The sequence below is a fragment of the Vombatus ursinus genome, unplaced genomic scaffold (genome assembly GCF_900497805.2).
Source record: "Vombatus ursinus unplaced genomic scaffold, bare-nosed wombat genome assembly UNPS02009132.1, whole genome shotgun sequence".
Classification (NCBI taxonomy): domain Eukaryota; kingdom Metazoa; phylum Chordata; class Mammalia; order Diprotodontia; family Vombatidae; genus Vombatus; species Vombatus ursinus.
In genome coordinates this window covers 3,770,558-3,914,736 of record NW_020948910.1, presented here as the reverse complement: position 1 = coordinate 3,914,736, position 144,179 = coordinate 3,770,558, and the positions used below count along the sequence as shown (strand labels likewise).

General features: G+C 37.7%; 2 protein-coding genes and 1 long non-coding RNA gene across 6 annotated transcripts in view; 1 reads left to right on the top strand and 2 right to left on the bottom strand.

Moving 5' to 3' along the window:
* Positions 1–19,086, bottom strand: part of LOC114034914 (splicing factor 3B subunit 5) — a 25,539-nt gene extending 6,453 nt beyond the window's left edge. Inside the window, exon 1 of the mRNA XM_027850739.1 lies at positions 18,735–19,086. Coding sequence (XP_027706540.1) covers positions 18,744–19,004 — 261 coding nt within the window. The 5' untranslated portion in view covers positions 19,005–19,086 and the 3' untranslated portion in view covers positions 18,735–18,743. The remainder of the gene's footprint in view (positions 1–18,734) is intronic.
* Positions 19,087–24,425: 5,339 nt separating this feature from the next.
* Positions 24,426–86,669, bottom strand: LOC114034907. Of its 3 annotated transcripts, XR_003568154.1 has the most exons (6): positions 86,579–86,669; positions 86,272–86,468; positions 42,887–43,097; positions 35,020–35,178; positions 33,981–34,248; positions 24,429–24,465 (listed from the first exon to the last, which is right to left on the bottom strand). It is a non-coding gene; the product is annotated as an uncharacterized LOC114034907 (long non-coding RNA). The 3 variants fall into 3 exon arrangements; XR_003568155.1 differs by lacking the exon at positions 33,981–34,248 and having other exon boundaries at positions 24,426–24,465; XR_003568156.1 differs by lacking the exons at positions 24,429–24,465; positions 33,981–34,248 and adding an exon at positions 26,346–26,492.
* STX11 (syntaxin 11) lies at positions 75,538–131,583 on the top strand. Of its 2 annotated transcripts, XM_027850733.1 has the most exons (3): positions 75,538–75,602; positions 75,688–75,875; positions 129,835–131,583. In XM_027850733.1, the coding sequence occupies exons 2-3, from the start codon at positions 75,821–75,823 to the stop codon at positions 130,701–130,703; spliced, it is 924 nt and encodes a 307-aa protein (XP_027706534.1). In that variant the 5' UTR covers positions 75,538–75,602; positions 75,688–75,820; the 3' UTR covers positions 130,704–131,583. The 2 variants fall into 2 exon arrangements, with proteins under 2 accessions (XP_027706534.1, XP_027706535.1); XM_027850734.1 differs by lacking the exons at positions 75,538–75,602; positions 75,688–75,875 and adding an exon at positions 86,967–87,049.
* The last annotated feature ends 12,596 nt before the right edge of the window (positions 131,584–144,179 follow it).

Here is a 144,179-nt window from a genome sequence, read left to right as displayed (position 1 = left end):
ATTATTTTATAGAACTAGAAAAAATAATAAAATTCATCTTGAAAAACAAAAGGTCAAGAATATCAAGGAAATTAATGAAAAAAATGCAAAGGAAGGTGGCCTAGCCATACCACATCTAAAACTATATTAGAAAGTGGCAGTCATAAAAACTATTTGGTACTGGCTAAGAAATAGAGTGGTGGATCAGTAAAATAGATTACGTATATAAGACACAGTAGTACATTACTATAGAAATTTGCTGTTTGATAAGCCCAAAAACTCCAGCTTCTGGGATAAGAACTCACTATTTGACAAAAACTGCTGGGAAAACTGGAAAATAGTATGGCAGAAACTTGGCATAGACCTACATCTTGTGAGATACCATATACCAAGATAAGGTCAAAATGGGTACATGATTTAGACATAAAGGGTGATACAATAAGCAAATTAGGAGAGCACGGAATAGTTTACCTGTCAGATCTACAGAGAAGGGAAGAAGTTAGACCAAACAAGAGATAGAGAACACTATGAAATGCAGAATGGATAATTTTGATTACATTAAATTAAAAAGGTTTTGCACAAACAAAACCAATGCAACCAAGATTAGAAGGAAAGCAGAAAGCTGGGAAACAATCTTTACAGCAAGTATCTCTGATAAAAGCTTCATTTCTCAAATATATAGAGAACTGAGTCAAACTTACAAGAATACAAATCATTCCCCAATTGATAAATGATCAAAAGATGTGAACAGTCACTTTTCAGATGAAAAAATTAAAGTATCCATAGTCATATGAAAAAATGTTCTAAATCACTATTGACTGGAAAAATGCAAATTAAAACAACTCTGAGGTACCACATAATACCTATCAGATTGGCTCATATGACAGAAAAGGAAAATGGTAAATGTTGGAGATGTGGGAAAATTGGGACACTAATGCATCGTTGGTGGAATTGTGAACTGATCCAACCATTCTGAAGAGCAATTTGGAACTATTCCCAAAGGGCAATCAAACTGTGTATGACCTTTGATCTAGTAACACCACGACTAGGTCTGTATCCCAAAGAGATCATAAAAAAGGGAAAAGGCCCTCCATGTACAAAAATATTTACAGCAGCTCTTTTTGTGGTGGCAAAGAGTTGGAAATTGAGGGAATGCCTATCAGTTGGGAAATGGCTGAAGAAACTATGGTATTTGAATGTAATAGAATATTATTATGCTATAAGAAATGATGAGCAGGAAGATTTCAGAAAAACCTGGAAAGACTTACATGAAGTGATACTGAAGCAAGTGAGCAGAACCAGGATAACATTGTACACAGTAACAGAATGTTGTACGATGATCGACTATAATTGACTTAGCTCTTTTCAGCAAAACAGTGATCCAAGACAATTCAAAATGACTCGTGAAGGAAAATGCTATCCACATCCAGAGAATGTGAAGTCTGAATGCAGATTGAAACATTATTTTCACTTTTTTTGGTGACTTTTCCCTTTTGTTCTGTTTCTTCTTTCACAACATGACTAATGTGGAAATATGTTTACATGATTGCACATGTATAATCTATATCAGATTGCTTGCTGTTTTGGGGAGGGGGAATGGAAAGGAGGGATTGAGAAAAAATCTGGAACTCAAAATCTTACAAAAAATGATTGTTAAAAACTATCTTTACATGTAATTGGAAAAAATAAAATACTATTTACAAAAAGAAAAAAAGACTGCACTAAGACTTTGGGGAGACTATATACACACATGCATTTATGCATAGTATACATATATACATGGTATACATATATGCATATATAAATACATGAATGTGTGTGTACACATATTTTACATATATGCCAATGTTATGTGTATATAGAGCAATTGGTTTTCTAACCCTTTCTGAGAATAATAGTAATTTTGATTTAATTGCTGTTCCCTGAGCAAGAGGTGAGAAGTGATTGAGAGAGGGGCAGTGTAGAGTATGACAACAGGATATATAGCAACATGCCTGGGAAGAGTGGTTGTAAGCATGTTCTGATGCTACTAAGCTTCTCAGTATCATTCAGTGAGAAGGTGAAAAATCTACCTGTGTCATAGGTGGTGAGTCTATTAAAGAAAGTGATAGTAAAAGTAGCAATAAAATCCAAGGAAGCAGACAAGGTTAGACTGGAACAAATAATGAGAGGTATCATATGCCAAAAGCATCTATAGATGCACTGGATTAGTCTTGCAGAAGATAGATTATTTCTTAGAAATTGCTAGACAGAGAAAGAAAGGAAGCCCAATTGCTATAGAGGGGGATGAATATTCAGATTCCAGAGGCATAAGGATTTTCTCCTTTGCCAAAATCCTGCTGGAGGTCAAGAATCTAGGAGGTGATTCTCCATTTCCTTTCTTCTTCCTCACTTCTGAGAAGGCATATACTTGATTTGGGAGAAAAAAAGGGGCAACATATATTGTTTTCTTAAATTTGTTTACCTTTTTGTTTACTTTGTCTCTTAATTTGGTAATTATGATAAACACTGATAAGCACATAATGTCAAGTAGAGATACTAACAATGAACTCTACTTTAGGCAATAACATAGTGACAGTAATATTACAGAGTGAATTTGGAATTCCATGGGACTTTCAGGTTTGGTCAAAAGAGAAAATCCCAAAAGGGGAAAAAATACTAGACTAAAAATAAAAGAATTTCAAAGAAGAAAAGGTAAAACAATTTTAAAAGTTCAAAATGAAAATTTAAAAATAATTTTAATAAAATAAGAAGGATGAGAATTCTAGAGGGAAAACACATTAAATATTAAACTTTTAAGAGGATAATTCCAGTAAAGGCAGAAAAAATGTTAATCAAAATTCATAAATTTAAACTTAAAAAGTATTATTAGGTGAAATGAAGAAAGAATGTGAAGGGAAATATCCTTGAAACTCACAGAACTTAAAAAAAATTCCCATGAATGAGCCTCCATATGTTTGATAGAGGACCTCTTCACTCCAAAGAAACAGTTTCCTTATACGAGTTTTAAGGGTAAAAGTAGATAGGTGGTCAGGAAGCTAATCAGAAGGTAATCTCTGGATAAACCATTAGGTGATCTGAGGTTGAGTTACCAGTCCCAGGGCCTCTTCAGTCAGACTCTTACATTCAAAAATTAAACAAGATGGCAGTTCTCCATGGATCCCAACAGCAAACATCCTTCTGATGCCTTGTCTCAGGTTCTATCTTGCCTTACTTAATTTAGGGTGTAAAAGGATGAAGGTTATTGAAAAATACCTTAAAACTTCTAAAAATGGCTCATGCCTCCACCCCCATTAAGATCTTACTTCTTTACTAACTTTACACGAAGCCCCCAAAATGAGTATATACCCATATTATGAATTAGAGTATATTTACTGAATGAAAAGAAATAGAAGCTACAACATTAAAACTCCTGAGTGGTTGAAAGCTACTCCCATGAAGGAGAGAAAATTCAACTTCTTCACAACCTAGTCTTTAGCTGGATATTCTCAAGTGCTCTCAAATGATTTTCTGAGGAAACATTTTCAAGAATTTCATCTCCAAAGTCTGTCAGGAAAAGGAAATTAATTGTTTTATCAGCATCTATTTCTGCTCCCAATACTAAAGTCATGTTACCAGAGGATGCAAACTCTGAACCTGTCTTGGTTTTCATCCATGGGGCTGGCACCATTCATTGTCCCACTTCAGTCTCTAATCAACACACAATCATGCAGTTCCTCGTGCTGGGCTATGGCTGGTCTTTGGTGTACCCAATATACAGGGAGCTGTGGCCTCACTAACAGCTCTGATGCTTCTGGCCCTGACATCTGGATGTCCAGGAGTCCCAGAAAGAAGAAAGAAATACAAAGCACTGTTACCTCTTTGTAAATTTCCAACTAGAGTTTCATGACTGGCAAAGCAGCTCTATCACTTAGCTATGTGACTTTGGGTAAGTCACCTACCATTTGCCTCAGTTTCCTTATCTGTAAAAACAATGGGGTTGGACTAGATGGGCTCTAAGGTCCCTTCTAGTTCCAAATCTATGATTTGGTCCTTTATGACATCCAAGTTATTCCATCCCCACCCCTTATACACACAGACACATACACAGACACAGACATACACACACACACACACACACACACACACACACACACGCTGTCCTTTAATGAAAATGAAGAAAAACATGGATAGACTTGCTAGAAATAATGAAGAGCAAAATGAACAGAACCAAGAACAGTAATAGCAATAGTGTTTTAAGAACAGCTTTGAGCAATTAATTCATTGTGACTATTATAAATACCTGAATTGACTACAAAGGACATATGAAGGAAGATGCATCTGCATCCAGAGAAAGAACTGATAAATAGAAGTGTATATAGAATGATTTTACACACACATACACACACATATGCATGTGTGTGTGTGTGTGTGTGTGTGTGTGTGTGTGTATTTGTGTCTCATGGTAGCCATCTCTAGGGCATGGGGAGGAGGGAAGGAAAAAAGGGAAAAAAAGAAATATACATGATAACTTTATTACATATTTAAAAGGAATAGCAAACTGTACATAATAGATGTGCAGTTTCATGTGCAATCTTTTTATTCTACTGTTATGGAAATGATTGTTTTATTTCATAAATTAAAAATAAAATGAATAAACATTTTTAAAAGATAAGAAAGAGAAGGAGGAAGTACTGTTTTGCCACAACCAGGTGTTACATCTGAGCACCATACCAGTCTGATTTCCTTCTCTGTCTTGACAGTTGTGGGAATAATATTTCTATTTTTAGATATAATAATACTTCCTGGTATTCTCTGTTCTTTCCTGAGTTGAGGAGAGTGCTTCATAGTTCCAGAAGACTTCTCAAAAATTTGGCCTTAGTACCTTAGTCAAAGACCCTTCATTGACATGTATTCTCCAAAGGGAGAATTGTGGGATCAAATAATAAGACAGAGGAGGTTGCTGATTTTGAATATATAGAAAAGTGTAATGGTATACCTCCATTCTCTACCCTTTCTCTCCTCTTCTCCTTTGACCCCCCTCATCATCCCCACCATCTTTTCATGAATCAGGCATTTGGGATTTTCTTGGGAGTATATGACTCTTTGCTTCCCACCTTCAGGTTGCTTAGGGATATAAATGGGTATAAGTTATTTGTTATATAATCACAAGTGATATTATACACTTGTCGCTATCTTTTAAGGAATGCTGAGAAAGAAACCACACAGATTTTTTGAAAATATATTGTTCACAAAAAATTGGAAATAGAGTAGATGTCCATTGATTGAAGGATGACTAAACAAATTGTGGTGAATTAATGTAATGGAATATTAGTAGGCCATAAGAAACAATGAATATGAATTCTTCAGAGAGCTCTGGGAAGACACACAAACTGATGTAGAGTAAAGGGGAAGCAGGAAAAGAATCTATACAATAACTACAAAAATGGAAATAGAAATACTGTGACAACAAAACTAAAACTGAACATTGTGTAATTTTAGAAAATCAAGCTTCATTTTGCATGAGTTGAGAAATGCATCTTTAATCTTTCTTTGTGAAGGTGGAAGACTATGGATATAGACACTGTATATTTGTGTATGCTATTCAGTTGATGTATTGAATAGTTTTGTTAAATTGCTTTTTTCTTTCTTTTTTCAATTCTTTGTCACAAAAGATTACTTTATAGATAGGAGATGAGGGAGGGGCATTTTCAGAAATGAAAATTATTTAAAAAAACCAGGAGATGGTAATTATTTTTTTTAAAGGGAAATGTATCTTACATTAAGTTGAGTAGTATTACAGAATGCCTTAAGTGAATATGGAAATTAGAGTAAGGTGAAAGTGACCACAAGGATTTTGAGAATAGTGGGCAGCTAGGTAACATAAACGAATGGAACTTTGGACTTAGAGTCAGGAAGATGAGTTCAAAGCCTGCCTTAGATAACTACTGGCTATGTAGCCATGGGGAAGTTACAAACTCTCAGTCTGTTTCCTCATCTGTAAAATGAGGGTAATTATGACACCTACCTTACAGGGTTGTTGTGAGAATCAAATAAGAAATATTTATAAAGCATTTTAAAAACCATAAATACTAGCTGCTATTACTGCAAAAATATAATTAGTTGGGTTTTTTTTTCCCATTGGGGTAGCATTTCAAATTCTCACTTGGATCTAATATGCAGGTTTGAAATTCAGTTTGTAAATCTTTAAGGAAAGACCACTCACAAACGCCAAGATATCCAATGGCATATTTTGATTGGCAATTTGGCTTCAACTAAGGCACCACCTCAAAACACTGGGGACGAAATGTCCAATAAGCTTATAATGAACCCAGAAATAAGAGGTGCTCTGGGACCATATATACTTTCTATGCTCCCAGCAAGTCTTTCATAGTGAAGGCCCATTCCATTTTCTCTAAAGAATTCAACTTCATAGTAACAGACTTTGTAATGAGAGTTTGCATTACAAACATGTTTGGAAGTTTTAATTGGATTAGCATAGCTTCTGTGAGTTATTAACCAAAAAGAACCCATGGGAAATAACTAGGACAATCTTTTATTGCTGAGCTAAAGCTCGGCTAAGCTCCCAGAACAGCCATAATTTTTAATATGGGCAGAGACTCCAAGGGGAAAAGAAAGGATAGAACTGATCTTTTTCCCCCCACTAACTGGTATTTAATTAAATAGGTTGTTCCATTCAAAGTCTACTTGGAATAAAGCTTGACATTTACAGCTGATTTCACGAGAAAGGAGCAACTGCTTCACAGCTGGGTTCTACTTTTTAATTGGATTCTAGTAGATTCAAAATTTCTCTAGCTCCTATAGAAACTTAATCTATTATATCATTTTTATACAACATAAGCCATTAGCAAGGAATCTATTTTTTATTTATATTTTTCATTTTAACATTGACTTCATTTCTAAGTATATTCCCTTTCCCTTCACTACCCAGGAAGTCATCCCTTGTAACAGAGAGCTAGCTACCCAGCAAAACTAACCAACACATGAACTGAGTCTCATAGTATATTCAACATTTCACACCCATAGTTCCCCACCTCTATAGGGAAAGAAGAGAGGTTTCTTTTCTCATTTCTTCTCCAAAACTAAGCTTGGTCCTTGTAATTCCACAATGTTCAGTTTCAGTTTTTGTTGTTATTTCCATTTCCATTGTTGTGGTTACTGTGTATAGTTTTCCTGCCTTTGCTTACTTCTTTCTGCGCCAGTTCATATGTCTTCCTATACCTCTCTGAATTTTCATGTTCATTGTTTCTTATGGTCCAGTAATATTCTATTACATTCATTACTACAATTTGTTTGACCATCCCCCAATGGATGGACACTGCTTTATTTCTGGTTCTTTGCTACCACAAAAAAATGCTGCTATTATTATTTTGGTCCATATGAGACCTTTCTGTCTTCACTTTCTTTGGGGTGTATGTTCAGTGGTTTGATCTCTCAGTCACAGGTATAGGGATTTTAGTCATGGTTCATTGAGGGATATAGCACAACTAACTAAATCCTGGAAAGACAGTGACTACAAGGAACATGGTTGCTGAAGGGCCTCCTCAAAAATTTCTAAATAAATAGCATATTTGAATCTGGACCTGTACAGTCCTTAGTCACTTTGTAAATGCCAGCATGTTGTCAATGCTTCTTCATTCCATGTAATAATTAATATTTGTATGAAGTTTTGCAATAAAGCAGCAATACAACCTGGGTCACCTCAAATCTACTTTTATACAGAAAATGCTTTGCCTCTAATGTATCTCTTGATATGATGCCCTACTTTTACATCTATACTTTGAACAATGATTTGCAGTCAGACATACTTGGCTTTCTAATAGTATCTGGCTTTTTTATGGGGACTCTTTATCTAGTCTACATACCCATAGCTAAAAGGAACCTCTCTCCTGCAGATGCCATTGCCCATGTGTTTATGACGTCTCCTCAATTACAAGCTACAAATCTGTCTATACATTCACCATGAGATGAATTAAAGCAGTCATAAAATTGCTGACCACAGTGGCAGTCCCTTTTGACAGAGGTGATTTCACTGACCATCCCGTTCTGAACATTTTCTTTTTGCTTAGCTTCTGAAACAATACACTATTCTGGTACTTCTACCTTTCTAACAGCTCCTTCAGTTTCCTTTGCTGGTTCTTCATTAAGAGGAATGGATCAGCTAGGTGGCACAGTGAATAGAGCACTGGCCCTGGAGTCAGGAGGATGTAAGTTCAAATCAGGCCTCAGACACTTGATACTTACTAGCAGTGTAGCCCTGGGCAAGTCACTTAACCCCAATTGCCTAGCCAAGAAGAAGAAGAAGAAGAAGAATGGGTCATCCACCTGACCCACTAAGGTGGATGTTACCCAAAGTTCTGTCCTAAACTCTGTCTTGATGGTCCTTCCCTTGGCTCTCTTATTCACTACCATGACTTCAGCTATCTCTTGTGAGAAGATAACTTTCAGCTCTATAGACATATCCCTAATTTTTCTGTTGAGCTCTATACTCACATCTCCAATAGCCCATATAACTTATCTATCTCAATACCACCAGAATTTCAACCTTGATATATCCGAAGATGAATTTATCTTTTCCTCAAAACCTGCTCCTTCTTCTGACTTTACTATTACAGGATCATATATCAGAATATTGAGGGACTTCATAGGCCATTTAATCCAATGACCTCATTTTATAGATAAGGGAACTAAGGTCCATGGAGATTAAGGTTCTCACCCAAGGTCACATAATTAGTAAATATGACAGGTAGAATTTGAACCTAGGTCCTCTGACTCCAGAACCAGTGCTCTGTCCTGTTTCTTTCAGTGTTCTCACCATTTACCAGGGAACCCATCTTTGAAATCTTGTTATTACCTTTGACTTTCAAATCCAGTCAGTTACCAAGTGGTGTGGATTCTATCTCCATAACATTTCTCACATCTGTCTCTTCTCTGTTCTAACTGCCATCACCTCTAGTATAAGAACCTCATTAGCATCCACCTGGACTACTCAATAGCCCCCTTATACCTTTTCTTTCTCTACTTCCTCCAATACATTCTTTATGCCACTATCAGACTTATCTTCCCTATGCACAGATCTAATAATGTCACATCTCTGATTAGAATCCATCAGTGGTTTCTAATTACTTAATAAGTAAATTTCAATCATTTGCTTGACATTCAGGGCCCTCCACAATCTGGCACCATCTTATCTTTCCTGTCTTATCTCATGCTACTCTTTCCATATATTTTATGCTTTAGGCATTGGCATGAAAAGTACTTAATAGAATGGTGTTTCTTTTGTCCTTCCCACAATTGACTACTCAGGCTAGAGAAAGGTTTCAATTCAAATAAATTAGTTAATATGCACTGGATGGTGACTTTTTTGGTGATGTGATCTATTGAAATGTATTACTTTTAAACTCAAATTTAGGTTAAATCAAAGGTTAAGTAAATTGGAAGATTTAGGCAGTGTGGGCAGGCAATCTGAATAGTTCAGCCTAACTTCTAGTCAGATTAGTTAGGCAACTCAGAAATAATTTAATCCTCTTAATTATCTGCCACAAATTAGTTGTATTGGACACCTAAAGTCACCAAATAATATCTTAATGATTAGAAGCAAAATAAGGTAAAAATAATATTATAAATCAATATTCAAAAAATATTGGTCAGATAACTTTGAATACTATTGGAAATGAGGAAGGAAACTATAAAACTAATAGTAAATTATTTATTATTGAGATTATTTAAATTTTTTAAGCAGCATTTCAGTGCAATAGGCAGGATTAATAGCATTGTTCACATGTGATCCAGAAAAACAACACAAATATTTGCTATATTTGGATGTCGCTTAACCTTGGGTCAGTGCCACAGTTACATTTCCCAGTCATATAATTTTCAAGAGTTAAGGTAAATATCAACTTTCCTCTATGGACAGCACTATTAATACAATCTGCATTCACTAAAAGAGACTAAAATAGACACAATGGTAATTTATCTATAACCTGGTTTACATCTTCCATTGAAAGTGATTCTTTCTCATGTTATTGAAACTTATTTTACATATATCCCTTTGATGTGTACTGTTAATTTTTATTTTTCTATAAATAGAAAATTGCCCTCTAAATTATCTGCACAGATAAATGGGACTTTATTTTTGTTGAAAGTGACATATAAATATTTGTCACATTTCATTATGTTCTTCATAAATAATCTGTATGTATATAACTTCATTTTTTAAGCACTGAGCCATAATCATGAACAAGAAGTGAAATGCAATTCAAGCATATTCTGAAGTGAGGGCTCTAAAAGTGGGATCAATGGAATCCTAAGAGGTCTATGGATAGATTTCAGCTGGTCAACAAAGTGGTGGGGGGAGAGAATTACATCTTTTTTTTAAAAAATATAATTGGTTTCCTTTGTCATTGATTTTATGCATTTAAAAACTTTATTCTGGGAAGGGGTCCCTTGGCTTCACCAGACTGTGTAGGGTCCATGACTCAAAAAAAGATTAAGAACGCTGTTCTGAAGGTAAAAGAGTATATGGAGATGCATGTATCATTCAGAAAGGCCACATGGTATGGTGGCTAGAAAGCAGGCCTCAGAGTCAGAAAGACCTGGTTCAAGTCCTACTTCTGATATACATTGTCTGTGTGACCTTGGGCAAATCACTTAACCTTTCATGCCCAAAGTAACACTCTTAAGACTTTTAGTCTCAAAGCAGAGCAAGTATCAGTCTGGATTAGTAGAGGGACCTTCCGTACTAGGTATATGGACTCTCTTCCCCCTTATTTCTTTCTAAAATATTAAGATATGTCAGTGTCCTGGACTGAAATATTTTTGTGACATCATTATCAAAGGTCTAACAAGTTTCTAAAAGGAAATTAAGGGAAAGTTCAAGGCATTCTGATCTCTGGAAGATAAATTGGTGTGGTGACTGGAAAAAGGCAGGAGGCTCTTTTGTGTTAATCTTTGAGCAGACTGAATGGGTTTCTCCTGGCTAGATCAAAATTAAGTTACTATTATTCTGTTTAAGTTACTCAAAATTTCTTTTTTTTTTTTTCTTCTAGGGAATAGGGTGACTTGCCCAGGGTCACACAGCTAGTAAGGGTCTGAGATCACATTTGAACTCAGGTCTTCCTGATCCAGAGCTGGTGCTCTAGTCACTAGGCCACCTAGCTACTTCAAGAAATTTTCAAAGGTATGGGGAGACTCTTTTCTTTTGGGATTCCTCTATACAAGTTACCATACTTAGAATTTAATTTAAAATTTTGTTTCTAACAGTCATGCCAAGTGAGCAGAGGACTTGAGTTTTTCTTCCACAGCTCATTCAGTAAAACCAGGATAAAAATGAGTTGGAAAAATCCATTATTCTTTGGTACTTCAGCAGACCCATGAACTCATTGATGTGGGTACTCTTTCCAGTGAGACAGATCCTTGTCCATTCATACCCTCTCATCTGGGGTCAGTGAGCCAGTGAGCCTGACTTCAATTCCTGGGAAAATCCTAGAATGGATCATAAGGAGATGGTTGGAAAACAGAAAAGGAAAAGTTGATGACCAAGAGCCACCATAGCTTTATCAAGAACAGGTCATGCTGTACTAACCTCATTTTCTTTTTTTGACAGGATTACTAAACTAGTAGATAAGGGGAATACTGTGGATATAGTTTACATGATTTTAGCAAAGCTTTTGATAAAGTTTTCACACTATTCTTCTGGAGAAGACTGTGGATTAAACAATAACACAATCAAATGAATGAAGACATGAAAATAATTGAAGAGCTAACTATGGGCCAAGTACTGTGCTCAGCACTACAGAAACAAATAGAAAAGCAAGATAGTCCCTGCTTTAAGGAATTCACACTGTAATGGGTAAAGATACACATAAAAAAATATTTAGCTGCAGGGCAAATGGAAAGCCCTAGAAGTTCTAATGATACAGAGTCAGAGTTGTTAACAGACTTCTAGATATAGTCCAGACAGGACCAGTCTCTAATCTGTGAATACCCAGAGCTGCACAAAGCAGGCCAGAGATTGGAGTACCAGAAAACAAGTAGTGGTTTAATTAATTACTTTCAGAGTGAGGAATGTTCTCTATGCTGGAGCAAAGGCATAGTTTATATACATAGATCACAAGTGGGAAAAGGGGAGGGAGGTAGATTACAAGCATCTTCAGGGCATCGAGTGGTTTCCCATGACAAGCCCACAAGTGCAGGACAATACAAGTGTTCTGGAATCCTGTGGGAACTGTATTGTTTCAAGTCTTTGGGGTTCGTTACTTGGTGGGGGGCAGGACCTGAGTTCTGTGATAGGAACAGGTTCTATGATCTTTGATTTGCTTTGCTTAACCTACATGGGCACAGGAATATAGTAATTGTGAGAGTGTGATCATTTCAAGCTACATCATTAGCTTCTGATTCCCAAGCCAGAAGAGGCAGCTCTGATAAATCTAAATGATTAGTATATTCATTATACATATCATATCAATCAATATGAAAATCATAATTCCCTTCACAGGGTGAATGGCAATACCCAGGAGTCCTTAGGTTACATATGTCAGATAACAGAGCCAGATGTCTACACTGTGAAAAAACACAGTAGATGGTAAAGCCAGTAGTCTTACCTATCTCACCAGGAGGAATAGAGTTGGTGAGTCCCATCTTATTCAAGCAGTGTGAGCAGTTGAGCAGCCTGGATTAGTTCTGGGTGGCCTGGGCCAGTGGAGGGGATGAATGAGGAAAGCAAAGAGGGAGTATATCCTTGATGATGGTGGGTTTTCCTGACATCTGGTTTTCCAGGATGGTTTCTGGGACTGCCCAGGCTTAGGGGAAAAGGTAAGACAAAGTAGGGAGCCCAAAGAGTTAATGGTTCAATGTAAATACATTTAGATCATATAAATACATGAGACCTCCAGTAGAGTCCAGGGATCTGTGCTTCTTGTGCTGATTAATATTTTTATCTGACTTGTATAAAGACATGAATAGTATACTCATCAAGTTTGCAGATGACACAAAACTGGGGGGTATGAACACAGTGAAAGAAAAGACAGGCTAGAGCATCGGGCTGAATCTAATAAGACAAAATTAATCAGTGATAAATGTAAAGTCTTGCACTTAGGTACAAAAAATCAACTTCACAAACATAAGATGGGTTAGGCATGGATAGACAACAGTTGTTCTGAAACAGATCTCGGAGTTTTAGTGTATTGCAAGCTTAATGTGACTCAGTAGTTTGATGAGACAGCCAAGAAAAGCTTATGCAATCTTAAAATGATTTAAGAGGGACCTAGCTTCCAGGAATAGGAAGGCAAAGGTCTCACTATCCTCTGCCCTCATCAGACCTCATCTGGAATATTGTGTTCAGCTCTGGATACCATGGTTTAAAGACACTAATAAGCTGGAGAATGTCCATAGGAGGACAATCAGGATGGTGAAGGGCCTTGAGTTTATGACAAATGAGGATTGACTGAAGGAACTGAATGATACTTGGAGAAAAGGACACGCAGGGAACACTAATGATAGCATTAAAAGGCTGTCATGGAACAGGGATTAGACTTGTTTTTTGTTGCTATGTTCCCAGAGGATAAAATCAAAAGAAACGGGTAGAAGTTGAAAAGAAACAAAACTAGGCTTAATGTCAGTATCTCCTAGCCATTGTTGTTATTGTTCAATTGTTTTCAGTCATTCCAATTCTTTGTGACCACATTTGGGTTTTTCTTGGCAGAGATGCTGGAATGGTTTGCCATTTCATTTGCCAGCCCATTTTACAGATGAAGAAACTGAAGCAAACAGGGTTAAGTGACTTGCCCAGGGTCACATAGCTAGTAATTGCCTAGTTCAGAGGTCAGATTAGAGCTAACAGTGTTCTCCAAAGGGGGTATTGGTTGCTTCAAGAGATAGTGGATTCTCCCTTCTTCAGGGATTCTCCCTTAGGTTGAGGTTGGATGACCACTTGTCAGCTGTTATTGTGGGGATTCCTTTGGTATACCAGTTGAACTAGATATCTGCTGAAGTCCCAACTCTCAAATTATGTAATTCTGTGACTTGAAAGTGAATGGAAAAGTTCTAGCCATTTTCATTCAATTCAACAAACATTTTTCAACACCTACCATGTGATGGATAAAGTACCAGTTACTCAGGATACAAAGGTGACACAATCCCTCCTTCTCAAGGATTTTGTAATTTACTAAATACAACTTAAGATGTGGTACATGCATAGGAAGAATACAAAAGAGAGATGGGAGATTTGGGGACGGAGATTATGTTAGTGTGAGAGCAACAGAAAAGTTTAATAGAGAGGCAGCTAGGTAGCAGAGTGTATAGAGCTCTGGCCTTGGAGTCAGGACGACCTGAGTTCAAACTCAGGTCTCAGACACTTGACACTTACTAGCTGTGTGACCCTGGGCAAGTCACTTAACCCCGATTGTCTCACAAAGAAAAAAAAGAAAAGTTTCATAGAGGAACAGTACCTGGGTTAAGGCTTGAAAGAAAAAAATTTCAACAGAGATGTGGAGAGAGTTCATTTCAGGTATGGAGGTCACAGCAACATGTGTTTAAGCATACCCAGAGCACAAAGGTAGAAGTCAAGGCATGACTGGGCAATAGCTATGGGGTGTTTGGTTAATACAGACCTTACATGAAGTGAAGTAGAGGCAAGGTAGAAAATATAGGTAGGAAACAGATCGTGCAGGTCCTTAAATGTCAAATTTTGTATTTTACCATATTGACAAAAGGTAGTTGTTGATACTCTGACAAGGTGGAATGTTCAGAACTGCACATTAGGAAGATGGTTTCATGTGAAGGTAGTACTGCTCAGGGGAGAGACTAGGGGACAAACCAATTAGGAGGCTATTATAAAAGTCTAGGTAAGAAATAATAAGGGCTTGAACCAAAGTGGTAGCAGTGGGAAAGGTAGGGATTGGGGGGAGAAATTGAGAAAGTTACAATTCATAAGACTTGGCTGTCAGATATAAAAGTTGAGGAGAGGGAAGAACAAAATACGTCTTTAAATTATTGAGCTTGAGAAGCTACAAAGATGGAAATGGTGTGGTACAGTGGAGTGTAGTGACTGGGAGTCAGAAAACACTTGGGACCCAATCCTCCCTGACACTTCTCTGTGTGACTTTGGGCAGTAACATGAACATTAATAGAGCCTTTTGAAAATGCTATATGCCTTTTACAGATCCCATTGGAACTCTTCCCCATTACCATATGTAAGTGCTTGCATGTGGTCCCCATAATTAGAGTCTTTAGTGGGATTTGAACACAGATCTTTCTGACTCCCAGTCTAACACTATCCATCAGAACACACTGACTTTCTTAGTCACTTCACCTTTCTCTTTCCTCACCTGTAGAAAGGACAGAATACCTGTAATATTTGCCTCAGAGGAGGCAGCATGGCATAGCAGAGACTAGTTTAAAGTCGGAAAGACCTGAGTTCAAGTCCAATCTCTGTAACATTGGCAGTGTAACTTTGGGCAAGTACCTCTCAGTGATCCAGACAACTCTCTAACACTACAAACTGTCAGACATGTTTTCTGTGGGAATGATTGAGAGTAAAACTCTCCTTAAGTCAAGATGGGAAGCGGGGAGAAAATGGGCCCCATTATTGCACTACTATCCAAATATTATATATGTACATATGTGCATGTGTACATATATACACATTTGTCAGGACCTGTGAATTCATTTGTACAGAAAATTCCCAATGAATAAACTTTCTCTAACAATGTAGATCAGCAATGGTTCTCCAACTTGGAGTCTTACAGAGTGGTACTCCAACTACTTTGGTAGAACTGTTACTCACATTGATAAAAATCACAGCCCCCATTTAATTTGTTTCACAGGGTTGTTGTGAGGCTCAAGAGCACTTTGTAAACCTTTAAGCACTATATAAATTTCAGCTGGTATTATTAGGGAAGTTAGGAAGGGCAAATTTTAAAGGAGCATATTTTTAACTAGTTCTGCTCAACACAAGGAGCTTCCTTTCCTTTTGTTGCCATCTGAGAATGATGATCGAGGTTAGGAACAGAGAGGACAAAAAGTTTCCCTTAGATATGTCTGGCTGAAGTAATTGTGACAGAAATGATGGGCCAGTTATATAGCCAGAGTAAGGATTAACAGTTGGAGAGCCTACATGCTGCATTGGAAGACACAAGACTCTGAGGAAGTCACCCAGCATTTTGGGTGGATCTCCTTTTGAGGATTTATAGGACCTGAACAAGACTTAGCTAGTTTTTAATCTGAACTGTTGGAGGGAACACTCACTTCAGTGGGATCACTCATCCAATGAAATACTGAAATAAAAATTTCAACATGAATAGGAATGAAACAATTACTTGGCCACGAGTTGCTAGGTCTACCACTATGTGGTAGTCTTAGGGAGACAGACAACAAAGGTAATATATTGCTGTTGCTTCAGTTGTGTCTGACTCGCCATCACCCCAATTTGTGGTTTTCTTGGCAAAGATACAGTGTTTTGCCATTTTCTTCTCGAGTTCATTTTACAAATGAGGAACTGAGGCAAACAGGATTAAGTAACTTGCTCAGGGTCACACAACTTTTAAGTTTATGAGACCCAGTTTGAATTCAAATCCTCCTGACTCCAAGGCCAGAGCTCTATCCACTGTACCACCTAGCAGTCAAAGGTCGCATATATACATAATTTTTAATCTTGTGGCAATCCAATTTCCGTGATGTCATGGATGAATTTTTAGAATACATCCCAACAGAGTATTACTATTGGAAGATCATATTTCTTTCAGGTATTTGAGAGAATAAAGGATGTGTATGAACTTCTACTTATGCAAATTAGCAACTCCTTTATGATTCACCAATTTAAAGAAAAGTCCAAGGCACTAAGAGATTATATAACTTGCTCTTGATCACATAGTCAGTATGTCAGGGGCAGAACTTAAATCCAAGTAGTCCCCACTCCAAGGAGTTCCCTCTATCTTCCATGACTAGAAGCCTCTCAAAGCTATCTTATACTAACCTAAAAACACATTCATCCAACTGAGTAATTTATATTTCAATTTCTATTCACTATTCACTTTTCCAAGCTTCAATAAGATTCAGTTGTAAACATTTTTTTGTTTTAATCCAATATATTTTAAGAATTTTCTCCTGTAAAAGCAAAGCTATAACTGAATCCACTTAAAAGATATGCTCATTCTCATTCCTCCTTAGTTTCTTGTACAAAAAACCTTATTTGAGTGCTGATTATGTGAGAAGTTGGTTTCTAATTTACGTGTATTCTGAAAATTCCACAATTGTCTTCCAATTTTTACGACCACCCCATCCCCTTCTCCTTCTTGGGGCTTAAAACTGCTAAACACAGGCTGTGAATCTGCCAGGGTCCAGCCCAAAACTCACTCCCCATGACTTGATCACTTTCTCCCGAGTTCCAACAAAGTCACTGTCACCCATTTTTAACTTGGAATTTTAAAAAATTTATCTTTGCCTAACATATAGGGCAACTAGATTTTAATCCCCTTTAGGTCAGGGCCCAAGAGCTTTGATCTACAAAGTACAGGTATTCAATGCTTGCTGTGATGATTTATAGCCAAACTCCTCCAGTGGGTCTTCTGCTATTGCACTGCTACACATACTCATTTCTGTAGGTTACACCCAATAAAGAATCTTCTACTAATACAGATCATCAAGAGTCTTATGAGAGTAGCTTAAGCCACTAAGAGTGGCCGTAACATATTAAATGACATTACTTGGGTTGCATCCTGTCTCAGCTCATAATGGCTTTTCTGACAGCCACCATGAGCTGAGGCTGGATTCAAACTCTGGTTTTTCTTACCGAGGCTGGTTATCTATTTACTATTCCATTTGCCTCCATTATCATCATCTAATATGTGCTAAGTTACATGCCAATTATCCTGAAACACTAAGACAGAAAGCCAGCACCCCAAGGAGAGCAGCAAGTAAGATTCAGAGTAGGTTAAGTAACAAGTAGCAGGAAGACCTAAGGGTAATGAGATACAATTATGAATTTAAAACTGCTGTTTGAAAGCGGCATAGTAGAGTAAAAAAAGCACCGAACTGGAGTAAGATCTTGGTTCAAATGGTGGTTCTACCTTGGGCATGTGCCTTCCTTTCTAAGCCTCAGTTTCCCAAACTAAAATGAATCTGTTGGATTAATGAGTTCTTGACCGTTTCTGAGACAGGGACCACTTTGGCAGCCCAGGTGAAGTTTATGGACCCATTCTCAATGTTTTCAAATGCACAAAACACATTAAGATTACAAAGGAAACCAATTATGTTGAAATACAGATATTAAAGTTAAACACAAGTTCACAGACCCCAGGTTAAACAAGACCCGACAACCTGGATTATATGTGATCTAAAGTCTCTTCAGGCTCTAAGTCCTTAGTTTCCTGGGGGCTTTTTGGTCTTTAAAGGTCTCCTCCCCGCTTTTATCCATTACAGCTGGTCTGCCAAGGCACTGTACGATGGGTTAAACTTCAGTATGGGGCTGGTGGGGAAGGCGGACGACACAAAAATCTTGTGCGTCTTCTCAGTTCCTCCTTCCCCGCTCCAGAGCCGTGGCATAGGCACAGTCCCAGACCCCCGGCACAGCGTATGAGACTTCGGATCCAACGCCAGGCTGAGGCGCGGGGACCACGAGGCTCCTCCCCTCGCGGGACAAAAACGGGCTCGAGTCGGGTGGGGCTCAGTGCTCGCGGTGCCCCAAGTTACTAAAGAGACCAGAGAGCCATTCATTCTCAGGAGGGAGGGCGGTGACTGGCGGAGGGGGTCGGAAAGACCCCGGGGGCTCAGTTCTCCTCAGGCTTGTCGGCCGGGGGCCCGCAGGGCTGCAGCATCTTCTCCATCAGGTTGAAGCGCACGCGCGCCTTGCTCTCGTTCTCGGCGATGGCGAAGTAGTTGAGGAGGTCGAAGTGGCCCATGTAGGAGCAGTACGAGTCGCGGTGCTGGTTCACCAGCCATTCCCACTTGGTGGTGTCGGCGTGGCCCGTGCCGATGTATTTGGACTGCAGATGCTCCAGCTGGCTGTGGATGGTGTAGCGGTCCGTCATGGTGCCGGCCGTCACACCTGTGGCGTTTCCCGGGTAGAGCTTGGTCCCAAACACCAAAGAGAGCGTACCGAGATGCACGACGGGACTTCGGGAGTCGCAGACATTAGACGTCACAGGTAGGCAGCCTCCGCTTTTCCTTCCGGAAACCGGAAGCAGAAGAGTCTTCAAAGACTACAGATCCCACCGTACTTAGTGGGAGATGAGAAGCTGGGGAGGGAGGCGCATTGCATTCTGGGTTCCTTACGGCATCTGGGCGGAAGAGCTGCATGCTGGGACTTGTAGTCGACGTAAGATCCGGGTTTAAGGAAGGTCGCGTCTATGATGTCAGTTGCGAGATTTCTTTCTTAAGCCAGGATTGTAAAGTGCGTTTGTTGTTGTTGTTGTTTTTTAATGTGGGCTTCTGCAGCGTTCGGTTAAAGTAAAAATTAGGGAATAGGAAACTTAAGACTAACCTGGGCTGTTGTTTAGTGACATTTATGAGGTAGAGAAAGGAAAGAAAGGAAAAAGAAATATTTGGAACCAGAAGTGCAGAATTGAAGGGACCTTGGAGGCTATTGGGACATTTATTAAACACCTACTGTGTGCCAAGCACAGTATTAAGGGCTGAATCGCCACTGTAGGGTACCCTGCTCTGTAACAGTCCCCACAAATGGTCATAACTAATGTGCTTCAATATCTCCAGTGAGGAAGAACCCCCGGCCTGAGGAGGCTGTCCATTCATTCCACTCTTGGATAATTCTAATTTTAAGTCCCCTTCTCTTCACCTTACCCTCCTGGCTTCTGAGAGTAAACTCAACATACACGGCAGCTCTTCCAGCACTCTCCAGTTGAAATGTTCACAGTTCTTCAACTGATCCTTATGTATACAGGGCATGAATTCAAGGCCATTCACCACCTGGGTCACCCACCTCATCTCTCCGGCTTCTCAGTGAGCTTTCTAAAATGTGCTGGGAACTGAGTTAGAACCCTTGTATTCTGATAGGGCAGAGGACAGTCCATCTTAAGTATCATCTAGCTCACATCTTTTGCACAAGACTAGCATGAGACATGTAGACAAATGCCTTGCTAAAATCCAGATAAATTGTATCTGAGAATTTCCTAGGTCTGTGAGTTTATTAATCCTGTAAAAACATACCATGTAAGAGCTAGAAGGAATCTAAGAGATCTAGAACAGGGGTGGGGAACCTGTGGCCTGGAGGCCACATGTGGTGCTCTAGTTTCCCAAGTGTGGCCCTTTGACTGAATCCAGACTTCACAGAACAAATCCCCTTCATGAAAAGGTTTGTTCTGTAAAACTTGGACTCAGTCGAAAGGCTGCATCCAAGGACCTAGAAGGCCACATATGACCTTGAGGCTGCAGGTTCCCTATCCCTGATCTAAAATAACTCCCTCAGAGGTGTGGAAACAGGAGCCCAAAGATGTAAAGTAACCTATCTAGGGTTGTATAGCTTACTAGTAGCAATGACAGAAATAGAAAATAGATATGATATCCAGTGCAATTTTCATAGGACATGATAGAACTGGAAGAAAACTTATTGATTATCTGGTCATAGGATCATAGATTTTGAGTGAAGGGCGCATAGAAAGGTCTTCCTCTCGTTTTACAGAGAAGGAAAATGAGTCCCAGAGAGTTTAAACAATTTGATTTAGGTCACACACTTAGTAAGTAATAGAACATAGATCTGAACCCAGGTCCTTTGAGTACAAATCCAGCACTCTTTCCACTATGCCACACTGCTACCCAACTCATTTGTTTTACAGAGGAAACAGGCTCAAAGCTGTAAGTGTCATTGGCTGAGCCCATTTTGGGACCCAAACAAATTTGAAAAAAAAAATTGTGTATATAATAATCAGTTGTGTCTGACTTTTCATGAACTCATTTGGGGTTTTCTTGACAAAGATATTGGAATGGTTTGCCATTTCCTTCTCTAGTTCATTTTATAGATGAGGAAACTGAGGCAGACAGGGGGGTTAAGTGATTTGCCCAGGGACACACAACTACTAAGTGTCTGAGGCCAGATTTGAACTCAAGTCTTCCTGATTCCAGGCCCAGTGCTCTATCCACTGTGTCACCTAGCTGCCCCATAATAATAGTTCACATTTATATAGCATTTTAAAGTTTATAAATTAAGTCCTTTACTCACCCAAAAAAACCAACCTTGAGAAGTAATATTTTTCTCCATATTGCAGTTGAGGAAATTTGCCCAAAGTCATACAACTAGTGTCAAAGTATTCTATAAACAAGGGCTATTACCGTTACTATTAGCTAATCCAATCCATACCTGAAGCACAAATCCCCAAAACATTGCTTACAAGTGACTATCCTGCTGGGAACCCACTGCCTATTAAGTTAGCCCATTATACTTTCCTACAGTTCTAATTCTTAGGAACTTTTCCATTTTATTGAACTGAAATCTGCCTCTCACTAATTTCACCCAAATGGTCTTGGGAATGTGTTCTGAGGCCAAGCAGCACAAATCTACTTGTTATTACACAACAACCCTTCTGATATTGGAGGACAGTTATCTTGTACCTCCTAAGTCTTTTCCAGGCTAAAAATTCCCAGTTCTTTCAATTGATTCTAATATGGTATGGTTTCTGACCACCCTACTCAGGATATGCTACAGCTTGTCAATGTGCTTCTAAAAATGTCTTTACTAGAATGGAACATAATACTTTAAATGTGGTTTGACCAGAGCAAGATCCAGTGAGACTATCATCCTTTTCATTCTGGAAACTATGTATTTATTCTATTTATTAATTTATTATTTTTTGATTTATTATAATTTATGTAAAATAAATATATTTATTATAATTTATTATATTTATTAATATAGGCTAAGATGACATTATCCCCTTTGACTGCCATATAATACTATTGTTTCATTTTGACCTTGAAGGTCATTAAAATTTCAAGATCTTTTTCAATGAAATGTTGTCTAGTCACATTTCCCCTATTCTACACTTGTGCAATTGCCTCCAATATAGATTTTCTTTGTCTGGTTCAACCAGTCTTTTGAGAAGGGTAGGATCCAAATGAGGTGGTTTCATTGTCATTAATAATGAAACAAGACCATCATAAAATTGCTGACACATCTGCTCCATTTTAGATCTACTTCTTGTCCTCCTGTCAGTTTCCTCTATAAATATACTTAGGAATATGTGACTTAGTTGTATCATACATCAGTCTTTTACAAACTTGACCTCTGTTGCTTTTTATTATTTTATAAGAATGTTAGCCACCATGATGGAGAAGACCTAACACAAATTTCAAGTTGAAAAAAGATTCTCTGTTGATAGTAAGGTCCTTCAGATGCTCCTATTTATAGATGATATCTTTCTGGTTGTATTATACACATATTTACATATATGTATATAAATACATTGTATTGTTATGTTATATTATGTGTGTGTATCCTAAATTTCTCCCAGAACAAAGATCCATCTTTTTACTACCAATATCCTTTCTTTGAACTTTTAAAATAAAGTTCATAGAACTGAATTCATGGCTCTCCCCATCTTGCTTAGTTATTTACCCCGTTGACCATCACAAACTCCAAAATGGTTATGTCCCTGTAACTTCCACTTCACCCACCAGTTCCTTTTTTTTTTTCAGAGTTGGGTCCAAAAAATAATCTCACTTATCATCTCCTCTAAATTTCTGATAGATTAAATTATAATAAGGACAAATCAAGAATTTATCAGATGCTCTATTATTAACAGAGATATGTCTCTAGTAGATAGATCTCTAGAGAGTTTAAATTTCCCATGCAATTCTATTCCACTTCTGTGAAGCTTTGTCATCTGCATTCAGGAAATCATCATCTATTTCTTCCTTCTGGTCAGGTAGTCTGTAGCGTACTGACACTACATTATTACTTTAGTTTCTCCAACCTTCAATCCTTAACCAAAGACTTTTCGTCATATTTGCCTCTTCAAGTCCATGGACTTCTCCACAGACATATGTTTTATGTCACTTATCTAATCTATTCCTTTTGAAAATGGTACATTGGCTTGGCCATATTCTAGTCATGAATAACATCTCACCAAGTTTCTGTGATACCCAATTTATATTGGGTATACCCAATGTATACCTCCTAACATTAAGATATCTAGTTCACTTTATTATTTACACTATGCCCATTTACATAAATATCTGAGATCACGAATATGATTACTGATATTCTTCTCAGATTTTTGTTACCTGTGAATTACTGGGTATGCCCAGTGCTGTTCTTTCTTTGTCATAACCATTACTCTGTATAACATTTGGCTTAGCAAATGTGGGAGGGTGAGCATTCTCCTTCCAATTCCATTTTGAATGATAGAGTCTAAAAAAAGAATCAAAGTTGTTGGCCACCCAAAGGGCATTAGAAAAAGGCTTGGTGGGCATGAATATGCTACAGCATATTAATAACAAAGAACTGTGCAGAAGTGGTGTAAAGGATGTCACTAGGGAGAGACATGAATAGAAAAGGAAGTGAACTGATTTTACAATGTGAATAAGCAATGACCAATGGCCTGTTTATAAGCTCCATCCCACTCTAACTACTGCCAAATCTCCCTGAGTACATTTTTTTTTTTACTCTCCAGTTGAACAAGAGTTCCGACAATGAAGATTTCCCTCTCTTATGTGTGTCTACATACATATGTATTTTTTTCAGGGAAAAACTCATCATTATAAGTGTTGCATAATATCCTAAAGGCTTTTTTTCTCCTCTTATTCAATTTTGATTTTAGTTAATTGGGGCTAATAGGGACAGCATCTATCCAAGATATGGGTACTAATAGATCAGCCTCCTAGGTTGTACATCTAATTGTTTAACATAATTTGAACAATAAACAAGTCTTCATACACTTTGGATAGTTAGTATAGTCACTCTTTACAGTACAACTTCTTTGATAGTGGTAAACACCTTTGTTGACCATATATCTCTGTATTTCATGCTTGATTGATAATTGATAATTATAATGATATTGATAATGATTGATAATGATAACCAGAGGGTAATTATTAATTAGAAATTTTCCAGTCAGACTTGTGATTTCAGTTGTGTAGAAAACTCCTGGTGAGTAAACTCTCTCTTGACCAATGAAGGTTGATATTGGTTCTGCAATTATATACTCATAGAGTTGCCTTGGGAATTCTAAGTGACTTAAGTGACTTGCCTAGAGTTCCTTCACCAGTATATATCAGAGGCAGATCTTGAATCCAGGACTTCCTGACTCTGAAGCCAGCTCTTTGTGTACTATGCCATGCTGCCTCTCAATCAATTATTGACAATAATAATTATTATTAATCAGAGTTAAGTATGAAAAAGAAAAAAGTTATATGAAAATAGATTCCAGTGGGTCAAAAGAATATAATCTATAATACAGTATACAAAGAAAACAGTTGATTTCAAATCATGATGATGATATCTTTATTTTTTAAATATTTAGCAATCCAAAGCAAGTAGACCTAAAAAGAAAAGAAAAACAAACCATTGTAAACATTATTTTTATTGCAGCCTTGTCAAATTTTGATGAATTTAATGACTATTTCCAAATGATGGCCAGTGTTTTATGCATTAAGAAATAAAATTTAATTTTATAATTATTTCAATGATAGGTAATACAAATGGCAGAAATTAACAAAAAAAAGCTTTAGAGACAACATTAAAGGGTAGGTATTATTAAAGGAGACTCTTAAGTTCCAGACCAATCTAAAAAACATGACTTTTATACCCATTTAGAGGACAGATGGGTATAAAAGAAATTTATCACTAGGGGATGCTAAACCACTAACTACAGGAAGCTCATTTGCTACATAATCCCTCTAAAAAACAATTTATATAAACTTCATATAAACCTCTATACTGTTGATAAAAGTAAAGCTACATGGCCATCTTTAAATTGATTAAGAATATCTGACATTATCAAGTTTCTTTATCTAATATCTATCAAAAGTATATCTAAGGTCAGGTTAAATGAAGGAGGTGATATCAAATGATTAGGAAAAGAATGATCTGAGGTCCAGGACAGAATCTGTGCTGATAAGCTTTGGTAGTTTTTATTTTATGTGGTGGTTCATTTTCCCATTTTCTCATTACCTCAGGCCATTTTGAATAGGAACTTCGTGACAATCCTTTGTGAAATGGTGAAATAGTTTTACATATAAACAGGAAAAGAATATATAGATCATCTTCCTAATGATGAGTGCTAAATTCTAGGCCCCATGCAAAACATTCCCCTCATGGCTCACTGGTATTGGAAACATTAAGGTCAGATACTGTGGTTTGTCACTCTTATTATTGGGCATCCAAGTATAGAATGGCAATAGTCTATTAAACAAAGGTGGTGTCCTTTCTACCTGACTTGTTTTGTGGTCTTACCTATTTTAAATGGCTATTCACTGGCTGAAAATCACAGAATCACAATATTTGATAATTGGAAAGAACTTTACTGGCCATCTAGTCCAACCTATATATTAAAGGAATTGCCACTATAACATATAACCCTACAAGTGAACACCCAGGATCTGCTTAAAAACTTCCAGGTATAAGGAACCAGCAATGTGCTGGTAAATGTTTAACAAATGACTCCCTAGGGGAAAAAAGAACACATGCCACATTTTTAAGTTTAATCTGCATTATCAACATTTTCTTCATCACTTTTTTAAGTTTAGAGAAACAACAAAACAAGAAATCAAGGGGGCAGCTAGGTTGCACAGTGGATAGAGCACCGTCCTGAAGTCAGAAGGGCCTGAATTCAAATGTGACCTCAGACGAAACACTTGACACTTACTAGCTGTGTGACCCTGGGCAAGTCACTTAACCCCAATTGCCTAAAAATAATAATAATAATAATAATAATAATAATAATAATAATAATAAATCAAGCCCTAACATGACATTTATTGATTTTGAATGTGTACATGTTCACTGAATATTTAACAGTAGTCTCTTGTAAGCCAATATGAGCTGGGCCCAGCTCATCCCTGGAAAAGGGAACCCACCAACTAAGTAACACATAATTAAGCAATATTTTTTTTAATAATAAAAAGCAAAAAAAAACCCCAGACATTCGATGGTTAAGGGTTCCTAAAAGTATTTTCATTTAAATAAACCTACTCACCCCCACCTCCAGGCAGCACTAACTATAAATGAACACATTGGCTAGAGATTGAAATGAAGGAGGGCGTAGACATAGAAAAGCCTAATGCATGCTCTTTTTTTTTTAACATAAACATTTCTCCAATAGCTTATTCATGTACTCTTTCTTCTATTTTGTAATATAAACAGAAAAAGATGACTGAGAGGAGTGTTATGGTTTTTTAGCTGGTACTAAAAGCTGACTTAATCATGTTATATGTCCCAGAAGATGTATAAAACAAATGCTCTCTGATGGTGGACCACAATGGGCAACTCAGGCAAGGGTGTTTCACTCAGTTGAATCAACTCAGGAAATCTTCAGTGCATGTCCTTGTTGAAAATCCTTCTCCTAAAGCTAAGTAAAAGTCCTTTTGTTAATAGCTGAATGATCGACAAGTGTCTCATTTCATTCCAGAATTGAATATAAACTGCCAGGGGACAGGACTATATCAGGCCCACCTTAGAACATCAAGAAATAGCCAATAATTAAATTTATGGCATCAGATAAATGTATACATATGTCCAAATTATAAGCAGCAAATGCTATGAGCTAGAGATTGTAATGGAAGGAGACAAATTTGACCTCATTGGTATAATTGAAACTCAGTGGGATGGGAACCATGAATACAGTATGCCTTCTGAAAGGGTATATATTATTCAAAAAGAACAGAATTAATCAAAAGAGACATGAAGTAGCAAGTAGCCTTATGTTTTAACAAGATATATTCATGGGAGAAAATATAGGGACCAGAGAGGAAAGAGGTAGGGGGAGAGAATTTTACTTACTAAGCACCTACAATGTGCCGGGCACTGTGCTCAGTGCTTTACAAATATTGGCTCATTTGACCCTTACAGACATGATGGGGAGAGTTTGAGTAAGGATCAACGGAGGGAGAAAAAGAAGTGATATTGCTGTGGGAGTGTGCTACAAACCATCTGAACAAGAGGAAATAATCAAAAAGTTTAGGAATTCTATTAAAAACTTGGGCCAGAGACATGATATAGTTGTTGACAGAGGGACTTCAATTATCCATACATCTGCTGGAGTGCTGTCTGCCAAAAGCAGAAATGTCAATACATTCTTGATTTGCCCTAATGATAATTTCATACTCGAAAGGTAAAGGAAATATCAAAAGGAAGCTATGCTCTATGTGATTCTGCCCAACAAAGAGAAATTGTCTGCTGAACTAAAAATGATGGGAAGCTTAGGAGGAAGCATGTAATAAATAATACCAATTCACCATACAGAAAGAGAGGTAACCTTGGTTTAGCCTGAAATGTACCCTAGAATTTGAAAAAGTAGATTTAGAAGAGTTCAAGAGAATATTGTGTATGATTTTGTTCAGTTATTTTAGTCATGTCTGACTCTTAATGACCCCATTTGGGGTTTTCTTGGCAAAGATACTGGAGTGGTTTGCCTTTTCCAGCTCATTTTACAGATGAGGAAACTGAGGCCAACAGGGTGAAGTGATTTACCTAGGGTCACACAGCTTCTTAAGTGTCTGAGGCTGTATTTGAACTCAGGAAGATAAGTCTTCCTGACTTTAGGCCTGGTACTCTCTCCACTGCACCACCTAGCTGCCCCATTGTATATGATACCCTGGACTAAAATTTAAAAAATGAAATTCTACAAGGGAAATTATCCAAGGAAGAATTGGGAAGTTCTTAAGAATGAAATTCTGAAGAGGAAATGGAAACAATTGGGAAGTACTTAAACTTTGAAGACATTATAGAGATACATGTACATCTTGAGGATCAAACAAGTCCCATAATCCAAAAGTATTTAAAACAATGAATATTTCTCAAATTAAGACAAGCCAGTTGTTAAATAGTAGAACCCCCTACAATATTGTCTTAGCAGCATGGGGAAGGGGGGAAGGCAGGTGAAGCTCAAAGTGAAACTCTTATCATAGAGGGGAAGTCTAAGCTAAAAGAAACCTACATAGCTATTAATACGTCAGGGAATTTAGAGGGTTGGGTTTTTTTTTTGTTATGGGTTAATCATAGAAACAATAAGAAAATTTGTATTCTCATCCAAGAGAATGACTGAAGGGAAGAAAAACCTAATGATTGTAATAGCGAATGTAAATGGAACTAAACTCTACAATAAAATGAAAAAATTAAAAAACTAGATTTAAAAAAAGCTGATCTTTAACAACATTGTATTTACAATAAACATTCAATCTAGAAATAATTAAAGAGATCTAAAATTAAAAAGTAGTCTAAAGTTTATCACACTAGTACTAAATCACAAAAAGCTGAAATGATACTAATTTTATCAGAAAAAAAGTTGAATTCAAACCAGAAAGCAATTTAAAAAAAATTAATGGACTTTTAAAAAATCATTTTAAGGGTTCTGTACAAAGTGAAACTATTTCCATTTTAAATATATAGAATTATAATTAGTAGAATTATAAAGGAAACCCACAGTTATGCAGGAAGATGTAGTTAAAGAGAGGCAGCATGGTGTGGTAGATAAGGCACTAGACCTGGGATTCAGGAAGACCCAGGTTCAAATCCCACTTCATATATTTACTAGTTTTGTGATCCTGGACAATTCTTATATGTAACCTCTCTGTGCCTCAATTTTCTCATCTCTAAAGTCATAGTGTTGTCTTAAAGGCCTCTGAGGTACCTTTGAGCTCTAAAATCTATGATCTAGAATGATAAATACAATAAAAAGGAAGATATGAAGACATTACATAACTTGAATATTAGTCAAATTAGATCTAATAGGTATGTGAAGATAGTTTAATTAAAAAAAAAAGAAAGAACATTGGTACTTGTTCAGTATTTGTGGGAAGTACAAAAAAATTCATCATATGTTAGACCGCAGAGAAGATAGATAAATGGGAAAACAAAAATTTAATATGCCATATTTATGGATCATAATGAAATCAAACTAGCAAATAACACAATAAAATGTATAGGTCCATGTGAAAACTAAAACAATGATTTTATTAAATAATGACTGGGTCAAAGGGTAAATTATAAAAAAAAATCTTATATCAAATATGTAAATGCATATACTACATATCAAGTCTATGGAATGCAGCCAGAGCTATAGTGAAGCAAAGTTGTAGCTTATAGCCAGGCTTATTTAAATTTCTATGCCCACAATTTTTTTTTTTGGTGGAGGAAATTGGGGTTAAGTGACTTGCCCAGGTCACACACCTAGTAAGTGTCTGAAGCCAGATTTAAACAGACTCCAGAGCCGGTGCTCTATCCACTACTCACAATTTTTTTGAGAACAACTTTGAAAGAACAATTTTTTTTCAGACAGATTTTTGTTTTTGTGATGGTGAATTCTGATCCGTTTGCACTTTAATGAATATTGTTGCCTCAGGTTAGCAAACTGAATAGTAGGATACTTCTTTGTCTTTAAAATTTCAGGCATTGCTTCTGTGGTCATTTTTGTTTCAAAAGAGGAGTCCATCTTCCTATTCTAGAAAATACGTTTTGTTTGTGTTTTTTATGTTCTTTTTTCTTTATCAGAAGTAGATTCTCTTTATAGGTACAGATGATTGTGTTTATTACTGGTTGTGTCCTGGTATTTTTTTGAAATGTAATTTTTATTTTTGTTTTATTGGGTTTTTTGGAGGAGTAATGAGCTTATCTAAACTGTCTTGGCTTTATCTTAACCAGATGCTAGAATTAAGATATTGCTAGGCAATTGCTAAATTTATTGATATGTATATCTCTTAAAAATCTGAATGCCACTGTATTCATAATTAATTGTCTGATATAGTTACATGAAAAAGTAATTGGCATTGTTTTCATGATTTGGCTCCATGTCCTTTGCTGTGTTATTATATTGTTTAAGTAAAGACATTAATCTAATAAACTATGATTGCTGTACTGTTACATAGTTATTCTTTGCGTTAATATGCGCACATGTGAAACAATCTCCAGAAAAGATGAGAACAAAGGCAGCTGAGTTGTACTATTTTACTTTTGGAAAACATAAGGTCTCTTAATATTAGGAATAGACCCAGGCCTTAAGAATGAGGTCATTTTAAGGAGATTGGGCAGGGTGAAAGGATTTGAAAAATGTGCACTTAAGGCTACTAGTGTTAGGTGAGGCAGGTGAGATAACTCAGGAAGTTTTTTTAGTCACACCTGGGAATTTTGACCATCAGATATGCCTGAGGAATTGAAATTCCTTGGAACTTCATACTATCCCAACCTCTAAGGATAAAGAATTGCTTAAAGGGGTAATCTAATCAAAGGAGGCATTCCGATATAGAAACTGAATGTCATAAATAAATTCAGCAATTCCACTTCATCTGTGAGTAAGGCTAAGGCTATACTGAGCCTAGTATTAATGGTAGGTCAATGCCATAAACCTCAAGCCTGACATTTTCTTTGTATAAGAACAACTTCCTCCAATAGAGAAATACTGGGAAATGTGGATTGGACAGACAAGAGTAGGCCTGAAACATTAGAAGGTCCCTGAGCCAGATAAAGTGATGAGACTGACAGAGAGCCTAAGGAGATCACAGCTACAGTAGCAGCTGCAGTAGCAGTGAATAATCTCACTGATGTATGACCAGGTGACTGTCTTCAGGGCCAAGGATGACCTCCTCCCCCTAGCCTTGCTATGGTTTCCTGAAGCTGTATCTGAGAAGATTTTAGCTTCTGCATGACAATGCTCCATTCTTTTTGCTAGTGTATCCAACATAAATATAGACATCTAATCAATAATTACAAGAGAAGATGGATGTTTTACTCTAATGATTACTGGTGGAAGTGTTCTTATGTCAGGTTTTCATGCCCTCCATTCACTCGATCCTCCACCTTGCCAAGGAGAATACAAGTGTGGACTGCACCATCTCTCATCTGGATTGTCTCTAGGTCTGTGCATGTAGCTTAGCACTGGTGGTACTATTGCCCTGCTGTACTTTTCAGAAGGCTTGGGGCCTTCTGAAAATGAACCTTTTGTATTAGGAGTTCCCGTCTCATCTCAGACATTATGGGCAGCAGTTTCTGTATCTAAATAGCTGTAATGACATCTGATAAATGAAGGTCATATATACCATGCCCTGGATCAATCTCCACAGGTCAATTTTACCTGCATTCTCAGGGTCCACAGTGCCTATCTGTATCAATATCTGCACACATTGCTCCAAAATGATGAGGAATTCCACATGGTTTTCTCCTTTGTGCTGTGCAATATTAGAGAAAAAATGAGGATAGACTTCTTCTGATCTGCTCTACAGAAAAATGGACACTGTGGCTCTGATATGTCTGGACCCTCTGATACTCACTGGAGTGTTAGCATGGTTCAGAACTAATTCTAGTCTAAGAAATTTTAGCAGGATATTTCAAGCAACAAGGAGGTAAGAGTTCTGCTGAGAAACTCTGGAATTTAAGTGACTCTGAAGTTAGCCGACCAATGGAAAATTAAGCCATACAAAATTATTGAGAGACTGGGCAACTTGTCTCTTGGCAGAATAGCCCCTAAGAATGGAAGGGGCCCTGTCAGGACTATTCAGCACAAACACTTCTTGACCATGGGAGGATCGCTGGCACTTTGGATGGAGAACTGATGGAGAGAACTGATGGACATTCCCCTCAGGGAAGGCTGAGAAAAAGAGAACATTCGCCAGTTGTACAAGCACTTACTGACTCAAATATGGACACAGAAAGTCATGTATCTAGAGAAGAAGGCTGTGTTTTGTTATAGGGCAGGAGAAATGAACCAGAGGCAACTCCCTTCCTGCCCAAAACTTCTAAGAGACTCTGAGAGCCCAGACTAAACCCATAGGGCATGAACATACTGATAACCAACCTGCTACTGTTGTCAGCCCAGATATAGATAAATAGGTCTATAAGGATCCTGATAAGAGAACTAGACCCCTGAGACCAATCACAAGGCTGAGTTAGGATGTGACAGGTAAACCTGAAAATATGGTTGTACATGTATTGAGGAAGTGATATTAGAGATTGCCCACATGAAATTTGCCTTGTGTATAATTGCATTGTTTATTGCCGTACATGTAAATTACATATTTGAGTGTTCTTATTTCTTCTTTTGCTGCTCAGTTCATTTGATGATGTTTTTCTTATGTTCCTGCTATAGCAAGGTCTGTTTATTCATTGTTTTGTGTATAAACTAATGCTTATGGTCAAGCTGTATTTCACATGTGGGCCTGAAGTTGGTGTTATTGTTGCTACTAGCTACCTTTGCCTTATTAGTCAGCCATGCTTTGTTTACAATTGATTGATATGTATTATGTATATGCACATATGTTTGAAATGTGCATGTGTTATGTCATGCATGTAATTAGGCATGTTGTTACTGCAGTACCCTCCAAAGTGATGCTCTGTATAGAGCCATGTCTATTGCATATATTATTAATGTTCATTTGTTTTACTTTGGTTTCAGTGGTACCAAAAATTGGTTATCTGAGATGCCAGGAAAAATCATCCTTGTTGTTTTACAGTACTGTTGATTGTGTTTATACTATAAAGTTACAGGTTTCAAGCTTGCTTCAGGTAATTTTTGCAAGAGACTTCAAAAAGTTTTGGTTTGGGGAAGGAATGCCATTAGGAGCTAAGACCCATTTGTATAAGACTATCTTTAGTGATGGAGACTGATCACTCTATGCTCTGTGCCTACTTACTGTACCAGAAACTTCACTGAATTTCCTCTTTGGTGAAATTTGGCACTCTCTTTTGGTTAAACTGAGATATCTTATTCCCATTGGGACAGCTCATTCACTCTAGATACTGTCTGCTATATTCTCATCTGTGTAGCTCTTCTGATTTCTGTTCACCAGTGGCTTGGATAAAAGGGTTTATTTTCTAATGGTTATGTGTCGTTTTTGTATACCCAGCATGTGGCCTTGGATATATAGTTTGGGGCACTCCTTCCCCATTAAGGGATAGCAATGAGAAGTGTAGCTTGAACCTAAAAATTATTTTTCCTCGACTAACAATACTTATGGAGGAAAATAGATTATAATCCTAACCCAGGGCCCTTTTTCTGATGAGAGGCCAGCCTCATGGCCCCAATTTCATGTTTCCCTCCTGGCAGGAATGAAACTCTCTTGTAGAAAGGCAAATGAAGGAGTGTCTCCACTCCCCCAACAATCATTGAGAAAGAAACAAAAGCAAACCTCTTGTTACAAACGTAGTTTTAAAAAAATTCTTCCATTAGTCATGTCAGAATATAGATTGAAAAAACTTATTTTGACATGGTTTATCACAAGTCCTCTGGAATCACAGTTGGTCATTGTATTGATCAGAATTCTCAAGTCTTTCAAAGTTGTTTCTCTTTATAATAATGTTGTTACTGTGTTCTCCTGGCTGTGCTTACTTCATTCTGCATCAATTCATACAAGTCTCCCCAGGCTTCTCTGAAACTGTCTCCTTCATTATCTCTTAAAACACAATAGTATTCCATCATGTTTATATACCAAAACTTATTTAGCTGTTCCCCAGTTGGTTGACACTCCCTCAGTTTCACATTCTTTGTCATAGCAAAAACTGCTATAAATATTTTTATATATTTTAGTTAGAGGTTATTTTGCTTAGGACTAATTCCTTCCTTAATCTACCCTCTCTCAATCATCCTGAGGCTACCCTTACTTCTCTTTTCTTAATTTTGTGGCTCTAGCAAGACACAAGTTCCCTGAGCTTAATTTTTCTTATCTGTAAGATGAGGATAATATACTTATATTACCTACTTCCCCATGTTGTTGTGAGAATTCGATGAGATAGTGTATAAAAAGGGTTTTGTGAACCTTAAAATCTCTATGAGTGTTATCCACTATTATTGTAAATATCATCTGCTACACCCAGACAACTTTCCAGAGAGAAATGTCCATGACATTCCTACCTGGTAGATAGAGCATTAAACTTGGAATCAGGAAGACCTGAGTTCCAATCCTGTCTCGAACACTTCATTAATTATGTCCCCAAGTAGATCACTTAATTATTAGCTTCAGTTTCCTCCTCTGGAAAATATAGATAATAAAGCATCTACCTCACAGGGTTGCTGTGAGGATAAAATTAAATGTAGTCAAAGCAGTTCTTAGGGGAAAATTCACATTTCTAAATTCTTTCATCAAGAAAAAAGTTTTGAAGAACAGATCCATGAATTGGGCCTGCAACAATAACAAAAAATCAGAACATAAAAAATTTTAAATGCTAATTAAATACCAAAAAGGAATTTGAAAATCAGAGATTAACAAAATTGGAAGCAAGGGATAAAATAAGATAACATGTAAAGTGCTTTGCAAACCTTAAAGCCCCTATATTATTATCGAGTAACTTTATTATTATTATATAACTAACTATTGTTGTTTTACTGCATTATAAAATGGACAACATTTCAAAAGTTGTCATTTCATAATAGCCAATATCCTCAGGATCCCCCATTTGGAGAAATCTGAGAGACAGATATTCTCTGAATGGAGAAGAGATTAAAGAATTAATGTAGTCCTGAATAAGAGAAATGTCAGCTCTGCCCTCTTGGCTCCAAGTACACTTATGGGCCAGTGCCCATTAAGTCATCCTAACCTTCTAAGATGCTCAGAGTTCACCCAGAGTAACTTTCCTAGAGTTGGCTAGGATCTACATTCTTTGAGCTGAATCAGCTATCTTAGACCATCATTTAATAAACTATTGAACAGTAAACTCTCAAGGGTCCTAAACTTCATTCAGGTCCTTTTCTTTTACTAAGGAATTAGGCCTTTGCTAAAAATGAATGTGTTGAATTCCTAGCATCTCTTAAGATTCAGTGACATTTGAACAAAGCAAAAAAAGGCGAGGGGAGGGGAAGTACATTTCACAATGATCTAATAGGTACTTAATAAATGTTACTGGATGGAATTTGTTAAACTGAAATTATCAAGAAAGGTGGGGAGGTTTCATACCTTGGTTCAGAATGAAATTGGAGAAGGACCATCGGAATTAGTGACCTTCAGTCCTTTGACCATTGCCTGGTGTTCTGACCAGCTCTGGTGGCTACCAGTCAAGGTTAGAACCGAGCCCTGGAGTCAGGTGGATCCCACTGGGACTCTGTGGAGAACTACCTGTTGGCAAAGTGATTCGATTCACATTCATTGAGAAGAGTGCATGAAGACAGGTCATCTATTATGGAAAAACAACACTCAGTTGGGGACGCTGATTTGATGCCATGGCCTAGATTGCATTCTAGAGCAGAGTGATAGAGGATAAACAGATGACTCAGTCTTGAAAGTCCCAGAGCCTGAGTCAGTAGCAGTCACAAATATCCATGCCTCCTATTTTTACTCCTCTCCACTATTTAACTGATGCCTTCTAAATATCACTCTTTATAGATCTTGCCACCCCTCCCACCCGCCTCAGCTTTGAGTCCCCAAAGCTAGTAAGCATTGTTTGCTTCCCTCAAGATTTTCTTTGTCTTTGTTCTTCTTATCTATGATGTGCTAGTAATCAGAATTCCAACCTGCTAAAGGTTGCTCAGGTCTCAGTAATTGAGCTGCCAGAGACAAACTCCCCCTCCCCCCAAAAAATACTTTAGCCCTTCAGAAAGCCCAGTCCCATCACCCACTACCCCCTTGAAACATCCCCCTACGATAATATCCTGCTTCTATTGCCTGAGCCATGAAAGCTGAGACTGTGTCAGTTTTCATCTTTTTTAAGCCATGTGTATTATAGGGGCAAATGTTTGTTGAATGAATGAGCAAAGGTGAGTCATGGAAAGGAATTTTCAGGACACAAAAATGCAGAAATTTGATAACTAACCGTAAGGTTTATCAATGTCTTTTGTGTGTAGAGAGAAAGAGAGCAAATACTACATGTAGAGAAGGGGCCCAAAGTGTGGAGTAAAGCTTCATGTGTTACCAGGGGTTGATGTTGTGTAGGTCAAAGGGAGGTAGATATCTCTAGCCTCTTCTCCCCTGACCCTTCTCCAAGGGAGACTTTCATTCTTGCCAGGAGGAGAAGCAGGAAGTTGGGGCTGGAGACCAAGGTGCTCTTCTCAGAGAGAGGGGGCAGTGGCCTAGAAGTATATCTATCTGTGCCTTTAAACAGTTACTCTAGGGGATATGATTGTGCTCCATCTAACTTCTGATTGCTTTGTCATTTGGGGGGGAGGACCCCACATTCTATATCCAAGGCTTGACCTCTTTCTTCTCCAGAAGACATAGATTATCAAATGTACACAAATAGGCTCCAATATGTTCATTTGGTAGGACTCACTGGTGATTAAATTTAGATTTAAATAAAGAGTGATTTATTTAGGGGAAGCTAAAAGTCCCAGACCTCATTTTTAATGGAAAAGGAAACTTATTTCTAAAAATAGGAATATTCAAGATTCAATACATAGAGTCATCCTTGACACTTCCCTTTCCTTGGACTTCCATCCCCAACCAATTGCTAAATGTTGTTAATCCTGTCTTCACAGTATATCTCACATTTGTTGTCCCTTTCTCTCTACTCAATCCAGACTGGGTTCCTCATCATTGCTCACCAGGACTACTGTAACAGCTTTCTAATTCTTTCAGCCCTAAGTCCTAGAGGGTTTGTTTTTGCTTACCTTTGGAACATCGTTTTGCATCGAAGTGGGAATATATTACACCAATCCTCATTCCTGTATGCTGCACTGTCCTCTTATTTCACTCTTGCTCCCATGCCTCTTAGGGCTGGGTAGGAGATGAAGAATGTTTTTTCCAATGATGGCCAAGTCATACCCTCATAGAACTCTTCCTTCACAGAGACTTACTGCTGTACACCAAGTCTTTCATTCATGTTTCATTAGTATTTATTAAGTACCTACTATGTGGCAGCAAGCCATAGTGGATAGAAAGGTATCTTCAAAAGCCAAGATGAAATGGGTTCAAGTCTCTCCTCTGATGCATCCTGGCCATGTGACCCTGGGCAGGTTGCTTAGCCTCTTGGTCCTCTCGCCAACTTTCTAAGGCTGTAAGTTGTAGAAGGTGCCTACCAGAATTGGTAGAGAGAGTTTCCTTGCTTAGACGTCCTCTCTACCAAGAAAACCATAGGTTCAGTCCACCATTCTTATAATACTATGGGCTAGACACTGGGTTTGGTTAGACAAAAACAGAGTTTTTCCCCTTAAGGATTCTACATTCTACTGGGAAGAATCAGAATATATACAAATAAATGCTAACTATACATTCACACACACACACACACACACACAGAGTAATTTCAGAGACATGCTAACAACTAAAATTACAAAAGGTTTCTTATTTCTTATAGGGGATGACATTTAATGACCATTTCTTTCTTCATGCAGAAGATTAAGACTATTCCAAATGAACTTTTCTTGAATTTGTCTTTTGTTGTTTAGTTGTTCACTCATTTCTGATGCTTTGTGACCCCGTTTGGGGTTTTCTTAGCAAAGATACTGGAGTGGTTTACCATTTCCTTCTCCAGCTCATTTTATAGATGACAAAACTGAGGCAAACAAGGTCAAATGACTTATCCAGGGTCACAAAGCTAGTAAGTGTCTGAGGTCACATTCGAACTCAGGAATATGAGTCTTTCTGACTTCAGGCCTAGTCCTTTATCTACTGTGCCACCTAGCTACCCTACTTGTGTCTTTACCTTGACACATTTCCTTGCATCTGTCAACTCTGCTGTGGTAATATTGTGCCTATAGGCATTATCACAAGTATTGAATCATCTGGCTCCATATGATGGGAAATGAAGACTTTATGGTAGTTTTAGTCTGAGAAGAATTAGTTTATTGAGAGAAAATGTTCTCAGAAAATGTTGTGCCTTTTGTAAACAGCCTCTTGCCTCAGGACAAGGAATGTGTAAGTTCCTAAAGGCAGCTGACACCCAGAATGAAGAGGCTAGGGGTTAGGGTGATACAGAGTCAGAGATAAGAGCACATGGCCTTTGTGTAGGAAATTTATCTTGATGAGGGCTGGGTGGTAGGGCAAAGCTATGCAGTTTGTACATAGGGTAATTTCTGCCATGTGGTGCTATTTCCACCTACCATTGTTTTCCTCACAAATTAATATTTCTAAAAATGCATGCATACATGAATGAATGAATGAAAAACATTTACTAAGGATTTACTATGTGCCAAGCACCATGTGGCACAAAGTGGGGCGACAGGGTCAGATCTAAAAAGACAACAACATGGAAATTGGTTAGAAGAAAGAGATCAGAAGTTTAATTTAACCCATGAGGGAAAAAAAGAAAAATGAAGAGGGAAAATTTGAGGCATGAGGACATAGCCAATGAATCATAAAATAAAATTCATAGAATAGATTAGAAGGGAAGATAAATAATAAGGCCAAAATGCAGGCAAACTTCTTAGAAAGGGGTACAGTGATGGAAAATTACTAAAATTAAGAGGCCACATGAGAAGAGGAGAGAGATTTTTAGCTAATTGAATAACTGAATAGAGAAGAGAAAGAACAAAAGACAGGGAGAAATAATGAATGAGAGAGAAGATAAATAATTTAAGCACAATCAAAAAATTTGGGAAAGAATAGACAAATAGGAGTGGAGGAGAGAGTCCATGGGAATAGATTAGCATTAAAGTAAAACTAATCATAGGGACAGAGTAGGAAGTTAAAAAAAAAGATTTTTAAGAGCAACTTTAAGGAAGTAAATGAGGAAAACACAAGTCTAACAATCACAACTTCAAATATGAATGGATTAAATGATACTAAAATTAAAAAGGATGGCAGAATGGATAAGAAAACATAAGCCAACAATCTCTTGTATATAAGAAGTACATCTAAAAAGTAAAGACACATGCAAAATGAAAATGAGAAACTCAAACAAAATTTACCAAGTATTAGCTAAGTCCAAAAAACCTGAAAACTTGTAACATGTTGTCAGGAAAAAAAAATTTACACCACCAACAGAAATAAATAAGGAAGTTATATTTAAAGGACCTATAGATAACATACCAATATTAGTATTAAATACATATTCGCCACCTGGAATAGCATTGAGATTCAAAACACAGAAGCTAAATGAAAAACATATAGATAGTAATACAATAATATCAAGAAACTTTACATTTCTTTTTGCAGACCTAGACAAATCTACTAAAAGGAAAATTAGAGAAGTGAATAATCTATTGGAGAATTTAAAGCTGAAAGACTTCTGAGTTGGACATATATGTATTTTTTCAGCACAATTCTCTGTTTACAAAACTAGACAATGCACAAAGGCACAGAGAAATTATAAATAAATGTAAAATAAAGCATAAATACTAACCTCATATCTTATAGATCAAAATACAACAAAAATATCAATTAATGCTAGGAACATAAGCAAAAAGATATAGACCTACATAGGAACTTTATCATAACATCTGAATCTATTAGTGGGTAAAGGGACAAATCATAGAATCAATATTTATATGAAGAGAATGATAATGATGAGATAAAATAGCAAAATTTCTGTGATACAGCTAAAGCAATCCTCATAGGAAAAAATATATATCCCTGAGAACATATATCAACAAAATAGAAAAATGAAATAATAAACTAAATATTTTTAAATTAGAAAATAAACTCCAAATAAGCAAACAAAAAGAAATCTTTTTTAAAAAACAGAGGAGAAATAGATAAATTGGGAGATGAATCACATCCCTTTCCCACAGTAGCCAATCATGGGACTTGTCTTCTGTAAAACCATACCCATACCATGTCTTCCATCTATTGTTCAATCTCCCAACTTCCTCTTTCTAACTCTAGTCTTGGTCCCTCAAGGTAGTAGAACACAGCCACACCTGGGCCTCTATAACAGCAGCTGCACAGGTGCCAATGGGAAAATACCCCATTCCCCAACACAACAATCTGCCATCCTCTTCCCCCACCCCATCCTTCTCCACATCATCTCATGGCCTCAGCCCACACCTCTTAGAGCGAAGGCTTTGCTTTGAGGAAGTGAGCACTGATTAAGAGTCCCACCTCCTCACTTTCATTATGGATAGGAGAGTGACTCACACAAGATGACTAAGCATGAATGTATTGCAACATATCACAAATTTCTTTATAATATTTTCACCCAAAAATATATTTTTTCCCTCCCAGACTCACCCCTCTTCCAAACTTCACCATTACTGTTGAGGGTACCACCACCCTTCTGGACATCCAAGTGTCAACCTTGGGGTCATTTTGAATTCCTCATCCTCCCTTACCCCACATATCTAATAAGTTGCCAAATTCTATCTCTAACCCTACCTCTCTTTCATCTGTTCCCTTCTCTCTACTCACACAGCCACTCCAATGGTTCAAGCCCTCACTACCTCTCACTTGAACTGTTGCAATCTATCCCCCTGTATCAGTCTGCCCCACCACTAAAATCCATCCTCTACACAGCTGTCAAAGTAATTTTCCTAAAGCTCAGGTTTGATCATTTCACTCCGCTACTCAATAAACTCCAGTAGCTCTCTATGGACTTTAGGATCTACTGTTATTTCATATTTATTTCATTTTTTAAAAATTTCTAATTTTTTGTGTTTTGAATTGCACATAATCATTAGTATAGTATACTGTACAGACTATCTCTCCTTGAGAGCAGACTATTTTTTTACCTTCCTTTGTATGCCCAGAGCTTAGCACAGTTCCTGACACATAGCAAGCACTTAATAAATGTTCAGTGATTAATGTGAAATTTATAAATAATTATACCCATATTAGGGATGCCACTCAAAAATTTTTACTGATGATATGCACAAATGAAAAAATTTGGACAACACCAATCTAGTCCAACTTTTTCATTTTGAAGATAAGAAGTTTAGTCTCCTGGAAGTTTAGGGGCCTACCCAAGGTCATAGAAAAGGTTTGAAAGCCAGATTCTCTAAGCCCAGTACTGTTTCCACTGTACTTTGCTGCTGCTTCCAACTCATGCTATCTAAACATGAAATTCCCAGAATTCCCTTCTCCTTTTTTGCCTCACAGTTGCATTTACTCTTGGCTTGCAAGCATAGTTTGTTACCTACTTAGCTATCTTCTAGCATACATTTTTAGAGCCTTGGAGACAGACCTCTACAGGAAGGGCGACGTTTTTGGAACCTGGCTACAGGGCTTTCTGGGAGATGTAGTCTCAGTTCTACTTCCGTGTCCAGTACAGGTTTCCTCTACATGTTCATCCATACGAAGGTTTCTTATTAAGAGTGTTAACTCCCAGTGGGACAGTGTCTCTCACTGTGTTGGGATGTGGCATAAACTTAATAAATGCTCTGGATACTGATGATAACTGTTCTATGAGTTTATTTGATATGTTAATGGAAAAGGATGACTGAGAGGATGTTGGATCTAAAAAATCATGGATCTAAAAAAAACAAAAACAAACTTTGAATATTCAGTACTTTAAAAATCCATGATTTCACAAATTCAAAGGAATTTTGGAGAGGTATAGTTTGGTGAAGACAGGTCTTGGTTTAGTATAAAAATGGGAATACCATGATAATGTGTTTTAGTGTAACAAATGGTTTGAATAACTGACACAATCTGCTAAGATGGGAAATTATTTTCAGCCAAAACCATGGTATGTGGATACTTAAAAGTCATCAAAATTGGTAGAACTGTGTTTATCAGCCTGGCTCTTCTCCTTTTTGTTTTTGTCTCATTATTTTTTTGGGGGGGGGGGGGGGCAATTTGGGGTTAAGTGACTTGCCCAGAGTCACACAGCTACTGAGTGTTATGTGTCTGAGGCTGGATTTGAACTCAGGTCCTCCTAACTCCAGGGCTGTTGCTCTATCCACTGCACCACATAGCTGCCCCTCATTATTCTTCAGTAAGGCTTCTGGGTAAGTTTGACTTAATAGCCTGGATTAAAGAAAACCAAAAAAAAAAATATCTGTAACTGATTTTGGTTTAAAGGACAATTTTTTTTTTACATTTTGAACTGATCATAGAATAAGATATCATTGAAGGCCTGAAAGCACATAAGGAGATAACATGACAATATTCTTAGTTAATGACTTAATCATAGAACTAGAAAAGACCTTAGATATCATCTAGTCCAGTCTTTTCATTTTACAGCTGAAGAAACTGAGAACCAGAGAAGTGAGATAACTTGCTCAAGATAATTGAGCTAGTTAGTGGAAAAAGCAAGAATATAGCCCAGATATTCTGATTACTGGTCTAGTAATACAAATGTGAGATAATCTGAGGCTAAAACAAGGATTTAGCTATTGGATACTCAAAGCTAACAAGAGCTGGCCCTGCTTAAAATGTGTCTGTCCATGTTTCCTTTTCAATATTGCTCCCCTTCCACACTCCACAACTAAACATTGTCTTTCTCCTAGGACTTTAGCCCAACTTGTGCAAGCTATTACGGGAAGGATGTGCCAGGCACTGTGCTAAGTGCTTAATAAATAATATATAATTCAATCCAGGGTAAATGACTGGCTCAGGTTACATAGCTCGTAAGTGTCTGGGGCAGGATTTGAACTTAGGTCTTCCTGACTCCAGGCCCAGCACTTCATCTACTGTGCTACCTACCTACCTATTACCAAGCTCTTAGTTATTGTCCTTCTATGATTGAGTCTGGCAAAACTTAACTATTCCACTTCTTATCCCTTTGGAGCCAGGCTTTCAATGCCTTCTGGGAGAACATGGACAAGACTTAACTCAAGACGAGACTATGGGAATGAGTTGCACTGTCACCACTGAAAGGAGTATCTACATTGATGGGCAGATCCATTTACCCATTAATTTATGAAAGTAAATGTGAAGTCCTGTACTTGGTTTCAACAACAGTATTAATGTACGTATGGAAGAGGGCTAGGGGAAAACCTCCAACGTCTCTTACCTTCCAGATAGTATAAAGCATTTGGACAGGGGCTTTCTTGAGACGATTCCTTAGCAAAAGAATGATTCATCGTCTGAGTTTCAGGCCAGGTAGGAAGGGAGGATGGCTGTACAACAGGTCAGAGTGGGAGATCTTTGAAGTTAAGAGGGGTCCTTGCAGTGCCAAATCTCACTCTATGGGTAATGTCAACCAGACCAAACCAGCCTCTAACCTGTGGATGGCAGGAGCAGAACACAGCAGGCTAGAGACAGGAGAATCAGGAATCAAACAGAAGTTTAATTTCAAAGTGAGGGAAACAGTTCTCAAGCAAGGTGGGGAATCTAGACACATGTGCCAGGGACACTCCCCTAGTTGGGGGGAGACCTGAGGCAGTATGGGGAGATCTCAATACTTACCCCAACAGTTGCGCAGTGAGCTGTAGCCCTGACAATGAGGGGTAACGGTAACAATGTGACAAGTTTGATTCATAGCAGGGCTTCATGACCAGAACATGGGTACTTGTTTGAGCTCAGAGAACACCTGGTGTTGGTCAAAGCAGTACAATAATTATGTGATTTTGCCAGAGGGTGAGACCATCCAGAGGGTAAGCTCAAAGAATTGTTGTTATGCCAAGCTCAACACATAGCTGGCTTGTTGGACCTTAGCTCTGGAAAACAAGCTGTCTCCTAATGTTTTGACCATAACTACCTGTTTGCCTTAGACTTATGATTCATTTCTTTGTTTCTGGAAAATTAACTTTGTTACAGTTAGTCTAGAAGAAGAAACTTTTTCCATTATACATTGATTTAGACTTTTCAGTAGAAGATACCCACTCCATATGTTGGTTTATATTCCTCAACACATTCATCACAGATCTCTCTAAATTGTGCTTTTCAGCAGGATTTATGGGTATTGTCAACAGAAAATAGAGTCTTGCACAGACTTTGAATTATGTTGTCATTAAAAAGGGCACAAAAAGTCTATCCAGTGACTCAGTAGGCAGGATATTACCACATGAAAGTGGTGAAGTGAGAAGAATGCTAGACCTTAAGTTAGGTCTTTGTAATAGAGTTGCTGAAGTAAAAATTATTTTCTTCCAGATGCATTCTAGGCTGTGCACATACATATATGAAAAGCTGAATTTAAGGAATAATAGCAATAATTTGAAATTATATTAGGCTTGATGATTACAAAGCACTTTAGACTCATGAAATATAGCTCATTTGAGCTTCACAACAATCATGGGAAATATATAGTGCTCAGTATTATATCTCTGTTCAACGAAGTAGGAAAGTGAAACTTGGAAAGGTTAAAAGTCTTGTCCACGACACGATCACAAAACCATAAGTGGGAGAGCTGAAATCCAAATCCACGTCTTATTTCAAGTTTTTGTATACTTTCCAGTAGAGCATGGTGCAAGAGTTTTCTTGGCTTGTGGAAAATGATGATTTGTAACAAAAAGGATTCTTTCGTTTTCTAGAATGATTCATCAAGAAATCCTGTTCATTAGTCATAGGTCATAGGATTAATTAACTAGTCCAGTGGTTATCAAAGTGTGGTCCAACTCTGTCTTTTTGCTTGTATTTCTATCTGTAGTGCTTAGTAAAGTGCCTGGCACCTAGTAAGCCCTTAATAAATGCTTGTTACCTGCCTATTTAAAAGAAAGCAACCAAAATGGTGAAAGGCCTTGAGTCCATGCCATAGAATGATTTGTTGAATGAAGTAAAGATATTTAGCCTGGAGAAGAGAAGACTCCAAGAATGTGATGACTTTCTTCAAGTATTTGAAGGTCTGTTGTATGGAGGATCAATTAGATTTATTCTGTTTGACCTCAGAGGGCAGACCTAGAAGCAATGGGTAGAAGTTATAGGGGCAAATTTAGGCTTGATGTGAGGAAAAACTTCCTAAAAATTAGACCTTTCCTCCAAAAGTGAAACATTGGGAGGTGGTGCATTCCCTATTACTTGAGATCTTCAAAGAAGGATTGGACAATGACTTGTCAGGTGTATTGTAGTAGAAATTCTTTTTATTGTTTGGGTTGGAGTAAATGGCCATTGAAATCCCTGACCAATTTCAAATTCGCTGATTATGATTCTATAAAGGGTCACTAAGTCATCCTTTCTAGTACCACTTGGTTCTGCTGTTGGGGATCCTTAATAGTTTTCCTCTTTCATGTTTGGTGGCACTCAGCAAAAATGTCATCCAGGGCATGCGTTGGCACACTCTGACATTCAAGTAAATCATACTCTAGGTGACTTTTGCTCAATTTCAAATGGGTAGCCATTAATTTTAAGGGGGTAGAAGTGATAATCTGGAAAATGCCATTTACAAAAGACTGCTCTTCCTAAATACATCATAAATTCCCTGAAGAGCATTGCCTAAATCATTAGTTTGGTGTGTTTTTCCTCTCCTCCAAAAAGACCAAGTAGATTTCTTTATACTACAGAAGAATCCGAATTCTGTTAGTAGCAAAACTCATGTTATCTCATCTTGTTCTCTAAACAGTATATAACAGCTCGGTTGCAGTGATATGATGCAGCATATCCCATATTATCAGTAGTGCTCCAGTACCTCTGATACAAGCAGGATGAGTTCATATTTTCACAAGATAGCCTTATATGATGACCCAAAAAAGGGGAAGAACGACACTGCATAACTAGCAGTGGCACTGGGTGGTGGTAGGGCTTTGCTAAGCAAGTGAGCAGGAATTGTCGATCCTCTTATTTACTCCCACGCTTGTTTATAAGGGCTGGATCTGTCTTTCCCAGCCTTGCCCTAGCCTCCTCCCCACTGCCATTGCTTTTTCCTCCAGTTTTTGGCTCTGGAAGAATGATTTTCCTTTCAAAATGGCTGAGGGAAGACAATAAGGAAAAATGGCTGAGTCCCAGTGCACCATGACCTCTTCCCACTGAAACTGCTGACTCATTTTGCCGAGAAATATCTGGCACTACATTTCCTTTCTTTGCTCTGGGTATTTGTAAAATGGAATCAATAGTTTTCTCATTTATAACTTGAAGACCCCTAAAATAGCCCTGATGAATATATGTTGCAATTAAAAAAATTTTTTTTCTTTCTTCCAGGCATTCTCCTTCTCTTTTCTTCGCGTATTAGTAATGAAACACAAATCAGAGAACAAAGAGGTTAGCCTTATTTATCTTGGGGGGGGGGGACCTTAAAAGAAAAATAAAGAAAACAAGTTCTGAGGAAATGGAGATTCACAAACAAGCATAGTATGGTCTTAAATAGATGCATATGAATATATATGTGTATATATGTGTATATATGTGTATGATTATAGATATCTATGTATATGTAAGTATATATATTATGTCTATATATGTTTGTGTGTATAGGTATGTATGTGTATATATATGTGTGTATATGTGTATGTATATGTGTGTGTGTGTATTCATGCTTAACTGTAGCCTTCTTAGGGGTGAGGGAGAGGAGGAGGAAGGGGAAAAAAAAGAACAAAGTAAAAAGTGCACAGCAGAGAACAAAATAAAATCCTACAAGGAAGTAAAGAAAAGATGGACAGCTCTGAACACAATGTAGAGTATTTGTTATATAGGCTTTCTTGAAAGGGAAATTTATTGCTTCATATTTTGAATCTTCTCTTATGTTTGCTGTGCATATGGCAATTTTTTTTCTTATTTTGTATTTAAGTTTGTTTCTTTTTCCTTTCTTATTTTTTATTTCATTTAAAAATTTTTTAAATTTACCAGAAAAAAAAAAGAAGTGGAAATTGGGAAATCAAACACATTTCTCCCAAAAGAGAGGAGAGCATGGGGAAGTACCAGTGTTGGTCTCAGTAATTCGTACAATTTCAACAAACCCAGAATATGCTTCATGTCTATGGTCAATAGCTTAACCAGATAGTCTCTTTCCTGTTTCAGCCATCAGTGGTAGGTGTCCTGCCTCTCAATCCAGCCCACCTCATGTGCTGGAAGGGGTGTTTCCCAATCTACTTCTCTTCCTCTCAGTCCTTCTCTTCCCCCTCCCCAATGAAGGGAGGGACTGGCTTGGTGTCAGATTTTGGCTTGGTCAGTCCAGGGTCGGAACTAATTCTCTACGTGTCAAAGAAAGGAACTCTGGGGGATTTCTGTCCTAATCAGCAGACCTCCGATTGAAGCATACTTATTTCTTTGGCAGCCCCAAAGGACACTACACATAGAGTCTAGAGAAAGGAACACAGGAGATAGATTAAAACAGGAAGTAAATAAGACAAAATTGCAAGAGGGTAGTTAAGAGTCCTATATTGCAGAACCAGATGTCTTTTTCTTCCATTTCTTACAAAGAAAATTATCAATATCTTTTATTTTTAACACCATTATTTCTAAATATTTTTGCTCCTTGTTCCTCTGCCTGGAGATCTATTCTGGGATGTAATAAAGAATAAAGAGAGATGAAGAATGTCACTTCAGTAAAACCAAAGAACATTTCAGCTGTGCCAGACAATATATATGTAATATTCCATACCTATCATGTCTGCAAAGATGGGAGGGAAGCTCATTTTCTTATCTTTTTCAGGTCCAAGTTTCTTGGTCTTTTATTCTTTTATTCTTTACATTTACATTGCTGTAATGATTAAATATGTTGTTTTCCTGCTTCTGCTTACTTTACTCTTCATTATTTCATATGTCTTCCCATGCTTCTTTGTCTTCATATTCATTGTTTCTTATGTCTAAGTAATGTTCCATTACCTTTATTTGACACTCTTTGTTTAGCCATTCAGCAGTCCACAAGCATCTACTTTGTCTCCAGGTCTTTGCAACCACCAAATATACTGCTTTGAACATTTTAGTTTATATGAGACCTTTCTGCCTCTGACCTCTTTGGAATTTATGCGTAGTAGTGGAATATGAGTTGAAGGCCATTGACATTTTTGTCACTTTTTTTTAAGCACAATAAAAAATTGTTTTTCAGAATGATTGGACAACATCATAGCTCCACTAATAGTAGTGGGTCTTTTTGCAGCCCCTCCCACATTGAGTATTTACATCAGCTGTTATTCTATTGGGCTTATTAAACTCAAAAGAGAGCTTGTTGTGTCTTCAAAATTCTATTATTCTCTGTTTTCTTTTTCTCAATGTAAAGTACAAAAGCTGATACAAAATATTGCTCCCTGGTGATATTTCAAACACTTAGGCAATTCAACATTGAACACTATTCTTCTATTTTCCCCCTACAAAAAAAGTAGCCATAAATCAAACCCTATCTTTATTTTTCTTTTTAATCTCTCTATAAGTCTCGAGATAAAATTAAAAGTTAACTAACAAAATTAACTAGAAAGGGTTTTACCAAGATAAGTTATAACACTTCTGCTGAAAATTGAAAAACTATTATTTCATTGTTAGAAACAAAAATAACTTCTGCATGCATGCTTTGCTGATCCAAATCCATATTAAGCATGGTGACATTAATATAAATGGCACAAAATAAATATCATTTATACTTTAGCCATGGGTATTAAAGACACCAAGAATGATATTGCTTCTTTTTCTCCTCCCCTTCCCCTCAGTAGACTACTAGAAATACATGGGGAAAGGTTTTAATTCAAACAAAGAAGTAAATAACCATTGGATTTTAGAGAGGTCTTGAAAATGGATCACATTGAGTCAAATTTGAGCCAAAGCAAAGGGTTAATAACAATGATAGCTAGCATTTTATAGCATTTTAAGTTTTACAAAGTGCTTTACAAATATTATCAAATTTGTCCTGGAAGGTAGGTGCTATTATTATCCCCATTTTACAGTTGAAGAACCTGAGGCGGACAGGTTAAGTGACTTGCCTAGGGTCGCACAGCTAGGAAGTATATACGTCTGCATTTGAATTCAGATCTTCCTGACTCCTGGTCCAGCCCTCTATCTCCTGTACCACACAGCAGCCTTAAAAAAAAATTGGTAGATTTAGACAGAGTAGACATGCAATTTGGATAATTCAGAAAACCATATCCCCATTTTAAAGCAAAGTACACAGGAAATTTTGTTGTTTTTCTGTCTTGTCAGATTCTTTGTGACCCCATTTGGGGTTTTCTTGGCAAAGATACTATTTCCTTCTCCAGCTCATTTTGCAGATGAGGAAACTGAGGCAAACTTGCCTAGGGTCACATGCCCTATCCACTTCACCACCTAACTGCCCCTAGGAAATTTAGGGTTAATTTAATTACCAGAAATATTTGTTAACCCTTCTTTAGCCACCCAAATTTACTTAACAATTACCTAACAATTCAGGGGTGGGGAATACTTTTATCGGTCAAGATTCAGAGACATTGGGAAATAACCTTCAATACAATTTTAAAGGAGAACTTTTCAAAATAGAGATAAGACTAATAATGGATTATTTTTCAAGCCTATCTCAGTCTCATTTTAATAATGTTCTAATGTGATGGGCACTAATAGCACTTAGTCACATCTACAGGCTTGATCAGTTGAGTTCCTTGAGTGACTTGCACAGTTAAAAGAACACTTGGAGATTAAGGGGACTTGCCCAGGGTCACCCATTAGTAGGTCCTGGGGAGATGGTTGTGAACATCTCCCCAGGAGCTACTAATGGGTACCTTGAGGAAGAGGTATAGTGTAATTACACACCCAACAAAAGAATTCCTGGGCTCTAAGTTCTAGAATCTAGCCTTACAGAGAGGGAAGGGGGAGTACCTGGGCAGTTCTTTCTTTGGCAGAAGAGGTTTGAGCACATGGCCCTGTACCTGAAGGAGAAAAATAAGACAGAGCCATAACAGGGTAGCAAAAGATCTGGTCTTTGCTGTCCACTATCACCCTGAGTTATTTGAACAAGGAAGGTCATATGGGAAGGGGACTCCCCAATAGCAAGCCCAGAGGCATTTCCCTCCAACTCCACAAGTCACTTTGCCTGCCTAAGAAGGCTTCCCACTTTCCCTAATTAGCCATTTTATTGCATTACAGGCACCCTCTATGGATTTCCTACACCACAATAGTTGCCTTGCCATTGTGCCAGGAACCTTCCTCTAACTTCCCTTTCCAGTTACACCCAGCTATCTGACTCCCTGGGACAACTTCACTCCACCCTGGCCTAACTCCCATGGACAATGATAACTCACCTGAATTCAGTCCTCAATAATGAACATAATTTCCACCCTGTCATTCCCTGCCTATCCCAATGATTCTGAGCCTCTGCTGTCCTTGTTCAAACACCTTTCTCCATCCACCACATGACCTACATTAACTTACCATTCTCTTTCACAGCCTATATTCAATCAGTTCTCAAGTCCTGTTGTTTTTACCTTTGTAACATCTTTTCTATATTTATCACCTCATGTCTGGTCTATTGGAATAGCTTTTTGGTTGGTCTCCTTGCCTCAACTCTCTCCTAGCTCAAACTGATGTTCTTAAAGTGAAAATCTGATTAGGTCAACTCCATTGGCTCCCTATTACTTCCAGCAACAAATATAAAATTATCTGTTTGGCTTTTAAAGCTCTTCACAACCTAATTTCTTCCTAGCTTTTGTCTTTTTATACCTTTGTCCCACCCACATACACTGTGATCCAGTGCTTTTGCCTCCTTGGAATTCTTCACCCAGGACACTTCATCTCCTGACTCCAGGCATTTTTATTACCTGTGCCTCATGCCTAGAATTCTCACCTCCATCTCCTGCCTTCCTGTAAGTCATAGCTAAAGTCTAATAGGGAGGCTAGGGGGAACAGTGGATAGAGTTCCAGGCCTGGAGTCAGGAAGACTCATCTTCCTGAGTTCAAATCTGGCCTCAGACACTTACTAACTGCATGACCTTGAGCAAGTCATTTAACTCTGCCTCAGTTCCTCATCTGTCAAATGACCTGGAGAACGACATGGCAAACTACTCTAGTATCTTTGCCAAGAAAATCCCAAATGGGGTCACAAAGAGCTGGACACAACTGAAAAGACTGAACAAAAACAACAGTCCTAGCTCTGCAAGAAGCCTTTCCTAGTCTTCCTTAATCTTAGTGCCTTCATTCTGAAATCATTTCCACTTTATCCTGTATATATCAAATAGTTATTTGCATGTTGTCCCCCCCCCCCTTTTTTTTTTTTTGCCTTTCTTGCATATTCAGTACTGGTACATAGTAGGTGCTTAATAAATGCTTGTTGACTTCACTTCTCCAAGCCCTCAGGGTAGCACCATTAGGAAGGATATGCCTATATGAGAAAGGGAAGAGAATTGTATTGATTGCTTGCTGTTTTTCCATTGGGTGAAATAAAAGCAGGTCTGTACTCCATATGCATCGTTACCTTCAATATATAGGTAGCAAATTTTCTCCTTAAACATGAGCTGGGGATCCCACATCAGTGGAGACCTAGTTGTGAGCTACAAAAACTGTGTTCTGATATTTTCCAGAGGAAAGTCTGGATGGGAGAAAAATGAACCAAAAAGTGAAAGGATTGGAGAAACACCCAAGACTGAAATGGGTCCAGAGATTGAGATATTGGTCCATTGATTACACATAAATGATTCAGGAAAAAAAATACATATTTGCTATGTTTGGATAAAGCTTACTCTGGGGTCAGTGTGGCAAGAGCTACATCCTCCAGCCATGTAATCTCAAAGAGTAAAGGCAAATATCAACTTTTCTTTATGGACAGCACTATCAATATGACTTTTTAACATGTCATTGAAATAAAACTGAAATAATCATAATGATAAACAATCCATTGCTAGGCTTACAATCTTTCGTGCAAAGTGATTCTTTCCATTAGTCTTCAAACTCATTTGACAACTATCCCCATTCTTGATATGTACCATTAATTTTTATTTTTCTTCAAATGGAATATTACCCTATAAATTATTTGCATGGATAAAAGTGACATGATTTTCATTGAAAGTGATATATGGATATTTGTCATATTCTTATCATGCTACCCATAAATTAACTATAGGAAGCTCAACTCTCCATTCTTTATGAACTCTTCATAATAATAAGTTGTAGGCAGGCAGTGAAATCTAATTTAAATATATTCTAAAGGTGAAAGTGTATATCACTTAGTATGCAACTTGAAAAATCAAGAGTCAAATGCAAAAAAAAACCCAGACTTGCATAACAAAATTAATATATTTTGATATTTTGGCATTTTTAATAATTCGTGAGCTCATCCATGTGGGTACTGCTTTCCTCAATACAGATCATGATCCATCCATACCTTCTTATCCCATATGACTCTTGTCTGTATCTTTTATTTTTAAAAAATTATTGATGCTCTTTTATTTTTTAAAAAATATCTTTGGTATTTCCCAATGACTGTCCCCTGACCCCAAAGTATCCCAGCTTATAACAAATTAAAATAGTCAAGCAAAACAAATCAACACATTGTTCATGTCTGAAAATGTGGGTCTTATTCTGTACTTAATGTTTACCATACCTCTTTGCCAATAAGTGGGATGCTTATTTCATTTTTTAAGTCCTCTGAAGTCAGGATTAGTTCATGCATTTCAGAATTCTGAAGCCTTTAAGTGTTGTGATCCTTTAAGTTTTTGTTAATGTGTAAAATTTTTCCCACGGCCCAGCTTACTTCACCCTGTATAAGGGTAGACAAGTCTTCCCAGGTTTCTCTGAAGTCTTCATATTTGTTATTTATGTCACAATAACATTCCATTAAATTCATTCGCCACAATTTTTATCAGCCACTCCTCAAATGCCAGGATTGTATTCCTTTTAGAACTTTGATTTTTTTTTTCATTTTTAAATTAATTAATTTATTTTTAGTTTTCAACATTCACTTCCATAAGCTTTTGAGTTTTACATTTTCTCTTCTTTCCTTCCCTATCCCCTCCTCAAGATGGCATGCAATCTGATATAGGCTCTACATATGCATTCTTATTAAATATTAAATATTTAAATTAAATTATTAATTTAAATTAAATTAGCTCATTTAAATTAAATAAATATTAAAAACATTATCATATTAGTCATGATGTAAAGACAAATTAGAATGGATGGGAGGAATCACGAGAAAGGAGAAACAAAAAAAAAGAGTAAATAGTATGCTTCAATCTGCATTCAGACTCCATAGTTCTTTCTCTGGATGTGGATAGCATTTTCCATCATGAGTCTTTTGGAGTTGTCTTAGATTCTTGTATTGCTGGGAAGAGCTCAGTCTGTCAAAGTCAGTCATCACACAATGTGGTTGTTACAGTGTACAATGTTCTCGTGGTTCTGCTCACTTCACTCAGCATCGGTTCATATAAGTTCTTCCAGGTTTTTCTGAAGTCTGCCTGCTCATCATTTCTTATAGCACAACAGTATTCCATTACATTCATATACCACAACTTGTTCAGCCATTCCTCAATTGATGGGCATCCCCTCAATTTCCAATTCTTTGCCACAACAAAAAGAGCTGCTATAAATATTTTTGTACATGTGGGTCTTTTCCCCATTTTAATGATCTCTTTGGGATACAGCCCTAGAAGTACTATTGTTGGGTCAAAGGGTATGCACATTTTTATAGCCCTTTGGGCATAGAAGAACTTTGATTTATAAAAAGGGTACAGCTGGGTGGCACACTGGATGGAATGCTGGCCCTGGAGTCAGGGGGACCTGAGTTCATATGTGACCTCGAACACTCACTAGCTGTGTGACCCCAGGCAAGTTGTTTAACCCTATTTGCCTCAGTTCCTCATCTGTAAAATGAGCTAGAGAAGGAAATAGCAAACCACTCTAGCACCCTTGAGAAGAAAACCCCAAATGGGGTCACAAAGAGTCAGATATAACTGAAAAACAACTGAACACATTATAAAAAAGGTTGTTATATTTTAGATATATGACACCTTTCCCTGAGCCTTTGACATCTTTGTAGCAGTATCACTGGGTCAAAAAGTATTTACAATTTTGTGACCTTTTTTTAGTATAATTCCATTTTTTTCCTCCAGAATGGTTGGATCAGTTTGTAAGTCCATCAGTAGTTCATTAATGTATATGACTTCTCGTGGTCCCTTGGACATTTCATCATTTTTTTTTTTTGCCATTTGTCGTCATTGCCAGTTTGAAGGATGTGAAGTGAAGCTTCAGCATTTCTTTAGTATGCATTTCTCTTCTGATAAGTGATTTTGAATTCTTTCATATAGTTGTTAGATCTCTGGCATTTACTCTTTTGAAAATTGTCTTTTTATATCCTTTGACCATTTATTCATTGTGGGTGGTTCTTATTCTATATTTGTATCAATTCTTATCATAATTTATCAGAGAGATTTGCTGCAGAGACTTTCACCAACTAATTACTTCTCTTCAAATTCTAGTTGTATTGATTTTGTTTGTGCAAAAGGTATTCAATTGTATGTAATCAAAATTGTCCATTTTATATTCTGTGATTCAATGTCTTTCCATGAATTCTACAGAGAGCATGTGGCTAATGAGCTATGTATTTGCCTCTTTTTGTTTTAGTGTGTCTTGATTACTAATGTAGCATTCAAGTATCCTATCCTTCACTCTTGCTACAAGATTGCCCCACTCACTTTTCTAGCCACACTTGTCTTTTATGGTGCCTTTTATGCAATTTAAGAATAAAAATGGTAGGATAATTAATTTAGTGTTGGTAGGGACCTTAGAGATCATTTAGTCTAATTTCCTGTTTTATGTATGAAGAAACTGAGGCCCACAGAGGGAAAGTAACTTGCCCAAGGTCACATAGGTAGTGAGTGGCAGATGGGATTTGAACCCAAACACTGTGAGTCCAGATCAGTGCTCTTTCTGCTACACTATAGAGTTGCCTGGGCATAGAAACCATACATCTTTATATTACTCTTTGAGTTGACTGTACCTGTGAATCTTTTGAAATAGTAATAGTCCAAGATTTGCATTATCATAACATAGAGATCAACCCTTGGAGTCAGAAGACCAGGATTCAAGTGCTGCCTCTGAAATATATGAGCTGTATAATCATGAGCAAATTGATTCTCTAAGACTAGGAGTTACAGAACAGTTGCCAAGCTGAGTAAGTGTAGGGAGTGTCTAATTTGTGTGATTAGGTGACACAATGGATAGAGTGTTGAATCTGGAAGACCTGAGTTCAAAACCAGTTTCAGACATTTACTAGCAGTATGCCCCTGGACGAGTCACTTAACTTTTATCTGTCTCTGTGCCCTTATCTATAAAATGAGGATAATGATGGAATCTACCTCCCAGGGATGTTGTGAGGATAAAATGTGATGATATTTATAAAGCACTTTGCAAACCTTAAGGTGTTATATAAATACTAGCTAGTAGTAGTAACCTATAAAATAACAACTTTTACCACTTTTCTGTTAAAAAGAGAACCAGGGAAACAATTTACACTATGCCTCCCACAATGTAAAGGAAATCAATATTATAAGAACATTTGTAGAAGATTGCAGAACTCCACTCAATTCAGTCACCAGTCATAACTTCAGCAGAGAGGTGGTAGACTGACTATAGATACAAAATGAGGCGTAAATTTTCAGATATGGCCTGTGTGTTGATTCATTTTGCTTTATGTCTTTGTCACAAGGGGGAGAGGGGTCACCTAGTTTGGAAAGAGGGAAGATGGAGGTCATGATAGCATTGATGATAGCATTATTTTTAAAAATATCAATAAAGAAGAAAGGGGGAAGTCAGTCAACCTGGAATACTGCCTAAGTAGCTTGTCTCTGGGAATTCCCTAGCCTCCTGAGTGATTAAGTAGTGATTAAGAATTCATGAAGCTGTAATGAAATTTAAAAGTAACTCTTCAAGTCATGAGGGATTCAAAAGTACTGAATGGACAACATGATTAGATATTGTTAAAATCATGCAAAATCAACTCTTAAACATGAGAGTGAAGGGAATTTTTAGCAGCTAGTCTTTTAACTTTTCCTTGCAAATGGTTAGAAAGCCAATTATGGAGTAGAATATTCTCAAATATTTTTAGAAGAGACTAATTTTTGATTCTTTGATTGTATTTGTGTCTGCTTGTGAGGGGGTGGTTTGAGCAGTGGGATGGAGCTAAGCCAAACCCTAGATTGCTACCAGCCTCTTATCTTTCCTGTCTTTAACCCATCCTGCACATAAGCATGCCAGATTATTTGAATACTTCAAAAAAAAATCAGATTTCATAGGCATGTGATCTCCCTTCACAAACACAAATCAAAATCCCTCCAGTGTTTAATATGAATGTATATGTATAGCCTGTATCAGATTGCATGCCATCTTGGGGAGGGGGAGAAAATTTAGAACTCAAAATCTGATGGAAGTGAATGTTGAAAACTAAAAATAAATAAATTAATTAAAAAAAAACCCTCCAGCAATAGATACACTTCAATGTAATTCAGCAAATATTTGTGCCTACTGTGTATACGGAGGGCACTCTGCTAGATGCAGGGGATACAAAGATATTTTTCCTAAAAACCAGTCCTTGTCTTGAGAATTACTGCATTGTAGTGTAATTTGAGATCTGGTACTGCTAGACCCATTCTCTTCCCACTTTTTTCATTATTTCCCTTGAGATTCTTAACTTTTTTTGCCTCCAGATAAATGTCATTATTTTTTTCTAATTCTATAAACTAATACTTTGGTAGTTTGAGTGCTATGGCACTGAATAAGTAAATTAATTTAAGCAGAAGTCATTTTCATTATATTGGCTCCATCTATGCATGAACAATTCATATTTCTTCAATTATTTAAGTTTGTCTTTATTTCTATAAACAGTGCTTTGTAGCTGTATTCATATGAATTTTATGTATATCTTGGCAGATAGACTCCCAAGTATTTTCTACATTCTGTAGTTACTTTAAATGGAATTTCTTTTTCTATCTTTTCCTTCTAGGTTCCCTTCCTTCCAAGAAAGCATTCAATTGTATGATATTTCCCTGTTGATGGGGCCAAAAATGTATAACTCCAAGTCAAGTTTCTGGTTGAGTTCCTATGTGCTTCCTTGGGCTAGTCCTCATACAAAAGAATAACTCAACATATTCTGCCAGAACTTGTACTTCACTAGCATAATAGGTATTAAAGAAATGCTTGTTGACTAATTGGTAGCCTTTAAGGACCCAAGATCATTTCTATACCACAATGCCTTTAAGGGACCGCATAATCTTTTTTTTTTTCTTGCCAAAATTTTTGTAATGTGAATTTTCTTTTTTGTTAAGCATGAACAAAAATAAATATTTCAATATACAAAGAACACCATAAGATAATATTACATATAAATTGATGAACTTCAGTCATGTACAGTTTTATTAAGTGTATCTTTGAGAAGGAAGCTAATGCTGTCGCTTGGAGGAGACTATGGAAGGATTCATGGAGGAGGTAATGTCTGAGCTGAGCTTTGGGGGGAGAGAAAGATAAGGAGAGCATGCAATCCCAGGTCAGTCTGGGTAAACACATATAGGGTGGAAATGAAAACAAAATTGAGGAAGGGCAACAATTGAGTTTGACCAGAATGTAAAGTTGTAGTGTTTAAAAAGTTTGAGAGACATGGTTCCTAGGTAATTGAATCATTTTATTAATGAGGCTAGCATTTTTATTAATAAAAAGATATCAGTGGCACTCTTGAATGCTAGAGACCCCTCATGGTGGTGGGCTCACAGTTTGTATACCTTTGCAAGAATGGTAGTTGCTGAGGGTGGCAATCAACTCTGATTGGTTAACAATGAGAGAATGAATGTTACAATGGGAGATGGGCTATATTACAATGAGGGTCTTGAGGTATGTGACTTGGATCACTCAAGTCTTGATCAAAGAGACTTATCAATTCCCATATCACCTGTCTGACAAAAGGGCGGCTCTACATTTTCCTAGACCTGTCTGAGTAAATACAATGAGCAGGAATCCTCCCATTAGTCCAAACTTAAAATTTCTTTTACTTTCTGATTAGATCTTGGCCTGGCTAAGTCTTTGCCTAAGATTTCCCACACTGGTTGATTTCTGGATGAGGAAGCAGAAAAGAGGAAAAATCTTGGTCTCAATACAATAATTATTAATACAAGAGAGAAATAATCATTTCTCTTAAAGTGATTGAAGGGCAATAATGTGGAACAAACTTGGAAAACTAAATTAGAGCCAGGTTATGAAGGACTTTAAATGCCAGACTAAGGAATTTGTATTTTATCTTATAGACAATTGGGAGTGACAGAAAGTGTCTGAGAAGGAGAATTTCATGATTGGATCTATGCCTTAGAAACATTATTTTGGCATCTGTGTAAAGTAAAGTGACAATGCAAAAAGAAAAAAAAATATCATTCTGATTTCTTGGGCCTAGTCTTTCTTGCAGTTCTAGACCATCCCTGTTGTAGACTTCCTGATACCTCCCCACCTCTTGGGGGAAATTTCTTTGCTGGAAACCTTAAAGTCCTTTGTTTCCTGGAGGAGGGGAGGGGGTTGTGGCTTCCGTAGATGTGGGCAGACCTTCTTTTGTCCAGTCCTTGGCATTTGCCTTCCTGTGACATCAGAAATTTAAGCCTAAGTGCAACTCTGCCCTTCCCTCATAAAACCTATGGCCTTGAGCTTTATCACTGAGTATCCCATCCCCATACTCCCCATCCCCATATTCCTTCTCTGGCCCTAGGGTGAAGGTGTAGGCTTGCTTTGTGTTTGGGCTGCCCTAGCATGTCAGGAGTGGGAAGGGAACAAGCATTTATTAAGCATCCAGTATATGCCAACCACTGTGCTAAGTGATTTACAAATATTTCATTTGATCCTCACAATAGCTCTGAGAGGTAGGTGATATTATTATCTTCATTTTATAATTGAATAAACAGAGCAGCCAAAGTTAAGTGACTTACCCAGGGTCACACAGTTAGTATCTGAGGCTGAATTTGAACTCAAGTTTTCCTGACTCAGCCCTGATGTGGAGAGGTAGGCTTCCTTAGTGTATTGGCTGCTCTAGTGCATAAAGGGGATGACTACTGCCCTGCTGTTGTCCTCTATCCCTTAACTGTATTCACTCCTAACCTCTTTACCTCTTAAGACGAATCCTTATCTTCTTTCAAAGTTCAGTTCAAATGCTACTTCAGGTATGGAGACTTTCCTGACCCGCCAAGTCATTAACTCTCTTTCCCTTTTCAAATTATTTTAGGTTTAGAAACAGATCTGTTTAAGGACAGGAATTATTTTGTCTTTGTCTGTATTCACAATGTCTGGTACTATGCTTTGCACATAGTGGGCACATAATATCTTTTGAGTTGAGTTGAGCATAGAACACACACATACATACATATAAATTTGAAAGTTTTAAAAACCCATTAGAAAATAGTACATTATCAGCACTTTAAGCAGTATAAAGAATATGCCCTAATGGAGCTCAGGTGAAATCACTTTGGTCTAGAATACTTGGGCAAAGTTTTATGGAAAAGACTTTATGGAGTTTATCCCTGGAGGATTGGCATCATATTACTTGAAAAGGCAAGGGTGGAAATTGGGTAGGGAATGTTAGATAGGAGAAGCAGCCTTAGAAATGTGCTTGGCATGTTCCAGGAATAATAAGAAGACCAGACTGATCATGTGATCATGTAAACCTCTAAACAGCTGTGGCTCAGAACCAACGCTCTGGCTTAACATAGACTAGGTTCAAACTTGGCAACTTCTTGATAAAATCTCTTTGGCTCATGCCCCTATTTAAAGTTTTGCCTGAGAAAAATAATGATTTCGCTCATTTTGCCCCAGCCAAGGTTTCTCTCAGAAACATCAGATTTTAGCTTATCTAGGTCTTTGTATAAAAGAAAAAAAAAACACCTTCCATGCCTGTACTCAGGCTAACAAGAGTTCTAATATAGGACAGAATTTATTTAACCCAATAAAATATACAAAGGACTAGCAATTATATTCACAAATAGTCAAAACAATCCCACTTTTCCTCTTCAAAGAGACCTCTGCCTCCCAGGAACATATAAAACACATCAGACTTGTACTACACTGAGTGACTCTCCCCTTAAAGAGCAAAGCATTTGAGGTCATTACAGAATCAACCCATTTTTCTCTGGAAATTCAATGTCTTTATAATTCATGGTACCAATGAAGGTCAAGGTTCAAATCTGTTACTCCACACTGATTCTATGCCTTATGGCTTCCCTTGGTTTAGGAATTTGGCATGGTGTATATACTCCTTTGCTTGGTCCAGGAATCATTAAACATCAATTTGTCAATCAATCATCATCAATAAATGATGAGGGCAACTCAGGAAAAAGGCAGGTCTACACCTTATCAAGAAGATATCCAAGGGCAGCTAGGTGGCACAGTGGATAGAGCACCAACCCTGGAGTCAGGAGGATCTGAGTTCAAATCCAGCCTCAGACACATAACACTCACTAGCTGTGTGGCTCTGGGCAAGTCACTTAACCCCAATTGCCCTCACACACACAAAAAAAAAAAAGAAGAAGAAGAAGACATCCTGTTCTGGGCCAGACCTAACTGGTCCCATCTTGTGGTCCAGGCTCAGGATTAGAATGAAATGAGATGTTCACAGATCATCTAATATTTAACAAAAGGAGGTCAACTCAACAATAGCATGGAAAGAATATTTACCAAGGACACAGGGTTGATTTACTTGGGTGCAACTCCCTTGCTTTTTACATTTACAGTGCCTGATCTGAAGCATGTGTCAAGTCTGAGGATCTTGACTCTTCATGTGCTGTGATTTTAACCTTAAGCTAACAGGAAACTATAATGGTTCAAGCCTTAGGCCTTTAGACTAATTAAACCTCAAGAAAACTTTTATTACTTGTCATTTAGGGTAAAACAAACCTAGCCTATACTGAGGTAGGCAGATCTATAGCATAGTGCATTAAGTACTAGACTAGAATTAGGAAAATCTGAATTCAAACCTAGCATCAGGTACATAATAACAGCATGATCTTGAGCAAGTGACTTCTCTCTGCTTCAGTTTTGTCATCTGTAAAATAAGAATAACAGCACCTACCTCCTAGGGTTGTTGTGAGGATCAAATGGTAAATTTTTGTAAAGCACTTTGCAAACCTTAAAACACTATATAAATGCTGTCTATCTATCTATCTATCTATCTGTTATTATTATTATAATTAGATGTTGCTCTTACCACACATCATCAGTGAACAAAGGGCCTTATCAGTGGGGAAACAGGGAGCCTGGACAATGCTTGAACACACTCACTATATCAGTGTGGTCTTTGGAACTGATGCCAGTGGATAATATATACATGTATTCATTTATCAGACATTTTTAAGTATCCACCATTTGTAGAACATTGTGCTAAATGCTGAGGGAAAAACACATACACCCAAAAAATGTAAATACTCTAGGTCCTTATATGAAGCCCTGGAAAATTTTGCTTTGTTTTCACTGTCTCCGAATCTCTCCATAGGCCCAGGGTGATTCAGAGAGGACTTGACAGAACAAATTCAAATGTCTTCCTATTAGAAATGAGATTGCTCCTTAATTCATGCTAACTCCTAGATGACAGACAGGGTTAATGGGGCAGTGGCTATAAATTATAACCTCTTCTCAAGGTGATGTAATGGATGGAGGGTTAAACTTGGAGACAGGAAGACCTGAGTTTAAATCCTGCCTCAGATACCTACTAGCTGTGTGACCCTTGACAGGTCACTTAACTGCCCTCAGTCTCAGTATCCTCATCTGTAAAATGGGGATAATAATAGTACCTACCTCAAAGGGTTGGGAGGTTCAAATGAGATAACATATGTAAAGTGCTTTGTAAATCTTAAAGTGCTAGTTATTGTCAATATCATTATTATTAGGACTTCCAGGGACAAGACATGAGCAGCACTGAGGAAAACCAAGCACTGCTGATGAACCATGTACTGAGAAGACTTCATGTTCATCATTACCAGAGTCTGCTGAGAACTGTGAATTACTGCACTCTGTGCCAACTGTGGAATTGGTGAGCTAGTGAACATTGGCTCTCTTCATGTTTCAGTATTTCTGAATACTTCTCTTTCCCTCCCTCCTCATCTCCCTCTACACCAGGATATCTCCCCTTCTATGAGTGATGACTATCTCTGCATAAATGAAGAGATGTTATATATTTTCTTTTTTTCCATTTTAAATCTCTGTACATAAGTTTTTAAATGCAGGAAAAAAAAGAACTGTGAGAATGAACTATTCCAAGGGGTGGAGACCAGAGACAGATAATTGTAGTAACTTCCATTTTAAAAATATATATAATTCCAATTTAAAAAATTGATCACGTAGAATTGGACTTATAAGAAAATGATTCAATGCTGCATTGCCAGAAAAGAAAGAACAAAATTTGTCCTCATCTTTGCTGTACTTTTATGTATATATTTATTTCCATTTTCCTGACATACATACATACATCTTAGTCCTTTTTCTTTCAATATACTTTGGAAACTAGTACATAGCAAGTACTTAATAAATGCTTGTTAACTGACTTAAAGAAAGTTTCAATATCTTATTTTTATCAAGCATACACATTCCACTAGAATGTGAAATTCTTGAGAGCAGAACTGTTTTAGTTTTATTGACTGTAATGAAATTCCGAAAGCTCAGGTATGACCATATGATACCCAAATTCAATCAATTCCAGTGGTGCCCTATTACATCCAAGTTCAAATATAAAATCTTCTGTTTGGCTTTTTAAGTCCTTCATAACTTGACCCCTTTCTGCCTTTTTATTCCTTGCACTTTACTCCCTTCCATGTACTCTGTAAAAATGCTTGTCCATTATCTACTCTGTCTTATATTACAGTTTTTAATGTGAACTGTGAACTTTTCCAGGCTAGTTAGTAGAAGAGTAAAATCTGAGAACATTCTAGTTTATAAAATTAAAGATATAGAGTTTATAGTAGGGAAAATATCAGCTTTATTTGAAAGGATAATTCTTTGCTTTTTATTTTTTAATGATTTTTTTTCCAATCAAATAAATCCTTATTTTCTCCCTCTCAGCTCTCCACATCCCCAATAAGGAAGAAAAACAAAACCCCTACTAAAACCATGTATAGTCAACTAAAACAAATTCCCCTATTAACTATGTAAAAAAAAAAGTTTCAATCTTCTCTCTGAATCCAGAATGGAAGGAGGTAAGCATTTATATAGCACCTATGATGTGCCAAGCACTGTGCTAAGTGCATTAGAAAAGAGCAATGAGCAGGGCCCAGAACTGAACAGGAGGAAGACTGAAAACTGAATCAGAATGATATAATACTTTTAATAATAACCTAATTTTTAACACTAATGAAAAGCCAGCAAAAGATATATAGGCTGATGAGTGCTTCTAGTTAACCCTTGCTTGAGTAAGCCATAAAATCTAGTCTAATTGCCACCAGAATTTCATTAAGATTGTTGGTGGGTGAGAGCTGTGATACAAACCTATTGAAAATGGATGAAACAAAGTTGTTTGGATTCCTTTTGATGTAATGCTGACACATAAGGTGTATATAATTCAGAAAGTTCAGTTAAACAAATGAAAATTGTTTGTTCAAAGTTCAAAAACAGGCTATATTTGAATTACTTTTATCCCCCTCAACCTGGGTTGGGCCAGGATGAAGGAAACTGGCAGTGGTCTTATCTTACCTGGCAAGAGTTCACAAGGTAATAGTAAATCCAGCTGTAATACAGATCCTTGGTCTGGCAATAGTGGCTTAAGTCTCTCTGGGACCTCTGCTCTAAGGTTTAAAATTTTAGGGTCCTTGCCTTTTCCTTTGTAATGTTTAAAAAGAAAAAAAATCATAGCATTGTACTGAAAAGACTTCTTTTTAAAAAAAAAAATTACTCCACCTTTGCAATAAAAAAAAACTTATTGTCCTACTAATTTATATACAAGTTGTTTTTAGTATTTTAATGGTTTAATATTTAAAGATATTGGATATTTAATTAATATTAATTAATTAATTTGGATATTAATATTTAAAGATTTGGATTTGCCATGTCATACCAAAATGCAAAAAAGAGTGGCAGCATACTATAGTGGATAAAGAGCTTGCCTCAAAGTTAGGAAGCTAGGTTCAAGATCCTATTCTGGCTTATTGAGGCTATGTGACATTAGGCAAATCACTTAACCTAGTAATTTTTTTGTTTTGTTTTTTTGGCGAGACAATGGGGTGAAGTGACTTACCCAGGGTCACACAGCTAGTGTTAAGTGTGTGAGGCCAAATTTGAACTCAGGTCTTCCTGAATCCAGGGCCAGTGCTCTATCCACTGCGCCATCTAGCTGCCCCTCCTAGTAATGTTTTAAGGTAATTCTCTAAGACTATTAGCTGAAAAGAAGGTGCTGGCTTGCACTAGTGGAGGGAGTTTCCTCTCTTGGGAGTTCCCTATACCAATGAAACCACAGGTCCAATTCCTATCCCTAAGATTTAAAATGACCAGAAGAGTCTTGTAGGAGACAAAGAAACAGCATGTTATCTGAACATTCATGTCATTTCCCTAAGTGCTCTTGAGAGCACTGCAGGGCAGTCCTCCTCAAACTACACCATTAGCTCTCCATGGTCCGTCATCCACCCCACCATATTCTGGTGGGTGGATCCAGGCAGGGATCCAGGCTTACCACTTCATTTCCTCTAAAAGGGGTGTTTTAAAGTGTCAGAGAAAGGATCCTAGGCATAAGGTATATCCAGTAGTACAACTTTTGGATAATCTGGCACTGGAATCAAGTGTGACAGTCCATTTTCACCTCATTCATTTCAAGTGACAGCTATTCATTTGCACCAAAATAATTTTCCCTGTTTATTGACTCATGTTGCCTAAATGTCACTTCATTTTTCTTCAATGAACATTTTCATTGGTGTGACATTTCTACAAGTTAGTGTGTGGTTTCACAATTGTCGCCTATTAACTGGATGGGACACCATCAGACCCAGACGGAGAAAAAGAAGGATGTCAGGGAATCATTCTATCAAAGTAATGGTCAAGGTTAGGTTTCATTTTTTTCTGGCCCACATAGAATGGTAGAACTGAAAGGCATCTGAGAGAACATTCATTCCATTCCTCTTATATTGCAGATAAGGAAACCGAGGCTCAGAGAGCTAAAGCAACCTGATTAAGGTCACATAGCTGTAGAACCACCAATAGAACACAGGTTTACATTCATACATTCATCTTATTAAGGACTTACTGTGAACTGTGCTCACAGTGCCAAGGGAGTTGTGACATCTGTGCCGTCAATTTTCTACCTCTTTTATCTCCTTCCCAAGAAGGGAAGGGAACACATCTACATTGGGGGGGGGGGGGGGCGTGACAGTGGCAGTGACAATGACAAGAAATAACCTGGTTCAGTGCATGCTTCTTCTCTAAGTTCACTGTCTCCCTGCAAGTCTTTTGCCCCGTCCTGGGTTGTATACTGGTCCCTTTCAAGGGTCAAATACTCTAACACGAGGTTTTACTTAAGCTTTTCTCCATGGTAACCGTCACTTCTTGATGGACTTTCTGCCTGCCGGATGGTTAAGCCACCCTTTCTTTCTCGTAGGGACAGTGGTTGCTCTCTAATGGTTTTCGCTTGTGTCCCCATATCGACAAGACATATACCTCTACCCTGTAGCAAACTCCTCAGCACGTACACAGAGATTGACCCCACTAGGCATGCCAGTTGAACTCTCAGCCACTGGGAACAGGACTGTATTATAAGAAGCAAAAAATGGCACAGGAGTTCAAAAGAGGGCACTCCGAGTTTGGAAGGCTCTTTTTCATTTACCACCTTCAGATCAGATTTAATTTCTGCACTATTAACATAGGCATGTATACAGAGTGTACCCAAGATCTCAAAAAATGACTTTGTATTTTAATTTAATTGCATTATGTATTCTTTTAGTTTTAACTGTGAATTGTTGTATTATATAATAAGGACTATAACGTATAACTTAGGAGTTGTAGAAATGTAGAAAAAAGCCAAGTTGGTTTGCAGCATAAGTCCCCACTACTGCATTGTCATTGTTCTCCTCTTCCCCTCTGACTATTAGTCTGGAAAAATCATGAATAGGGGAGCAGAGGGGCAAACTTGCTGGGACTCTGTGGGAAGAATAGTAGAGGAACGTTGATGGAAATGAATCCAGGAACAGAGAGTGGGGCAAGAGGAATTTATGGGCAAAAACAAAGTATTTGGCTAGGGATGGGGGCAGCAAGCCTGGCGTATCTCCAAACACACAGCTAGATGTCCAAAACATAGAGTTCATAGATGGCCAACATGATAGGTAACTTCTAGATATCGTCCAGCAGGAGGCAGAAAGGGGTATCAGATGAAAGTGGGGAGTCAGGGGCCTAGGGCTATGGGGGATAGAGGAAGGGAGCAAGGAAGTCTCATGACTGCAGTCTTTACTTGTTCATATGAAAAAACTTCTTCGAAACACCCACATGAAAATCAAAAAGGTATAATGAATCATCAACATTTTGATTCACTCGTGATTTTATACCTCAAACAAGAATTGGGTTCAGTTAATTACAATGATAATACTGAAGAATTTAAGTCTTGGTGAATAAAATCTCTTTCTCTAGGTGAAGAAAACTTAATCTGTTTTGCTCAATTTGGGTTAGCTTATTATAAAGTAAAAGATAAAAATCATGAGAGCTGATGTCTTTGAATATGTGTAGTTATCACTACAGCAAAAATTTGGTATTTTGAGTCTCATTTTTAAAGTTGCTACAGGAGCCAACCTTATGCAGCGAAGGTGCCAAACTGTCAAGAAAGTGGGCAGAAGGTACTAAGAATCACATAGTTTGTAGATTGTTCATAGAACTTCATTTTGACTTGGTATTCTAAGTGTGATAAGGAGCTGAATTATATTAATCTTGACATTCTAGCTATAACCCAAACAGAATAAAGATGAAAGTTGCTGTGAAATGGAAAATTGGCTTACAGGTACTCCTTGGAGAGGCAAAGAAAAGAGTTGATAGGATAGAGTTTTATAATATATCCAAAGGCAAAAAGAAACATGATTTCATGGGATATTTGGCCATTATGTACTGAAGTACTCATGATAAGTATTTGCAAAAAGACCGCCATGAAAATATTTGCATCTTAAATACCAACCTTGATTGCCGAGGATGAAGTGGTATAGAAACTCTAGAAGAACTTGGTAAGGTCCTCCAAATTAGATCACACACTCTGAAACTTGGTGACTTAGGTGGGAGAAGGTGAGTATGGGAGAAATATATGGGAAAACATGGTTCAGGAAGAAGAAAGGAGAAAGGTCAAAGACTTATAGATTACACAGATGCTTTATGTCTCTCTCTCTCTCATTCATTTTTTTCTTGATAATTAATTTATTTTTAGTTTTCAACATTCACTTCCATAAGATTTTGAGTTTTAAATTTTCTTCCTCTCCCACTCTTTCCCCCAAGATGGCATGCAATCTGATATAGGCTCTACTTGTATGTTCATATTAAGCATATTTTCCCATTAGTCATAATGTAAAGAGCAATTAGAACTAATGGGAGGAACCACCAGACTGAAGCAACAAAACAAAACAACAAAGGAAAAGGAGAGCAAATAGTATGCTTCCATCTGCATTCAGACTCCTAGTTCTTTCTCTGGATGTGAATAGTAATTTCCATCATTGAGTCTTTTGGAGTTGTCTTAGATTCTTGCATTGCTGTGAAGGCCAAGTCTATAAAACTCAGTCATTGCACAATGTGGCTGTTACTGTGTACTATGTTCGCCTGGTTCTGCTCATTTCAATCTGCATCAGTTCATGTAAGTCTTTCCAGGTTTTTTTTTTTAAGTCTGCCTGCTCATCATTTCTTATAGCGTAACAGTATTCCATTACATTCATATACCATAACTTGTTCAGCCATTCCCCAATTGATGGGCATCCTCTCAATTTCCAATTCTTTGCCACCACAAAAAGAGCTGCTATAAATGCTTTTGTCCATGTGGGTCCTTTTCCCATTTTTATGATCTCTTTGGGATACAGACCTAGAAGTGGTATGGCTGGGTCAATCATACATTTTCTTTAAGAAAAGAATTTTTTTAAAAAAAGAAAAGAATTAGTAAATGTTAGAAATGGTGAACACATGTAACACCAAAAATAGAATATATTTTATCCATCATGAAAACTGGTGATGTGGAAATTTTCTCTGATTTGACTGTCTTTGTATCAACTCAATAGAGATAAGATTGGAAATAGTAAAATAATAATAATAATAATAATAATAATGACGAGAGAAAGATACAGCATACAGTTAAAAAAATTCTGAACTTTTTAAACAAGGAACTGAAAACAAAAAAATAGGAAATTGACAAGAGAAATGACATCAACATCACTATAAAATTTTTATTGAAAAGCTAAACCAATGTAAATTAATTGCTACAAGGAGACCAAAAGAGCCCATAACGCATCTTAGACAGCAAATATTTAATTTACTTTCCAGATAGAGAGGGACAACTGCCAAAGATAATACTGGGTTACAATATATGTAAAAAAATCTTACCAAGAATGGTGGACAATCATGAACATTATCATTTCACAGGAAAGATAGAAATGGAAAGTATAACCAATTTAAAGAAAGCTCAACAAAATATCCAATTAAGTCAAGCTATCATAGGAGCATTAAAGGATAAGAATGGAAGGAGGCTTACAAGCAGAAAATGAAAAAGATTTACAAAAATCATTGTAATTAATTGTTTTGTTTATTGAGGACCATGGAACCAACATACTTGTACCTTAACATCATAGTTGCAGATGTGCTTGTAGAAGAGATGGAAATGGACTAAAGAGAACAAATACAGGGGAAAGAGCTGTATTAACCAAATGTGTATCTAAGGAGATGCTTGAGTAGCACAATTGTGAGGGCATTGAGGGACTACTATACAAGGTATCTGAAAGAGGGAAAGATACCAAAGATGTGGGGGAAAAAATCTTGTACTAAAAAAGTGACTAAGAGAACACAAATAACAACTGACCTATATTCCATGTCTCCTTTAATCTACACAAAATCTTTATGAGTCACTTATAGTATCCTTGATGAGGGTGTTAGTAGGGAATAAGCAGGTTTTTACAAGCTGTGTTCAACAACAGACTACCTTCTTACCATTTCACAATCAACTGAAAAATATAGAAAATATAAGATCAGAGTGTTCTAATTATTATTATAATACTAAAAGTATTTAATATATGAGGATAAAACAATCACTTTACTGGTTCCTTTACAACAAGGTCTCTCCCATCCATCAAAATCAGTTAAGATTCTTTGAAAGATATAACAGAAATATTATTGTCCAATAACCCTCAGACAGTTAACTTCAAATGAGACTTAAAACAGGGATATGTATGCTCAACAAAGATATTTATCACTGTTATGGAAGATCATAGAGGTGATCAAGTCTGACCTCCCTCATTTTACATATGAGGAAACTGAAGCCCAGAAAAATAAATGACTTGCCTAAGGTCATAGACCTATTAACCCAGGTCTTCCTGACTTTAAGTCAACCTCTTTTTTGAAGAGATCCAGCATAGAATCCAGTTTGTAGATGGATTTCTTATAGATAGTCCTCCAGATGTTCCTATTTGCACATGACATTGTGCTGATTACACAAAGCTGTGGAACATTGTAGAACCTCCTGGAAGAGCATTATAATCCCTCAAAAGAGTTCGGCCTGTCCATTTATACGGGAAAGGTCAACTGGATGAAGAATATCTGTAGCCTACATATCAACATACATTTAGATGAACAACCTATAGAGCTTGTCCAACTCAGTGTGTGTGTGTGTGTGTGTGTGTGTGTGTGTGTGTGTGTGTGTGTGACAATGAGGGAAGCCCAGGGTTGAACTGGAAAATGAGCTAGATTTCCTTCAGGAAACTGTAATGCTCCTTTAATAGCCACAAGCTTCTCATGAAAGCAAGCAGGTCCATACAGAGGGCAATGGGGAGATAGATACATGGTGGCTGTAAACAGACTGCAATATGTATTCTGTGAAGAACTCTGATGAAGAGGAGTAAAAGATGTCATCGATAAATTGCATGATAGGAAAAGGGATGAGTTGGTCACGTGGTGAGAGTAAAGGATAACAGGCAGCTAGCCAGAGTGCTCCACTGGTATCTTCTAGATGTTAGAAGAAAGTAAACAAGATCTCCAGCATATTGGGTGTACCACCTATGTCAAACACATGGGAAGACACCATTAAGAGTCACATTGGATGAGCAGGCTTGAATGTGTTGTTACCTGCATTGTAGAGAATTTACAAGTCATTGAGTCTGCAGATACATTTGGGGTATTTTAAAGTAAAGTTTAAATAATTTTTTAAAAAGTCTTAGTTTCTTTAGTTTGATCAGGATTCAATAAATGCTCACCTTTTAAAGAAATAAAATTCCCTAGGTAAGCATTTTAATGATATGTGCTATGCCTACTTTGAACTACTACCAACACAACTGCATTTCCCAGAGGTTCAATCTGCTAATTTTAGTTGGTGCTTTTAGCTGATATAGCATGTAGGTTATCAAGAACAGGTCCAGGTAATGATAGCCATCAGGGATCTATATTCATGATAAGTTTTAACTAACTGTTCTTCATAACAAGAAACAATTGGGATCTGGTCATACAGGTGAGGGCAAAATACATGTCTTCTGTCAGTCCTTTCCCCCCTAAATTCCTGCTGAGCCATAATATCTGGCCTGGCCAATGAATAGATTTTTCCTTATCTCAATCTGCCAATCTCAATCTCAATTTTATTTTTATTGGCCAACAAGCTTTCTCACAGATTAACAATTTAAGATTAAAAACAAATGTTTAGAAAAATAGCAAAGTACTGCTGATGGAGCTATGAATTTGTCTAGCCCTTCTAGACCCCCAAAAATCACTAAACTAGGCATTTGACCCAAGCGATGTCATTGTTAGGCTAATATCCTAAAGTAATCAAAGAAAGATGACCCATTTATACAAAGATATTTAAGGCAATGCCCCACCCCCTGCTCTCCAGAATGTATGTTTTCAATGGTAATAAACCCATTTTTTACCAGGCACTACCACCTCCCTCAGCCTCTTGCTGAACTGGCACAGAATTAAGTCTCTACATCCCTGCCCTTCATTCCTCACTCCTTAATAGGCAATTTAGAAAACCACTCATTTCATTGGTCTCAAATCTCTTCCATTTTAGATGACAGGAAGGTTTCCTATTGGTTCCAGTTGACTCTTCGTCTAAAACTCTATATAATTTTGAGCCCTAAGGTGCTCTGAGACTTTGATCAGAGTAGGAAAGCCATTGCATTGTGATATGTCTGGAAGCCACCTAGAGTATGCTGCAATACAGGTCTCAAACCAAAACCATTTCCTATTGGCATCTATTTTCCTCTTCCCCTTGTGAGTAGAAATAAAGTTCTGTTCAATGCTATCCCTATGTGACTCTACTGCTCTTCCTCTAAACTATCTTGCACTATAAATTACTGTACCATAAAAAATAATGAAAAGAACAGTTTCAGGAATCCTGGGAAGACAAAATGAACTCATAAAGAGGGAAGGGACTAGAATCAGGAGAACAATTTACACAATAACAACACTGTAAAGAAAACAATTTTTTGAAAGCCTTATGAACTCTCTTCAATGCCATGGTCAACCACAGCTCCAGAAGTCTGATGTTCAACCAAATTACCTGCTTCCTGAACCGAGAAGGGATAGACTCAAAGTGAAGAATGAGACATATATTCTTGGACATGGCCACTGGATGGATGTGTTTTGCTTGATGAAGTTTATGTGGTATCATGGCTTTGTGTTTCTTTTGTTCAATTGAAAGAAGGATTTGGTGGGGAGGGGAGGGCAAAGCATAGTGTTTCAAAAAGAGAGAGAGAGAAAGAAAGAAAAAATGCACAGAAGAGCACAGATGTTCAGAAGGAATAGCTTTAAAACAGAATAACAGAATAGCTTTAAAAGTAACAGGTTGAATTTATATGCTTTTTTAAAAAGCAAGATGTATATAATAGAAATTCACAGTTTCAAGTACTTTGTATATTATTTTTCTGTTCTACTTGGTATATAGAAATGCTCCTGTGTATATTATATACATACATATGTATGCACATATATATCTATATATAAAAAGAATAAAGCTCCCCAACCCTACCACCACTCAGAAGAGCCAGGAAAGGGACATTGGAAGCAGGAAGAGAATGATTTGGACAGTAAATGTGAATCTTCCCTGCCCCAGCCTCGACCTCATCATGTCTGTATACACACACATGCATATACAACATGTATATGTGTACATGTGTGTGTGTGTGTATGTATAGAAATACCACACAATAGGAAGGAAAGTAAGGCATTGTGGTTTGGAGGGTCTTTTGTGTGCCTTATTGGTCCTATGACTTGCCCTTGAACCTGCTTGCTGGCAGTGTCCTCTGTTCATAGCAATTTCCATTGGTCTGCCTTGATTGCTCTCTTCTGTTTCTCAATAAACAGTTCCAGAGAGCAATCTGTCCCAATCACCCTTCTAGGTAAGCATGCTTCTCTTATAGTCAACCATAATAGCTTTTTGGCACCCTCTGACACCTTAGATGACATCCTGTAACTCTCTTTTTCTCAGAAGACCATTCTAGTTCAAAGTCAAGAAGCCAGTCAGTCTACAAGCAAATGTTTACTTAGCATTTACTATGCGCCAGGAAATTCTGGGTAAACCTTCCTCACCAGTCCTGTGAGTCATTGCTGTGGCCAGAGTCAAAATGTATGCAATGCTCTCACTAAAAGTTTTTTGAATGAATGAATAAGCAGTCATAACGTAGGTCACAGCTGAAGAAAAAACTTGGACTAAAGACACAATTGATGATTCACTACCAGAGAATAGTCAGGGTGGCATCTATATCCACCCAGGTTAATTGATGGTAAAGAATGTCAGAAGATTGAGACATAGTGGGATAAGTGAAGCTGTTTGCTTTGAAAAATTCCCTCCCCACTTCTTGATATTACAGGGGCACTCTGAAAGAGAAGCAATTGACACAATCTCTGCTAGGGTAATTTAGGGAAACCAGGAAGTAGGCCAATGACATGCATGTGGCAAACATGTTTAGAAGTCATACTGGAGGGTGTGAGGGCCAAACTATGGGAGAAGAGACAGGGATAATAGGACCTCAGTTTCAAGTGTACATTTCAGCATGAAAATGGAAAGTAATTGTGGGAGAATATGGAGGCTAGGAGCCTTATCTTAGATCTCCTTCCCCACAATGATTGTCACAGTGTGTGAGGATTATGTATGCACCTATCTGTGCACAAGTAGAGGACTTGTGGCCTTGTAGCTAGTATCCCCCCAGAGAATGTCACAGATCTGCTCAAATTAATGTTCTAAGATCTAGATCTTCTTGTGTACTCTGGCACTCTCTTCACAGAAACTACAGAGATTACAGAAGATATTCATTCATAGAGAATACAAATTTGATTAATGGCCAATCACCGTTACTCCCTAAAACTAATGTCTTCATGGAAGAACGCTAGAATTCAGAGTACATGTCCTTACCCAGCATTCATTCTCTCCATGTTCCCTCAACTCAAATTTCTGTCCTACATAGTCAATGCCCTTACTCTGGTAGATACTTCTGATTTACTCCTCCCAACTTTGTACTCACTCAAATGCTCCATGCACTGACTTAACAAAATCAGAGGTCAGTTTCTCTTACCATATCTCTAATACCACTAGTAAGAGTAAGTCATTATTCTCTTAAATAAAACTAGAACATAATCATCAGGCATAGGCAGCCTTGTGCCTTCCTATGTTGTTCCCCCTTGAGACTTTATCTATATATACCAATCAAACTTTCAGGAACCACTGCTGGGCCCACAGAAGCTGAGATACTCTTCCCATTACCTGGTCTGTGCCCAGTCATTTGATCTGGACTGAGTTCAGTCCTGGGGAGCTTGGTCTCTAATGAGAAAAGGGGAGGCTTCCTATTTTCATACGCTTTAGCTCATAACACCACTACTTTGATGCACCAGAGGTAATTTTTATTATTGGATCACATATAGGATTTCCTCGAAAAGGAGGAAGTGAAAAAGGTCTTCAATATATATACAAATCAGATATGGTGCAAGTAATTTATTCCTACACACAAAAAGCATGCTAAATGCAGTCCATTCATCAGCATACATTTGACAAAGCAAACTTAAAATAGGATACATTAACAACTCTTGGCTATGATCTGTGAAAAAAAATTAATAATAAAAAAGACACAGTGACCATATGTCCCAGATTTGTGAAAACAGTTCTAATTTTAAGAAAAGACAGTATACTTTTATTGAGCCTTTGCAAAAGCCTCCTTTACCAGATTGGGTACTCTAATTTTTAGTATGGAAAACATTGTCATTAAACATACAGTATGCCATAACAACATAGGATTCAGAGCTGAAGAGACCTTCCTAATCAAACTAGTCCAGCTCCATCATTTTACAGATAAGAAAATTGAGTGGCCAAGAGGTAAAGAAACTTCCACAAGGTAAAAGTAAGTGGTAGAGCCCAAAATCCAAACCTAGCTCAAACAATCTCAGAAAGGGAAAGCACCTCAGAAGCAATCTAGTCCAACACGTGGCTGCATAAGAATCCCCTCTCTGACATTCCTGAAGAGTGGCCACCCAAACCGTGCTTGAAGACCTCTAGAAAAGGGAGAAACTACCTCCCAAGGCCCTCTATTTTTGGAAAGTTCTAATTTTTAGGAATCCCCAACCCCTACATCAAGCTTAAATCTGCCTTTCTGCAACTTGTACACACTGTTCCTAATTCCACACTCTGTTTTCTGACTCTAATTCAAAGACTCTTTACCCTATTTTCAAGAGGCATGGTATAATAATAATAGAGCAAAGAGCTATACAAATATAATTTTGTTTTATCCTCACAACTCTGAGAGGTAAGTGCTATTATTATCCCCATTTTGCCAATAAGGAAACTAGGGCAGACAGGCTAATTGATTTGCCCAGAGTCACATAGCTAGTAAGTATCTGAGGCAGGACTCAGGTTTTCCTTATTCCAGGTGCATCACTCTATCGACTTTGCTACACATGATAGACAGTGTGATGAACTTGTTGTCAGGACACACCTGGGTTTGAATTCTGCCTCTGACATTTAATGAGCCATATGATTATGGGCAAGTCATATCTCTGAACCTCAGTTTCCTTATCAGTAAAATGGGGGTAATAATTCTATACAACCTACTTCACTGGGCTGTTGCAAGGATCAAAAGAAATTACACACACACACATACACTTAAAATCCATTTTGCAAATTTAAAGTGCTAATCAGCTATTATTGCACTAACATAAGTAAGCCCTAAAGGTCATTTAAGACCAGATTTTGGAGAGTTATAAATATCAGGTTCCCTCTATATTCAACTTCTTAGTTGCAATCAATTAGCAATAACAATAACTAACATTAATATGACACTTTAAGATTTGCAAAGCACCTTACATATGTTATCTAATTCTACTTATTATTATTATTATCACTCCTACTATTGTTAATCACATAAGGCAAATGTGAATTTCTATTAGGAGATTTCTTTTGACATTTTTTTCTTTGTAGGAAATGGTATATAGTGGCAAACAAGATTTCCTTTATTTCACAACATGCCTTTTTCCTCATTACAAAATTATAGAAAATAAGGTTTAAAGTGAAGGAACCAGCAGGCACTGCCCATTTTCAACACTCAGAATATATGATGTAATATCATGTCAACACCTAAAAAAATATTGTCAAGAACTCTTGGATCATTGTCAAGACAAGGTACCCAAGGCAGAGTAGAAAAGCTGTCAAGTTCTCCCCACTGTCCTTGACAGTATTTATCTGTGACAGGAGGCAGATGTTCTTATAGAAATACTTTGTCATTTGGATCAGTTGGGTCCCTGGGCACAGCACTGCCAAGTCTGCTTTTCCTACACAAACTCTTATAGTAAGACTGCCCTCTTTGAAAACATTTACTTTGAAGCTATCCCCATAGAATCTAATGGAACTCATCTGTACTTTATTTTCTTTAGGGGGCAGAGAAGGAAGCTGGAACCTGAGGAAGAGAAATATTGTAAACAACCTTATGAAGACATAATCATCCCAATTGAGGAATGACATAAAAGAAAGGATTAAAAAGAGCTAGATTACCAGCAAGTGAAAGAAATGGAAGAGGAGAATGAAGAAGAGAAAGACAAGGAAAGAATTATACTTCTCCAAAGTAAGGATTTTGAGTGTGGGTGACAATTTTATAAATATATACATATATGTGTATGTCAACATACATATGCACATCCATACATATATACATACATGCATATACACAAGTTGTCCCAAAAGTCTTAGTGCATATATAGAGAGAGAGAGGGAGGACTGGGGGAGAGAGAGGGAGAGGGAGAGGGAAAAGGAGAGGGAGAAACAGAGGAAGAGGGAGAGAGAGAGAGACAGAGAGACAGAAAGAGAGAGAGAGACTCTAAACAACGCTCTGACGCTAGAAGTTGCCAACCTGTATGGGCAGAGAGAGTTTCTTCATCTGAGAGTTCCCTGTATCAGAGATATTATAAGTTCATTCTTCATATATACATGTCTGTGTCTAATACATGTATAAGTTTATATGCTTACATATTTAATTAATTACAATGGTTCATCCAGAAAAGCAGAATAGAGGTTTAAGAATCGTCTATTTCTGGAAATGATGCTGATCAAGAAAAAAAATTAATCACTTTAAAGTTGTAATCTGTTTTCTAAAGCAAGTCTCTAAAGTCAAGTCCCTAAAAAACCAGACTAGGTCAATGTCAAAAATAAAGCATAGGGTTAGTGATGTACCTTCTGCTTAAGATGTACAGTTTCATTCTTTTATGAGTTCCTTTAAGACTGTGAAATGGTGCAAAAAAGGGTTTCCGAGAACAAAGCATTGAGTAACACCTGCCTATTATGCAAAAACCCTAATGCAAAAGAGCCCAGCTTTCACAAGTTGCTTCTGAGCAGGCCAAAGATGAGTTCAAGGCTAGATTTTTCTCTAAAGGACCTTTCTTGGCCAAATTTCTTTGAACCATCTTTGAGGGGATAAATCAGATGGTTCATGTTAAATTGCATGGCACACTCTATAGGTGTCTCCAAGATGCATTTGAAGTAAGGTCTTAAAAAAAAGTGTTTCTGGTATAGTGGTAGAGAACATTTGACTATGAGATAATGAAACTTCTACCCTTTCACTTTCCCATTTAAGTATCTTTACTAAACTACCAGAAATAGATGTTTTTCCATATGATTTATTGGTTCTATTTCTCTCAAGTTTCTCTCAGGATTAGTTTTTATTCAATTCGCTTCAACAAACATTTACCAAAGGCCTACTATATGCAGAGCACTGTACTAGGTACTAGAAGAAGATACAGGCATGATTCATTATTGTTGCTACCCCCATGGAACCTAAACCATTCCTAAGAACTCATTATCATTGTTGTTATATTATAACTGTTATTAATAATACCAACAACACTAATAACAAGTGACATCTGTACTCCAGTATTCCAGGGTATCTTCAATCTCAGCATGGGTATTCTCTCCAACAATGCTAATTCCAACCCATCCATGCCTTTTGTCCTCATTTTCCCACATATTCACTACAAGGGGTCCAATATAGCCTTTTAGAGTCCGCAAAGCACTTCACCTTCTTTACTCCTTTACTTCTTCTGTGGCTCACAACAATCTTGTGAGGTGGATCTACAGGTTTGATTATCCCCATTTTATGAGTGAAGGCTCTAAAAGAATAAATGATTTGCCCACATACTCAGTCACATAGAAAGCAAGAATGCTGGAGATGAAGTCTGGACACAGGTCTTTCTGACTCCAAGTCCAGCACTCTATCATATACCATGCCACCTGGTGGCAATATTAGATTATTATACTCTTTCGCTTGATCATTGATTTGAAAAGTACACTTGTTTCCTTCTCTTTCTCCTTCTTCTTCCTCTTCCATTTCTTTCGGTTGCTAGTAATTTGTTCTGTTTTAATCATCTCCTTTATGCAACTCTTAAAAAAGGAATGATACTTCTCTATAGGGTGGTCTGCAATATTTCTCTTTCTCAAGTAACCAGATAAAAGAAAATATTAGTATTACAACTTCTCTCCTTAATTCTTGAGAAGGAAAATGAATTGTCATTTTCTAGTCTCTGGTGGATTATTTTGTTACTAGGTTTTTACAAATGTGTTTTTCCTCATAAAAAGTCCTCAAAGTTTGGTAACAAGTGTACTTGAAGTTCTGAAGTATAGACAAACAAAATAAAATATATCTTGTATGAAAATAACATGTTTTTGTCTAATAAATAGAGCCAGCCACAGAGAACTAACAAGTGTTCTTGGAACGCATAGAATGTTAAAGCTTGAAAGAGGATATACTTAGAGTGGAAAGGGACATTAGAGGCCATGGAGTTCAGTGCACTCATTTTACAGTTGAAGAAACTGAGGCTGAGAGAGGTTAAGTAAGTTGCCCAAGCATCACAAAACTAGTACATATCGGAGGCAAGATTTGAACTCAGGTCTTCCTATGTCTATGCCCAGAACTCCATCTATTGTGTCACTTACTTTTAAATCCTCAAGAACTACAGGAATAATTGATATTCAATTCCTTCTTAAATTCTCTTTTTTTTAAATTCCTACACGTAACAATTTTGATAGAGATAGTATGTAAAGAGATGAATTTATCTCTGACACTAACAATTTTTTCTGAATTGAAGCAAAAGTTGTAAAAAGCATGTTCATGTAGACAGAGTCTTGAAGAAACATGTATTTAATACCTGTAACTCTATATTAGGTTCTGGGAGTCAGAGCCAAATTAACACAAGATAACTGGTGCTACTTCTCCAGTGACAGTGGGTAGGGCTATGGTTTCTGTTCTCTCCCTCCCCTTGTGGAGTACCTGCTGCCATATTGGTCCCACCCTGTTGTTGGCCCAGTCTGCTTTCTACTATGGAATTTCACACCCCTTTCCTGGGGCTGCCTTCCAGAAGCTTCATGTCATACACTTGCTTCGGGGGGGCACAGAGGGACAACCTCAAGGGCAAAGATCAGTCAAAGGGAATCAGCCAACTAGGGAATCATCAGAAGTCTACGTGTAAAGACAGAACAATAAACCCTTACGCATTGTGAAATGGGGACAATCATATTCGATACTTACCTCAGAGGACAATTAGGAGTAAACTGTTTGCAAAGCAAAGTCTTGTCTGACACTTCAGACTTGGGGTTTTCTTGGTAAAGAATAGAGTGGTTTTCAAAAAAAAAGGAAAGCAGAAAAATGGGGGGAAATTATAGCAAGTTTCTCTGATAAAGGTCTCATTTCTTAATCATATCAGGAACTGAGTCAAGTTCATGAAAAATAACAGCCATTCCCCAACTGAAAAATGGTCATATCTCAAGGATATGAAAAGGCAGTTTTCAGAAGAAGAAATTAAAGCTGTCAATAGTCACATGAAAATGCTCTAAATCACTATTTTTTTGTGATTTCATATGTATAATGTGTATCATATTGCTTGTCTTTTCAATGGATAGGTTAAGGAACAGGACACGGGGGAAAGAATTTGGAATTCAAAGTAAATGAATATTTAAATTAAAAAAAGAATAAATAGAGTGATTTGCCATTTCCTTCTCCAGCTCATTTATAGATGAGGAAATTGAGGCAAACAGGGTTGAGTAAATTGCCCGGGTCACACAGCTAATAAGTGTGGGAGGCCAGATTTGAACTCAGGAAGTTGAGTCTTCCTAATTCCAGGCCCAGTGCTCTATTTACTGTGCTACCTAGAGGCCTGTATTACACACCTAGTTGGGACATCAGATTTAGACTCAAGACACCTGAGTGCTGGTCCTGGTGTGGACACTTGTTTAACGATACTAACCTCAAATTAATGATCCTGTGAGATACCAATCACAGGCTGTCAGGTCCTCTGGTTGTTTTTTATCTGAATCGTAAGCAGAAGTGGGCCTCACACATCTTGAGTGCTCAATAAGTATTTGTTCAGTGAATTAAAATGGATGATCAAATATTGTGCAGACAAATAGTTACTTCTTACAATATTTGGAAAAAGTTGAAATCAAGGATGCCATCCATCTGTTACCAGGAGAGAAGCTAAAGTTGATAGAGGAATAAGTCCCAACTGTTCATTGTGATAGACCATAGAATGGGCCTGGTGACTTTTTACTATGTCTCTTGTACAAATCAGAAGAAAACATTCAATCAAAAAGGAGGGAGAATACTTTAGGTTTAGAGCATCCTCTCATTTACTCCATTGTGTCCTTATTTTTCATTATTTTAACATACTTAAAATCGTGTTCATTCTTAAAGCACTGGGGCTTGAGAACAGAAAAACATCAAAATTAGGGATGCCACCTATGTTAATGAATAGCAGGAAAAGGTCATAAAATAATTTCCTGTTCTGTGATTTAATTGAGGACCGTTGTTCCTTCTACCTCAGATTACAAATTCTCCACAACTTTAACAGTTGTTGTGGCCAAAGAATTCATCATCCTGTGAATAATCTGATTAAGTCCCTACACAACTTAACTATGCTGGTCCTCAGACAACAGCCATAAAGTCCTACTCTGATTCCTCATCAAAGTGAAAATGTGACTCTGGGCTCTTCAGATTGTTATCAGTAAAGTGTAAGCTCTGGAAGGTTCTACTCTACTGGAAAGGTTTCAGGTATAGGTCTGGTGGTGATGATGCTTCAAGGATCGGCTCGGTGATGATTAGAAGGAATAGGAAATTAATAGCTCTAAGATCCCTAGTGTATATTGTTGTTTTTGTTGTTGTTCAGTTGTTTCAGTCCTGACTCTTTATGACCCCAATTTGTGGTTTTCTTGGCAAAGGTACTGGAGTGGTTTGCCATTTCCTTCTCCAGTTCATTTTATGGATGAGGAAACTGAGGCAAACAGGGTGAAAGTGACTTGCCCAGGGTCACATAGCTAATAAGTATCTGAGGCAAGATTTGAACTCAGGTCTTCCTAACTCCAAGTCTAATGCTCTATAAGATCACCATAGTTCATTGTGTCTAGATACAACATGGTGTTCTGAAGGAGAGCCCACCACAAAGCCAAGGATTCCAGCCATGCATCTGACACATACTGGCTTGTATGTCCTTGGGCAAGTCACTTAACTTCTAAGTACTCTAGGCAACTCTCTAAGATTACAACCTGAAGAGAATGTGGCTACCTGCAACAGATAGAAGTAGTTTCCTCAAACAGAGAGTTCCTCCTAACACATGCAATCACAGGACCAGTCTATTCCATACCTTCTTGTGTCAAAACAGGCCTAAATTTAAACTGTTCCATACACAAATCTATCTTTCATCTTTAAAGCTTTCCAGGGAAAAGGATTCCACAGTCTATTTTAGCAACCAGTTCCCACTGCTTACACAATAGACTACAGTTCAAGGCAGTACGTGATAACATTGTAAGAATGGTGGAAAGTTATAGTGTCTTTATAGCAAAGGGAAGGACAAAACTTATGGGAGAAAGAAAATGTAGAAGAGAAAGAGAAATGTAGACCCGAGGGAAGAACGTTGCTGAGTGATAGTAACACTCATTCTGTCCTGCCCATATCCTTGTTACTGCCAACTATGGAGCAGGTCATTCTTCTTCCTCAATATAGTTAGTACTTGTTTTCTCCACCTCAGTCCACACCCCTTTCAAACACCTTGACCTCCTAGTTCCACAACATCCCAAACTCTCAAGGCTGCGTTCTTTAGGACACTTTAAACCATACACAGGAATGGGTGTGGTCATACCAAATACCTCCTTCCCTCTTCCACACCCTGATTCAACTGAATCTGCTCTAGATGGCAGAATTCCTCGTAATAGCTCTGATGGGAGAGTAAAGAGTAGGAATTAGTCACATGTAATAACAATAGTTTACATTTATTTGGTGCTTTAATGTTTACAAAGCACTTTCCGTTGATTTCATTTGCTCTTCCTAATAGCCCTGTAAATTAGATATGATTATCATTCCCATTTTAAGATTTGGAAAATGCAGATTAGAGAGGCTGAGTCACTTAGCCAGGTACACATAGCCAGTAAGTCTTCCTTACTTCAGGTCCAGGTGGTACTTTGTTAGCCTTCAGCACCAAACACACTACTCTGTACACAGTAGGCACTTAATAAAAGTTTATTCCATGAACAAGCAAATGAATGCTATCACTAAAAATCAATGGAATTGATGTATTTTTCTCATTATGAATCAGTGAATACATTTATTAAGCACCTACTATTTGCCAGGCTCGGTGCTAAGTGCAAGAAATACAAAGAAAGGGCAAAAGACAGTACCTGCTCTCCAGGAGCTCACAGTCTAATGCAGGGGACAACAAGCAAATTATGTACAGACAAGTTACATACAAGATAAATAGAAACTAATCAACAGAGGACAGGCACTGAAATTAAGGGGGAAAGACTTCTTGCAGAAGGTGGAATTTAACTGGGACTTGAAGGAAACTAGGGAAGTCAGGAAGCAGACATGAAAAAGGAGGTCATTTTAGCCATTGGGAGATAGCCAACAAAAATGCCCAGAGTTGGGTGGTGAAATGTCTTATGCTAGCAACACCAAGAATACCAGTGTCACTGGATGGCAAAGTATATGGTGTGATGTAAGATGTAAGAAGACTAGAAAGGATGGGGGTGGGGGACAGGTTATAAAGGCCTTTGAAAGCCAAACAGAAGATTTTATCTTTGATCCTGGAAGTGAAAGGCCCTAGAGTTGACTGAGTATGTTTCTTGATCAGTAAGTGTTTTTGCTAATATTTTGTTTAAAATTTTGCATCTATATTCATTAGAGAAATTGGTATATAATTTTCTTTCTCTGTTTTGACTCTTCCTAGTTTGGGTAGCATCACCATATTTGTATCATAAAAAGAATTTGGTAAGACTCCTTCTTCACCTGTTTTCCCAAATAGTGTATATGGTATTGGAATTAATTGTTCTTTAAATGTTTGATAGAATTCGAATGTAAATCCATCTGGCCCTGGAGATTTTTTCCTAGGGAGTTCATCAATGGCTTGTTCAATTTCTTTTTCTGAGATGGGGTTATTTAAGTATTTTACTTCCTCTTCTGTTAATCTGGGCAATTTATATTTTTGTAAATATGTATGCATTTCACTAAGATTGTCAGATTTGTTGGCATACAGTTGGACAAAGTAGTTCCTAATTATTGTTTTAATTTCCTCTTCCTTGGTGGTAGCTTCACCCTTTTCATTCTTGATACTAGTAATTTGGTTTTCTTCTTTCTTTTTTTTAAATTAAATTAGCCAAAGGTTTATCCATTTCGTTGGGTTTTTTTTTTTCATAAAACCAGCTCTTAGTTTTATTTATTAGTTCAATAGTTTTCTTAATTTCAATTTTCTTAATTTTTCCTTTGGTTTTCAATATTTATAATTTGGTGTTTAATTAAGGATTTTTAATTTGTTCTTTTCCTAGTTTTTTTTAGTTGTATGCCCAATGATCAGTAAGTGTTTTTAAGACCTACATGAATATTATGAGATAAGTTAGTCATAAGCAAAACTTACAAACTTGCATCTAGCTCTGAAAAAGCCAGCAGACTCCTTACTTGCCCATATCCCACTTTTCCAATCAATTGCCAAGTCTTATGGCTCATACCTCCACATCTCTTGCATTTATCCCCTTCTCTCCTCTTGCATGACTACCCCCTAGTCATCATCTGCCTGGGTTATTTTTATAACAGCCTCCTAATTGGTCTTTCTGCCTCAAGACTCTCCCCTCTCTAATCCATCCAGCTCCACACAGCTGCCAAAATGATGTTCCTAAGCACAGGTCTGAATGACCATGTAAAGCCTTGCTCATTAAACTACCGTAGCTCCCTATTCTATCTAGAATCAAATTAAAATCCTTCAGCCTGCTTCCAACCTACATTTCCAGGCTTATTATAAATTGCTCCCCTTCACACACTTCTTGGTCCAGCCAAATTGGCCTTGCTGTGCCTTACACAAGACATTCCACCTCTCATTTCTCTGCCTTTGCACGAGCTGTCCCTGTGCCTAGAATGGGCTCCCGTTTTACCTCTGCTTTTTGGAATTTTCGTTAAAAGCTTCTTCAAGGGCCACCTTTTACATGAAGACTTTGTTGACAAAGACTTCATGTCTCCTCCCCTGAAATTACCTTGTATAGGGTATTGTCTATATTTTTACATGTGTAACTGTTATTTCCCCTGATAAAATTTCAGTTTCCTAAGGGCTAAAATAGTTTCATTTTTGCCTTTTTAATCCTCAGAGCCTAGTACAGTGGCTGGCATATATTGTAGTAAGTGCTTAAGGCAGGGAGGAGGCACAGTGCATGGAGCACTACATGAGTTCAAATCAGGCCTCAGACACATACTAACTCTGTGACCATAGGAAAGCTACTTAACCTTTCTCTGCTTCAGTTTCCTCAGCTATAAAAAGGGTATAATAATAGCACCTACATTCTCAGAGTTGTTGTGAGGTTCAAATAGGATTATATTTGAAAAGCTTTTTTAGTACAGTGCCCGGTACATATTAAGCACTTGATAAATGTTTGTTTCCTTCTTTAATTAAATGCTTGTTGATTGACTAATTGATTAATATCTCCAAGGACGAGAGAAGGAAAGCTTTATACAAAAAGGATATCCTATAAAAAGATTTAAGGGTGGCAGATTTTAAGTGAATGATAAATGGAATATTTCCAATCCAATCCAACAAACATTTATTAAGCACCTACTATGTGTCAGGCATTGTGCTCAGTTTGCTGGGAATATAATAAATACATAAATAAATAAATAAATAAATAAACAGTCCCTGCCCTGAAGGAGTTTACAATCTAATTAGATTTGCTTGATTAGAGCTGAGGATGTAGGAAGATGTATATCTGCAAATAAGCAGTTAGGTAGGATAAAGTCCCATGAAGTTAGCCCGGAATTTTGTGTCCAGAGGGTCAAACGAAACCAATGTGAAATACTGAGAAGGGGAATATTTTTAAATTAACTTTTTTAATTTTTAAAAGTTAAAAAGCATCTTTTTTTGTGTTAAAATTGATTGAGTCATACAATATTAAGAGCTGAAAAGGGACCTTGGATATATAGTGTATAAAGTCCCCATTTTGTAGATGAGGAAATTGGGCTCCAGAGAAGTATATCGATCTTGTTTTACTTTGCTGATTGTCAGTAGCCCAGTGAGAGAGTTGTTGTTCTCAATAAATGGTGTGGGCCAAATATATTTTAGTGTAGATGGAAAAGAAGGGCTTAAACAAGCAATTTTATACCAAAATAAAATGCATTGCATTTAGTGGAGAAATAAAGTGATTTCACCTTTCTTTTGCTATTATACAACAACACAAATCATTTAGACAGTTGGGTGTGTAATAGACAGAGCATTGTACTTTGAGTTTGGGGAACCTGAGTTTGTATCCCTCTTAAGACACTTATTAGCTGTGTGACCTAGAGCAAGTCACTTAACTTGTTCTCAGTTTCAGTTCCCTCATCTGTAAAGTGGAGATAATGATAGAATTTACCTCACAGTGTTGTTCTAAGGTGCAAATGAAATCATATGTAAGTCACTTTGCATTTCTTAAAAGGCAATGTAAATATTATCTATTACCATTTTTAGCTATTAAAAATTGCCCATTGCTTCTGGAATGGATTTTAGACTCTTCTTGAGTCATTTTCTCTTTTGTCTTTATTTTACCTGGATATACCAGGACAAGAGAATGTCTGCTCTGTTGGTCTATATACTAAGCATATAGCAGGTTTCATATCCAAAGAGGAACTTAATAATCAAGCTCAGAGGTAGAGGAAGACTTAAGGATGGTTAACCTTTTAGTCAGACTCTGTCTAGGGATGGAGGAGGGCAAACCACCTTGGATACAGCACACACTGGGACAAAATGAGGGACATGTGTTGATTTAATTGAATGTTAATACAGAAATTAAAAGTTCTAAAGAGCAAAAATGGTGCATATGAAAAGGCCATATTTTGCTAGAGAGTAGAGGTCTAAGCATCTCTCCTCTCCTCACCTCCCTTCTGTTCTTCTCCTCCCTGTCTTCCTCTTTTCTCCTCTCCCTTCCCCAATAACAGTAACAGAGTTCAAAATCTCTAGATCCCACTTTTTTTTTTTCATCTGTAAAATAAAGGATGTTGGACTAGATCAAAGGATCCTAGAGATAGAGCTGAAAGATACTTTAAAGATATCTCAAGCAGGGGTGCCGTGGAGACTACAAGAGTCAATTGTTAAATTTTCATTGTGAGCGTTTACACCTCAGAAATCAGCAAACGCTAGATTTAAGAAAGAGATGGAAATGTTAATAATACGTGTTAAACTTAAAAGTGTGTCTTGCGAACCTTTTCCCCCAGACATCCAGTTGTTAAATATTTACCAGCCCACGGCTCTGTGCCTATGAAATTAACATGTCTTTGGGTGAAGTGACTAACATTGTAGAGGCCGAAGAAGTATAAAGACCAGATAATTTCTTGGGCCAGGAGATGCAGGGACAGCCAGGAGCAAGAAAGCACTCTTCTTAAAGACTAGGCTGCAGTTCGGTATTCTTGAGTACATGGCTGGACAACTCACCTAAGACCCCAGCCAGGCGTAGCCTGGAGCAAACAACAAACTCACCGTGCCCTCTGCAGGTCCCTGCTAGGGGCTGGCTCTTTGCTGTCACCATCCACTCGGCGGCTACTCGCACCTCTGTGGGTTTTTTGGCTGCTGGGAAATGAGCTGGACGCCCAACACTCACTCCGCGCCGCGGAGATTCCACGAGGCCTGGGAAAGTCCACCGTGCCTCCACCAACCCCTAGAGGAGCCGGGGCGTGCTGAAAGGAAACCATCGCTCAGATACCCACAGAAACACGCCTCCTCCACCGCCCTCGTCACACTCGGTCCTCCTCCCGACCGTCTAGTCTGCCATCCTCTCTCCTCTCACCTATTTGCAGAGGACTCAGTGGGAATAGGATCATTGTGGGGTCCTTCTCTTTTCCTCCTCTTCAACTGGAGGCTAAGTTGCTGATCTGGGGGGTGAGTGGGAAGCCCCCCGCCAAAAAAAAGAAAGAAAGAAAAAAGATAGGAAGGAAGTGGAGGAGAAACTAGCCCGGGATCGGCTTCTTGTCATTAGTGGGGCTGTAGAGACGCCACCTTCCTTCCCATTCTAGCAAGCGCGCTCCACCTAGTCCTCTCCAGTGACCCTCAGGACAGTGTAGCGCGGGAAGCTGTGGCACCTCGCGTGGAGCCAGTCACTGGTCCGGCAGGGGGCCTGACGAGCCCAGAAGTGCCAAGGTCCCAAGAGCGCAGCCGGAGGAGCACTTTCTAGGCAACAGGTTTCCCTCTCGCCCACTGCACCCAACTTGGAGCGGCGCCTGAGAAGACAGAGCGAAAAGGGCAGCGATTTCAGTTCTCGGTTAGTTTCCCCCCCCCCCCCATACTGCTCTTTCTCCCTGATAATACGTACCCCACAGGACAAGAAAGCGAAAGCTCTCAGAACTGGTGGGTTTCTGGAGAGAGGTGATCACTGGGAATTACTTAGGAATTTGGGAGGAGGGAAGATGCCCATCCATTGGATGACTTGGACCGCAAGAGAAAAAACACTTTTAGCAACCTGATCTCTTTTCTGGTAAAATATAGTATTCTTCCAGCTTGACTCTATTCTATGCAGAAGGAACCTTTTTGGGATTTCAGGATGCGTTAATTTCAACAGACACTTCTGAGGTAATGGAAAAGGGAGGGCTTGTGCTGCTCTTGCCTTTATTAAAAGGCCACATAAAATGACTCAGTCTAGACTTAACTTCTTAATAGGCTATTCTAATAACATCCCACTTAAATGCTTCATTTATAAAGTTATTTCAAATTTGCTTTAACACATTTGGGAGACTAAACTTTCTGAGAATTTATGTGAAGGTTCCACTCCATTGATTATTTCTTGAACTTTCTATCAGGCTATCTATCTTTCCCATGACTTGCCCTGTCTTGACAGAGAGTGACAATGGGACAGGAAGTTAACAGGAAACTGTTGTGGCCTTGAAGCGGCTCCTTCACAAGGCTTTTTGAGGAATGGAGGAGATAAGTTTGTGGTGCCAGGGTTGAGACAAGTGCATACTTTCTGGAGGACTCCTCCCCAACACACACACATACAAACATACACACTAACTCTTCCAAACTCTCCTGGAATAAGTAAATATCTGCTTTACTTCCTGTGATTCTTAAGCACTTGTGTAGTTGTTTTGCTGTTTCTCAGTCCTGGGAGGAGTTGTTATTTCACATTGGCTTCTTAAAATGAGTCACTGTGCTGTTTAATTATATAGGTTTTGCTAATGAACTTTTGAAAAATCAGACATGCTTTGTATGTGTGTTTCGAAATAAGACTACAGGTATGTTACATGTTTTTTAAATGTGGGATGAGTCGTATATAGAAAGTGACAATTCAGGCTTCCATTTCCTTTGGAAAGTATCTGTTGGTACTTTTAGATTGAACTAAGATACGTATTAAATAATTGTAAGCTCTGTCACACACATACCCAAAAGAAAATCCATTTTTCCCTTATTTCATTATTTTCTTTTCTTTTAGACAATGCTAATATATCCTTTCAGATGGTGCTAATCTTTAGGAAGTGGTTTCTAAAGTGTCTCTCTATTTGGCCATCCACAGTACTGTGGGCCTTCACCACCACTGTACGTAACTGGTACCTGAGCCAAGGGACAATTTCAGGAACAGGAACTTTGCATTGAAATACTTAAATCCACAGCTTTCACATTTTAGCACCCTGAAACCCTCATTGCAGTTGAATAGTAAAATTCTGGAAGAAAACTACAGGCAGACACTCATCACCAAAAGTGGGAGAAGGAAAGAAAGAGTATTTCTGAAAGAAGGAAGCTGGAATCAGTGGAGGAACTATGGTAATATGACTCAATTTAGCACAGAACTGGCAGATGGAATGGTCTAGGTCAGGGGTGGGGAACCTGCAGCCTGAAGACTACACGTGGCCCTCTGGGTCTTCAAGTGCCACCCTTTGATTGAATCCAAACTTCACAGAGTAACTCCCCTTCATAAAAGGATTTGTTCTGTAAAACTTGTACTCAGTCAAAAGGTCTCACCCAAGGACCTAGAAGGCCACATGTGGCCTTAAGGCTGAAGGTTCCCCACCCCTGGTCTAGGTCAATGCTCAGATATATAGAAAGGTGGTTAGGGTGGAAATATCTTTGACAATGGTGGTAAAGTCACACGGACTTTTCTTTTAAGTAAGCCTCATTTTCATGACAGTTAAGACTTTCATCTGAAGAGTAAGGACCTTCAAAGATTTTTAATTATCCAGATTCATATTATTTTTTATTTTAAAATCAATTCTCTAAGGAAGCTAGGGAATAATGCTTACTTCAAATTACATTGCTATTTTAAGAAAGTAATAATACATGAATGGCATAGTGATTTTTATGCCACACTATGCTGAGGTGGCTTCCTGAAAGTCAGGGATAGAACATAGTTATCTTTGTATCTTCCTCAGTATCTAGTATAGAAATATAAACATAATAGGAAATTAATTATTGTTAAATTTATGAATGAATGAATCCATTCATTCATTCATTCATCTGGTCCTAACTTATTTTGAATGTATGTTCTAATTGGCTAACATTACAATTTATTGTTAAAATGGAAACCACTAAAATGCTTAGAAGTACAAACATTCAAATTGATACTAAAGGATGATAGATTTCTCCACATTCTCTATTGACTCCAGGATCAAACAAAATCTTGTTTGGCTTTGAAAACCTTTCACAACCTATCTTTCCAGCCTCAACATATATCACTCTCCTTCCTGCATTTTATGATCTTGCTGACCTGGCCTTCTCTCTGTTTCTCACACCTCACATTTCAACTCTTATTCCTCTGCCTTTGTGCCAGCCATCCCTCATGCCTGGAATGTACTTCCTCCTTATTTCTACTTCATAGAATCCCTCATGTCCTTCAGGAGGCTGCTCAAGCACTGCTTTATATGGGAAGCCTTTCTTGATTCCCCTTTCCCCCAGCAGCTAGTCCATTCTCTCCCAAACTGCCCTGTCTTTAACTCTTCTTGCATTTATTCTGTATATACTGAGATATAGATAGAAAGGTAGATAGATAGATAGACAGACAGACAGATATTCCTCTGATAGAATGTAAGCTCCTCAAGAGATGGGACTATTTCATTTTTTTTTGTATTTTTATCCCCATTATATAGGACTGTCCCTGTGGCATAGTAGGCATTTAATAAATGGTTACTGATTAATTGCATTAGCCAACACACTGTTGATTTGCTAGTTGTCTTGTTATATGTTCTTGCTAACTGAATTTTCCATCTTTATATGCTTTTAGCAGTTATCAGTGGCACGCATCCTGTCTTGATGATCTCAAAAAAAAAAAATCCTCCAACTTCATTTCCATTATGAATCAAACATAGTTTTATATAGTCTTTGTTTTATATATATACTCAAACACATTCCATTATTCACTTTTCCCTTTCTCTTCCCCTTCCCCGTCAATGGCAAAATCATGGATGTACCTTCACAAAAACACTTTCTCCATAGCGTATCTCCACCCTATACAACTAATTCCCCCTTTCCCTTCCTTAACATATACATGCAGTTGGTACCTTCAAAATGTTGCTTCTGCTACACATCTATCCTGTGACTAAAATTGAGTATATAGCCTCCTAGTTGCTGAAGCATCATTTTACTCCATGTGATTGGTGGTTGGAGTATATGGGGAAGGAGACAGAGAAAACTTTACCCTAGTTTTTATGTAATTAATCTTGGTTAAGTTATTTTGGTCAAATGTTAGGCGACTCAGTTTCTTGATTTAAATTTGATCTTGATTTATTGGTAGACTTTTTCATCTGGGTTGGTTATCCTCAATCTTCCCAAGTTTTTATGGAATGAAGTGATACTCTTCTTTCCTGGCCCATCTGTATAGGTTGCCATATAACCTACGATAGAAGTAACCCCTTAGATTTTATTACAAATCTTATACCTTCTTTGTGTGGTAGTCATATACTTAGACTCCTGTGTTTTGCTGCTAATCTGTTGTGTACAACTGTCAAGAGCCTTTGGGGAAGCAGGCAGGCGGAGGAATTCAAAATGATAAAATGATAGACCATAGAATCTCAGAGTTGGAACAGACTTGAAATATCATCTAGTCCAGGGGTTCTTAAATTTTTTGGTATGTCTGTCCCTTTTGGCAGTCTGATGAAGCCTACAAATCCCCTCTCAGAATGTCTTCTTGTTTTGTCATTCAGTCATTTCAGTTGTGGCCGATTCTTCATGATCCCATTTGGAATTTTCTTGGCAAAGATACTGGAGTGGTTTGTCTTTCTTCTCCAGCTCATTTTACAGATGAGGAAACTGAGGCAAACAGGGTGAAGTGACTTGCCTAAGTTTGCCTAAGGCCACATTTGAATTCAGGTCTTCCTGACTCCAGGTCTTCCTGACTCCAGGTCCAGCACTCTATCTACTGTGCCACCTAGCTAATGTCTTCAAATACACAAAATATAGTTAAGATTACAAAGGAAAGTAAATGTGTGTGTGTGTGTATTCCCAGACAGTTCACAGATCCCCAGAAGTCTATCCCAGGTTAAGAACCCCTGATCTATCTAACCACTCTCTGATGTATGAGTCCTTTCTACATCATCTCCAATAAGTGACTGTGCAGTTGTTAAGCCACTTTTAGACCATGCTAATTGTTAGAAAAGTCATTCTTACATTGAGCCAAAATCTGCCTCCCTACAACTTCTACCTGTTGGTCTCTTTTCACATGGCACCTTCTGAATATTTGAAACAGCTATATCGTGTCTCCCCTCAGTCTCCTCTTTTCCAAGCCAAATAGCCCTACTTTCTTCTAATCATTTTCATATGACATGTTTCTCTGTTCTCTTACCATCTTGATCTCCCTCCTCTGGATGTATTTCAATTTGTTGACATCCATCATAAAATGTGGCAACTGCAACTCACTTGTGCATCACTCTCCTGTTGCAAAAAATTCCAGTGGCTCCCTATTTTGTTAGGGATCAAATACAAACACCTGTGGTTAGCATTTAAAGCCCTTCACAAGTTGGCTGCAGCTGACTTCTCAAGCTTTATTACACATTCCTCCCCTTTGCACAAACACTCTATAGTCCAGCTGAATTGACCTACTTGCTGTCCCACATAGGTGACGTTTCACTTCCTGTCTCTGGGCACATACTGTCCCCCATAACTAAACTATATTCTATCCTCATCTCTACCTTTTAGAATCACTAGCACCTTTCAAAGCTTAGTGTGTATGCACATATGTGTATATGAATGTGTATATATACATATATGTATAGGCATGTGTATATATGTATGTGTGTATACACACACATATAAAACTTGACAAACCTTAAAGTGCTACATTTGTTGTTGTTTAGTCATTTTTTAGCTGTGTCCAACTCTTCGTGACCCCTTTTGGGGTTTTCTTGGCAAAAATACTAGAGTGGTTTGTCATTTCCTTCTCCAACTCATTTTACAGTTGAGGAAACTGAGGCAAATGGGGGTGACTTGCTCACAGTTACACAGCTAGTAAGTGTCTGGGGACAGATTTGAACTCAGAAAGATGAGTTTTCCTGATTCCAGGACTGGTATTCTATTGCGCCACCTAACTGCCTCATAAAGTATTACATGAATATTAACTATTATAAAGTGCTATATAAATATTAGCTATTATAATTCCAGCTGTTAGTCTCTCTCCCAACTAGGTAATCACTTTTTTTTTTCTCTACATATATTTTGTCTGGGAGTTGCCTAGAGTACCAAGAGGTTAAGTGATTTGCTCTATATATTTTATATTTACTTATCTAATAATTAATAGTTATTGTTGGGTCCTTGAGCTGGGGTACTACACCATCTCCCTCTCCACTCAAAAGCCCTTCTTAGTGGATCTTTACATGCAGTAACTAGGTTCAGTCCTGGAAAAGCCTGGCCTCTAATGATAGGGGTTAACCTCTTTTTCTCACACTTTTTGGCTTATAACACCTCCACACTGGCAACCCAGGAGAAAATTACTTAAAGTTGAGGTTTGGCTCCTGTTTAGAATCTCCCCAAAGTTAGGAGCAGAATATTCAATGTAACTGGAAAACAGGTATGAAACAGGTATTTGTTTTCTTCCACAAAAGAAATATTTAATGTAAAATGCTTTCACCAACACAAATTGACAGAAAAGCTTAAACAGAAAAGCTTACTGTTAAACTCAGTTCAAAAGCTGTTGTATACTCTGGTGGAAAGTTGAGAATTAAACATAAAAGAACGTGAAGCAATTTGCAGACCTGCTGAATCAGCATTTTGTATTTCCCTTCACCCTGAGCTATCCCCTTCAGAATATTGTGTCAAGCAGGCCAGTGTTTGAGCTCTGTCCTGTTGTATATGGTAGATGATCAATCTACATTTGTGGAATTGGATTGAATTGTCTAAATATGAAGAGGGAATGGTTATTGAGGCTGAGTTTCTAGTTTGAGACCTTCTATTTTTTTTATGTGGAAGAATTATGAAGGCTAGATTACCTAAGGGAAGGAAGTTTCTTATCCTGGTAATCATTAATCCTTCTAGGAAAAAAGAGAGGAAACTCTTCTGAGGCTTGACATAACTATGAAATGCTGACTTACTGGCTTCTATAGCGGTACAGAGGAGAGAAAGAGAAAGAAATAGAGAAGAGCAAAGAGGAAAGCCATAACTAGTGATTTCTGTGCCAAGAAAGGGGATGCATGGGTTGGGGAGTGCCCTTCAAGCATTTGGAAATATAGTGGTGAAGGGATGCTGAAAGGAGGAGGAAGTAATGCTGGGATAAAACCACCACCACTACTGCCTTGGCAGTGCAACAGGAAGGAAAGGAAGTACTTTCTTTGTTAGGAACCCTCTGAATTCATTGTACTGGGTCAAATCTTCATTGTCCTTACCCTAGTTTTGACTGATAGAAGTGAATTGTTTATATTTACATTCAACTTTAAGGGGTTGAGGTAGGTAGCTTCATTTGTAAACAAGACCAAACATTCAGAAGTAGAAAGAATATATGCAATCTTCATAGGTAGAATAGATGGTAAGTTTTTCTTAGAAAGGAATTGCAGTAGTTTGGAGGGGCAGGGTTTGATGGACTTAGAATACTAACACAGTTCAGAATCAAGAATTTCTCAATGAATAGTCATATATAAATCATCTTGAAGTACGATATAGTAGGTAAGGTACTAAACTGGAAGTCAAATGAGATGATTTAAAATCCTAGCTCTGCTACTTACTAACTTTATTTCCTTGGGCACATAACTTTTCAAAACTTCTTTTGTACTCATCTACAAAATGAGAAGTTTGAACTAAATTATCTCTAAGGATCTTCCAGCTTTAGATCCTATGATCTAGCCTTCTATCTGTAGCATTGATAATTTTGGGGTTTTTTTAATTTCTTAGGGGAAGGAGATTCATTCATCAATAAAATTAAGTACCTGATGTGTGTGGGGAAATGTATTTGCATTTCAGATAATACAGAGTTTAGACGAGATATGGTCCACACTCTCCAGGGAGATGATACAAATACAGCTAATTATAATATACAATATTTCATGATTACTACATTACAGAAATACGAAGCAAAGTGGAGGTTTCAGGGCCATTCCATTATTAGATCAGCATTAGGAAAAGTTTCTATGTCTGATATATATACTTATATATACACACATATAAACACATACATATATACATATGTGTGTCCGTCCAGACTCAAAAACTTACTAGGTGTGTGATGCTAGGCAAGTGACAACCTTTTTCTGCTTCAGTTTCCTCATCTATAAAATAGAGATAATAAGCACCTACATCCCAGGATTATTGTAAGGCTCAGATGAGATACAATTAGTAAAGCACTGTGTGAATCTGAAAGCATTCTATGTATGCTAGCTACTGCTAGCTATTATGATGCCACAATTTATTGAAATTTTCTGTTTTCAGAAGGAAGAATTAAGAATGATTACCATGCCCTTCAGCCTTCTTTTCTGACTAGCTAATATATGAAAAGGAATATCTATGTGCAGATATACGTATACACATACAGGCATATTCCTAAAAAGGAATATGTGTGTACCCATATACATGTCCAAAAATTCTATTGAAATTTTCCTATTAATTCTCCAAGTTGGATTTTTATTTTCTTGATGATTTTTTTCAGAATCAATTTACATGATTCATTCAATGGATTCTCTACTACAATCATATTCTTTCTCTATGTTTACTGTTGTTACAATGTATGTTACAATGCTCAAACACTTTGAATATATAAAATTATATAACAAGAATATATATATCTGACGAGTATCCATATGTACATTTGATATATATATATGCATATATATGAAAAGTATATTTACTTATTTGTAAATCATGGAAAAATTGTGGTTTATAAATGCTGGATATATTACCATGAGAGTATGGAGAAGCATCTAGATGGCATGGGCCTGGAGTCAGGAAGACCTGAGTTCAAATTTAGCCTCAGACACTTACTAGCTGTGTGACCCTGGGCAAGTCACTTTACTCTGTTTGCCTCAATTTCCTCATCTGTAAAATGAGCTGGGAGAAGGGAATGGCAAACCGCTCCAGCATCGTTGGCAGGGAAAAATCTAAATGGAGTCACCAAGAGTTGGATCCAACATGCTTATTTAGACATCTGATCAGTAGATACACACACACACACAGATGTATATATGTTTATACATATTTATATAGCTATATCATATTTGTATAATGATATATGCATATATGCACATGTATATTTTAATCATAAGGGATGAGCTTGCTCCATTTTTTTCTATACTTTCTTAGATTTAAAATTTTAAAAGAACTTATCACTCTTTCTTAGTTTTGTTTAGTAGTTAAATAAACTAGGCTGGTCTGAAATTAGGCTTCTGAATCAAGGCTGACCTTAGAGAAAATTTCCAATTAGACAAAGTCCTCCTATTACCCTTTGATTGTCAAAAGTCTCTTACTGAGGTTATCATGCCCAGGCCTGCCCTCCCTGTTCAGTGTTCCAACCTCTAGATTTATCTCTCCACTTTCTCCTATTAAAAATTGCTTCTGTATAATTCCCTCCTTCAGTGATTCCTAATATTCTCTAGGATAAAATACAAAATCCTTCACCTGGCATTTAAAATCTTCCACAATAGAGCTTCTGCCTACCTTTTCAGTCTTATTTTCATTTTATCCACTTCACATATTTTCCATTAGGGCCAAACAGTCCTGCTAGCTAGCTGTTCCCTGAACATATTGTTCCCCCTGTCAATTGTGTGCCGTGACCTGGGCTGACTTCATGCCTGGAATGCACTCTGTCCTCATCTTCACCTCTTTTAATCCCTAGTTTCCTTCAAAGTACAGTTTAACTGTTACCTCCTATGCAAGGCCTTTCCAGATCCATCCCCAGTTCACAGAATTCTTTATTTCTGTTGAAATTACTTTGTCTACCTTTGGTTTTGCCCTCCTGTGAATAGTTTGTATCCTCCTAGTAGAATGTAAGCACCTGTAGGGCAGGGGCTGGGGTGTGTGTGTCTTTTCTCTAGTGCCTAGCACTGGGCCCTGCATACAGTAACTACTTAATAAATATATGTTTGAATGAGCTCTGTGGAAGACTCTGGCAACGTAGGCCTGGTCATGATAGATTGATTGCACTTGAGTTCATATTATTCCTGTCCCAGAAAACTGTCTGAGGTTTAGCATGAAATAGAAGCCTGATCACCAAAGGAGAAGTAGAAGAAACCAGTGGGTGGCTGTAGCAGGCAGCATCTACGTTATCTTAAAATCTAAAAGTTTTAATATGCTTCTGCTTGTTTGATTATAAAGTTACCAAGTGAGGGGATTATCTCCACCCATGTCTTTTCCAAGACCAGTGGAATATATTTTTTCAAATAGATTGCATGAGAAATGGCTGATTAGAGCCCCCATCTAGCCAGGTGGAGCAGGTTCTCATATAAACACAATGGATATATATGTAGAGATTAACTTATAAGACCATCTTCAGTTCCATGCCATGAGACTGCTATAGAATTAAATTCATTTGGAATGTCTGTAACTCAACCTCATTTCAAGGGGTCCAAGATGGCCCTTAGGCCAGCTAGATGGTGTAGAGGATAGAACTAGACCTGGAGTGAGGAAGACCTGAGTTCAAATCAGGCCTCAGACATTTATTAACTGTGTGACCCTGGGCAAGTCACTTAACCCTGTTTACCTCAGTCCCCTCATCTGTAAAATGAGCTGGAGAAGGAAATGGCAAACCACTGCAGTTTCTTTGCCAAGAAAACCTCAAACGGGATCATGAAGAGTTGGACATGACTGAAACAAATGAACAGTAACAAATAACAACAAGATGGATCAATCCTATACTAAATTCACCTTTAAGGATAGCAGTATTGAAGTTTTTGCCTGTGTGTATATGCACCTATATAGTCAAGGAGAGGATAAGAAAAGAACTTTTTCAGCAAAGGACAGTAGAACAGCAATGGCATGGGAAAAGGAAAGAAGCCATTTTGTTTTGCTTTTAAGGTGTTGGTAGAGTTAATTTTGCTATATATATTCAATTATTCAACGCAGGAAGTGCAAAGTATTGCTTTGCAAATATCTCCCAGGTCTGAAAAGCTTGTGTAAATGTACTTATTTTACTAATTGAAAAAAAAAGAAAAAACAATCTGACAAAAGACTCAGAGCCACAGCCTTGTTAGTTGGCATTTGAATTTAAATATAGGGAAGTGGAACTGAAGGCATATTTGTCCAGGTACAAGCGGCAGCCTCGGTTTTCACCCGTCCTTACACACGCATTTCCAGTTTCCCCTTTACTGTTCTGTTTGTGGAAGTGAGCTTTCTTCTACAAAACGTTTAAGTGTAGAAGCAGTTCCAGTCTTATAGTAAGTCAGAGTGATTCACTGAGAGCCCTGTTCATGCTTTACCTTAGGTCAAAAAGCAAATATACCAAATGAAAACTAGTGTGCTTTTTCATCTACGTAAGCATTTTAATTATTAAGAAGATTAAGTTGAGTGTGGAGTCAATTAGACTACAGTGTCATTTTAACAACATTCAACAACACTTTTTAAGCATCTACTATGAATATGGCCATGTGTTGAGCACTGGAGATCAAAAAAGACACACAAACCCTGCTGCTGGGGAGCTTATGGTAGCATGGATGGAGATGTACACAACTGTGACTAAGGGAGAATGTGATAAGTGTGAATGTCCAGCAAAGTACTATGCAAAATCTGAAGAGGGAAAGATAATTTTTGCTAGAAGGGTCAGAAGGTGAGCATGTGATTTTAGACAACAACTACTACTAGCCATTTTTTTTGCAAGTAACACAAACCACATGGCAAAAGATGCCCTCTGAGAAGGCTATGTGGAGTGGACATGGTAAGGTAAGTTAGTGGTGAGCTCATTTGTGTGGGCTACCACAGACAGAGGGGAGGGAAGAGGAAATTCTTTCCTAGTTTCATATTTTAAATCACTATTCTTGCCAACTAGGGGCTAAGTTCTGTTGTTTCTAAGCTACTAAGGAACTGCAAGTGTTGTCAACTTTGTCAAACTTTGGTTCTCTGGTGCAGAGCAACAGGCCTGATCTAGTCCTACCCTCTCATCTTACAGATGAGAAAACTGAACTTTCTATATACCCAGACTCAAACCATGAACATTATGACTCTAAGAGATATTTGCTTAAGAACAGTAAACTTGGGAGTCACACTAAGCTAAATCATTGTGGAGATTTTCTTTGTTTTCCTATCACTGTGATTTTAATAAAATCGTCTCCGATTCGTTTTTGCCTGAGTCATTGTAGGGAGTAGCTAGGCTTTCTAGTGCAGAGACTTCTTCAAAACCCTGGGTAACAGTTCTTAGCCCATAAGCAGAGAAAGACCCGCCCCAATTGATTCAGGCCTTTTGTAACACCAGAAGGGATTTATATATATGCATTCAACAAACGTTTTTTGATTGGCTACCATACGTACGACACTATTCTAGACACAATAGGGGTTTACAAAGATCCTGATCCAGCTCAAAGTAATGGAATGATGTCTTCTTTGGTGCTAGATGACTATTTGCTCTACTTGACTGAGGAGGGCAAAACTAGTAGCAATGGAAGGAAGTCAGAGAAACAGATTAGGCATCATATAAAGGAAAATTTCTAACCATCAATCTAAAAGGGGAATGGGCAGGTTCTGGAGACAGTAGGTCCTTCCCCACAGGAAGACCTCAAACCAAGGCTGGATAACTACTTGTTGGGCATGTTAAAGAAGGAATTTTTATTCAGGTAAAAGTTGGACTACATACCGTGTGAAGTCCCTTCAGCCTCTGAGGTTCTCTATGATGATGGAGTGTGGAAGTAGGGACCATTATTCCATTTGTTGCCAGAAAGAGTTATTTTAGTATTTGGAATGTATGGCAAGGGTGAAACTGGAATGTAATCTGCTGATATTCCTAAGCTTGGGAATATAAAGCTGACATAGCAAATGCCATCTCCTTCATGAAGCCTTCCCTCAACCTTCTAGTCATAAATTATCTCATCATCCTTGAAACTCTTCCCGGGCTGCTCATCCACCTTTGGTGTCCACCTCTCACCCAATTCTCACTTGTGGCTCTAAGAAGCTATAGCATGCACAGTGGCCACACCCCAATAAAACTGCCTCAGCAGACCTGCTAAACCAGGTAGAGGGTAACCAACAGACCTCAAACCCAGTGGTGTGTTAGGGGGATGTCTACCCCAAGTACGTGAAGCCTTTCCCCCGGTGGAATGGGGAAAGGAGAATAATTTGTTCCAGTGCCCATGAAGGCGGCTGAAGTAGGCACTATGGAGCACTTAGAGCTTGGTCAGACATCAAAGATGCCAAGGTCATCCACTGCATCCCAGGCCATTGCCAGTTGTCTTGATTTTTGTCCTGCCACTGAATTTCAGTAACACTGGAAGAAAGAGGGAGGCTGACGACTGTACAGCTCTGCCTCACATAAATCCAGTTCATGTGCAAGTTAAGACTTAACCCGTGATGTCTTTAGTCCTCTTCAAAAATAAAGAGCAAACAACAACATCTCATCCTCCTTGAAACTTATAGAGCTTTGTTCTTCCAGTTGAGGATTTTAATTTTGTTTGGCACAGGGCTTTGAACATAACAGGGATTTCACTATTGTAATGGACTTCAGGATGAAGAAACTCTCTCTTACTAATGCAGGGTGAAACCTTCCCTGAAACTTGTAGTCTTACATGAGTTATCTAGAGCACAGGATATTGCCAGCCAATGTGTCTCAGAGGTGAGACTTGAATTCAGGTCTTCCTAGATTTGAGGCTAGCTCGATATCCATTGAGCCACTGCCTCTACACTTATATGCCTTGCACATAATAGATTTTTTAATAAAACTTGGTTGAATTCAGTGAAGGTATAGATTCAATTAAAGGTCCCCTCAGGTCCCTTTCAACTCTGGCATTCTGTGATTCTGTCAACTATGTTTTTAAAAAGGATATTAGGAAAATGTTTTAAAGGAAATTTTGGCTTCCGGTCTAGTTCTTTGGTTTCTTTCTTTTACCTAAATGTAACAAATAATTTAACATCCAAATGTTTTTTGTAAATTTCTTGGTGAATGATTTAGTTTATATTTTATGCACAAGGAATGTTATGATGAAATAATTCTGGTGACTTAATCTGGCCATCTCAGGCAGGGTGTTTTCTCATTTGGGCATTTGTCTTTGGAACTTCCTACTAATTGTAGTTTGAACACTTACTGGTCATTAGGCTACTGTTCTACCTTTCATTCTAAACCATTTGTTTTCAATTCAGTTGTGAAGTCCAGCTGAACATTAATTTAAATGTATGTAATTACTATGTATGTCTATCAAGAATTAAGGGTATAAGGGCAGCTAAGTGGCAGAGTGGATAGAGTACTGGCCCAGAAGTCAGGAGTACCTGAGTTCAAATCTGGCATCTGACACATAATACTCACTAGCTGTGTGACTCTGGGCTAGTCACTTAACCCCAATTGCCTCACTTAAGCAAAAAAAAAAAGAAAAGAATTAAGGGTATGTAAATATCAGAGTATCAAATTTTAGAAGAATTATTTTATTTTAGTGCAAAAGATTTTTGGTAAATAATTTCTTAGACAATCATAGCTCTAGCAGCAGGCAAATCAGGGAAATTGTTATTTGAGGGTAAATACTTTTCATGTTTAGTTAGTGTTTGTTTTCATGTTTTAGAGAAATACTCTCATATCATTTTTAAAGTTAGAAGGGACTTTAGAGGTGTCCAAGCCAACAATCTCATCTGATAGATGAGGAAACAGGACCGGAGAGGTGAAGAACTCACTCTAGTTGGCATCACTAGTTAGTGATAGTGCTAAGACTCAAGTCCAGGTCTCCCAAATCCTCTTTCAGTGCTTATCACTAAACCTAGCTGCTTCAAAAGATTTTATCTGCCTTGTGGTGATGTTAGGAGCATTAAAGTCACATTTCTCTCTCTATCTCAATCTTGCTTCCTGTTATGAAGCCCATGATAACAATAATAATATAAATAAAGGCATAACCAAACCATCAATTATTTATTAAGCATGCAGGGCACTGTGCTAGGGATACGCAGATAAAGCAGGCCCCGCCTTCAAGGCAGGTAACTTTCTATCATAATCATACAGTCCCACTCCCTACCTTTTTCTGGTTATATTTGTATCAGATTTGATTTCTCAGATATAGCCAAACATTTATCCTGAAGGGATGCCAGGGAAGCTGGTGGTGCAATGTATAGAATACTGTACCTGGAATCAGGAAGACCTGAGTTCAGATCTCACCTCAGACTCTTACCACCTCAGTTTTCTTATCTGTAAAATGGGTATTATAATAGTAGCACCTACCTCTCAGGTTTATTGTGAGGATCAAATGAGATAATAATTGTAAAGCATAGGCCTGGAACAATGTAAGCACTATATAATATTATATATTAATAAATAATTGTGAGGATTAATATTAATAATATTAATTATCATAATATATAATTTAATATAATAAGCACTATATAAATGTTAGCCATTATTATTATCAAGAGAAATCTGCTTGAAGAGTTTGCAATGAAATTTGAAATGAGTTTGCAAAAAAAATTTAAGTAACTCATTGAATATTAGATTCTGGAAACATCAGAAGTACATCGTTCCATGGGAAAGAATTTTTCATGTTTTCAAGTAGGTAAAACCATGTAATTATATTATTGGTAACAACATTAAAAGAGATAGGTGCTTTACCATAATTACTAATTGCCTCTATCTCATTTATTAGGCATATCTTGCTTTGAGATTGTTATCTTCTTTTTTGATTCAGATTCTTTTTATTATTTCGTTTCTCATTAATTTATCACTTTTTTTGTTTCCATGTAAGCATTATCTTTTACCCTAAGCATGCTCCTTCATCCCCTATGACTATTTTGGTTTATGGTACCTCAATTACCCTGTCTCCCATATCAAAACCTTAAGGGCATCCTTAATTTTTCCTCTCTTATACCTCTCATGGTGAATTAGTTATGAAATCTTATTGATTTTTTTCTGCAGCATTCCTCATAGCCATCCCCTCCTCATCACCACGCCAACAAAGGCCCTCATTACCACTCACCTGAACCCCTAAAATAGCATTCTAAAAAGTCTTTTCCCCTTCACTCTCTTGCCCTTTAAATCATCCCTCATACTACTGCCAGACTAATCTTCCTTCATAATTCTGGTTACATTACATCTCTGCCCACAAATCTTCATTTGTTCCCTGCTATCCCTGGCAATAACACTATTGACAATTGATACCTTCTAGGTTATCAATTCAAGGTAGGTCACATTCTATCATAATCATACAGTTCAAATCTCCACCCTTTTTTGGTCTACATGGAAGGAAACTCCAAGCCCAATAGATCTATCTTGGCATAAGGACCAGGTATGTGTGGAATCTGCTAGAAAATGTTGATCCTCCAGACCAGCAGCGGCACTGGGCAGACAGCCAGTACAGCTCCTGGGTAGGCTGGGGACAAGCACTAAGCCAGTAGTCAGACCCTAATCATGATTCACCTACCAGGAGAGGGCAGTTCTAGAGACTTCTGGACCACCTTCTATATGCCTGATGAGTAGAATTTAGCTATAATATTCTCCCAAATACCATGTTTGTATTTTGTCAAGGGTTCTCTGAGAGGCAGTGTAGTATAGTGCAAAAAGGACTAGATTTGGAGGCCTGGGTTTGAATTTGAGTTCTACCATGTAAACTCTCTGTGTGGTCGTGGGCAAGACACTTTACCTTCTTGGGGTGTTTGTAAAATGAAAGGGTTGAACTGAAGGATCACTAAAGTATCTTTCAGCTCTAAATTCTGCAGCTAAATTAGAGCTTGCTAGGTGGTACAGTGAATAGAGCACTGGGCCTGGAATCAAGACAGACCTAAGCTCATATTCACCCTCAGATACTTAATTTGGGGGACATTCTATATTAAGCATATGCTATATACACGATAATGTTCTAAGTACTTGGGAGATAGAAAGACAAAAATGAAAAACTGACCTTTCCCCAAAGGACCTAACTTTCTCCTAGGAAATATAACATGTGAACTGATGAAGAAATACAAGATTATTTGAGCAGGGAGAGAGCAATAACAACTAGGAAGCTTAGGAAAGACTTCCTATAAGAGGTGACACCCAACCTGAGCCTTAAAGGAAGCTAAGGATTTAAGAATTGGAGGCGAAGAGAGATCGTGTGAGGCTTTAAATACGAAACTGAAGGGATTGTTTTTTATCCTGTAGACAGTATGGAACTACTAAAGCTACTGGGGCAAGAGGAGAGAGGGCATGAGGTAAGTGACATGGTCAACCCCAATGGTTGGTGTTGAGAAAACTGTAAAGTGTTCATGAAATGACTGAGATGTGAGCTTCCCCCATCCCCGCCCTTAAATTCTGTTGCCCAGTTGAGCATTCTCATAATTCCCCCATTTATTGTAGTTACTACTGAGAAACAGATAACAGTGGGGAAGTTTCACAGATACCATTTTGGTTTCAGTTTTGTTTCTAAAAAAGTTAGCATTTTTTAGAGATCCTTTATGTATTTCAGAGTTTAGTCATTTTTCTTTTAAAATCTGTATGTGTATATATACATGCAAACATTGCTAAAACAAGAAGCACTTAAAACAAATGAGTTGATATTTAGCTTGTAGGCTTACTGTAGCCTCCATCATAGTCTCTCATGCCAAAACCCAGGACCAAAGGATCAAAAGTTTAGAGCTGAAAGGAACCTTAGAGGTTATTGAGTCCAGTCCCTTTCTTTTTACAGATGAGGAAACTGAGGTCCAGAAAGGTTAACTTGTGACCTTGGGCAAGTCACTTAACCCCTATTGCCTCACTAAAAAAAAAACAACAAAAATACAGAAAGGTTAACTTGCCCTGGGTCACATAGGACCAAGGGTCTAAGGCAGTAGTTGAATATAGATCTTCTTGACTTCAAAAAGAAAATATATTACTTAAAATACTTTGGAGATCTTCTTAAAAGAAAGCTATGTGAGCTGGCAACCAGCCCTGGAGTCAAGAGGACCTGAGTTCAAATCTGGCCTCAGAAGAAAGCTGTGTGTTGTTGTTGTTCAGTTGTTTCTGAATCATCATGACCCCATTTGGGGTTTTCTTGGCAAAGATACTGGAGTGGCTTGCCATTTCTTTCTCCAGCTCATTTTACAGATGAGGAAACTAAGGCCAACATGGTTAAGTGACTCTCCCAGGGTCACAAAGCAAATAAGTGTCTGAGGTCAGATTCAATTCAGGAACATGAGTCTTCCTGACTCTAGGTCCAGTGCTCTATCCACTTTGCCACCCAATTACCAAATAGTTTGAAAAATGACTCTTGATAGAGAACTGAGAAATGCTTAATGACTAGCTTGTTGTCCAATATGATGATCCCAACTCTGCCATTCTCTAAATATGTGACTTTGTGACTCTCATTTCCCTGGGCTTCTGTTTTCTCCTCTTTGAAATTAGGGAGTTGGATATGATCTCCAAGGTTCCTTCTTCCTGCTCTAAATCTAATAATTCTACAATTCTATATAATAGATGGAGTAGGTGGTTCAGAATCAAGAGATTTGAGTTCTACTTCTGGCCCTGAGTTTATGTAACTTTGGATAACATTTAACATATACAGATATGGATATAGATATATAAACATTGTACATAAATGTGTGTATGTATATGCATATATACATATGCCTTAGTTTCCTCTCCTATAAAATGAATGGATTTCTGAGGTCTCTTCTAGCTCTAAAACTCTGATTGCCTAATATCGTGTTTGTATTAGCCATAATAAGCATTCCATAGCACGTAATGATGCTACCAGTTTCGAAGCTAACAAACCTTAGTCTCTAAATGAATTTTGAGTATTAGTTTCCTCTTAATTTGGGTAATAATTTATTAATTCAGGTATTAATTTCTAAAGTAGAAAAGATAAAATAGTCCTGAGTTCTTCACAGTAAGTTATTTAACAACAAAGTACTTAGGGCTGCTATACATGTATATATCTGTGTGTGTGTGTGCTTGTGTGTTTATCCATATGTGCTTCAAGGAAACACGAGAGTGAAAGTATCTCATTGAAAAATCGTACATTGTGAAATCTGCATGAAGAAATAAACTATATTTTAAAAATCATTTCTTAAATTCCACATTTTCCAAATATTGGTCATACTTCCTGACATGTGATGCACTGTAGGGCTGCTTAACACAGCCATGGATATTTAAAATGCAGTACGTGTTGCAATAAGCTGTTTAGGGGTGGCAGTCGTTTAAAATGCCCTTCAATGCTTTTAAAAGAAATCTGAACCTAGTAGCGAAAGTAACCCCTGGTATTTGGGGTCACCCTAGGTCAGTGGTTCATAAATATTTTCAGTCCTCAGATCACTGAGGTGAGAGTCTCTTCTACCCCCCCAACCAGCCTTACTCCTACCCAATCTGCCATTACAAAAACAATAATAAAGTAACTCAGCAAAACAAATGGGAAGAATAGTATTTGATATTTCACATGAAGCTAAATAGACCCCTAGAACAATTACAAAGCATCCTCAATGAGACCCATAGTAATTTAAATAATAATGATCTTTACATCTACAACTGAAAAAAAAAAGTGGATTAAAAATACCTCTTGCCCCTCCTGTGACACTCAACTGAATGCATGGCCCGAATGCATGTCAATGTGTATATCATGGGCAAGCATTATAGATGAACTATAAGATGGATCCAAAATTGAGTTAGAAGAGAGCATTTTTAAAAAAAATTATGTACCATAACGTCATATTAATATAATTATGTATTGTATAATTATATTGTATTACAAACTAAATGTTACAGTATAGCATTTTTTGGCTCATAAAGTGCTTTTCTCCCAACAACCCTTCGAAATGGGTAGTACAAAGATGACCAAGGTCTAATTTTGGACACATACTGGCAGCGACCATGGCCAAGTTACTTAACCTCTCAGTGCCCCCAGGGAACTCTCTGAGACTATAAATTCCAGACTAGTTGCTCATCTGCGTTGGCAAAGGAAAATTCCTCACTGAGAGTTCCCTACACCGATGCACACAGAGTCAAGCATAAATATACACAAGGTGTCCCCAAAAGTCTTAAGTGTGGTTTGAAGCTATCAAAACTAAAGACTTTGGGGACATCATATATGTGTGTATACATGTACATGTGTGATGTATACACATATGCACATATGCACACATATACATGCATCGTTGTACACATATACATGTATCATGTGCGCATGTATGTGCATGTATATCGCACTGTTGTTGTATATACATTATATACATATATATGATACAGATGGGGGCATACATATATGTATATATGCTACATAGTTGGTTCAATGGATAGAGTGCTGGGCCTAGAGTTAAGAAGACTCATCTTCCTGAGTTCAAATCCAGCCTCAGACACTAGCTATGTGACCCTGGGCAAGTCACTTAACCCTGTTTGCCTCAGTTTTCCTCATCTGTAAAAAGAGCTGGAGAAGGAAATGGCAAACAGCTCCAGTATCTTTGCCAGGAAAACTCCAAATGGGGTCAGGAAGAGTCCCACACAACTGAAAAACAACTGAACTCCAAGAAGTGGCAGAACTGCGTTTCAACCACAGTTCTTCCAGTTATAAAGCCAGGGCTTTCCCCCACCCTACTGTACTGCTTCCCATCTGAAAGTGGATGTTCAATCACCCATGCTTGGGAAAGGATCACAGAGCTGAGACCAGAGGCCCAGGCTCGAGCTCGCCCACTTGAATGTGCCCCCTCCCCCGCGTGGAAGCAGTTGCCAAACCTCCGAGGAGGAGGGCAGGGAAGCCCTTCCCCTAACCCTTCACAGAATAGACTCACATAGTTTTGAAATGATTTATAGTGGCTAAGAGACGAGAAGTACCAATAAATAACCCAGCTTTCCATTATTATGCCTTTCAAGGGCAAATCATTATATGGGGGGAAGTGGGGAAAGAGGTGTAGGAGGGTCCAGACCTATGATTTCATCAGAGTCTTAGGGAGTTGCCTGAGGCATTAAGAAGTTAAGTGCTTAGGGGCATCTAGGTGGCACAGTGGATAGAGCACTCACTGACCCTGGAGTTAGGAGGACCTGAATTCAAATCTGGCTTCAGACACTTATCTGTGTGACCTGGGCAAGTCACTTAACTCTGATTGTCTCTCCCTCCTCCCCCACCAAAAAAATTAAAAGTGACTTACCTGGAGTCACACAATAGTATTTGTCAGAGACAGGACTTGAACCTAGCTCTTCTCAACTCTAAGGTCTATCCCTAACTGCTATGTAACTCGGTTACATACTTACAAGAGCGAATAACATGTACTATATGCATTTTAATGTATTTTATATTTATATATTTTTGGCTCCTTGAATCTTATTTCATCTTTTACGACAATCAAAACAGTTCTTTTGCACAATTTATATTTTCAACATTTTTTTTTTAGAATAAAATATAAAGTAGATGAGGCAGCTAGATGGTACAGTGAATAGAGTACTGGGCCTGGAGTCATCTTCCTGAGTTCAAATCTGGCCTCAGATGCTTACTAGCTGTGTGACCCCGGGCAAGTTGCTTAACCTTGTTTGCCTCAGTTTCTTCATCAGTAAAATGAGCTGGAGAAGGCAATGGCAAATCACTCCAGTGTCTCTGTCAAGAAAACCCCAAATGGGGTCACAAAGAGTCAGACACAACGGAAAAAAGACTGAACAAAGCAAAAAAGCATGAAGTAAAAATAACTTTTTTGTGTGTGCAAATTAAAAAAATTTATTCAAGTTTACTTATTCCCTGCAATTATTTTTTTAGTAGTCTGTACTTACGGCATATGTGAGCAAAGCAAGGCAAGATGACCCAGCCTTCTGTGAAATGATGTTTCTTGTTACCTTATATACTGTATTCCCTATAGTAAATATTTATTATGAAATCATCTAATCTGATAATAGAGCTCAGAGAGATTTAAAGTTTATTTAGTCCCCTCATTTTAGAAATAATAATATCATCATTATAATTTTATAGATAAACTGCAGTTCAGAGAAGTTTTTGCTTTAAAGGATAGTAATTTGGCAAGTAATAAATATTATTTTAATGTACTTCGTAGAAATTGCACTTTAAAATGAATAGAACTAAATTGTAATGGTCTCTAGAATTTTGTGCATATCAATTTTTCCCTTTCCAAGTGTAAGAATATCCAGTTATTTTAAGTCCTGAATAGAGTATTAATCACCTACATGTATTACTTTGTATTTATGTCCTTGTCCTTAGAGGACATGGGAAGTCCGTCTCCTTTTCAAGAACCATTAGCAGAAAATTAATACATGCGTTGTATTATATATATAGTCACTCAACAGCATAACTGAACTGATAGTCGTGTGGCTAGGTTAAAATTACACAAAGAGATTCTGATGCCAAGTCAAATCATTGGACCTAATTTGAAAGTTAGTGTCTTTATGTGATAAGTAATAGTGGTGAATCTAGAACCAAAAGACCTAGGTTCAAGTTCCAGCTCTGTGACTTAATATCTGTGTATCAACGTTGAGGGGCAAGTCATTTAACTTTGCTGGATATCTGTTTCCTCAGCTGCAAAATAAGGCAGTTAGGCTAGATGATCACTTAAGTTCTTTCCCAATTTTTTGTAGGCTTTGTCCTTGAGCATCTATCTCTTTAAAGGAAAGGTACCGAAGTAACTAACTACATTCTAATTCTGTATACAATTGGTGTTGGATTTTTTTAAGCACCTAAGGAAGTTTTATTTATGTTTGGGAATGTTTGGAATGCTGTGGTAGAGTCACTGAGTAGTTTGAGAAGCAATACTTTTTTCTCCCATGTATTTTATTTTTTAAACTTTGGCAGCCTAAACAGCATACTCTTAGTATAAGTGTTTAACTAGCAACTTGTTTTTCAAAACTGGCTCTGCTGGTTCTCAAAAGTTTTTTGTTTTTTGTTTTTTTTTAATCAGAAAGAGACCTAGTCTCAAAGCAGCCAAATAGCTGAAGTGCTGACCTGAACCGTGGCAGAAACAAAAGGACTTTCACTATCTCATCTGGGTTACAAAACAGCTGTTGCTTTGCCTTTCCTGTGGTGGTTGGGCATGTGTAAAACATGTCCCCTTCTGAGCATCACAGCAATTTATTCCCTCCCCAGTGCTGTGACCACAGTCCTTAAAAGGAAATAAAAGAAGGGTTACACTCAAATGTATGGAATTGTCAGAAGCACCACAATAGTTTGCTCTGTGTGTATTTTATTTTTATTAGGGTATGCATTCATTTCTTTTATTAAAATGGTCACTACTCAATAATTTACTGTCCCTTCTCTAGGTCCTTTGCTATATATAGTGTTATATATAATTATAATTACATATAATATAATTCTATTATATTATGGTATTATAATTATACAATTTTTGTTATCTATATTATATGATTATAACATATACTATATATAATTATAATATATATAGTGAGGGACCTAGAGAAAGGACATAAATTATTGAGTTATGTACATATGTACATGTATATACATATATGTATGTGTGCATGTATGTATATGTATACGTGCATATATTCATTTTCCCTCCTCATCTCTACCTTCTGAAATCCCTGGCTTCCTTTAAGATTCAGCTCAAATAATTCCTGCATGAAGTCTTTATTGGTCCCTATCCACTTGAGCCCTCAACACTAAGATTATCTTTCTTTTATTTTGTATTTATTTCATATACATATGCACACACATACATATAATGTATATAGCTTTACATATTGTCTCCCCCAAAATATGTAAACTTCTTGAGGGCAAGGACTGTTTTGTGTTTTTGCTTTTTTGTCCTAGCACTTAGCACAGTGAGTATGTGCAAACCCACATGGACGCTTGTATTTATGTGTGTGTGTGCGTGTGTGTGCGTGTGTGTGTGTGTGTGTGTGTGTGTGTGTAAACAAGTGTATGTATAGAGAATCTAGGGCTAAGGGGTAGCAGTGTAAAGAAGGTAGCGTGGTATAATGATAACCATTATATTTTGGAAACTACTGGCCACATTAGTTTGGGAATGATATAACAAGTTCACAGTTTCTTATCTCTGTGAAGATGACCCTAGAACCAAAGATCTGGTGCTTATCTCTCTTCTGAGGTCCAGTCCCACATCTCTAACTGACTCTTGACCATTGTAGACTGCATTTCCCATAGATATCTCAAACTTAATACACTCAAAACAAAATTCATCTTTCCCTGAAAATCTTCCTCTCTTTCAAATGACCCTGTTACTCACAGGTTCACAACCTTGGAGTTATCCTGGACTCCTCATATGTACTCACCCCATATATCCAATTAGTTACCAGATCTTGTCATTTGTACTTTCACAACAGCTTTCATGTACATCTCCTTCTCTCTACTCAACCAACCCCCATCTTAGTTCAAACGTACATTACGTAACTCTTACCTAGACTATTGCAGTAACCTGCTCATTGGCATGCGTGCCTCAAACCTCTCCTCATTCCAATCTATTAGTCCCTCAGTTTGACAGCCTAAGCGTCAGTCTTAACTCAACACTATCTCTCACCCTTCCTTCCATATCCAATGTGTTGCCAAGGCATGTTAATGTCATCTTTGCAACATCTCTTGAATAAATCTCTCTTCTGATAAGGCCACTACTCTAGTACAGGCCCTCATCATCTCACACCTGTACTATTGCGATAGCCTGCTGGTAGATCTGCCTGCCTCAAGTCTCTCCCCACTCCAATCCATCTTCTATTCAGCCACCAAAGTGATTTCCCTAAAGCACAATTCTAACCAAGTCACCCTGCTGCTCACTCGATAAACTCCGCTGGCTCTCTGTTGCCTCCACAATCAAATGCAAAATCCTCTGCTTGGTGTTCAAGGCCCTTAATAACCTAATCCCCACTTACCTTTCACTCTTCTTACACCTTATTCCCCATCACAGATTATTCACTCCAATGACACTGACTTCTTTGCTGTACCACAAAAAGATACTGATCTCTCAGCTCAGGGCATTTTCTCTTGCTGTCCCTCATACCTGGAGTGCTCTCCCTCCTTATCTGTACCTCCTAGCTTCCCTGGCTTCCTTCAAGTGTCAACTAAAATCCCACTTTCTACAGGAAGTCTTTCCTGATCCCCCTTAATTTTCTAATGCTTTTCCTCTCTTATTTATTTCCCATTTATCCTATATATAGCGTGTTTGTACACATTTGCTTGTGGTCTCCCCCGTTAGATTGTGAGCTCCTTGAAGACAGGAACTATCTCTTGCTTTTTTTTGTATCCCCAGTGCACAGGACCAGGTACATAATATGCACTTAATATCTGTTTCTTAACTGACTGATACTCTGATTTTCCTAAACATAGTCCTGACCATATTAACCTACTGGTCACCAAACTTCAGTGGTTCTCTTTTACCCCTAAGATCAAATATGAAGTCTCCTGGTGTTTAAAGCTCTCACAATCGGCCCCTTCCTACCTTTCTAGTGTTCTCACGCTTACACCCCTCTATGGACTGTCCAGTTCAGCCATGCTGGCCTGCTTGTTGTTCATGACACGGGATACTAATCTCCTGTCTCTATGTTTTCACTGGCTGTCCCCCAGGCCTGGAATGCTCTCCTTTATCTCAGACTTTAGTTGTCTCCCACATTAATAGGGACGCTTCTTGAGGTGATGGACTGTTTTGTATTTTTGCGTTTTTTGTCCCTAGTACTTAGCACAGTGCCTGGTACAGAACAGTAGGTGTTTGATAAATACTTGTTGATGGATTGATTATATATAAAATATTATATATTTTGATATTTATATGTTATATTACTAATACATCAATTATTAACATATATTTTTATATTACATGTTAATGAAAAAATTTTAAACTCCCTATCACACATATACACAAAGATAAGGTAATTAAAGATTCTTGAAGATAAATGTTATTTAAAATATATCTTGCAAGTCTCTTGGTTGTTTTTTCTTTCCTTTTCCATGAATTAGCACTGTGACTTTGGGCAGGTCATTGAGCATCAGTCTGTAAAATGAGGAAGGTGAACTGGATGACCTCTAAAGTCCCTTCCAGCTCTGAAGCCCTGATCCTAAGGTCCATTTTTCTTCAGTGAAGTATTCCTTCACTGTATTTGTCACTTTTTTCTGTTATTCATATCTTCACTCTCAGTTTCTGGATTGGGGCTTTGTGCTTGGATCACAAGAGATCTTTTTTATATTTGTACCCAATGCACAGTGCCTTGTACATAATAGATACTTAACAAATGCTTATTATACTGAATTGAATCAAACTAGGTTTCTTCTAAAGTTCCTGTGAACTTCAAGATTCTATTCTGATTAATGGTTAAATACCTGACAACTTCCATTCTCTAGGGCTTCTAACAAGATCTAAGTGACAAAGGTCTCTGAACTCTAAAATAAATGGGCATGAAGAACTAAGTCCCACAGCTATGCTTTTTGCTCCTTAGAGCTTATTAACACAGTTAAAACACAATAACAAACAAGCTTAATTTTCTTGTTTCCCAGCTCCTAGCTGAGTAGAAATAGCCAATTAGAAGTGAAAGGAGATTTTCACACAAATAAAGTCAGATCTAAATAACTGGAAAAATATCAGTTGCTCATGGGTAAGCCAAGCTAATATAATAAAAGTAATTCTACCTAAATTAATTTACTTATTCAGTACCATACCAATCAAAATACTAAAAAAATATTTTATAGAGCTAGAGAAAACAATAACAAAATTCGTCTGGAAGAACAAAAGGTCCAGAATATCAAAGGAACAAATGAAAAGAAATGCAAGGAAAGGTGGCCTTGATGAAGTCTAGAGGTTTAGGGGTGCTGGGAACCCCTGAGATTGCGACTCGGGTCCTGCTTGAATGAATTCAACCCAAATCTTTCAGCCAGAGAAAAAGTTTATTAGAGATAAACCATACAGGCCAGACTCTGAAGGAATCTGAACATTCGTAATGCAATGCCTATAGGGATGAGCGGGCATGAGAAAGGCTCAGCCTTTTAGGCATGAGAGCCTTTTGGGCATGAGAAAGTCTCAGCGTTTGAATGGGGGCCAGGGTGGATCTTATGTACACTAAAGTAACTTTGGGTGGCCAGAGGAAGGGGGGAGGTGGTTGGGAAAAGGGTCTAGGTGAGAATTCCGATTGGAAGGTCTGAGAGATTGAATTGACAATGGGAATAGATAATGAAGGGAACTGGAAGGAAGAAGTTTGAAAACATCTGCATAAGATCAAAAGGTAAGGCTTGGGCTTTCAAAGGGAGATAAGGGGAGTCCATAAGGAACTTTTTGAGACCAGAGTAAAAAAAAGTTTAAGGGTTTTCTGGGGCCTGTAGACAAATGGGAGCCAAATTCTTTTTGCAAAAGGGGCAAAGGTCTCGGCTTCTGAAACTGAATGATGGGCTCATCACCCCATCAGCCTAACTACCAAATCCTAAATTGTGTTATAAAGCAACAATCATCAAAACTACTTGGTACTGGCTAAGAAATAGAGTGGTGGGTGGATCAGTGAAATAGGTTAGGTATGCAAGACAAAACAGTCAATGACTACAGTAATCTACTATTTGATAAATCCAAAGACTCCAGCGTTTGGAATAAGAACTCACTACTCAACAAAAACTGCTGGGAAAACTGGAAAATAGTATGGCGGAAACTAGGCATAGACCAACATCTTACTCCCTATACCAAGATAAAGTCAAAATGGGTACATGATTTAGATATAAAGACTGATACTATAAGCAAATTAGGAGAGCAAGGAATGGGTTACCTATCAAATCTATGGAGAAGGGAAGAATTTATGACCAAACAAGAGATAGAGAACATTATGAAATGCAAAATGGATGACTTTGATTACATTAAAAGCTGGGAAACAATTTTTACAGCCAGTATCTCTGATAAAGGCCTCATTTCTAGACTATATAGAGAACTGAGTTGAATTTATAAGAATACAAATCATTCCCCAATTGACAAATTATCAAAAGATATGAATAAGCTGTTTTCAGAAGAAGAAGTTAAAGCTATCCATAGTCATATGAAAAAATTCTCTAACTCACTATTGATTAGAGAAATGCAAATCAAAATGACTCCTAGGTACCACATCACATCTATCAGATTGGCTAACATGACAAAACAGGAAAATGATAAATGTTGGAGAAGATGTGGGAAAATTGGAGTACTAATGCACTGTTGGTGGAGTTGTAAACTGATCTAGCCATTCTGGAGAGAAATTTGGAACTATGCCCAAAGGGCTATAAAATTGTGCATACCTTTTGACCCAGCAATACCACTTCTAGGGCTGTATCCCAAAGAGATCATAAAAACGGGAAAAGGACCTACATGTGCAAAAATATTTATAGCAGCTCTTTGTGTGGTGGAAAAGAATTGGAAATTGAGGGAATGCCCATCAATTGGAGAGTGGCTGAATGAGTTGTGGTATATGAATGTAATAGAATACTATTGTGCTATAAGAAATGATGAGCAGGCAGGCTTCAGAAAAACCTGGAAAGACTTATATAAACTGATGTTTAGTGACATGAGCAGAACCAGAAGAACATTGTACACAGCAACAGCCACATTGTGTGATGACTGACTTTGATAGGCTTAGCTCTTCTCAGCAATGCCAGGATCTAAGACAACTCCAAAAGTCTCATGATGGAAAATGCTATCCACATCCAGAAAAAGTACCATGGAGTCTGAATGCAGATGGAAGCATACTATTTGTTCCCCTTTTCTTTTGTTGTTTTGTTTTATTTTTTTTGTTGTTGTGGTTCCTCCCATTAGTCCTAATTTTAGCTTCTATTCATCATGACTAATGTGAAAATATGCTTAATATGAATGTGTAAGTAGAGCCTATATCAGATTACATGCCATCTTGGGGAGGGGGGAGGAGAGAGAGGCGGAGAAAATTTAAAACTCAAAATCTTATGGAAGTGAATGTTGAAAATTAAAAATAAATAAATTATTTTTTAAAAATAGAAATGAAAGGGGAGAGCTGTTAGAGGTAGGTGCTACTACAAACTTCATATCATGAGATGAGGCAGACAAAATTTGAAAGACACAGAACTGTATTATTGCATAGTACAGTGATGGAGGTTCATGACAATGAAGCTGAGACATCCAGAAAAGATTAAATTATTTTTAGTGTATTCTGTCAAAGAAGGCAGGGAAGCATTCAATATAGTTTAGAAAGATTCTATCAAAATAGTTCAAATTTTTAAAATTTTTTGTCTTTGAAATATAAGTTTTCAATTATCTGAAAAATTTACTAATAACATCGTGGAAACATATTCCCTTATAATGCTAGACAAATTTTACATTGAGAAACAGTATAGAATAGTGGAAAAGATCAGTAGATTTGCAATTAAGAGAGACCTGAGTTCAAATTCTGCCTGACATGTATAAGCTGTGTGACTATGGCTCACTTAAAATCTGTGAGCCTCGATTTCCTCACCTGTAAAACTGAGACAGTAATACCTACTTTGTAGGGTCTTTAGAAACCTTAAAGAGTTTTTTAAAATATCAAGTGCTGCTACTATTATTTTACATGAAAAAAAATAGCCAAAAATAATCATCTAAGATACACTGAATAGCTATAACATTATTTAAATGTAATAGCCCACTGACTACAATAACATCAGTGACATAGGATTTCTCTAGAAAGTACAGTTTCCTCTAACTCTTGTTATTTGTGTAGAAATAGAAGTCTTTTAGGACAGTTAGGGAGCACAGTGTATAGAACTCTGAACCTGGAGTCAGGAAGACTTGAGTTCAAATCCAGCCTTAGACACTTGCTAGCTATATGACCCTGGGCTAACCACTTAACCCTGTTTGCCTCAGTTTCTTCATCTTTATAATGAGCTGGAGAAGGAAATGGCAAGCTATTCCAGTATCTTTGCCAAGAAAACCCCAAATTGGGTCATGAAGAGTTGGACATAACTAAACAACAAAAAAATCATTTGATGATTCTAAAAATTCCAATAATTTCTCTTGATCAAAAATATCACATACCTTGTATTAATTATAAACTTGAAAGAAAGGCCAATGAATGTTGCTTTTGGACTCAGTGATTCAATTGCCATCCTTCTTCACTCCATAGAGATTTGGCTTCTTAAGATGTATGAATTATCCAATCAAAATGTTGCTTGATATACTTTGCTAGATCCAAATCAGATATAGATGCAGCAATACCTGTTTTTAGTTTGTGAAAGTTCAGTATGTTTCAGAAGTGGAAGAACCTGAAGAGATGTCCTGATCCTTGGCCCTCTGCTCTTCTACCCCCTCAGAGATATTATTCACTCTTGTGACTTCACCCCCACCCACTCCCCCCATATACACATACATATTTGCGCATACTTAATACCTGTGTGACTTTAGGCAAGTCATTTTTTTTAACTTCTCTCTTCTTCTATTCCCTCATCTGTAAAATGATCATGATTTCAGGTAGTCCACTGAATGTTAGATTATCTCCCCTTGACTTGTTTTCAAGGTCAACTGTTTTTGACATTATTTACCTTAAATTTTCTTCTGTTTTTTTTTCCAATCTTTTTATCTTATTTTGACATTTCTTATCTTGTGGAATCATTACTTTCTGTCTGGCCTATTCTAATTTTCAGGGAATCCGGTTCTCAAGTTCTCCTTGACATTCTTTCTTTGTTAGCTGTTATTCAATTTGTGTCTCCGTATCTCTTGTTCCATTTCTTCCATTCCTTGAGGCCAGGACACTTTTTTTTCTGTTGTTCTATTTGGGCTTGTGGAGTTACTCTCTTCTAGGTTTACCTCTTTAGCTCCTCTTAATATATAGTATTTTCTTCATTGTATTGGTCACTTTCTTTTGTTATTCATATCTTCAGTCTCAGTTTCTGAATAGGGGCTTTTGTGCTTGGGTCAGACTCTCCTCACTCCAATACTTTTGGAAAGTCTAGTAGTCTTTTCTTGGTCCTGGATGTAATGACTGAGACTAGGCCTCACCTCCCGCAAAGAATTCCTGGGTTTTGGCTTATTCTCCTGGGACCTCAGCTTGGGTTTTGGCATTGGACCCTTCTCTGCATAATACCAAACTTGGAATTGGTTACTTTGAATGTGTCAGGCCCCAACCAGATGTTGTTTGTGTTGCTAATGCCTTCCAGAGGATGCTCTGGCCCTTATTTCTGCTCTGGTTCTTGCATGGTCTGTCTGGCATTACTTATAACCCTGTCTCCTATTGTGATTCAGTTGTGAGCTACCAGGGTGCTAGGCTGGGCTGGGTTACCTGGGAAAATGCTGGTCTGGCCCTGTCTGTTTGATGGGCTCAGGTTTGACTTCCTGGGCATTGTGCTGCTTGAGTGCAGATCTGGTCCCTGTTTCCTGCCGTGGGAGCAGGCTGCTTGAATGCTACCTCCCTATCATCTCTAGCATGCCTTCACATAGAGCCTCTACTGGATTCTGGCAGTCTTTATATGAATTTTTGGATTGGATGGCTTGTTCTCTTTGGTTTCCTTTATGTTCTTTCTAGTACATTTTTAGCACTTTCCTGGGCTGTTTGTGAGGACTCTTGGCTTCCTTAGGTCGTTACACTCCTCCACCTTCCTTTAATCACTTCCCCAACTCTTTCATCTGTAAAATGAGGGGATTGGGCTAAATGGACTCAGAAGTTCTTTCTAGCTCTGAATCTATGATCTTTCTATGCATAATTCCCAAATCTACACTCAGTTCTAAACTTCTTCCTAGAGCCCAAGTCCCACAGTCTAACTTTATGCTGATTAGTTCCACTTGGATGTGGGCCCCTATCCTACCCCAGCACTCCAAACTAAACATATCTAAAACCCAACATGTAATCATCTTTCCCCAGAAGATAGTTCACTTCCTAGACTTCCCATCAAACTCAATGTATCTAAACTTTAATATGTAATCATCTTTCCACAGAAGACAACTCCCCCTTTAGACTTTTCTATTTTTGAAAATGGTACCATCATTTTCCAAGTCATCCAGCTCAAAGTCTTAGAGTCAAGGACTTCCCATCTCCCCTTATATTCAGTTAGTCATGAAGGACCTGCAGATTCATTCTTCATAATATCACCCATATCTGAGTCTTCCTTTCCATTCCCACTGTTTCCACTGTAGGCTAGTCCAGACTTTATTGGACCAAAAGCTGCACTTGTAACTGAGCACTCTATTGCATTTAGAATGTGGTGGTTAGTTAAGTGCTTTCTACTAGTCAACTAATTGGCCATTTAGTACTTAATACTATGGATATTTGCTGTTTAAAATAAACTTGATGTGTGGCATCTTTTATTTCTATTATTGATCAAATAAAGCACTAGTGGTACAAAACTTGAAGCTTTAAATTTAAGGAATTTTGCAGGTATCATATATAATGTTTTGTTGGGACATCTTTGATTGAAATGGGACGTTACAGTCCTATTTTATTTGACTTATTAAAGTGATAGCTCCTTTATGACAGAGACAAAGGAGCACGGTTTAAGTCCCATCTCTGACCTACTGGCTTCCTGATCTTTAGCAAGTCATTTGATCTCTTAGGGCTCCAAGACACTCCCTGAAACAATAAATTGCAGAGCAGATTCTAATCTGCATTGATTGAGGGAGTGCTATCATTATTAATTCCCTATACCAATAAAATAACAGGTCCTATCCATTCTAGTACATGGAATGTTGCCTTGCTTTAAAAATGTATAAAGGAAGGAAAAGATAGAAAGGAAGGAAGGAAGGAAGGGAGAGAGGGAATATTTATTTGTTAAATAATTGTGTATTAAGAATACATTAAGAAATGACAAATATGAAGAATTCAAAGAACCTTGGGAAAACTAGTATGACCTGAAAGTAACCAGAACCAGGGGAACAATTTACACAATCACTATAATAATGTAAAGGAAAACAGCAAATGAAAACTCCAGAACTCTAAATCAATGCAATGATTAGTCATGCCTTCAGAGGACTGATATTAAAGCATGTCTCATTCCTCTCTCGGCAAAGACATAGTGTATTATAAGTCTGGAATGAGGCATACCATTTTCAGACACGGTCAGCATGATAAAGTGTTTTACTTGACAGTATTTATTTAATACAAGGGAGGGTTCTTAGAGAACAAGGAAGTCATTGGTAGTAGGAGTGACGTAAAGTAGCAGTGAGGTTAAAAAAAAAGAGCACTAATCAAATATTTTAAAAGAACTAGAAGGACCAGAAGTCTAGTTTGTAGTTTATTAACTTTTTACAGCAACTAATTATAGCATAGGCACTGCTCTGCTTTTCTGAAGTCAACTATAGTGTTTCGAGGATCTTTCTACTACTATAGATTGTAATCTCTCACCATCCTATTAGATAGTTTAATACATTGCTGTTGTCCAAATGATTCACTAGCTGATGGCCAGCCCTCTGGAAAAGAGACTCTGAAACTAGTCTTGAGACAACAGTTATATAGTCCAACATCGACCCATACTCAAAGCCTTTCCAATATGGTAGAACCTTCCAGACCTTGCACTGCTGGCACTGTCTTTGACAATCTAAGGCCCACCTCCATACCATGACAAAGAACCAGAGGAACACTTTCATAGAGGATGTCAAGTAAATAATTGCTTAATTCTAACTTGCTATAATTTACCACGATCATCTTTGGTCAGTAATAGGTAACCACAATGAATTTTTGTCTCCAGAGATTATTCAATGAGTGTTGTAAAACTGTAACTTAGTCAGTGACAGAATTGAATGTTGCAGTAATATTTTTCCATGTGCTTTTGGAGAAATAACAATATAAAAAGATTTGGAAGGGAGGGAGAAAAAAAGTATTTGTATTAGTGAATACCTATTTATTTGAAAATCATTGGTTTAATTTATGAGACTAACAATCTGAATATTTGGGGTCTTAATTAGGGAGCAAGGAATCTCATAGAATTACAGATCATGGTGATGCCAGGTACATTTGGGAAGAAGGTGATAGGGTTAAGGAATTTAGTGCAAGCAGTCACTGCTTTAGGGTTCCTAGAAGCCTGGTTTTAAAGTAGGTAGGCCTAAAGTGAAATCCTGGCTGAACGTCACTGAACATCCTAATTCCAAATTGCCTTTTAGTCAAATTAGCAGAAGGAGCAGCGGCAGGGTTTTTGCTGCTGTCTATATCTGCAATGCTCTTCCCTCCCTTTCTACTATTTAAAGTTCTGTCTTCAAAATCTTGTTCAAGTGCTATGTCTTTCCTACAAAATTGTACCCAATGCCTTATTTTGAGGTTGAGGTGATCCTAGATCAGAGGTTCTTAACTTCTGTGTGTATGTCATGGACCTCTTTGGCAATCTAGGGAAACTATGGACTTCTCAGAATAATGTTTCTAAGTGTATAAAATGAAATTCCTAGGATTATAAAGGAAAACAATTATATTGAAATAGTTATAAAAATGTTTTTAAAAAGTAAGTTCATGGACCCCAGTAAGAACCCTTGCCTAGATGCTCAAAGGCTATTTGGAGGACTGAACACAAACTATAGCAGATGCAACCAAATAGAAAGGCTTTGAAAGCAGAGGCCAAGGGGACATGTGATGTCTACTCCTTGCAGAATAGACTGTGATGAGAATTAACTATAGATCTTCAACAGGCAGTATTCAGTGAGTGAAACAATGAAAGAGGAAAGAGTGAAAAGGAGGAACTTTCTGCACCTTTTTGAATTAGTCCTAAAACACCATCCTCTAAAAATGTTGTGAAAGAGTGCTGACCTATTTAAACTTGTTTACTGGAGGAGAAAAGAAGAGGTTGGTAGATTTGTGGTGATGGTGATGAGAAAAACATCTGCAATTACATGCCATCCAGTCTCAAAATTTCATTGTAACAATTCTTCTTTATCAATAGTCAATGAGCTCTAAAACCATAATGGTTATTCAGTGAAACATCTGACTAGCCATCGTCTCAACAGTGGGGCATGATACAAATGTGATGGACAAAACACAAAATTTCTGACTTCATGATTCTGTAGGAGGATTTGATTTGTGAAACAAAGTATAACCTTAAGGGAATTTTAGAATAAAGCCAATAACTAAGTGAGCAGTCAAATCTAATTCAATGAATACATTAAGTCCCTACTATGTGCAAGGCACTTTGTGTACTATGAGAAGGTGATGCAAGATGAAAAAATGATATTCCCTACCATCAAGATTACTGGCTAGCATCTATTCCAGGCAAAGGGAGATAAAATATACAGTAACACTATGGTAGAAGAGGGGAGGATGCCATGTGCTTTGTCTGGTACAGATAGGAAGGAGAATACCATGAAATCATTCTAGATAAGGTAGGTTGGAGTTAGTTTGTGGAGAACTTTGAATGTGAAGTTAAAGGGCTTGTATTTTATATTCTAGGCATTGGGAGCCATTGAAAGTTTTGAATAGGGAATGATGAGTTCATTCTTGCAAATTAGAAAGATGTCATTAGCAGCAGTGTGAAGGAAGATTGGTGAGAGAGGAGACTAATAACCAATGGGATCACGAAGAGTCAGATATGACTGAAATGATTGAACAAAAAAACAATCCATTCTCTTTTCCTTAGGGAGCCAGCTGCCAATGTTCAGAGGTTTATTAGCACAGATGAGATTAGTTTTATTTAGCTGAGTGAAATTATTTCTTGTTATGAATCAGCATAATTAATAAGTATGGAATTTCCGTCAACTCTGAAAGGGCTCATTGTTATAGTAGGAACTTGAACCAGAAAGTAATTGCTAAACCACCTTTGAAGTCGTTGACTGCCCTGATTCTACCAAATGTCTTTGTGGAAACAATTAACTGAAAATTTAACATCATGGACTTTTATAGCTAAAAAAAAAATAAGATTATATAATCCAATTCCCTCACATAAATACATACTGGTTTGCAAAAAAGAAAAACATTTTCTCTTAGATATCTTTTAAATGAGCCTAAGACCAAGCTATGTGGGCAATTCAATGGGAGACCCCCAATGTTAGGGGGAAAGTGCTGGATTTTCAGGCACCAGGTCTCGTTTGAATGACAGCCCTGTTACTAGTACCTGTGTTACTTTGGGCAAGTCAGTTCATTTCTCCAGGACTTGGTTTCTTCAACCTATAAAATGATAAGTTGGACTAGATGGACCATTTCCGTTCTACAGCTATGATCCTCAGAATTGAGTCATATTGAAAGTATGACTCCTAATCATCACACTGGTACATTTTGGGGCTTTGTTCTATTTGGAAATCTCTCCACATTCCCCAGGTTACCTAAGAGATGAAGACACAAAAGCTATATTTATTTAGAAAGTTCATATTCGTTGAGAAGGCTTATGTGTAAAGCAGTAGGTGATATCAAAGATACAAAAAGTGGAACAGGCTGGCTCAGAGGTAGTGAGGTCCCCATCATTAATAATAGTATTAACAGGCATTTATAAACAAACTGAAACTGAATGCACATTTGTCAGGGATATTATAGAAGCTATTCCTGTTCAGGTACAGTTCAGAAGAGGAAGAGAAAGGAATAAACATTTATTAAGTGGCTACTATTTTCCAGGCACTCTCCTAAGTGCTTTACAGTTATTATCTAATTTGATCTTCTCAACCACCCTAGGAGGTACTTGCTATTATTATTCCCATTTTATAGATGAGGAAACTGAGGCAGACAGAGGTTAAGTGCCTTTCCTGGGGAGAGTATCCTCAGATACTAGTATCTGAGGCCAGATTTGAACTTAGGTCTTCCTGATTCCAGGACCAGTGCTTTATCCACTGTGTCTCCTAGCTGCCTTGATTTGAACTGAACGAACTCTTAGGTTGGACTTTAAAATTATATGAATCTATCAAAGAAGTAATTGATGGAAGCTTTGCCCTCAAGAGGCTTATAACTATTTAATAGCATCATTAAAGTACTTGTGTTATATAGTTCAAATGACCTGTGGAGAGTGTTTCTTTAGGACTCAGGATTGCATAGTGAGTAATAGGCCTTGTGTCTTTGAGATTTTAAGAGAATGAGATCTCCTAAGAGTCATATCTGTGCTACTAAACAAGTAGCTTGAGGATATGAGTATTTTACAAGATTTCTAATTATTTTATTTTGTTAAATTCTTTTATTTGAATTACCAGTAGCAAATATAATAATGGTTTTAATCAGCAAATTCAAAAAAAAAACAACACTGTCATGGGTCATTAATTATAGAATCCATTTGTGGCTTAGATTGAGGTTTTCTTGAGTTTTTTATTTCATTTTAACAATTTAGTGTTGGCAAAATTGAATAATGTTTTGAGTCTTTGTTGAAGATAAATGTAAGAAACATATTTGCACATCTTTATAAAAAGTATGAACACTGGATTTTGGGAGTGTTAAAAAAAAGTCAGATGTGTTAAAATCTCATGACTTATGTTTTTGTTGTTCTTAAAGAAATTGTTCCCCAAAAGTCTCAAATTTTCTTCCTTTCTTTTTTTCCTTTTCTCTACTTCTCTACATCTTTAAATTCTCAGGGCCTTATGACATGGCATGGGCTTAGGTGTAAAGAAACCTGCATTTTAATCTTAGTTCTGCCACTTCCTAGCTTTCTTTATTTGGAACAAGTTAATTCACCTCTTTCTGAGCCTCAATCACAGAAATCTGTGACATCTGAGGTTGAACCAATTCAGAGATTCTTATGATTTCCGTGTCAACAGACCCCTTTTGGCAATGTTGTAAAATCTATGGATCCCATCTTGGAATAATGTGTGTATGTTTTTAAATAATTAATGTTAAATTTCAGTTAGAGGCAAATGAAAATAAAGATGACATTTTTTCCCACCCAGGTTCACAGACCTCCTGCCAATCTATCCTTGGAGGTTCGTGGACCCCAGGTTAAGTACCCTCAAGCTAGATTCTCTCTTCTAGTCCCTTATAACTCTAGCAACCCATACTTGATTGATTCTTTATGTGGTTCATATGAGACATGAAGAGAAAGATTCTCTAATAAAAGAGAGAAACAAATATTTTTAATTAACAGTTCTGGAAGATTCATCCATCCATACTTACCCTTTCCTAGAAAGAGAAATTGAGATATTTAAGTACTGTTAATAGAAGCACAATTCATACTAGCTCTGATTTTGAGAAGGATCCCCAAATAATAGCATATTTTGTCATATATTAATGAGCAAAAATGATGAGAAAGGATAATTATTGGCTAAAAAGCTATCCAGGATCTTTAGGTGCAGTGTGGAATGGAGAAGTGGAAAAAGCAATGACAGAGTAACTTTGAAAGAAGTGAGAAATAGAAAAGTTCATTAATTTTTGTCAATATATAAGGGCCTACTACATAGCACTGTGCTATCACAGCTTCCAAGTATCAAGGAACTATATCACAAGTGGCCCTTTAAAAACTTTATACTCTAGTCCAGGGGTTCTTAACCTGGAGTGCACAGGTCCCCAAGGAGGCCAAGGAAAGACTTTAGGGGGATCCATGAACTTGAATCAGAAAAAAATCGTATCTTTATTTCAATATAATTGGTTTCATTGGTAATCTTACATATTTTGTTTTATGTATTTGAATACATTATTCTGAGAAGAGGTTCCTAGGCTTCACCAGACCACCATAAGGGCCCATGACAGAATAAAAAGTTAAGAACTCTAGCTCTAGACAAAATAGTGAGCGTGCAATTATTGTCACCTATGCTCCCTTCAATTATGGGCCCCTTGAAACTATCATTTGTTCATGGCACACTTTGGGTAAACATCTACTCAAAGCCATACCTGAAATGCAGAGTACTAAGATTAATGGAGAGGAGCAGGGAGTGATTCTAGGCAAGGAAAATGGTGTGAACAAATGAATTAGAGAATCTCAGAGTGGAATCTCAGAAGGACTTCAGGAGGCCATCTTGTCCAACCCATACCTGAACAGGGATTCCCTCTACCACATCATTGACATGTGCTTTTTCCGCCTTTCCTTAAAGACCTTCTGTGAGAAGGAGTCCACGATCAGTTAGATCACAGAACCATTGAAGTGTAGGAGTTCTGTTCAGGGTGGATTGGAGGGATATGGAACTCTTTTAAGAAGGTATAACAGAAAAAAAAAAACCCCTCAATGTGAAATGCTGACTGGTAGAAGTGGGAATGGAAAAAAAGAAATGGATATAGATGATGTTTCCAAGGAATAATTCAAAGATGTTAGTAACTGAAAATGAGGAATAAAGAAAGTGAAGAGTTAGAGATGACTCTAAGGTTTGGAACCTGGATGATTGGGAGAATGATGGTACCACTGACAAAAATAGGGAAACAGCAGAATCCAGAGGGAATAGGATATAGGACTGGTGAGTTTTGATGAGATAGAAAGATTAGGGAATAAATGAATGAGATTTATCTCAGTATCAGTAGGGCTCTATTGTACCTGTATTCCTGTGTGCCCTGTAGAGAGGCAGTGACCTTACTTCTTAGCCTTCTATAACTTTCTAAAATGATGCCCTGTTAATCAGAGAGTGTACCCCAGGCTCCCATTCCCTAATTTTCCCACTCCTATCAAAACATATCAACCTCTTATTCCCCTAGTACTTTGTTCTATATGAGGAGAGAATGTCAAAGTGTTAATCAGATAAACTAATCCTTGTTAATGTGTCAGCTAGTTAATTATAATCCTGCCTTAGGTCAATATATCAATGATTTTAGATTTTGTCCTCTGGATGGTAAATCTTCTATATAGAACAGCAATTCTCAGAGTGGTCTAGGGAGCTGTTGGGGGGGGGTGTCCCTAAGACCATTTCAGATCATCTGTGAGTTCAAAGCTGTTTTCATAATAATACTAAGACATTTTAGTTTCTAATGTGGTCAAAACTGACACATGTAACCAGCAAAAGTTCTTTGGGGGAGAGGAAGAGAGAATCTTAATGATTTTTAAGAGTGTAAAGTAACCCTAAGACCAAAAAGTTTAAAAACTGCTGCCTTACCAGATGATCTTCAAGAGTTGTGGCTAAAAAAATTCATCAACTTGCAGCCAACCTGGTAATGGGCCTTTCTAAATTCAACCAGATTGGTCATTGGGAAGCAAATATAAACACCCTGCCTCCACTAGTACTCAAAGGCTCTTCAGTTTGGTGAGATCTGCTAGACCTCATGTCCTACACTGGTACAGCCTTCAAGAACATAGAGCCATTATCACAGCACAATGAGGTATCAGGGCATCAGAAGAGAACCACAGTGGAGGACCCCAGCCTTTACCTGCTTCAAACCATAGTTCAAGAGGTTCCTTAAGGAGTAATGCTAACAGTAAGCATTTTAGACCCAGAAAGCAGGACAATTTGGGTCTGACAGTTTTGGTATGAGAACTTTGCCCCTCCCCCCTGCCTCATAACAGAAAAGCAGTCTCCTATTATGTCTATGAGTAAGGCTATGTTTAAAAGCCAAAGCTACATTTGTGATCAATATAACTAGTGATGTTGAAAAACAGATTCACAGGGCAAGACCTTTCAAGTCAATTTCTATAAATAGTGACCATGGTAGTAGAAGGATATGGGAGATATCTTTTTTTCTGTCCTGTTTCTCATTGAATAGAGCTGCCCAGCACCTCATTAATGTTGGTAAGAAATAATTTAACTGCAGCTGAAGCTTTTAAACTGTGAGATGAGCAGATTTAGGTCTCCTACCTGGAATAATTATCTGCAAAGTACTACCACTTCCTTCTCCAACTAACTGGAAGCCAGGGTTCAAATTACATAGGAGCAAGCATATACCTGAGGCTATGAAAATCCCTGCAGGAACCCTGTCATCAGAATTTTAGCAAATGGCACCGCTAGTCAAAGAAAAATTTTAGGAGCTTCCTATCTCCCTTGGAAACAAAAACAGATGTAGGGCACACTCTCTGGCCTTGTTAAGCAAGAAGGACATCAGGATCACTGATGCGAAGAAATAGGAATCTGCTAGGTAGGGATCCCATTCCATCGAAGAATGTTATTAAATGGACCCTCTAGGAAGAAGCTGCAGGTAACCTCTAAGATAACAAAGATTCAACCATTTTAAAGCAAGTTTAATTATTTATTACTTTAAATTCTCAGATCTGTAGAGACAGCATCACAGGTTGTCATTTATTAGTACTCAGCTAGAGTATTCTAGTGTTTTTACATTGTTCCTTTGTTGTTGTTTAGTCATTTTTCATTTAGGTCTGACTCTTCATGACCCTTTTTGGAGTTTTTCTTGGCATAGATACTGGAGTGGTTTGCCATTTTCTTCTCCAGCTCATTTTACAGATGAAGAAACTGAGGCAAACAAGATTAAATGATTTGCCCAGGGCCACACAGACACTTGTCTGAGGCTGGATTTGAACTCAGGACTTTCTGTCTCCAGGAAACACCACCTAGCTGCCCCTATTATTCCTTATCACATACCGTATACTGAAGTCAGATTAGACATTCCCATATGATAGATATGCATGCTTTCCTACCTCTGTACTTTTGCTGTTTTTTTAATATCTGAAACACTCTCTCCATTCCTCCTCTCCTACCCAACCCCTAACTTTGTTAATTAACATCCTATCCCTTCTATCACCTTCACCATGAAGCTTGCCCTGATTTCACTCATTTTGAGGTTCTCACTCCTTATTTAAAATCACTTTGCACTCTTCTTCTTCTGTTCAATGCAACAGCACTTAGAGATATAAAGATGACAAATGACTGTCCCTCTCCTCAAGGAGCTCACAATGTAGTAGAGAAATATGTCATCTGTAAAATGAGGCATTTGGACAAGGGAATCTCTATGGCTCCTTCCAGCACCAGATCTTAGGATTCTATGACTGATATAGAATTGAGTGTGAATGGGAGGGGAGCAAAAGAGAGATGTAGTCAACGCGCCACAAGAAAAGTTTAGTAGGGCGTGGCGAGCACATTTTCAACTAAGAGATGAGGGAAATTTTCATGGAGAAAGAAGAACATGAGTTAGGTCTTAAAGGGAGAGAAGGATTTCAGTGAACCTATAAGGAGGGGGAGTTATGTTTCAGGCATGATACATGGTCTGAATGGTATGAATTCACAGACCATGTAGAGGGGAAGATAAAATGAGGTAACAATCATCACTTGGTTGAAATGTGGAGCATGTGATTTGTCACATTTTACTTTGCATTAAGGGATCACACATTTAGAGCTGGAAGAGACGTTATAGGCTGATTGCAAATTCCTTATTGTACAGTTGAAGAAATGAGGTCCAGAGAAGTTGTGACTTGTCTAAAATCACACAGGTAGTAAGTAGCAGAATTGAGATTCAGTACTCTGTCTCTGGATCCAGTATACTTTCCCCTTATACCTTCACTGAGTCCTTGTTTGTATGTGTGTATGTATGTATGTACATATGTATATTTTTAAAAATTCTTTCTAGAATGTACACTACTTGGGATGCAGGAAACATGCCTTATTCATTCTTTAATCACTCTCAGATCTATTGACAGTGCCCTGCATATAGTTGGTACTTAATAAATGTTGGATGATTGAAGGCTTGTGATTTGCTCAGGTGCTTCTTCGGGTCACCTTGCTTGTTCAAAAAGCCTGTACTCCTTTTCGTTTTTTTGATTTGGGTTATTTATTTTCATTGGTTATTATGGGAAAATGTGAAGAGAATAATTCAAGCAATTTCCCAGTGAAATCTGAACTTTTAAATTGTTGATTAAGTACTGATTGTTCATAAATGCAGCATTGAACTCCAGGCACAGAGAAGCCCAGACTACATCTGTCTTTGGGTGTTGTTGACAGCAATATTCATGTTTGTTTCAATATTCCACAAAACAAAACGTCTTCAAAGCCAGCAGCTGTTGTCAGTATGCTGATTACCACCCCTAAGAGATAAAGTGTTGGAGAATTGAGGGAGTCTTTGCTTCTAACAAATCATTAAGAACTCAGGACTCCCTGTCTCTGTCTGTGTCTCTTTGTCCGTTTGGCTCCCCCCCCCCCCCCCCCCCCACATTCCACATTCTGCTTTAAAGTTTTCTCTTTCACATGATATCATCTCATTTGCTTCCTCACAATAATTTTATTTTTAATTATAATTTTTATTATATAGAGTAATATTATGTGAGTGTGAATGTGAGGTGAGCAAAGGAGACATGCAGTTAAAGTGCCACAAGGAAAATTTTTTGGGGGAGCTAGCACACTTTCAACTAGGAGATGAGGGAAATTATAGTATCATAATATGTATTATCATTTTTATTATAGCTAGCATGGATATTGCACTTTAAGGTTTGCAAAGTGCTTTGTAAATGTTATTTGATTCTCACAATAGCCCTGAGATTTAGGTGTTATTAGCATCCCCATTTTGCAGAGGAGGAATCTGAGGCTCAGAAAGGTTATGTGATTTGCTCAGGATTCAAACTCCAATTTCCCGGACTGCCACGTCCAGCACTCTGTCTACTATGCCACCTTACTGCCTGGAAACTGTCCTCGGGAATCAGGACACCTATGTTCTTTTGCTGTCTCAAACACTAGCTGTGTGACCATGAATAAATCATCTTTCAAAGCCTCACTTTCCTCATATTAAAAATGGGATTAATAATACAGGTGCTACCACCTCATCAGGTTGTTACGAAGAAAGTACTTTGGAAACTTCCAAGCACTATATGGGTATGAGTTAAAACAATATTTATTATAATATATAATAATATATTACATTATTATTATGATACATTGTTACATCTCTTCAAGCATTTTACGATCACTGGCAGAACTTTTCAAAATATGAAAATATTGTTGAACTCATCCCATTCTGCATTCTATTTGCAGGCAAGATGAAAGACCGGCTCCCAGAGTTGCTGGAATTATCCAGGCAGTATGACCAACAGTTTCCTGATAGAGAGGATGAAGAGGACTTGGCCCAGGAGAATATTATATTTGAGACAGACTACATCCTGGAATCTTTGTACAGGGACATCCGAGACATCCAGACAGAGAATCATCTGCTGACCGTGGACGTCAAGCGTCTGGGCAAGCAGAACGTCCGCTTCCTCACCTCCATGCGCCGCCTCAGCAGCATTAAGCGGGACACCAACTCCATTGCTAAGGACATCAAAACTCGGGGAGAAGCCATCCATAAGAAGCTCCAGAGCATGAAAACTTTAAGCGACGTAGCAGAGCAGAAGCACGGCGCCAATTCCGCCATGGCCCGAATCTCCAAGGCCCAGTACAACGCGCTCACTCGAGCTTTCCAGGAGGCCATGCACGACTACAACGAAGCCGAGATGAACCAGAGAGAGAACTGCAAGATCCGTATTCAGCGGCAGCTGGAGATCATGGGCAAAGAGGTCTCTGGGGCTCAGATAGAAGAGATGTGCGAGCAAGGGAAGTGGGATGTTTTCTCCGAGAACCTCCTGGCCGATGTGAAAGGGGCCCGCTCCGCCCTGAACGAGATTGAGAGCCGGCACAAGGAGCTAGTGAAATTGGAGAGCCGGATCCGGGAGGTGCATGAACTTTTCTTCCAGATGGCTTTGCTCGTGGAAGAGCAGGGGGACACGCTAGATGTCATAGAGCTGAACGTGGAAAAGATCCAGAACTACGTAGGAGAGGCAAAAGCTCACGTGAAAAAAGCGGTGGAGTACAAAAAGAGGAACCCTTGTCGGACACTTTGCTGCTGCTGCTGCCGGTGCCTCGAGTGAGACGGATGTGCCTGGAACCCCTGGACCCCCATCACCACCAACTGACTGTGACCAGAATATGCTGAATGAACACTTCGATCAAGACTCGTACAGGTCTCAGAACAAAAATGAGTTAGACCATCCTCAAGGGCCTCGGGAATGTTTGTGGGTCATCTTTGTATCTCTCAAAGGGAAGCAGCAGCAGAAGAAGAAGAAGAAGAAGAAAGAAGAAAGTTGGGCTAAGATGTTGGGTTATCTCTAAAAGATAATTGATGCTGCCAAAGTTTTCATCAGAAAAAACAAGATTTGCTATAATACTAACTCTCATTAGCTCTGTGTGTAGTGTATCCAAAATGCTTTCCTTCTTTTTATGGAAAATAGAGACAGGAACAATACTCTTATCCTTGGAAAGTTAGTGTTATAAGCATTTTTCTCAGCAGGGGGAAGTCCAATTATGAGTCCACTAAAATTATGAGGTTTCTTAGTCATTTGATCATGGTCAAATAGGCTGGTTCTAATAGAACTGGAAAAGTAAATTACTGCCTCACATAACTAGATGCTGGAATCCTCCTGGGACCTGGTCCTTAAGAATTTAATTTACTCCGAAACTAAGAGAAAATGTAAAATTGCTTGTTTTTCTCCCTTGCTGAATCAGATTTTTTTTTGTTTTATTTTGTTTTTTTAAGTCACAACCCACACAATTTTCCAGCCTAATCTTTATTATTGCATTAAACATTCATAGTTCCTTATTTCCATTCTGTTGGAAAATATTTTGGGGACAATTTTCAACTATGTTTAAGCACTGAAGATTGAATAGGTACAAAGCACTTGGATTACAGCACCTGTGTTTTTAGATCTGTACATATTAACATCTGTATATATTAAAATAACACAAAGTTTACTTTTTAACTTGTCAATTTTATGCATACATGAATATCCTGGCACATACAATGGTAGAACATTAGTCTTCACTGTTGTTTATAGATAAGTGCCAAGCCAACTCATTTTCCTTCAGATTTATGAATACCCCTGGTTAAAAATAAATACTAGGTAGATCCCAATACTTTAAGAAAGTCTCTCATTCCCAAACCTATTTTGGTTTTTTTTTTTTAAATCCCTCCTTTGTCCTGTAAAACCTACAAAAAATTAATTTGGAAACTCTTTGTACTGATTCTGTTTGGCAAAAATAGGAAAAAGGGACCAGAAAGACATACAGAACAAAACACACCAGCACTAATTCAAGGATGTCTTAGGACAGATGACAAGTAATTAGTCACAGCTAATTCTTCCTTTTAGCCCCATGGTAGGCTGGAAAGAACCCTAGCCTGGAAGTAAGGACGCCTGAGGGCTTAGATCTTGGTCCACTTAAGTATCTGTGTTAACATTGGCCAAGTCACTTTACCTCCAGTATCCTCATCTGTAAAATAATGGGTTCTATAATATTTGAAAATCATAGCTATAAAAGGCAAAAAGTTATCTATTATAAGGAATTAATGAGGATAATAAAGACCTAAATGATCTCTTGAGTACTTGACATCTGTCAGATTTTATTGATTTAACTTGTTCTATTTCATATGGGCCATTCCTTCTCTCTCTCATGGAATTTAGAACTATCCGTGAAATGCAAACAATTAGGAATAGGGTATTTTAAAGTAGAACTATTTACTAACCTTTTGTCACAAGTCTTTTAAAGTACTAATTATAGTTTTCCCTATATTTTTGTGTCATATCCTTTTAAACCTCAACCCCATATAATTTTATCTATTATTATAAACTAAAATTTACTGAGTTAGATTCTGTGTCTTAGGAGGAAGCTGTCAGGGAAAACTCATGTTGAAAATTGAAAGTATTTCATATGAGAATATCTTGTCTCTTCCCAGCCTTGTGATGAGTTGGAGTATAAAACTTACCAGTGACCAAAATCACCAGGTAATGGAAATTGTACTCCATTAACATTGATCCTTCTCACGTTAACCATCTGCCCTGCCCCTTTTCCAATCAACCTAATACCTTTTTGCTGCTCCTTCTCAAACTATGTCAATGGTAAATCATTCAGCTCTCCAACAAATAGATTCTTGGGAAAAATCAGATTAAAAAGGGGCTAAAAACACAAAGTAGAGTATTTATTTATAGTTCTTTCAACTGTTTTTGTTTTGTTTAGTTTTGTTGTTAGTTTTGTGGCCTTGTGGGCAAGCGCTCTTTGTTATTTTAATGGTTAATCCTAGGGGAAATTGAGGATTTTAAATCCTCACCTCCATTTTAAATCAGTCTCATCTCCACAGTCATTACTGTTTCCCAGGTTTCAAATGCCAGATCTGCTACTTTCTGCTTGTGTGACACTGGGCAAGGCTCTTACCCTCTCTGGGCCCCAGTTTCCTTGTATGTAAAATAAGGGAGTAGGACTAGGGGAGGGTTCTTGTAGCTCTAAAACTAAGATCCCTTCTCAGTAACTGGACCACTACCAACTTAAGACTATAATTTGAGGTAGTTATTCAATTTTCTCTGCCTTCCCTTTTTTGCACATATGTATTTTTATGAACAATTTGTATGAAAACCTATTGAAAAGTAAATTCTGTTTATACCATTGCATATTCTATTCCAAACTTTGTTTATGTCACTACATGTAGTTTTATATAGTTGTAATTAGTGTTTGCAATTCTGCTTTTTTTCACTTAACATTATTTTATCTCTTTCTGTATATTGACATTGTTTATGTACTTGTCATTTTTAATAGCTACCTAATATTCCATAGTATTAATATACTATCATTTGCATATCTGTTGTCTTCATATAAAATATTTGGGTTGTTTCTGATTTTTTACTCTTACAAATAGAATTGCTATAAACATCTTTGTATAAATCACATTTGTTTTCTTTAGGATTATTTCCTTTATTAAAGTAGTACTTTGATGTCTTCTGAGGCTATAATAGCATAGAATTAACTGTGTCAGGTTATTACAAATTGGAATTGGGGGATGGGCCAGGCAATGGATTGTATTTGATGTCCAAGATAAGAACCAAGAGGTCCATAACTAGTAGACCACTGGCTGATCATTTTTTTTTTTGTCTGGAGTTCAGTATCTATAGATGGAAAGAGTAGCTATATCAGATCCTTAAAGAGTTGAAGTATTTCTTGAATTACAAGGTCAAAGAATATGAGGTATTCTGTGACTCTATCAAATAATGCCCTGTTCTCCAGACACATCTGGCCAATTTACATGACACCAGGCTCTTTGTACCCATTTTGAGTCAAAGTGCTTTAATCTATTTCCTTTGTCATTAATGAGGCTGTTCTTTCCTTAGTATGAAGATCCTCATTCACAATTTAGAAAAGGACATTCTTTATCATTTACAACGATATATTTTGTGTGTCATAGGGGTAGTTATTACATCTAAAGAATATCAGCTAATAATGTCCACTGCAGGGAAGAACTATTCATATGTTTAATTTAAGGTTATACTCATGCACTTTGTGGTACTTTTATGACTGGGCAAGGAATTCAACCTCTTTGGACCTCAGTCTCCTTGTCTATAAAATGAAAAGAGTGGATTAGAATCAAAAGTTCTTAATCTGGGGGCACATGAACTTTAAAAAATATTTTAATAACTATTTCAATATGTGTTTTCTTTGTAATCCTATCTATTTTATTTTATGCATCTAAAAACATTATTCTAAGAAGGGTATCTATAGGCTTCAGCACACTGCCAAAGGGGTCCATTACAGAAAAAAAAAAGTAAGAATTCTTAACCTAAAAAACTTATGAGTGTGGAGGCGTGTGGGTGGGGCTGTATCCATGAGTAAAGTGATCTCCACCAGAGTTACTGTGGCTAACAGCACCGGAAGCTTCCACATTGGGAAGTTCAGCCACTACCTGGAGAAAGGCTGTAGGAAAGAGATGGAGCTTTACTGTTTGATCAATTAATGCCTAGGGCCAAGGTGAAATTGGAGGCGCCTAATTAGCATTATTATGCTTTATGTTCTGATGAGGCTTCTTAAAAAAAAAAACACCACCCAACTAGCCTCTCAACATAGGTGTATGCTTAGTTATAGAATGCTATTCTAATCATTCTGTTAATGCTTACTTATTCTTTCTGTGATTTAGTATTCCTTTCTGTGAGTAGGAATAAACCACTTATCTCATCTTTCTTAGCCACTCAAAAAAAAAAAAATGAAGAAGAAGAAGAAGAAGTAGAACTAGACTAGATAATCTCTAAGGTTGGGCTTAGTTCTAAATGCAATGATCTTCTCAACTCACATAATTGCCTAGGAAAAAGCTTTGGTCAGATTAACAGGCTTGTAGAAAAGGAAAATGCACTTGCACCTTACAAGTATGCCTGAATTTCACACATCTCAAATGGATAAATAGAACAAAACCCACATTTTAATTTGCTTAGAGAATTGGTTGGCAATTACATTTAGAAAGTGTAGAACTTTTTTGCCCTGGGTTTCCAGTTTCTGAAGCTCAGGTAGCAGTTCCACTGTGGATCTTTTTCCCTGAGAGCCCAAAATTAATCCAAGAAGATCAGCTCTTAAATATTTTGGAAAGATAATAGAGCAGACAACTCAACTGATGACCTTTAATAAAATGAAAATAGTAGGTCTAGCAAGAATAAGAATGCAACTAATTTGTGTATAAGGAATCTTTTTTTTTTTTGCCATGATAAGGCTGTTTGTTCACTTTTATGATTGCATTTGTGGTTCTGTGTACAAGCTGATCTGGAACAGCAGGACAGTATCCAACTCCAGAAGAAAAATTAAAGGTGAACGGGAACTATTTACTCAATTAAACTCAATAAATCATATGTAGTTTACTGGAGCGTTCCTCCTACTAGAGGTCGGGATCTGTGGAGAATTGGAGAAGGGAGGATTGAAATTGTAGCAACGAACTACAGACCTCAGCTGTAAATTAAATGAAAGGAGTAAATTGGCTTTCTCCACATTCTAGTCTATCCCCATAGGTCTTCTTTTCTCCCTGAATTTAAAAATGTACTACAGAACAAAGTTGTTGATGAGCAGTTTTTTTTTTTTCATTTTGATATAGGAGGAATCTCATTGCTGGCCACTAAGTAATGAAGTCATTGGCTATGGCAATGAAAAGAAAACATAAATATAGATATAGACAACACATATGCATATACAAGTGAATATATCTATATCTATAGCCACATATATACAATTCTTGATTTCTGTAAATTCGGATTATGCAAATTCTACTGCTGTATGGAAGGGCAGCAAGATCCCTGCCCTCCCCCCACCACACACACACATACCTTGGGCTTGGAGTAGAAGGGGTGGCAGCACCCTAGGCACTGAAAAATTTGGGCTGTGGGGAGCATAGAGCCCCTGAGGGGGCAAGGTCATGCGGAGCTCCCCAGGGGAGAAGGTCTGCAGAATGGGTCTAGGTTTACTTATGGTGGGAACTATCTCCCTATATGTATATATACACACATACATACACATATATGTATATATATACATATGTACATATATGTACGCACACACTCCCTGGCCTCCAGGTCTGTGCATTCCCCATCTGCTTCTGCAGTGACAGTGGTAGAATGGCAAGAGAGGTGCATAAGATGCTAAAAATCACAATTTTTAGAAACTTTTGAACATTTTAAAAGTTTTAAGACAGTTTTAATCATTGATTTGACTGGTAACCCAGCTCACAAATGCAAGATACCTTGTCCAACAACCAATGAGTTGACTACTGGAGGAAGTTGTTTCTCAATTGAAGGAGTCTTGCAGGTTCTCTTTAGATAAAGGAATTGTGATTCTGTAATTCTTTGTGAATTGTCAGAATTGGTTTTATCATCCATCAAAAATGTATAAAAAAAATGACATTTCATGTAACATTTGTCATTTAATGGAACATTACAGGGCTTTATGATAATCATAAGCAAAAAAAAAACCACCTTGAAATTAGTTTCGGCTAATAAATGTTGGTTCATCTGCTGAAGAAGACAAACAAAGAAATCAGTTCTACAAAAAAATTCAATAAGATTCTTCAAATTGTATCAAGGTATACTTTAATACTTGGTGCACTTAGGAGAAAACAAAAATACATTGGAAAATAAGCCTCAGGAAAACAGGAAAACAAAAAAGACTTATAGACTATACTACACTAGATTGCATAACAGCATCGCACTTATACAGAGTATCCCGAAGGTTTTACTACAGCTTTAAGTTTTAATATATAATTTAATGTGCTAAAACTTTGGGGTCATCCTGTAGATAGTGAATATTTTCTTCAGAAAATGAAAGATGCTAGACATTGAAAGCACTAGATACTTTGATACTTCAATGGATCTTAAATCTCATCCATGTGGGTACTTCCTCCTGTGCTCCTGCAATGTAGATTTCACTTCATCCATGCCTGGAAATCTTTTTCTAGTTTTGTCCATGTTGTCCCATAAACCTTCCATGAGGGACCCACCAAAGTACTGAGGGGGTGTATTAGGAGTTGTCTTTTTCTACATCGGTACTAGAGTTGTAGATGAGCTGTCCCTCTCAATGCATGGCCAGCCCATCTTTCAAAGTCATACACCAGTCATCCTTTATATATTATGTTGTAGGTTACCCACATTTACCATGTGCCCCTCTTTTGCTGAATGACTTGCATCTTTAATTGGATTCAATTCAATTAGACAAATATATGGTCTCCTGAGACTACGGTATTCCATGACTCACAGACATACAACATCCTCTGAAAGAATATTGGTGTTAGGAAAGGAGGACTTTTGTTTTAGGGATCATTGAAAACACTACACAATTCCTCACAATTTCCCACTAGTCTATTCTTGTTGAGCTTTGGACCCAGCTTATTGTCCATGCACGGCATCTGTCCCAGACATATGTACTGATAGATTAGTTTTGGAAGAATTTGTCCATCCAATTGTAGATCATCATTGGGACAATAGACATTCTTCATCCATATGGTTTTTCCCATGGAGACAGTTAAGCTGAACTCTTTTGAATTATTGTGGATATTATTTGGGAGACTATACAATGAAAAAATGACACCCTGAATAACATTACCAAAAAATGAAATGAATTATGTCTCAACAGACAGGAAATAACTAGTTATTGATGTGGTAGACTTTTCTGATTCAGCTGTCTGTGCAGAGTCAGATCACTGACTTGTTGGCTCAAAGAGATAAAAGTCAACACCAAAACTGGAAAAAAAGGGTAAAGAGCATGCACTTAAAATAAGCTCAAATCTGATTTATCTGAATAAGAAATTAACATAAGAAACTGGGAAATGAATGATGAAAGATATCACCATTTCCTATGGAAATTTAACAGAAATAAAGCAACTGCCAAAATGAGAAGTCCAAAAGAGCCTAGTAACATCTTCAGGCAGCAAACACTTAAATTTCTTGCTAAATGGTAAGACAGGGTAGCAAAGAGTAACACCAGAATAAATTATAAATTCATTTACGAAGTGTAACTGAGGAGTATGGTGGGAGATTTATGAGTAGTATTCCCTCATAAAACAGTGAGGCACTAGAACGTGAAATTGTTTGGCTATTTAGGAGGAATATAGTTGGGGGCAGTATTTGGAATATGTCTGTTTTATCAAAACAAAATGTATCAATGCATTTTTAATAGGAGAAATGGAAAGCAAAACAAATGTGCAGACATCTTGGCTTAAGACTCAGTTACACCAAATTAGTCAGAGAGCATTAAAAGATGAAACAGGAAGGAGGAAGCATGCAAAAAATGGAAAAGATCTGGTGACATGTAACATGAGATTCTTGTGTTCCCCCCTTCCCCAGCCCAGGCTGAAGCCCAGGTGCCCTGTGTTTTCACCCCTCCCTCAAAGTTCTTTGCTACTGTCCTAAGAAAGTTGGGAAGAGGGTCTCTTGTTTCTGCCAGTGGCTCAAGCCCTCACTGATTTTTTTCCCTCAATTTTAGGAGTCCAATCACCACAGTTCTATTTATCCACTTAACAGTCAAATTAGCTTTTACAAAGAAATATTTGCTTCAAAGGTATAGGAGGAACAAACATAGCTCTGACATACCACTCCCCCGTACCCAAAACTGTCTTTTTCTTTTGTACTCTCAAATATTCAAATGAACCCATTATCTCATCAATATGGGCATTCCCTCCAATGATACAGATCACAGCTCATTTCTTCCTGCCTATTTTGTGCTACTTTTGTCCATTTCCTCCTGGAAATTTGACAGACAGCTGCCAAAGCCATTTTTAGAAAGTTTAGGTCTGTCCATGTCACCACCCCTACTCAGTAAACTACAGTGGCTCTCTCTTACCTCTAAGTTCAAATATAAAATGTTACATTTGCCATTTAAAGCTTTTTACTACCTGACCCCTCCCTACCTTTCGAGTCTTCTCAGACTTTATTCCCCTTCTTCAAGTCTACAAGCTAGCCAAATGACCTGCTTGCTCTTCTTCACCCATGACTCTCCTGCTCCCATCTGTAGGCTTTTGCACTGCCTATTTCCCATGCTTCAAATCTCTCCCTCTTTTAAAATGCCTGGCTTCCTTTAAAACTCAGCTCAATTGTATGACAGAGATTCACAATTTTACATATGGAATCCCACTCCTAGGCAAGCTTGGTGTACCCTTCAAAAGAATCCTGTAACATTGCATACGTGTAGGGGGACTGGGGAAGAGAAGTAGAGGAGAGAAATGAGGCAAGAAAGAAAAGGTAGGGACTTTGAATGGCAAATGGAAGGCCCCTGGGCATATGGGGAGAAGCTGACACTCCAAAATGACGACAAATTCCTAGTACCTGCAAGCCCAGAGACTGCTAAGAATGGATTCATAGTATGTGATCTTTCTTTCCCCAGTTGAGCTGAGATTTCATCTTACTCCAGGCTCCAGATTCTGAGTCTTGTGTGTTCTATCATCTAAACTAATCTATATGACTTCCTTGACTACAATTTTATTTCTTGCTTTGATCAATGTTTGCTCGCTCTCTGTGATTGTCTTTTGTATTGTAAGGATATGGTGAGAGAAGTTAAGCATGTCAAGATTAAATAAACTGTTAAACTCCTTGCCTGGGCATAACTACTACCTACCCCAAATGACCAGAAAAAATACTTTTATTTTGAATCCCTCCAAAACAAAATTATACCCTAGAAATATCTGAAGTGCATTAGATAGATATAATTCTAGCCCCAAAGCCCTCTGACAGATAGGGGGGAAAGGAGTGATTTCCCAACCATAATCATTGTCTTACGCTCTACAATGGTAGAACCACAATCTCTCCCATTAGAAAGTAAGCTCCTTGAAGTTAGGGACGGACTAATTTCTTTTGTATTCCTAGAGCTGATCACAGAACTGGTATATAGTAAGTGCTTAATGCATGCTTGTGGATTGATTGACTGAGTGAAATGAGAATACTGTAGTAAATGAAATCGTGGGGGAAAAAGTTGGGCTTTAACTTTCTATCTTGACAATGTGCCTCTTACTTTGTCATTCAGTCATTTCAGTTGTGTCCAATCCTTCATGACTCCATTTGGGGTTTTCTTGGCAGAGATACTGGAATGGTTTGTCATTTCCTTCTCCAGCTCATTTTACAGATGAGGAAAGTAAGGCAAAGAGGGTTAAGTGACTTGCCCAGGGTCACACAGTTACTAAGTATCTGAGACCAGATTTGACCTCAGGTCTTCCTGACTCCAGACCTGGCATTCTATCTACTGTACCACCTAGCTGCCCCTTCCTTGTATGTTACACAATAATAACAGCTAATCTTTATATAGACCTTTAAGATGTATAAAGTGCTTTATGCATTCTCACTTGATTCTCACAATCTTGTGAGGTCATTGCTATTATTGTCCCCATTTTATAGATGGGAAAATTGAGGCCCATAGAGATTAAGTGATTTGTCCAGGGCCACATAATTAGTTGATTATTGAGGCAGGCTTTAAACAAATCTTGACTGCAAGTCCAAAACTCTATCCTTTGAACCACTTAGCTGCCCTTACAAGGTTTCCTAGTCAAATGTTCTATCAACTTAAAAGATAATTGATGTTTTTAAAAGCCCTCTTCCCAAAATAGAAAGTAGATTTCTATTTCTGTGAAACTCAAACCAAGAAAAAAAAAAGAAAACCTTTTCAATGTAAGGTCATCAACTTATATTATCTCATTCCATCTACTTTTAATCACCCAAGACTCTTTCCTTTAAGCATTCTATATCAGTTCTCTTAATGGAGAATGTGAAGTGTTCTGAGTGGTGTGCTCTAAATTCAAGAGATGGACTATGTTAATTTTCTATCATAGCTATAATTCTTTATACAGAAAAGTATATATTTTCTATCAGAGAATTCAAGAATTTGTAAAACTATGTTCCACCTGAAAGGTTTTTTAAAATTATATTTTAGTCATAAGACATAAAGGAATTCTGGAAGAAGTCTTTTCTCAGGTTTCAGTTGCATGTAACTACATCACTAGCAGAAAAGCCTTAGAACCATTCCTGGGCACAGAAGCTAGGCAAAGGCCAGCTCCAGTCTATATTCTCTGAGGTGGCCAAGTGCCTCCTTATTGACTTATTGAAGCCTTATGGTGATTTGTTTAGCCCTGGTGAGGTCTGCTAAAGATGTGGAAGGAGTTTAAAGGAACTGACCCATACTATCCTATCAGGAGAGCTTAAAAGACTTTCCACTGGAAGGGTGACATTTGAGTTTGAAGGGAAAAAAGACATCAACATGAAGGACCCTTTTGTGGCCCATCAGGCCTGTGGCTGTAGACTTGCTGGAGCTAGAAATGTGTTGATTAATCCTAAGCATACTGGCCGGACAGTCTCATAAAGAGTGATAATACTCTCTTTGGGGAAGAAGCTCAAGCAATAAAAGACAACCCCAATAGATGGCAATGAGACAAAACTGGCCACTGCACGTGGAGGCTCAAGAGTTGCTTCAGTTTGGGCACGCTTCTAGGATCGTGAGTAGCCAAGGAATCATTCTCTCTCCCAACAGCAGCAGGTCAATCTGTGAAAGACTGCAACCTTTCTCTCCAGCTGCCATGTAGCTAGGGCCAGAAACCCTGCCCTGAAGATTTAACCCTTTAACATGGATGCCCTGGGGCCCCACTGGTCCGATTGAGAAGTTCCTCCAGGGATCCACTGTTTCAGGCAGGTTCTAGTCATACTGTACTTGAATCCCCCTGCCATCTTTTTGCCAATTGCCTTTCCTCTATTCCCCAGCAGCAGTTTGACAGCTCTGGAACCAAAATCAAATCAACATTGCAATTCCTTCTGGAAAGAATGTATTGATCTATTTTCCTATGACTCCACTCACCAATTCAATTCAATTCAATAAATATTTATTAAATGCCTACTGTGTGCCAGTCACTGGGCTAAGCACTGACAGGACAAATAAGAAAAAGAAAGGCAACCTTTGCTTTCAAGGAACTTGCAATCGAATGGGCGGGGGGAATAACATGCAAAAGGAATGTGGAAAGGGGGTGGAAGGACACCAGGAGAAAGGCCAACTCAGCAACTTTCCAAACCAAAATATCCTTTCACCATTACCATTTCTATAAGCAGTCTCCCCTTATTAGAATGTGAAGTTCTTAAAGATAAAGACTATCTTTTTCTTTTAGCATTCCAATGCTTAGTAAAACCATTGATGCAAAGTAAGAATGATTTTTCATTCATTCTTACACCATTTACTTGTTTATTCTGTCCTAAAGTTTGCTCTTTGAGATAGAGAGAAGGTGGATTTTTGCTGACTGAAATTTTTTTTTAAGTTTTACTATTTGATTTATGGTTTCTGGTCCTAGATGATGCCCTAGATTGGAGTTCAATCCATAGTTTAAAAACTATGTGTAAGGGGGAGGGGATGTTGGTCCTCAGGGGCCTCAAAATCACTATTGTGAATATGAGTTGAGATTAGTGGTCCCAGAGGGAATGCTTCTGTGATTTACCCCCCAAAATACTACCATAACAAATTTAGAGCATTAAAGAATTCCAGAGTCATGTGTAGTAGACAGCTCTGTGCTCCAGGACTAGTTTATTCTCAAAGCTAAAAGAATAGTTAGTTCTTTTAGAGAACTGCATTTAGATAGGTCAGGCCATCCATTCATGCAAAGTTCATTCATACATTGTGTAATTTTTATTTTACCTAATTATAAAAGAGATCCAATTCAAATCTTATTATGAGGCAGGGGGGAAGTAACTTCACAATAGGCACATTCCTTTACCTATTGTGTTTTATTGACTGTCTTTTTTTCTATGGTAACTGTCCCAAAACCTTATGCTTTCTTCCCAGATCCTCTCTTCCTTAAACACATAGAACACAGTTTGACCTGCTACTTCACTAAAAAGATTGAAACCATCTGACATGAACTTCCCTCTACTTCTTCAAATTTCTCAATATCATCACCTGCTCTCTCATCCTTTTTTTCTGCCTCAGAGGAAGAAAGGTCCCTATTCCTTGCTAAGGCTATTTCCTTTAACTATTTAATACTATTTCATATAACTTTAATATTATTTGAATTACTTCCACTCTCTTCTTCACTCATACTCCAAGTCATCCTTCATATTATGACTAGAAATCATCTTCATACATAGATGTTACTCCTCAGCTCAAAACCCTTTAATGGCTCCCTATGGCCAATCAAACATATATTATACCCTCTGTTACATTATAAGCTCCAAGGATCATGTCATATTAATTTTGTCTCTTATATAGTACCAAGCACAGCACTGCATATAGTAGCCAATTGACAAATGGTTATTAAATTGAATAGATTGCATGGAGAAGAGTAAACTATTATAAGGATACCCTTGAATTGCTTTAATGAGGAGAATGATAGAATGTCTCCCTACACCTCTCCCACCAACATAACTAAACACAAAGAGGATATGTTTGGCAATTCCATGTTACTGGAGCTTCTCTGAGTTGATAGCAATGAATACTCTGGTGTTCCCTCAGGCAACTTCTATGCAAGTATGACATGGGTCCCCACGTGAAACCCTTTGTTTGTGGCTAGCATACTTCCTTAAGCCTGCAGGAAAGTAGTGTGTCACTTGTGTTAATTATCCAGCAAGGAAGTTGATTGTAAAGTTAGCTAAGTGTGATATTTATTTTATCCACCAAGTGGTACCCTACTTGAGATACCAGACCTGATTTCCCAGCAGACAGAGTGGTCAGGGAAGCCACATTTTGTGAAGAAGTTGAATGAACAAATGAATGAAAGGCATTTATTAAGCTAAAGTAGTGGACATATAAAAAGAAAAACAGAGGGGCAGTTAGGTGGTGCAGTGGATAGAGCACTGACCCTGGAGTCAAGAGTACATGAGTTCAAATCTAACCTCAGACACGGTACTTACTAGCTGTGTGACCCTGGCAAGTCACTTAACCCCATTGCCTAACAAAAAAAAAAAAGAAAAACAGGGTAATTCCTCTTCTCAAGGAGTTCATATTATAAAGGGAGGGTTGGCATCTGAATTAGGCTTTAAAGTAAGAGAAATATTTTAGCAGGTAAAGGTGAACAGGAAGACCATTCCAGGCATAGGGAACAGCCT

Bases quoted from the DNA above. Each gene is read 5' to 3' on its own strand.
- STX11 (XM_027850733.1), top strand. From the start codon at position 75,821: ATGGAAGAGGAGAATGAAGAAGAGAAAGACAAGGAAAGAATTATACTT. The intron at 75,876-129,834 runs GTAAGGATTTTG...TTCTATTTGCAG, and splicing joins AAGAATTATACTTCTCCAAA to GCAAGATGAAAGACCGGCTC.